The sequence below is a fragment of the Zeus faber genome (assembly GCF_960531495.2).
Source record: "Zeus faber genome assembly, chromosome: 18".
NCBI lineage: Eukaryota > Metazoa > Chordata > Actinopteri > Zeiformes > Zeidae > Zeus > Zeus faber.
In genome coordinates this window covers 22,792,196-22,930,666 of record NC_137210.1, presented here as the reverse complement: position 1 = coordinate 22,930,666, position 138,471 = coordinate 22,792,196, and the positions used below count along the sequence as shown (strand labels likewise).

Sequence of the window (138,471 nt, the reverse complement as noted above, 5' to 3'; positions counted from 1 at the left end):
CCGGCCGCAGACTGAATGACAAGCGGAACCTTATGGTGCATTGTGATGGGGCCCACTTTGACCATCTTGCATCGTGGCCCGGCGCTGACTCGTTTAGCCATTGGACGGATGGACGTGACAAGGGACCTTAAGAGTAGAAAAGAGTCTGTATCCTCATATGACAACAAAATACTCACTCTGCTACCCCATGTCTTCACACTACAGCTGTCAGGTATCATGTCAAATAACGAAAAGGAAAAGTTATTTAGAAAGAGTGACAATGTAAAGGCAACCTACTACACCTACACACATGTGGGGTCACAAAATATCCACCTCCACCTCTGTAACGCTTCGACATTTTTTGCGCCCCGGCCTTCTTAAAATGTGTTTTCATTATTAGCTGTAACTGTTCATAGCAACAACCTCACTGAACACTTGACTTCTGTGAAACTTACCACTCTGCTGCAGCTCACTGTACTTAAATGCAGGCCAATGGGGCAAACGTTAAACATATTGTCAGGAATAATTTTATTTGGTTTTTGAGGGCAAATGTAAAAACTTAACTGAGGGCTTAACTGATTTGCGCTTCTGTAAATCACTTATTTTAGCTACATTCAAGCTAGCATAAAAGACTAGAAACTGGAGGTTGCCCCACTTCCGACTAGCAACCTGCTCCAGCTAACGTTACGCTTTGGATGTAACTGCGGTAATGGCAGAAAGTAGTTTCAAATAAAATGTGATATTACTGTCATTCGAAATATGTCAAAATTGCATATTTTGTCAAAGTGCAGCAGAGTGGTCAGTTTCTCAAAAGTCAGGTGTGCAGCAAGGTTTTTGCTGTGAACAGTTATAAATGTTGGGAAGCAACATTTTAATGAGAACTGGTCTTGAAGAACAGCGCATCAATCCTTTCACTACAACCCCGCCACTGCTTGAGAGCCCTGCTTCACAGATGGTCGCAGGAATGGTTTGCATTGGGTTTTCATGGCGCGACCACATTTCGTCCAAGCCCAATGAGTTACCACAAGCTAGCTAGCGATTCCGCACACGAATGCAGAAAAGCCTCGGCTCCATGGAACGAGTAACGAAGCCATATCGCCTTTCACTCCACTGGAGGATGAGGTCAACTGAAACCCACGGACCGTGAACGGGGTACGGCGGGGCGTCCTCCCTGTGAGCTCAATAAAAAAATAACGCGTCCAGCTCAAGTACGGCGTTAACAAATCCAACTACTGTTAATTCTACCGTTCACGTTGAAAAATAGTTCATCTGGGGCTCGTTTTATCCAGAAGATATGGAGGGGAAGTGAGCCATGGTGAAGGAACCAGCCTATGAGAAAGCACAATAGCAGGATAATCACTGGGTATAAAACTAATCAGCCTGTTCGCCGGTGATGTCATGCTTTTTATTACAGTGTGTGTGTGTGTGTGTGTGTGTGTGTGTGTGTGTGTGTTTAGTTCCTTCTTTTTTTCCGAAGCCGAGGGGGGAAGGAAACATTTCACATATCTCGCAGCCCTTTCTGTTCCAGATGCTTCTACAGATTGGTTACCCCATCTGTAGAAGCATCTGGGGGGGGGGGGGTCTCCTGGGTTGGAATCTAGCATTCTGAGGTCTATGACTCAACACTGCAACGTTTCCTTTGCAAGAGGAACCCAGTGATACAGCAGCGGAGGAGAGTAAAGAAGTGCAAATACTTTATTACTCAAGTACTGTGGGAGTCTCTGCCCCCTGCTACGGCTTTACGGAGGGAGACGGAGTCATGGCGACGTGGCGGGAGTTTTTATTATCAAAGGGAATAAAAAAAGGCTCGCTGGCCAAAAGGATAAATGATAAAGAATAATAGGTTTGGGAGCGGCAGGAATGACGCTGCCGGTCGGCTGACGAGCTCGTGCGCCGGTCCTCTCTGCAAGACGGACAAACATTTAAGAAAGCTCCCTGCCCCGGATCGGACCAATCAGGTCGCGGGGATGGAAGCCATGCGGCCGTCTGCAGCCGCGGCTGAACCACGCCGCATGGCCCGCGCCGCATGGCCCGCGCCGCATGGCCCCCCTCAAGTTACATTTTTCAGTTATCGCTTACTCGAAAATGTTAATGTGGTCGAATTTTAATCCACTTTTACTTTACCCTTGAAATAAACCATCTTTACCTTTTACTCTACTACATTTCTAACACGGTCATGCTATATTTATTTTTATTGTTATTTAACAATTGTTTTCTCTAAATAAGGGGGTTGCTGTACGAAAATGTGCCATTTTGTGTCACTCGAACAAAGCCGCTCTGTAAATCTGAAACAATAAAAACAAAAAACATTCTGTAATTGAGTTTCCATTATATATCTCATAACTTAAAAACGCAGTCATCTTTTTTTTCTTTTTTCTTTTGCCGTTTAAGAGTTTTAAACACTTTTTTTGTGTGAAGCATCTTGCGAAAGATGTCAAAATGTCCTGCCCCTCAGTATGACTTCCTCTTTACCACATGGCGAGTAATGGCTGCCTGTAACATTTTTTTGTCAACCCTGTTGCTATTCTAGGGTAACAGGGCTGGCAAAAAATGTTATTGGCAACCATTAGCCGCCATTTGGTAAAGATCACGACGCCACATGGCGAGCATTCATGAGAGGCTCAAATATGTACATTTCAAATTTCCACCCAATAACTTCAACGTTTGCCTTTGTGGAAACAGAGCTGACACCATGAGCTTGTCCCCCTCTGTCAGACATCATAACCCAAGGAAAACAAATTAAGAGAAGAGGACACTTACTTTTCTTTTCACCATCACCTTCATTAAAGGCAGAAGATTTTCTTCCTGGAAATGATGCAACGTTCAGAACAGTCCATAAACGCTGAAGGGGGGTTTTAGTTAATAGTAAGGACAACCTAAGTGCCCGACCAAATTGTTGTTTTTTTTCAACATTTCACACATATTAAGAATAAAATCCATTCATGAGTAATGAAGCAACTCCTGTGGCCTCATATAAGCTTAAGTTTTGATGATGTGAATGAATGAGAGTTTTACTTGTTTGCCTCATTAGCAAGTAAAAGTAGAAATATTGAGTTAGACGGGTGTGAGAAAGTTCCAAAAATCCCAAATCCATCTAGGATTTTTATTTTCTCCCCGTTCTGGAACACTGCGATTGGGGGGCATTCAGAATTTGTTGGGGGGCAAACTATTGTCAGATTGTTGAATTGTCGTTCCACTATTCCCCTACTCCCCTAGATTGTAAACTGGGATGGGGAATATGTGTAACGGGGGTAACCAGTGACTGCGCTGGAGGCGGCACAGCAGATATAATATTAGGCTTTTGTTTATTCTGCTGAGGCCAAAGACGTTCAATAGATCATTTAATTGTGATGTAATTTCAACATCCTTCATGTTTTCAATAAAACTATCGATTTACATTCACATCAGTAGTATCGTCATCATTTTTTATAATCTTCTATGCCAAAACCTCCCAACAAATCTGTCTCCAAAATATTCTGATGAGTCATGTTGAATAAACGGTTTATGAATGTCCCATTATAACTCTATTACACCAATAAGCAAACAAGCCCTATACAAGCACCTTAAACAGGCAGCACAACCAACTAGTAACTGTTGTCAACTCTGTGACTGATGTGTCAGCCCTTGCTTGTTTTATATTCTTTCATTAAAAAAATGAAAAGACATGTAAAATTAACTCATTTTACATGTTAAGTAACAGAGACCAGAAATCCACTCAAGAAATTGGGGTATTGTCATTTTGTTCCCATAACTTTTTCTTAAAACAGAAGATGCTGTGAAAGTGTCAATGGTAAATGAGCATATTCATCCATTGGAAAGAATGAACTTCTCAATATTCTCACTTTACAAAAACGTGTAACAAGGTTTTTTTTTGTTTATTTTATATTTCATGGTATGTCAGATTTGTTCTAAATATGGTTTTAAAACCTTATCATACAGTAATTGATACGTCGGTAACAGGGTTGAGGAAACACACATATACTGTACATGTTGATTATATGTGGGGAAAAAATGTAAAATAAGGTTTTTGTTTTCCTGAACCCGGCATCCTTTATTATTTTATTGTAAGTTATAATCGGCATATTCAAATGCACTCAGGAACTTAGGACTCAGGGCACTGGATATGACTTTACATTTACAGTTCACTTAAAAAGTATTTAATAACAAGTATTTATACATTTGTATTTAAGTGTAAATGTCTTCCACTTCTACTAGTGTGATTTTGTATCAGGGGGTATTTGTACTTTGACACACAGTACAAAAATAAGCGTAGGCCCTACTTCATGCACCACTGAGTTACAATAAATCAACATAGTGAAGCATTTCCCTTTGAGCGGCATTTCCAAAAAGGAATATTCCATCAAACAGCAGCAGATCCTACGACTCAATCCAAGCCTGCGAAGCCTCCCAAGCCTTCCAAGTCTTCAAAGTGACGGTTTTGTGCTGAATAAAAAGCCCCTCCGAGGGGCTCAGAGCGGCTCTGAGCGGCTCAGAGCGGCTCAGAGCGGCTCCGGCGCCTCCACTGGTGTCATCACCTCAACCTCCCTTGACTCCCAACACAACAGAGTATCACTGTTTCCCTCCGGAGATCCTCCCGCGTCCCCGCGACACGCCCGCTACGTGCCTGCACAGGAACCACTGAATTGTATTCGGAGGTCTGGAGAAGGCAGAATGTGATTGAGAGAGAGACGGAGAGTAGCCTCAGGTGCGTACTTTCACAAATAGCTAAAAGTTGAGTCATGACAGCTCCTCAGGCTGCTATTTATACAGCCAAGCTGGATCATGGTTGATACAGGTAGTGTGTGTGTGTGTGTGTGTGTATGTGTGTGTATGTGTGTGTGTGTGTGTGTGTGTGTGTGTGTGTGTGTGTGTGCGCATTATGTGTTTGCCCATAATTCACAAAGTGCACCGTCCTTACCTTGTACCTACTTGTAGGCATCAGATGGGAGGTTCGGGAGGACGAAGCTGCGGGAAGGAAGATTGGGCTTGTATTTTTGGAATTATTACAAATAGTACAGTGGGAACTGGGAGTCGATCTACATACAAGAGAGGATTTTTTTTCTTTTTTTTTTTTTCTTGCTTTCAAATGGTATTTTGATAGTTTTGAATACTCCCTGCCAAAGCCAGAAAACACATTCATCCAACCAGCACTTTGAAAAGTTGTGAAACACCAGGGAGAAGGCAGAATGATAAATGGAGCAGATCTTTAAATAACATGTTCATTAAGTCACCATTTTGTCTTTTCCTTTCATCACGATATGAAATAATCACTTCATTCATGACATTTGAAATGCCCGTAAATATCACCCACCCGGCTGTTGTGAAGCAGGGATGGGACGTAAAGTTAAGATTTTTCTTCTTTCTTTTTTTTTTTTCTTCTTTTTGTTTCAACAATAACAAAAGTAGCTGACGTCACGTCTCAGCCCGTGTGTCGGTGTGGAAATTAAACTTTGGAAGACCTGTCGTTTTAGTGCAGTAAATTAAATTCTGACCTGAGACGCATGCCAAGTGGAAGCACTCTAGCTGCAGCTGTACCTCAGTGTTGGGCTCTTTACTCAAAAAATGTCGTTTATTACTCGTTACTCTTTACAAAAGTAATATTATTACTTGACTTGTTTCTTCCTGCCAACACCTTATATTACTTTTGCTTTACACCCTACATGATTGATAATTGCGTCCTTTCTCGTCAAAATTCGGACTTGGCGTAAGCGCAGCTAAGGCTTCAACTACTGACGCTGCAGGTACCTGCGTCTTACACATGCACCAAAACCTTATCTGCTCGGTCGTCAACGCTCACCTTTATGTAGTCGCGGCACCGCAGCGGACGAACAAATATTGTAATAATCCACGATCCATCCTATGAGTCATTTCCAGAAGCGCCACGTTCCCCGAGACCAAAATGTGAACAATGATTTCTCTGATCACGGATATAAACTCCAAATGCGGCACGACGATTTTGAAAATGAATCAACAAATGTAAGGTTGGAACAAGTTTTTTTGGGGGGGTAACTGTGATATTATTACTGCAATTGTATTAGTAATTTGTCACACTACTCGTCAGGGGCGTTGCAAGAATGCAATCTTTGCATTCTTGCAAGATGCATCTCGCCATTTTGCTGCTCTGCGCAAGCTGTCGACAAAATTCACCGTCATTCACATGGCGGGGAATTTTGTTGTCATGCAAGAGACCGACAGTGAAAGTGTCCCCAACGAGCACGGTGCTCGGTTCGTTCCACAAGGAAACGGAGTAAAATAAAAACACACCGTTTGGCACACCGATCACTGGCGCCGTGGGCACAGTCGGTGCCGTCAGAGAGGGAGCCATTGGGGCGCAGAGCCTGCCCTGCGGGGCTATTTTCAGACTGTGGGCTGAAGCCCCCCGGTGTGTTTTATGAGTTTCTACCCCTAACCACACCACCGCTTCTCATTACTGGGAAAAGTAATACTCTTGCTGTAACACGTTACCCCAACATGCTGTACCTCTTTAAAACAAACATAGAAAATACAAAATTTGATCAACACACGCTCTGTTGAACCATGTGGCCGTGCTGGAATAAGCCGCGAGCGTCGTATTGTTTTGTCTGGCAGAGCAATGTGCTCGCGGTGCTACGATCATTGTTTAAAGGATTTACCATTTGTTATGTTTCTCAATTGAACAGGCAAACAAACCAACAAGGATTGCGACTGCACTCCATTATCGCAGCCATTGATCGCCCCCATCCATTTAAAGCGATGCAGAAGCGACAGGTTGCTAAGTGTATGGCCGTGGAGCGGTTTCAGAACAATGCCACGTGTCGCCGGACGAAGGCGACCAGAGGCTGAGCTCTTTCTTGTCGGACTTGTCGGGATCTCCGTGGATGAAGGTGCCAATTTGCAGCATAAAGACGAAAAAACGGAGCTTGTTCCGCCTGAGCTGTTGAAATGCTGCTTATTCCCTCCCAAAAGAAGTTTAGACGCGTAGACCTCCAACCGACGGAAACAATGTTTGATTGGAGGGGAGAGGCCGGTAGGACGAGCGTTTGAACCAAAGCGTAAGTCGTCGCAAATCTGAAAAATGGCGACTGAAGGTTTGATGAGATCCCGGAGATTTACGTTCACTCAAGCTTCCTGCTCCTCGTTAGGCTGGCGACGCCGTATAAAACAAACCCTCTGACTTCAAATCACTTTTGACGTTGTGTAAACCGAGCCCCGCGGTATGTTTCCTGTGGTATTTTTCTCCGCGTGAAACGGCAACATAACGTTTAAATTGCTAACATTCAGTATATCATGTGAATACGATGATGTAAGGTAAGACATTCTACCTAACTAGACAACACGTGCGGTGTTTTCTCTTTTATTGCGCTCATAAAATTGGACTCTTCGCTTCAGTCACTTTTGAACCGCTCCAGAATCCAGCGTGGTTGGACTGTTATCCGAGCGCTCGCCTGTAATAATATTTCTGCATTAATGTGCTCCATGTGTTTCATTTTCCTATTTTTTGGCTTTGCTCGGCCCGGCTCTGCTTTGCTTTAGTTTTTTTTTTTCACCATTATTTCGTCGTTTGTTGTTTTGGGACTTTTTCGAGCTGCTCTTTGGATTAAAAGAGGAAACTGCAATGTGTTAACTAACCTGCCAGAAAATCAGTTACGGGTTACTGTGATTAACCCGAGTTTTTAAAATCAGGATTTGGGCCCTGTACATTGTTTTTTTGTGTGGTAAATATTGGTGCGTTCATGTACAGACACTAGCAGCCTGAAAAATAATATCCAAACATAGAAAAATACCACAGAAAAAGAGAAATTTACAAAAGATTTCCAAATAAAAAAAAATATATTTATCCCAAAAACAGCCCAGAAATAGCACATATACAAAAATAGCAAAATAAAAAGCAAATTATACAAGTACATTGCCAAATCCAAAAGAAGAATAGCCAAATATACAAAGATATTTCCAAATGAAAATATAAAATAGCCCAAAATAATGCCAAATATACAAAACAAAAAAGCCAAATATACAAAAAAATGAAAAATAAATATAGACAAATATACAAAAGTATACAAGGTAAATGTTCCAGACTAAAGTATTCTGTCTTCTATCATCTTTTAGAATTTTGAATTACAAACCAGAACATACAGTTTGCCAGGTTATGTGGTGATGATGATGATGGATGGAGTGTTTGATGGAGGAGGGTTTCCTGGGATTTCTTTTCCCCAGTTGCCCAGCATTCCCTGTTTTCCCCCCCCGGGCATCAGAGTCGTTTTTATCACAACGTGGAAAACCCGACTTTGTCCAGAGACGTTCAGAGCCGAGACCTTTTCTTCTTTTTCTTCCCTCTCGCGGTGGCTAATCTCCTTTCTTCTCCTCTCCTGCTGCAGTTTATCTGGCTTGGAGCGAGCAGATGTTGAGCAGTCGTTCACGCTGAAGGAAAGCGTCCCCGGCCAAGACCCCTGGTCGGCCATGACCTCAGCGTGGAGGAGATCTGGAGATCTGCTCGCCACATCAGCCTCGGAAAGGCTGAGTCAGTGATCCTCTTTTCCTGGATCCGGGGCCCACGACTGGACTGCACTGGGCTGGATTGGACTGGACCAGACTAGACGAGACTGGACTGGAATAGAGTGGACTAGACGAGACTAGAATGGACTGATTGGACTGGAATGGACTAGACTGGGTTGGATTGGGCTGGACTGGACTGAACTAGACTGGACTGGAATGGACTAGACTGGACTAGACGAAACTAGGCTGGAATAGATTAGACTGGACTAGAATGGACTGAATGGACTAGACTGGACTGCAATAGACTGGACTGGAATGGATTGAATGGACTGGAATGGACTAGACTGGACTGCACTGGGTTGGATTGGACAGGACTGGACTGCACTAGAGTGGACTGGAATGGACTACACTGGACTGGACTGGAATGGAATGGACTAGACTGGAATGGACCAATGTAAATGTGGTGAGGCCTGGACCAGTCTAAGCGTCACGGGGGGGAGGGGGCATTTAACCGCTGAGTCACATCCCGGATCGTGGGTGTTGATGGGAAAGAATGGGGAACAGATCCGTAGCAGTGCACCACCTCAACATGTGCTGCTAAGTTACCGCTCCGTGGGGCGTGGCGGTTTGGGAGTGTTTTCTTAGTGTAACCCTGTCATCGTCTCGGGTCCTGTCGGCATGTTCTCCCCAGACTGGAGTGGCTGTAGTCCGCTCAGGTTTTCTCCCACGGGTGCCGGGGCTGATTGGAGCCCCTAAAAAAGAAGTGGGTAGAGTAGTGTGAACGTGTTAGCCAGGGATGAACTGGTGTCACGTTTAAATTGTTTCTCCTTCCTCTCTGGCTTTAAATGATGGAGCGACTCCATCCTCCCCCGGCCATTAACAGGACGCAGGACTCTGGACAAACACAGGCTCAACAACGTCAATAAAAGCCTTGAGTCAATTGTCAAGAAAATATAAACTGTGAATGTGTTGCTTTTTCCAGGCCAACAACAACCGCTTCCGACTGAACATGGTGATGATTGATCGTCGTCGACCGTTTGTCATTGAGCCGCCGGCCACCAGGGGCAGATGCGTTTACACTCCTTGTCATGTTGATTATTTATAACAAACAAATATTAAAATAAAAAAAAAAAATAAACATTAATATTTTTAGCACATTCGAACATAAACTAACCCTAACCCAGAGCTTCTCAATTATTTTCTGTAACGCCCCCCCCTCGGGAGAAGTAAACATTTCGCGCCCCCCCCTCCAACTCTCTGCCGCGACTGTAAATAGTATCATTTGTCTATAAAATTGTTATAAGTCACCTCCGCATAACATTGGATCCTTATTAACATTAAAGAAAACAAAAAAGAAAAAAGAAAGAAATATGGATCAACTTACAACAAAGAATAACTTTATTAACATTGTTTTTTAGTCTGTAACAGAAAACACTTAAAGTGCATCAAATTCCCTGAAATTAAAAAAAAAAAAATTCAATCCTTATTTAAACTGTAAACATTTTTTGAGCATTTGATACTGAAAAATAAAATTTAATATAATCAATAAATAATAATAAATTCAAATTGATCAGCAACATTAACTCAGGAGTGCAATATATGAAACACTTTGACCTATACAACAAAAATGAATAAAACAATTTGTACTGATTTTTTTTTTTTTTTTATCAAAATGAGAAGGTCAGGATTAACGGCTACAATGAGCACGTTTTGCAGTGCACAGCTTTTGGAAGCGGGTTTGAAGCATGATACTGCAACTCTCAGCTCCTGCTCAATGTTTGGCTGGGACCTGTACTTGGTCTTCAGTGCAGCAACAGCAGAGAAGCCAGTCTCACAAAGACAAGATGTTGCAAAAGGAAGAAGAATGCCCACGGCCCTCTGCCCTGAGAGTGGATACCGCCTCTCTACACTCAGCCAGAATTCACTCAGCGTCTGTGATGTGAACCTCAGTCTCAATGTGGAGTCAGACGTCATGTCGATGAACTGGTCGTCCTCTGCAGAGCTGAAACCAGTTGGAGCTGGTGCATTGAAAGGATCTCTCACCCAGTCATATTGGCAACTGTTTTCAGGGAAGTACTTTTTAAAGAATCCCATCAGTGATGAAATATGCTCCTTAATTTATGGAATCACTGAGGTGGCATCATAGTCAGTAGTGTCAACAAATTCATGCAGGTTCTGGAATGAATCAGTATTTCCTTCATCAAGTCGCCTGCCCCACACTGCAAGCTTTCCAGTGACAGAGCTGATCTTGTCTGTGACCTGAGGGAGGTGTTTCTCTTTCCCTTGAAGCTGTAGATTTAGTTCATTTAGCGTTCCAAATATGTCACTCAGGTAGGCCAGATTTGCCAGGAAGTTCTCATCAATACATTTTTCTGCGAGGTCATACTTGTGCTCCTGCTCCAAAAACATTCTTATCTGCTCTCTGAGCTCGAAAACTCGGGACAAGACTTTTCCTGGTGACAGCCGCCTCGCTTCACTGTGAGACAGCACCGCTTGACGTTCAGCTCCCATCTCCTCACAGATAGCAGAGAAGACTCTGGGATTATTAAAGTATTTCTGATTCTGATTCTGATTCTGATGTCAGTCATAACCTCACTTCATTCAGAGGAAAGGTGCCTTGATGCCAGTGCTTCTCCGTGTATAACACAGTGTGTCCACTCAGCATTAGGTGAGGCCTTCCCAATGAGCGCCCCCAAGTCCTTTTCTCATCCCTGCCATGGTCTGTGCACCATCACTGCAAACACCAAAGCAGTTCTCCCACTTTAGCCCGTTCTCTGTCAGGAAGCAGTCCAGCATTTTGAATGGCTCTTCAGCTGTGGCTCTATCTCTGACATATTTACAAAAAAGTAGATCCTCACACAGGGAGTTTGTCACGTCAAAACGTACATAAGCGATAAACAAACAGTCCTTGTTGCTGTCAGTTGCTTCATCGAGCTGTGAGGCAAAACGTTTGTCTTTGAGTTGATCTACCAGCTCTTCTTTAAGATCATTAGCAATGTCATTTATACGTCTGGCGACAGTGTCATTGGACAGAGGGATAGTTTTTATTTTTTGCAGCGTTTGCGTCATCCAGCATGACAGAGACCATGTCTGATGCTGCAGGCGGTACCAGCTCCTCTGCAATGGAGTGGGGTTTTTTGCACTGAGCAGTTTGTTTCGCCAGCTTACATGATGCTAACAATGCTCGCTGCTTTACTGAAGTAGCATTCACAAAGTGGGACGATTGTTGGCAATATTCGGCACATTTTCGCTGAAAAATTTCAAGCGGCTCAGCGTAATTGGGATGTAATGTCTTTAAGTGACACCTTAATTTATTTGGCTTCATGCTGTCCGCTGCCAACTTTTTTAGCCACAGTAAACATACCGCTCTTTCCTCGTCTCCCACCGTAGTCACAGTGAAGCCAAGCGCTCGTCATATTTCCTCGTCTTAGCTTTCAGGAGACTTACGTTCGTCTCATTTACATTACATTACATTTAGTCATTTAGCAGACGCTTTTATCCACAGCGACTTACAATTGTTCAAACACCGACGGACGCAGCCATCGGGAGCAAGTAGGGGTTAATTGTCTTGCTCAAGGACACTACAGCATGCTAGCAGGAGGAGGCTGGGATCAAACCAGCAACCTTGAGATCACTAGACCACCAGCTCTACCTCCTGAGCTACCATCCCCTAGCCCCCTACCATCCCCCTCCATTTCTCCGTCTCTCTCCGCCTTTCTTTTCATCCCTGGTAAATATTTTTCCATGGTGTCTCTTAAGGGTTTGTTATCTGCACTTTGTATCTCCTTCGTATCTCCTGCTCGCCAGCTGTGCTCTTGTTCGTGCAAAAAAAACTCTACCTGCGGCAAAAAAAGCATCTTCCCTGGGGTCACAGCGCCCCCCCGGCATCGCTCTGAGCACCCCCAGGGGGGCGCGCCCCACTATTTGAGAAACACTGCCCCAACCCAAAATATATACTCTGCACACCCTGGATTATTCGTGCAAACAATCGCTTCCTGTTGAAAATTAGATTCTGAAATTCAAACACCTCGTTTTGAATTTTACTTGGGCTCTCAATGAAGACGCTGGACACAGTGTTCACACTCATCCATCGACTTAAATTTCCTAGGTGCATTTTTCTAGGTGCATGTCAATCGTGTATGGGAATAATAGGATGGATGGATGGACTGATGGGTTGACAAATGGATGGAGGGATGGATGGACAGGTGGGTGGATGGATGGATGAATTAATGGATGGATGGACGGAAGCATGTAGGGATGGTTGGATGTGTGGAAACATGTAGTGATAGGGAGATGGATGTACGGATGGATAGATGGATGGATGGATGGATGGATGGATAAAGGCATGTGGGGATGGGTGATTGGATGGATGGATGGATGGATGGAAGCATTGAGGGATGTATGGATGTATGGATGGATGTACAGATTGATGGATGTACGGATGGATGGATGGAAGCATGTGGGGATGGGTGATTGGATGGATGATGGATGAATGGATGGAAGCATTGAGGGATGGGTGGATGGATGGATGGATGGATGTATGGAAGCATATTAGGGATGGGGAAAAGGATGGATGGATGGATAGATGGATATACAGATGGGTGGATGAATGGATTGATGGAAGCATGTAGGGATGGGTGGATGGATGTATGGATGGATGGAAGCATGGAAGCATGTAGGGATGGATGTGAATGGATGTATGGATGGATGTATGGCTGGATGTACGGATGGGTGGACGAATGGATCGATGGATAGATGGAAGCATGCACGGATGGGTGGATGGATGTATGGATGGACGGATGGGCGGATGAATGGCAAAGCAACCCCACCATATTGTCGTCTTCCCAGTGTTCCGCGGCGGCAGGGCGGTGCTCACCGTACAGTCGGCTGTGATCTGACCCGGTGACGGTCCTGTCATTTGGAACAGCAGTTTAAACCGGCGCCTCCGCCCTGTTCAGTCGGAGCAGATCGGTGTCGCCTGTCTGGGCGGGGGTCGGTGATGTTTACTCTCCTCCCTTCTGGCACGGCCGCCCGCGTCTGGCTCCTTGTTTACGCAGAAACCAACGGTTCGGGCGCACGCGGATGCTTGTCGGCTTCTTCTTTTTGTTTGCTTCGTTGTTTTCGTGCGGTCTCACATTACCGGTAAACAAAGGCTCAGCGGCCGCCCAACTCTGACTCTGTTGAAACAATCATCAAGTTTGAGCTTCCCCAAATGAGGCTCCAACAAAGGTGCTGGCGCTGGCGGCCCCTCCCCGTCGCTCCTCAAGTACAGGCCACAAACACATCTTGAAGAGCAGGTTTCTGCATTTTTCCACCCCGGTGCACTCCACCCCTCTCTCTTGGGTACATCCCGGCTAACATCAGCGGCTGGGAACAGGAAGTTGCGACGCTTCCTACACAACACCTGCCGTAGTGACGTTGGAGAACGTTTTACTGCACGGTATGTTAAAGAAAAAAAAAAGAAAAGAGTCAATGAAACCCTGACATGATATGATGCACAGTTTCTGACCAATCTTACAGAATAACATGTAATAACCGTCTGGTTATAAATATTGTGTTTTCCAAAAAAGGAGATTTTAAGGCCCAAGCGTCAATCCATGGACGCGCCCAAACGGAGATTTGTGAGCGTCAGACATTTCCTGCGTTCCGGTGAATTTTTCTGCGCCAATTTGTGCCTTTTCTGCATTATTTTATGGTGGAAGTGTCTTCATTTATGTAAAGGGGAACACAACATTCAGGCACCGGGTGACATTTGAAAATATAATGGAATAGAACGCAGTGAGGCTCTCGGGCATTCTGTACTGCTTTCAAGTATTTATTCTGCTGTAGATCAACTTTTCTCATTAAATATTATCCCACATTTTGGCCAAAACCAATTAAAACATTGATAAAATCTAGGAAATGACTCCTGCCTGCGTTCGCACGGCGCCAGAGGAGAGGGGGAGACGCTGCTGACTGAGATCACAACAGTGTGTGTGTGTGTGTGTGTGTGTGTGTGTGTGTGTGTGTGTGTGTGTGTGTGTGTGTGTGTGTGTGTGTGTGTGTGTGTGTGTGTGTGTGTGTGTGTGTGTGTGTGTGTGTGTGTGTGTGTGTGTGTGTGTGTGCGCGCATTATGTGTTTGCCCATAATTCACAAAGTGCACCGTCCTTACCTTGTACCTACTTGTAGGCATCAGATGGGAGGTTCGGGAGGACGAAGCTGCGGGAAGGAAGATTGGGCTTGTATTTTTGGAATTATTACAAATAGTACAGTGGGAACTGGGAGTCGATCTACATACAAGAGAGAGGATTATTATTTATTTTTATTTATTTTTTTCTTGGTTTCAAATGGTATTTTGATAGTTTGGAATACTCCCTGCCAATGCCAGAAAACACATTCATCCAACCAGCACTTTGAAAAGTTGTGAAACACCAGGGAGAAGGCAGAATGATAAATGGAGCAGATCTTTAAATAACATGTTCTTTAAGTCACCATTTTGTCTTTTCCTTTCATCAAGATATGAAATAATGTGTGTGTGTGTGTGTGTGTGTGTGTGTGTGACCCTCTCCTTGGGTGCTCTGCCCTGGAAGCACCCACGGGATCGGCTCCTATGACTGTGGAAGGAACATGGCGGCGCAACATGGCGGCCTCCGTGAAGCGTGCCCGCTCCCTATGGATGAAAACCTCTCATTCTAAGGTGACGGAAACACAACGATTCTTGTTTTCACGGGATTTTACTCCAATTAAAACATACTTGTGAATATTTTTTTCCATTTCTGACAAGTCCGTTCCATAAATTCTACACACTGCACCTTTAAATTGTATTTCTTTTGTTTATTTCTCTTAAAATTGTATTTCTTTATTTTTTTTTTTTACCTCTTATAAAGAATTTATTTTCTAATCTTGTAACTCAGCTCAACGCTTAAATGAGTCACCTGAAATCTAAACCTAAAATCTGCACCTAAAAACAATTTAAAGTCACCTACAATACATGAACTTTATATTATAAAGTACAGTATATAAAGTTTTGCAATCACTCGCTAGGAAGAGGTTTTTAAAGGGCAGGATTGTCTTTTTTCAGGCCAAACTCTCAGGTTCCTTTGGCTGCATTCGGACTAGCATGAGTGACCAGAAACAGGAAGTGGTGTCGCTTCCTACTGGCAAACTGCGGTAGCCAGCGTCACCCTCTGGATTTATTAAACGAATGAATGAGAGGACAAAATAACTAACTAGCTAAAAAAACAACTAACTAACTAACTAACTAGCACAACGATTAACTTACTAACTAGCTAGAAAACAACACAAACTCACTAACTAACTAGCCAACTAGGAAAAAAATTAAAAAAACTAACTAACTAACCAACTAGCTAAACAACTAACTAGCTTACTAACTTACTAGCTAAATAACTAAATATCAAGTATTGTTAAAAACAATACTCTGACACGTGGGGCTATGATGCCAGTTACCTGTTTTTGAAAATCATATTTTTAATATATGTGTGATATACAGTATGTATGAATATTACATTATATTTTTAGTATATATCTGAAGAATAACTTCTAATGGACTAAGCAGAACTCAAGTGCTTTTTCAAAATCTACTGTACAGGTCAAAACGTTTTGTAGATTAATTGTGGTTACATAGAAAGAATGATAAATAATATAATGTACTTATCTGTTAGGACTCCTTGAATTATTATTTTCAGTCATTTGAATGCGTTACAATCCACATTTAGACGTTTGAAGCAACAGAATGAGGCTCTTTTTTGGGTGGGGTGGGGTGGGGTGGGGTATTTCCTTGTTTGGGAGCGGGCTCCCAGGAGGCATGTTTTCCATCATCTGCCCCTTTCCCTTCAAAATGTCTGCTGGGCTTCACGCAGGCGGCGCCATTTTCCAGCTCTGGCTTGGACCTCGCGCTGTTCACTGCAAAATTTCAGTTCTCCCTTCACTGCAATTATTTGGGGGATCCTGCTCTGTGCATGTTCATGGCTTCTTGAAAGATTTGTCATGCTGGGTTATTTTTTGTTTTTTTTGTTTTCCTGTTTGGAGGAGTTTCAGTGATGTCACTGGACTCATTTTTCTTTTTCTTCATGTAAAAATAAAAAAAAAGTTATTTTTTTGGGACAAAGATGTCGTTTTAAGTTTTTTCATATTGAACCCTGACCCATGTCCTAATATCTTAAAAACAGCTCCATTCAAGGACAGACATATTTTTACATGATAATCTCAGGAGCAAATCTGTTTAATATACATACATGGTGTCTGTTGTGGTTTTTTTTAGGCACTTATTTGTGTGTTTTATTTTAGGTATATGTCAGCAGATTGTTTTATTATTCGTATTTTCTCCTGGTTTCGGAGCGCCGCGTTCCAATGGGAAGTCTGGAATCACTTGACAAACAGTCGTTCCCTCAGAGATTTTAACACTGCCAAGTCCAAAAGGGGCTTCCTGCAAAGCGCATCGGGGGAAAACGCGTCTCGGTCACACGTCGAGGTGTTTCGTTTCAATTATGGTTAAAAATATAATCAAGTTTTCCTCTCTGAAGGGGAACTACTTGGTTATGTTTTCATTCATAAATACTCGTCATTGCGGCATAATCACCATTACAGATTCATATTCAGTGCCATTGTGAGTGGCTGGCACTTATCATGCAGATACAGGCAGCAGCTTCAGTTAAGGTTCACATCAACCATCAGAACGGGGGAAAAAATGTGATCTCAGTGTTTTTGACCATGGCCCGATTGTTGGTGCCAGACGGGCTGGTTTGAGTTCTTCTGTTACTGCTGATCTCCTGGGACTTTCACGCACAGCAGTCTCTCGCGTTGACTCAGAATGGCACAAAAAACATCCAGTGAGCCGCAGTTCTGCGGACGTAAACTCCTCGTTGATGAGAACGGCCGGACTGGTTGGAGCTGACAGAAAGAATACGCTAACTCAGATAACCACTCTGTACAATGTTGGTGAGCAGAAAAACATCTCAGAATGCACAACACGTGGAACCTTGAGGCGGATGGACTACAACAGCAGACGACAACGTCGGGTTCCACTTCTGTCAGCCTGGAACAGAAAGCTGAGGCTGCAGTGGACACAGGCTCACCAAAACTGGACAGTTTGAGACTGGAAACACGTGGCCTGGTCTGATGGATCTCCATTACTGCTGAGGCACACTAGGTACTGGGTACTACCTCACAAATAGGTAGGGTCAAATTTTGGCTGCAACAGCATGAATCCATGGTCCCAACCTGCCTTGTGTCAACAGTCCAGGCTGGTGGCGGTGGTGTGATGTGGGGAATTTATTTTCTTGGCACGCGTTTGGCCCCTTAATACCAGTCAATCATCACTTGAATGCCACAGCCTATTCGAGTATTGTTGCTGACCATTTGCATCCCATAATAGCCACAATTTACCATCTTCTAATGGCTTCTTCCAGCATAATAATGCACCATGTCATAAAAAACGTCGTCTCAAACTGGTTTCACGAGCATGACAATGGGTTCAGGGTTGTTCAGTTCCCTTCCCAGTCACAATAGAACCCCTTCAGGATGTGATGGAACCAGAGATGTGCAGCATGAATGTGCAGCTGACGAATGAACAGGAACCGTGTGATGCAATCGTGTCGACATGGAGCACAATCTCAAAGGAATGTTGTGGAATCCATGTCAAGAAGAACTGAGGCTGTTTTGAAAGCAAAGGAAATATTATTCCAGAGTACAACAAAGGACAATATTGTATAGTATAATATAGTATTAAAAAAATTGCAGAGTATAATAGAGTATTACAATGTATAATAGAGTATAATAGAGTATAACAGATTATAATAGAGTATAATACAGTATTACAGAGTATAATACAGTATAGTACAGTATTACAGTATAATTGAGTATTATAGAGTATAATATAGTAAAATAGAGTGTAACAGAGTATTGCAGGGTATTGCGGACTATTACAGAGTATAACAGTGTATAATAGAGTTAATAAAGTATTACATAGTATAATAGCGCATAATAGACTTACAGAGTATAAGAGAGTATAATAGAGTATAATAGAGTATTACAAAGTATAATAGAGTATAAAAGAGTATTACAGACTGTAACATAGTATTACAGAGTATAACAGAGTAATAAAAGTATAATAGTGTATTAGAGCATAATAGAGTTAAATAACATTACCAGGAAGATGAGGGGTTTCGAATCAGGGCATGGGAGGCTCCTACCGCTGTTGACCAAATAAAATGTGTTTTTATATTTAATTCAGAGCCGTGCTGGGACAGCTCCTGTCTGCTCAGGGTTGTGTGATGAAAAAGAAAATGACTGTGTAATGTTTGATTACTCAACACAAACTGAAGCAGAGTTTCTCAACCTGCGGGTCGCGGCCACAGGACGTCAAGGACATTTCTCAGACCAATATATTGACATATTTTCTTTAAATACACATTTTTGTTAAATAGGTTTGACATGTATAATTCCTGTATAATCCATGATCAGCTCCCTCCGTGTTCTATGATATAATAAATTATATGATAATAAAAGTAGCTGATGCAAAACTCAAATTCACATGAAACAGTTTCCTAATTTGCAATGGTGAATATACGCACTTGGACGAGTTATGTACTCCCGGTACAGTAAGAAATATTTATATTTAGCATCAATCCGTTGCTTATTGGCCTGAATGTGAATTGTGACGTATACATTTAGAAATGCTGGCTCCAAAATAGTAGGTAAAGGAAAAAAGGAAGAAAATTTGTGACCCAAATACAGGGTCTAAAAATAGTCTGTGCCAAAAAGACTGTGAATCTTTAAACTAGTGCATGAAAGTACATAAGAAGTGCCAAATAAAACCATTTAAGTATGCTCACCACATGCACACACGGGTAGAAATGTACTTTAAACACACTTCACATACTACAAGTATCCCGTTTGTTCGTTTCTTCGTTTGCTTGTTTCCTTGTTTCTTTCTTTTGTTTTAGAGGGAAAATCGAGATGAAAATCAGATGATGCGCCTGGAGACCAGAGGGACTCCCAAACTTTACCTTAGTGCGCCCTCTAGTTGCGCTCAGCAGAATTGGGGCGTGTGGAAGGATGCCAGTGGACGTTAAACCCTAGAAGGCCTGAGCATAATGAACACTGTGCTTGGCTTTTAAATGGGAAGGTAGGATGAGATGACAGAAATAAGACTTTAAATCCATATGATAATATAGGCGCGTCATGGTTATATACTTGGGGTTATATATGAGTCTATAGTGAAGGAGGGACTTAAAACATCACAACATACAGTACGTTGACCTGATGGTTTTTCTTTTGACTCACGGGCTCATCAAGTTATCTCCAACCATAACAAATAAACTTTAGATACATTTAAACAAGATTTATTTCAAAATTAAGTACTAAGCACTGTCTAAATAAATCACAGCTAGTGTTAACTAGCCCAGGAGATCCCAGCATATTTGCCTCAGTGACCCCCTAAATTAAATCTGATTCAATGTGGATTTGAAACATCCAATACATTATTTCATTTATAAAATGTGTTTTTGTTTTTTTTGTATTTTTTACAAGCTGTTGCAGTTGATTTCATGTGAATGAGTTCTATTCCCATAACGGAGAGAGGGGTTTTTCAGGCATATAATAACATTTTAACCCATATTTAAGTATGGGTTCATCATTTGCCTCAAATCATCCCAAGGGCTCGCGACTGACTCATTTCCCAGGTCTCTGGCGGCCCCCTGTGGGGGTCCGGCGCCCCCGTTTGGGAACCCCTGGACTAGTGGAGTGGAATAATCTTTATACTCGTCATCAGAAGTCTTTCCAGTGTTAAAAGAGTGGAGCAACTTAAAAAAAACAACAACACAAAATAGGGCTTGAATTCCATTTCTAAAATCTATATTTCTCAGGTTCTCGCAACTTGAAATGAATCAACTGAGAAACGAAGACGATGGATGAAGATGAGAAGTTGAAGCATTTAAAAAAGTTGATCTCATGACTCAAATCGTTTTTGGGTTCTGTTGTTAAAGTGAAGGTCATACTCCTATTAGAGATGGATATTCTAGCACGAAATCTGAAGCATATGTTGAGTGGAGACTGTACACATACTGCACATACTGTATGTCTTTGAATATACTTGTGCATGTGGCTTTGGCTGTTTTGGGGTTGAGGGAAATAAGCCGCTCAAACCAGGCCGGAGCAGGGTGTCATGGTTCTTTGTTGTAGTGGTGGAAGGACAGGGACTCTGCTTGTTGTGCTCCTGAAATCAAGGTGGAGGAGGGGGGAAACAGCAAGAAGAAGCACTGCCAAGGTGCCTTTTAGCAAGGGGTTTCAACCCCCTTGCCAACCCACCCAGCTCTGCCCCTTTTGTTTACGAATAGTGAAGTGTGTCAGTCAAGCAGGACCAGCTGAATACTCAGGGTCAAAGTTGTTTGGGTTTTCACTCATATCTGCTCCGTACTTGAATCGATTTGGATGAATTTGAAACCACGAGATGCTTGTGACATACCGGTTTGAACGACACCTCAATCCCGTCCATAGCTTATGTCTTTGTTGTGTTCCAAATACTTTCCGCTGGGTTGGACATATTATGGCGATAAATGCATTCGACCCTGTCTGTGATATGGGTCAAACGTTTTTCACGCATTTCTGCTCTGTATGTGGATTGATTTGGATTAAACTTCAACCACGAGGTGTTTGTGACATAACGGTTCAAACGACACGTTAACCGTGTTCGTAGCTTATACCGTTCTTCTGTTTTAGATTTCAAAATTCGAGAATTTTCCTGGAAGAATGTCAATAGATATATATCAATAGGTATTATTATTATGGGTCAATATATCAATAGCCAAGCAACAGTCTTTCAGTCATTACACATGTTTTTGCATTTATTTTATGGGTATAATAAGAAATACCTCCTGAAAATGATCTAACAAGTTTATCACCAAGTATTTTTTAAATAATATTTGTAATAATAATAATAATAACAATAATAATAACAATAAAATTATAATACATTGCACATATGATCATTATTCTAATTATTGTTTTCATTATTATCAAGAGTATTCATTATTATTGTTGTAGTTATTGCAGTTGTTATTATCTTTATTATCAATATTATTGTTATTGTAGTTATTATTATCGTAATTATAATCATTATTATTATTGTAGTTTTTATTATCTTTATTATCAATATTATTGTTGTTGTAGTTATTATTATCGTAATTGTAATCATTATTATTATTATTATTGTAGTTTTTATTATCTTTATTGTCAATATTATTGTTGTTGTGGTTATTATTATCGTAATTGTAATCATTATTATTATGATTATTATTGTCGTTTTTAAAATCTTTATCGTCATTATTGTTGTGATGACATGTTGATGCTCGCGCTCCGCAGGTCTGTCCTCCTCCGCGTCACGTGGTCTCTGAGCATCCTCCGCAGACCGAGCTGTTCTCCGCGTCTTCTCCGGGATTTAGGGACGTGCTGCGTTCCCCCGCCGCCCCGTGATCCCGGTGCCGCCGTCCCGTCCTCCGCTTGCCCCCCCCCCCCCCCCCCCCCCCCCAAAAAAAACCACAGGTGAGTGCGTGGGGCGCGCGAGGTCATTTCCGCACGTGCGTGCGCGCGTTGAGAGGGGTGCGCGGTGTGAAGCCTGGGGTCTGGGATCGCGGCGTGTGACGCGCAACAAAGAAACCTCAGGTGAGTGAGACGAATGAACGCGTGTGTGACCGAGCATGACGTCACCTGGGATGAAACGGTTCCCCCCAAAAAAAGTGTGTTCACTTTGAAGTGCGTACGGCCATGCGCGCGCCTTTGTGTGCAGGTGAAGCATGCCGCTGCTGCGCACGCACACGCACGCACGCACACGCACACACTCACGCACATACGCTCACGCGCACACTGCCCCCATGTGTCATTTCTTTCTTTTCCTTTTCTTTATTCCAGTTGATTTTACTGGTTCTCACTCGTTTGAATTGAGTGCATCTCCACTATGCGTGACACGTGCGTGGTTCTGCTCCACATCACAGCTTCATCACAGGTCATTGGCTCCACGCGTGCGATGCGTGGCGGCGCAAATGTGCTGATGTGCTTCATAGGGTCACGCTGCAATGACACAGCAACTATCACTCAGAGCGGGTGAAAGCCATAGAAAGACAGTCCTCTTGGCATAACAACACCTCTGACACTCAGTCTTCTCAGGTGATTTTTTAAATAATCATATATTATTGTTATTATTATTATTATTATTATTATTTTATTTTTATTTTTTTTATTTTTTGTATTTTAACGATTATTATACTTGTTTTATTATTATTATTATTATTATTATTATTATTATTATTATATATTTTTTTGTATTTTAACGATTATTATACTTGTATTATTATTATTATTATTATTATTATTATTATTATTATTGTGGTTATTATGATATTGTCATAGTTATTATTCTTGTTATGATGATGATTTTCATATATAGTAGTATATATAGTAGTAGTAAGTATTATTACTCTGCCTTTTTTTTGTTTTAATATTGTTTTTTTTTCTGGCTAAAAGTATCTGACACGCGACAACGGCAGTACTCACTGACATGGTTGAGGTCTCGTTTCAGACGTTTCAGATGTCTTGTCGTTTGAGTTTGATCAATATTGATCTTCCGATTGCATTCGTTTCCGGAGTCATCGTTGTGACGTCGTCACCCGAAGTTATATACCGTGAGTCCAAGCCTCGTCTCTCAGAAGTCGTTCACCTGCAGCCACCTGCGTGTGCGACACATAGACACAAAATTTGAGCTGGTGCTGCGTTTGAAGGAAACTTGGAAAACTGTTACTCATGCTGCGTGTTCCAAAACATGTGGCACGAACAGCCAATCGTACGGCAGGAGCGCCGCTGCTTCCTCCTCTCGGCCCCCTACTATGAAAAGCCAAAAGTGCCACAATTCGCCTCTATTTGAACGCGATCGACATTAAAACACCGCGCAGCAGGGATGAGGCCCCCCGGAGCCGACACGGCAGCTCTTCTTAAATGCCAATTAGAACTCAAACTCGCCCTCCTCCCGACCTGAGCCCGGCGCCGCCACAATTCCCGCAAAAGGAAAGCGATTAACGAGGGAATGTGTGATTTTGGGTGACTTCTGTTCTGACACGGTTGGCGAGAGTCCCTCGGTCTGCTCCCAACGTCGCTGCAGAGCGCAGATTTGGGAACCTCGGAAACCTGTAATACATACCTAACACTACTAAACTGGACCCCGTGTATTTCGTATATTTTTATATATATAAATATTATATTTATCATATAAGCTATTATTAGTATTATTATTATTATTATTTATTTCTAGGATTATCTTATAATATTTTTTATAATAAGTAGAGGACATCTGGTGCCTCTACTAGACAGGGTATGTCTCGACATTTAGGACTATTTAAGACGGCCATTAAAATGTCTCTAAAGAGGCCAAAGCATTTTAGTATCTCGTATCAATTCATCAGTTTAATTTGTTTTTCACTGTTTAGAATAGCTGAGTTGATTAGATTTGCCACACAGACACTCTTCATTATTGCTGTTTTCCTTTTCTTCTATGTCGCTGCTCATTATCATGCGTTCACGCTCGGCCGACTTTAAGTACTTCACGGGCGTGCACCAGTACAAGGAATGGGTTTAATGGGCTGGAATCATCAAATCCATCGTGTGAATCAGCAGTTAAGTCTAATGTTCCCCTTTGTCCCGAGCTCTGAATTTGTTTAGCTAATTGAAGTAATTCATTTCTACATAATGCCCTGCCACTCCACAGCAGGTTGTGAAGTAATGCTCAGCACACGGGCCATTCAATTCAATTCATTCACTCCCTTCGTCTCATGTTTGTGAACTAGAAATTCATGATTTCTACAGTTGAAATTTGAATGGATTCATGATTTGCCTGTTGGTTAAGACTTTCGACTCGAATCTTTAGTGGCAGAAAAAAAAGCACCAAAATGAACAAGCGACCAGTGACGGCAGGATGGTATAAAGTAGTGGTGCATGATACCCATGTTTTCTTTGCTGATGTCGATAATGACACTGGAATCTCGGCAGATCTAAAAAATATCATATCAAAATTTTATTCAAGCAGGATCACGATCCACGATCTTACCGCCATTCTTTTTCATGATGGGTTTTAAGACTGTTTTGCAAGTCACTGGACAGTACAACCAAACTAATTTCCCTATTTTAAAAGATATAGCCCTACAAGGTAACAAAACCTAAAAAAAATAAGTACCTACCTACTGCTGTTATTGGTTTATTGGCGTCTCTAAGGAAGGCGCGTAAAACGGCTTAATTTGATGGCTCCTTTGTTTCTATCAAAATCCGTAAATACATTTTGTGGGTTGTTATTTCCCATTGAAGCTACTCGCGAATTGTTTGTTTGCCTATTTTGGATGCCTTTTAAATATGATTGAAAAAAAAAAACGACCGACGCATCATAAAAAGTCTTGCCGTGCTTGGCTCTTAATGTTATTACCAAAGTGAGACGTCTCCGGATCGTATTTAACAAATTCGTTGTAGGATCATCCTCTTATTCTGTCTTGTATTCATTTACAAAAAAAAAAAAAATGGACGAAAAGAGAAATGGTCTCTCAGACGGGTGCGGGCCCCCGAGCCGCCACAGCCGAGTCGTTCGCGACAAACCCATCACCACGGCGCGGGTGCAACCACGCTCATGATGGGGATTGGGGATTGCAACTGCCTCCCATGAACGTGTGCCGACCCTTCGCCGACAGTGTGCGGGCCGGGGGCTGAGTGCTGAAGTGTGGGGGCACGGGCCCACCATGGCCCCACGCCGCCCCTGGTCCAATCTGCCCCAAACTCTGCAAGGATCAGGGTGGGGACCCAGGCCACCGCCTGGAGGTCTGGAGGGTTTTTGGACCTCGGGTCCGGGCCTGGGCCTGGGCACCCGGTCCAGACCGGCTCCATATTTTCTCTGCTGCGCTTCCGTCCGCGTTACACGTTTCTCCAAACAAAACAAATAGAAATAGTATAAATTGTATTGTATAAATAATTGTTTTTATTTCCTTTTACCGATTGAACAAAATAAAAAAGCCCCGCCCCCGTCTGCCCCTTTTTTTCTGTCATCGACTCGCAGGGTCAGCGGCGTTCTCGAACCTCCTGATTTACAAACCACAGACTTACGAACAGTGTGATTTAAGATTTGGCTGAGAAAACAACTTTGGATGCACGTATGAGGCAGAGAACCGCAACTGAGAGAATGTGCTCCAATGGTCATCCGCTCCATCGGATCCGCTGTGCGTTTCTTCAAACAAAACCAATAAAAACAGTGAGGCTTTTTATTGTAGATGAATTTATTTTATTTTATTTTCCGACATTTACCTGAAATCGTAAATCCTTGTAGATCTGATATGAGTGAAGATTCAGCGACTGGATTTCTCACCTCAAATCTGTCCAGAAACAACTTTTAGTGGAGTGATGAGGTGAAATCAGTGAAGGTTACGGAGTAAATAGGATGAAACCAGGAAGCCATGCTCAAACCCAATTGGCTTGCAGAACGAGGGGCCTCAGGAGGGTGGCTCCACCCACCTAAACAGAGCGTCAGGAACACAATAGATTTAGAGGCATGTCAGAATGGCTCGAACACATAAACTGAGTCGTATTTTCAGCAAAAACCTTCAAAAACATGTTTTGGGGACCTCAGAGACCATATATTAACTTGTGTAAGAAGGAGCATTATCGGTCCACTTTGAGATGTTCGGCTAAAACTACCGAACCAGCTCAAACAAACACTTCAGTACCTCACAGGAAGAACAACACCGGCTAGCTTGTTGTTGTTGTCGTGGTAACATACTGTGGTTGTCACGTGGCCCACTTTACTTCTCTTACGATATGTCGGAACGGCGTCGTCGCAAAAATCGTTTTCAGTCGACATCTGATAGAGTATCGGATCAAATTATTTCTTTTTTCCCCTCCAGTATCAACTCCAGTATTTATTTGCTGGTTTTTCCCCCGATACCGATACAAGGCCTGATACTGATACTGGACCCGATACTGATATTCGGCCCGATACTGGGCACAATGCAGATACTGGACCCGATAGCGATAGAGGACCTGATGCCGGTATTGAATTTCCATGAAGGCTGGACGATGTACGGTATCGGAGGGGCGGCGTCGCAATCGCGATTCTGGGTTCTATAATTATATAATAGAATTAATTGTCTGTCGATTACGCACATTTTAGTATTTTTAGTGTTTTTATAGCTTATAGAGCTTATTGTGCGTAATCAGCGGGTGTCATGACATTTCACTGCATATACTGTGTGTATGACCGTCTGTATATGTATGTGACAGATAACCTCTTGAATTTTGAATATATGATGGATATTGTGATATTAGACCAGATGTTGTCTGGGATTTTGGTTATTGCAATAACGCAATATAGTTAAATTGTTTTCTTGAAGGCTGCATTACTGCCTGTTCTTAATATCCACGTTACTGATGATGCTTCACGCGTACGAATATCTTATGAAGCCACTGATAGCCGTCCCCAAAAATATCGTCAAACGATCAATGTGGAGGTATTTGTCACATAAACATCACACATCGCAATATAATAGTAATTATCATCGCCCCGCCCTAGTTTCCGCTTTTGCCAAAACAAAGACATTGCTCTGCTCCGGGGCCTGCATCATCGCACAAATTGGGCAGTGACTATTTCTCGGTGTCATCTGCCGACCGCCTGTCTAATTATAGATCCATACGTCAGGAAGAACCTCCGCTGCCCAGCGGACTCCATTGTTGTGTTTAGCAGCTTGACTCCACCCGGAGCAGACAAACAGCGGCTCCAACTTGACTCCGTCACGTATTCTTCATAGCAGAGTGCGGCCGATTGACCTTCGGCCTCGTCCTGTGTCTGGTATTTAAATGTTCCGTAGAGACCGAGCTCTGCTGTGACATCTTGTAATAAATAATGCTGTGGTGTTTCATAGGGATGGGACTGTTTTGAGTGTCGTGATTCCTCAAGTTGTGCACTATTTTCAGTACTCGACTATAGATACATGATATTGTGTGGGTGCGTCCATTCTTCTGCTGGAAGATAATATCATCATACAGATAAAGACACAAAGATAATTCTATCCGCCATGTTTTGTTTTGCTAGACTAGAGAGAAGTATTGTGGCCCTTGATTTTAAAATTGCCCAAAACATATTCCTTTCTCCCTCCAAGCCATAGTGAAAAGTGGATTTGTTGTCATCGGCACTCATTTTAGTATTTTTAGAGCTTATTGTGCGTAATCACCGAGTGTCATGACATTGCACTGCATATACTGTATGTATGACCGTCTGTATATGTATGTGACAAATAACCTCTTGAACTTGAACTTTCATGGTATTTATGGACCCCTTCACAAATGAGTCAATACTTTCATCAGAGTCATACTTTGTTGAACAGCCGGCCGCAAGGACATTAATGCTCTACACATTCTTGTAAATGTATTTGTTGATTAAATCCATTGTAATTGTCTATTTACTGTGTTCAGAATGATCTAATTGTGTGATTTACAATTAACCAACATGAGGGAACTTTAAAGGAACAAATGGCTGCTGCTGCTGCTGCTGCTGCTGCTGGGAGAGTTGAACTGAAAAATAAATCAAGTTAACAAAGAATGAAACCTGAAAATGAACAATAATCAATTAAAATAGAACTGAAAATAAAGAAGAACTAAGAAGAAATTGTCGGTAAACATAAAAACTTTTTTTATGCCTTGTATGAATCATTTTATGTATGATATATAAAATGATTCATACAGACATAAAGAGGTTATTATGGGTTTTTCTTTTTCACCCAAAAGAACGACATCTACCAGGGTGGAAAGCAAAATGATGAGATATTATGTTAGCATGATAAACACCTCATGCAGCCATGTTTATTTCCAGTGTGTGTGTGTGTGTGTGTGTGTGTGTGTGTGTGTGTGTGTGTGTGTGTGTGTGTGTGTGTGTGTGTGTGTGTGTGTGTGTGTGTGTGTGTGTGTGTGTGTGTGTGTGTGTGCGCATTCCTCAAATGCCAAGTTCACATGCATTGGAAACAGACTGCTCACTCAAATACACACACCTAACACCAGACCTACACCGCCCCCCTACTCTTACCCCACACCCACTCCGCCTCCACACCCCACCCCACACCCACTCCGCCTCCACACCCCACCCCACACCCACTCCGCCCCCACCCCACACCCACTCCACCTCCCCATCCCACCTCGCACCCACTCCACCTCCCCACCCCACACCCACACTCACTCCACCTCCCCACATCCGCACCCACACCCACTCCACCTCCCCACCCCTACACCCACTCCACCTCCCCACCCACCCAACATCCACATCCACACCCACTCCGCTCTATCAGTGTGTAAGTGGACGTCCCCTTCCATCACTCTCTGATTACCCCCACTGACAGGCATGGAGGCCGGTGGGTGGGGCATGGGATATTAGCCGGGGCGTTAGCATTGGCATTAGCTTTATGCTGGTCTGGGGAGGAGCTGCCGTCTCGCCCTTCCTTCCGGAGGTCAGACCCCACTGAGGTGACCACACAGACACAGAGTAACCAAGGTAGGGGACGGGGGGGGGGGGGGCACAGCGGGGGTCCTCAAATTGATGCAATCTCCAGGCGACGTGTTGTGCTTCACCTCCAGCCTTTTGACACGTTTTCGGGGGCGTCTTCAAGGGCACCGCATGTTGGGATAAGGAGGGGGGAGGGGTGCTGGGGTGGCATGGATTGGGGAATTGCAGCCCATGCATTCTGTCATGAATCAATTGAATTTACAATATTTGGACATAAGATTGACAGAACTTTCAAGACTGTCAATGGCTTCCAAGAGGGGAGTGACTTTAGCATATATAGTGCAGAGATCCGGCAAATAGTCTTAGGCGGACGTGGAGTGACCTTCGATTTGTTGAACCGTGCTGGATGAATGTCATTTCATTTTATTGATTCAGATTTTTTTGCGAAAAAAGGGTAAACAAAGCTCAACAAAAGTGCATGCAGGTTAGCGTAGCACGGGAGGAATAAAGGAATGGGTTTCGAGGTGCCAGTGATTCACAGCTATTCACAGTTTATTCTTTGCAAATTCCATGTAAACCGCCTAGAACTGGGTTTTTGGGGGAATGTGTTGAAAGGGCCGGCTCTGGGTGGTCGCATAGTTCCTGCCTGTTTCTAGTTTATAATAATTTTTCAATAGTTTTGTGTGAAAAAAAAAGTGTTTTCTACCTCGGTACGACACTTTGCAAACAATAGTTTCGCAAAAAAAACGATGACTAGATGACTAGATACCTCAATACTCGAGATCTAAATCTAGACGCCTTAATGTAGAAGTCTTGGGATGGTGAGACCGCCTTGTTACCAACATTCCTTTCTAGCGGACGGACACTGAACTGAGCTCGACAAAATAATCAACAGTGAAAATAAACGTCCGGTTTTCTCTCCGATTCAAATTCTCCAGATCTAATACCAGTAGCGTCGGCTCTGATATGAAAAGTCTTAAGAGCAAGCGTCTGATTAACCTCAGAGTCGGTCGTGATTCTCTGTGCCCTTCGTCGTGTGACCTATAAGTTGACACTTTCATTTACGTAACTGTGTGTTTTTATTACTGAGTATGTCACGGTGCTGACACAGAGACAATAAAACCAGCCAATAAAAGAGCCAATGAAACATCCACATTTGAAGAACCCTTAATCAGACCCACGGGTTGAGATTTACCGAGTCCCCAGAAGACACGTTTGAATCACTTACTCCCATATTGAGCGGCAGCAGTGCATCGCGCGTTTATGCCTTTGAAGAAAGTGAAAACCAGCCTTCATGGAGCCTGGGGGACGCTCAGATGTGGAACGTTTTTAAACGTGTAACGGAAGGAAAACGAAGGATATTGGCGGCACTAGAGTTGCGCCAGGTGGCCCAGCGTCTGGGGAGGAGAATGGAAATTGTTTTTGCTGCACTCTCCTCCACCCCGCTGCCCCGTGTAATTGCCTCCAAACTATTATTGGCATGTTAACATGGATGAGTAGCACCTGTTGTCCTTCCATTTGGAGCCAAAATCATCAGCTGTGTCTATTTTGGCGACGTCAGGACCATGAAGAGGGCCTAAGGTGCCTGGTGCACAATGTCTGTTTTCAGTTCGGGCTCATTAGTGAGTTAGCGAGGGAAATGCCACGTTGACATTTTAAACTCTTGTGGAAAGTCAAATAAAGCTGTGAGCATATCCATGGTTAGGGAGTCTGTGCTTTAGACTTTTCATTTGATACGTCCTGTTCGCATGGTTTTTTATAGTTTTCATGTTTACCGGTGTCCTTCAAAGAGCCTTGGCCACTGAATAACTCGGGCAACTGTTAATACTTGTTGACATTTAAACGTCTTGACACGGAGCATGATATTCAGCAAAGGGCCTTGAGAGTGAATGAGGGTAATGTGCTGTATTACATAGTTCCATTGACATTTTACATTATTAGATAGTTTGGATTTCAGATTGACACAAGACATGGGGAGCGCAAGGATCCATAGCAATGTAACGTCATTCAATGGCCCCTTTTTATCAAATGGTTCAAATTCTTCATCATACACCAGCAATTTTTATTCAATTCTGCTATTTTACCTCAAGATTCTTTGCTGCGACTTCTTCTTTGCCATTGACTGAACTGTTCTCCTTTCGTCCCTTGTTCCTCCAGGTTATGCCACCCCAAAGGCTTCTTGGATCCCCAGCTGTGAAAGAGAAGGGCTGATCCCTGTCTCCCCAACTTCCTGCTGCTTCGCAGCCCATTCTGCCTCCTTCCCTTCCCTTCCTCCCCTCAGTGTTCCCCCTCTCCCCACCGCACTAGCCCCACCTCCCCCTCCGTCACCCCAAACCTGCTGCTGTCCATCCCCAATCCTTAGCCACACCTACACCTCCCCCTGTCCTCCGTCCATTTGGGACGCACCCATTCATCAAGTGGTCCCAAAGTCCCCACAGCATTAGTACAACGATCCACTCTGGCGGACTCCCATTACCCCACCTGGTTTTGCCACCTTCTGGAGCCCCGTTGGGTCCGACCCCCCTGCCCGGAGGCCTCCATTTGTGCTTTGGTTCCATCGCCCTCCGCCTGGCCGAGCCCCAGGCCCCATGGCTGCAGGAGGTCATGCCCCTGAAATAGACGTCGTAATCAACCTGCATCAGGTAAGGGTCGTTTAAGGTAGACCGATGGAATGCAGTGTCTTTGATTTGCTTGCGCCGTCGACAGCTTTAAGGCAGTTTGCGGGTCCATGCGTGGGTGTCCTGCCCTGGTCTTTTATACAATGTCACCCTCATACTGGTGGTGGATATTGCATTATAAGTCTTCCATCAAGGTTGTGCTTATGATTGCTGACAGTGGGGTCACCCATGGCAGAACTCTGTCTGTCTGTAGGTGGTTGCGCTGAATAGATTGATTTGCTGACAAAACTTAACAATTCAATGATGTCTATTATCTTTGTACACCTTTTAAGGGTCCCAGTGTTGAGCTTCTAATGAAAGCTGTAGAACTGCATGCCATAGTATTTCCCTTTTTCATCAATAAATACTGTCAAGGCTAGGTTAAGTGGTTTGAATGAAAATATAGTATTTTGTTATAATAGACTATTCCTGTGGTACTCACCCTTGTTTAGCATCAGTATCATCCTTCTTTCCCTTTTGGAGACTTTCAAAAGGCGAGTTGAAGGGGCAATCTCTTCACAGTGGGGTTACTTGGTAAACATTGACTACCGGTGGGTGGAAAGATGGAGGCTGACGTGGTTCATGGAGGAGGACGGGGAAGAGGAGCAGAACCCGAGGAGGCACACAGGCCCAGTTTATTCCAGCGAATCGAGAAAGTGACGCGAAGCCCAACGAGCACAATAAAGGTCGACTCCGCACAGTAAAAGAGACGCTGAGGAGATTAGAGGTGACGGGCCGAGGAGAGGGGTTCGCTGTACTGGAGGTATGACAGCTGACAGCTGGTGAGTGGTCCCCACTAGATCAAGCAGGCAGGAGGCCTCTGAGATCTGTGGCGTTGCTATCACGGAGATCAGTGTCCGCAGTGTGGCCTGCTGGGAGAAGGGGTTCGAGAGGCACTGTGGCACAATACTGTACAATCGTTTTGCTTTCATCAAATATATACGGTAGCTTAAACATGTGTGCTGGTCATTGAAGGCACGCACGCCGGGGTTGGCCACCCACACCAGTGTCTCGGTCAAGGGCGTCGGTTAGGATCTGGAGTTGGTGGCAGCCCGCCGCTCCTCCATAGTGAGGATGGGTAAAACGTAGAGGACAAACGAATCCTAGTGGGGATACATGAAGTGATTCTTCTGTGATCGCTAAGCCGCCCCAACCCTTTAGAAGCAGGAGAGGGTACAGTGCAAACGACAGTGTGGAGGTTGTCCTCTGTGCGGTCTGTATGGCGTGTTAAACATCTGGAGGAGTGCCTTCAGCTGCCTCCCGATAACGCCAAGATGTTCCACGCGGCGTTTCATGATGTCATTGGTGCCTTGGGCTGTTAAGTCTGCCGATAACATGTGAAATATTAAATATAAAGCACATCTAGGCATTGTTAGCCCTGTTCTTTATGGATCTTTTGGGATCTCTACGGGACTAGTACTTTGTTCTGAGGCATTGGCTTTGCATTGACGTGTTTTTGCCTTGGATAGGCCTTTTCCCCTTTGGATTAATTGGTTTTGCAAAATATTATATCTACTAATATTTGTTGTGTTGATATTGTTTGGCTGATCGGTGGATATTGGAGTCCCAGGCAATGATGATGTGCTTTTGAAATGCAATGTTCTATCGATGTCTTTTGAGCCCTATGCTCTTATGCACGGGAGACCAACCCAGTTTCCCCTTTGGGGATTAAGAAAGTGCATCTAATCTAATAGAGATCAGACAGATGAGACTGGAAAAATAAAAAGGGTCACTTTCTGGCGATGTTAAACAGAAGCATAACCTTTAACCCGTAAAGCAGTAACGATAGCTCTAAAATACTACAAACGCTCTAGTTTAACCTGTAGCTGACATGGATACGGAGGAGATGAGCGCTCACTTGTTTCCACTGAATATAAAGTCAAATATTTTGTGTTTCCTTGATGCAAACTGTTTTGTGCAACACTGTTTAGTGTTGACAGTTAAAATGCCACTGAAGCCGTTGCTGTCGAATTACCCGCTGATTTGTTGCGCAGTCAGTAAAGGGTTGAAAATAAGACTCCCTGTCGTTCTGTCGCTAACTCGCCTTTCCCAATTAGCGCGTGAAGTGAAAGTCTGACGATGTCTCTTTAAAAATGTATGTCCAATTTCAGTAAGTAATTTAAAATACATGAAGGAGTAATTTCGGCGCCTGGTTTCACTCCACCCGCTGCACAACGCTGGTAAACGGATGAGGGGTTGAAGTGGGGAAGGGGGCGTGTCTCCATGCTGAAAAGTTGGAATGAAGGGGGGCGTGGGTCCCTGCTCAATGCCCAGCCCCTTATTTTATTCTTAATTTGTGACGTAGAGACAGAAACTCAAAGTACGATTCTGCCTCAGCAAACCTCCGTAAAGGGTTAGGGTTAATTTCCCACCACTGGGTTGGGCCTTGAGCCACATTTACTAATTGAACATTTGTGAAGAAACCTTAATATTATTTTGACAATGATTGATTTGTTTTATCAGAAAACAGTGCAGTCGAGAAAGAGGTAGAAATTAAAATGTTCAGGTGAATATGGTGTAGCGCTATGCTAACTGGTAGCACTGTGTTAATGAGTAGCACTGTGTTAATGAGTAGCACTTTGTTAACTAGCAGCACTATGTTAACAAGTAGCAACATGCTAACTAGTAGAACTATGCTAACTAGTAGCACTGTGTTAATGAGTAGAACTGTATTAACTCGTAGCAATATGCTAACTAGAAGCACTGTGTTAACTAGAATCACTGAAATGATGATGATTTATGAATGAATGATGATTTTTGATTATAAATATAACTAGTAGCAATATGCTAACTATTAACACTATGCTAAGTAGCAGCACTGTGTTAATGAGTAGCACTGTGTTAACTAGTGTCAATATGCTAACGATTAGCACTATGCTAACTAGCAGCACTGTGTTAATGAGTAGCACTGTGTTAACTAGTTTCAATATGCTAACTATTAGCACTATACTAACTAGTAGCACTAAGTTATGGAGTAGCGCTGTGTTATGGAGTAGCAAAATTCTAACTATTAGCACTATGCCAACAATAAGCACTATGCTAACTAGTGACTAGTGAGCCCAACATGGCAGGCGTCAGTTACAGTAAGTACTAGTTACAGTATTGCAGCACGACTAATAAAATAGCATACAGTAATTACCACAGTTAACAAATGGCATCCAGTGTTAACAACAGTCAAGTAGTGACACGGCGACAGTGGTCAAAGCAGTCCAGCGCCTTGGAATGCCCCCATCAGCTGTGGCCTGCTGCTGTAAAAGGGCAGTGCACCCGCCGCTCTGCTCCCAGGGGTCTTGAGCGACAAGAGGAAGACATCGGGGCAGGAAAGAGTTCGAGTATCGTTCAATTTCGCAAAGGCTCCGCCCTCTCCGTCCTCATTGGCACAAGGCGGAGCCGGCTGAGACCACGCCCTGCTGTTGACAACTTCCACGGTATAAGGGAGCGTGTGATGCAGCCCCATCGGCCCCGGCGGATGCATGATGGTCCGACGGAGCGTGGCCACGCCGACCTGCGGGCGCCAGGGGGACGACGGACGCTCCGGGTGAACCCGCCTCCTCGCATTGCGGACGAGGCGGTGGGGGCTCCGCCGCTCCGGGTGAGAGCTTCCTCCGGTGAGACACCGTCGTGAAGAACAAGGGGAGGAGAAGGGTGGGCCGCACCGCCCTTTTATAGCGGCAGGCCACAGCTGACTGGGTAATGGGTGCGTTCAAGTTACTCTCGGTGCAGTCGTTTGGGGGAAGCAAATAAGGACGACGTTAGAGGGCGGAGCCTCTAGGAAATAAAACAGTCGTAATAAGGATGATAATACTAATGATCATAATACAAGTCAACATTAATAATAAATATAATAATACAAATAATAATATCCATATTAATATATATATATAAAAGTAATAGAAAAAAATATAATACTACTAATAAATATAATAATAAACATATAAAAATAATAAACATATAATTATGATAATAATGATAATAATGATTATAATAATAATAATCATCATCATCAGAAAAAACAATAAATATTAATATTAATAATAATAGTAATAATATCAATAACAATAGAAAGATTTATATTATATTCAGAATTATATTAATAATGATGATAATAATAATAATAATAATAAACATATAATAATAATAATAATAATAATAATAATAATAATAATAGTCAATATAGCTACAGGCAGCAATACACAGGGTCCAGTTTAGTCGTGTTAGGTACGTATTACAGGTTTTGGAGGTTGCGAGGTTTGCGAATCTGTGCTCTGTGATTATATGCGGGGACGTTGGGAGCGGACCCCGGGACTCTCTCCCACCGCGGATTCTTTCTTAAATCGCTCTCGTTTTGCGGGGACGGGCACCGCGGCCGGCCCGGGTCGGGAGGAGTGCGAGTTCAAGTTCAAGCGTCAGCTCCGGCTGGCCTCATCCGCGCAGAGAGAGCGCCGCGGCCGGGGAGAGAGCGGAGGAAGCACCGGCGCTCCTGCTGCACGATCGGCTGGTTGGTGTCACACGTTGGAACTGACCTATTTGCGGAGGTTCACGACAGAGGTTTACGTCGAACGTACATCATTTTAGTGGTGACGTCCTTTCCTTGGATTAAACTTTCTATAGGTGACGTTTCCATGAAATACGAAAAACGCTGGCGGTATTCCTGTGACTTATGACATTTTCACGGGGTTCTACCTCTACGACGGCTTCCTGGTACATGAACGCATCACTCATTCACGCAGTCAAGTGGGCTGGACTCAACATGATCCCGAGTTTCTGTGGAGTCATGTTTTTTCGTGTTTTTTCATGAATCGTAAAGTAATGGGGACCGACGGAGTCTACACCGCACACTGGACACGGTCCAATGGACATTCCTGATCAGAACCTGCACATTTATAGTAAATACTATGATGACTCAGTACACACGACCACCTGAATACTTGGGGTCAAATTTGGTCAAACAAGGCGTCGACCGCGTTGGCAGCTTCTGTCCTTGTTCTGTTCCAGATAGTTGGGCGTGTCGGTGACGCACGGACATCTGGCTAATTTGGGTCTAATTTGTTGGGTTTCTCGCCAATTTCTGCTCCGTGTGTGGATCGATTAGGGCGAACGTTGGGCCACGGGATGTTTGCGACGTCCCGGTTCAGACGAGACCTCAACCGTGTCCGTAGCTTCCGCCGTTCTTCTGTTTCCGATGATTTTAGCCCGAAAGATTTCGAGGAACAAAGTCATTCAATAACAACAGGGAACAACATTTCAGTTCACAGCTTGTCCTGGTGCCTTGTGCCCCCTTAATAAAAAGGTGTGACTGGGCAGTGTAAAATGTGCGCATGGTTGCTAGGTGACCGGACGGGTGCTAAAACGCCTTGGGTTGGGGACGCTGCGGTGAGTCACATGGGATGTGGAGCATGTGGAGGGAGCTGGGGTCCGACACAGCAGCACGCTGCGCTGCTGCTGCTGCTGCTGCCGCCGCCACCGCCGCCGCCGCCGCCGCCGCCGCTGCTGCTGCTGCTGCTGCTGGGTGGAATCCGAGAGCCCGGTGGGGCCCTCAGATGGCACCAGGAGGTGGAGGAGGGAGCGGCAGAGCCCTCCATTATTAGGGAAGTAATGAGTCACCGCTCCCGAAAATGTCCCGACGGGGCCGACGTCACGTCCACGTTCTGCAGAGTGGGGTCGTCCTTCATCTCGATAAATGGATAAACTGGCCTGTGTGTGTGTGTGTGTGTGTGTGTGTGTGTGCGTGTGTGTGGATTGGAGTGGGTGGGTCGGTGGAGGGGGGTTGAGGGAATAGCGTGCTCATAAACCCACTCATCAACGGGGCTGGCGGAGGCTTGGTTGCCATGGCGATGTCATCATACTGTACGCCAGCTGCAGCTCCTTACGTCAGTGAGGATGATGATGGACGTCATTTTGGAAAATGTGGAAAAATGGATGGGAAAAATACAGGGAAATAGGAAGGAATTAACATGTATATAATATAATAATAATAATTATAATAATTATAATAATTATCATAATATCTTCAGGCAGCAATACACAGGGTCCAGTTTATTCGTTTTTGTTACGTGTTACAGTTTCTTGGTTTCTGTGAAATGCATCACAAGTTTCAAACATCGTAGAGTTACTGCCATAGTACTTGTTTTTAGAATATTGTGACAGTATTCAATGTTTTGACAATGGCTTCTTTATTGTCTTCGAATTTACTTTTGGGCATCGGGAACAATAAAAAAAACAAACGTTGTCATTACTTTGCATAACAATGATAATAAATTCATGTAATTTTTATAAATTTAATAAGTAAATGTTAGTTTTAATTACTACATTGTATTTCTTCTGTTAATAATCTACAATTGGAAAATTCAGTTTAGATTACTAGTCTATATTGTAATGCAGACAACATTTACAGAACTTTTAACATTAATTTGTCATGAGAATTATTATGGAAGAATTTGACGTGCTCACGTAGATTTTCGATAGCAGTTGGATTTCCATAATTTAATTGTTGACTTGTATTTTTCATTAGTCCGGCAAAGTGATGGCGACCACAGAGAAAAAAATATAAATCGAACAGATCTACTGACATCTACCACCTAAGAAGGTACATAAATATACACGTAAATCGTGGTTTGGTAACTTCTAAAGACTACACCGGGACCCATTCCACGCTGCCCTATGGACACAGACCAACTGGACATTGTGGATCAGGACCTGCACATTTATTGTAAATATGATGATGACGTCATAAAGCGTCTTACTGTAAATCTCATCTCGGTCATTTTGTGTATGTCAGTCAAGCAGGACCAGCTGAATATTTCAGGTCAAATTTGTTCTGTTTTTCACTCATTTCTGCTCCGTAAGGGAATCGATTTGGATGACACTTACAGTAAACCACGATATCCTTGTGACATACTGGTTTGAACTACACCTCAAGCATGTTCCTAGCTTATGTCGTTGTTGTGTTGCAGATACTTTTAGCCGGGTCGGACATATTTTGGTGTTCAATACATTAGACCATGGCTGTGACATCGGTCAGATTTAGCCGGGTTTTTCCACAAATTTTTGCTCCGTATGTGAATTGATTTGGATGAAACTTCAACCACAAGATGTTTGTGGCATACGGGTTCAAACTGGACCTCAACTAAATAAACAAACTATTTATGGAACATTCATTTGTTATTAGAGTTATTATGGAAGAACCTGTCAATACTTTGTCTTTTCATTTAAATTTGCTCCATTTAGCTGTAGGGAATTGTTTATACATTATGTTTCACTCAGTATTAAGGTTTTTCTTTTGACTTTAAACCACATCTTGTCATTGTTATAATTGTGTGTAAGTACATGTGCAGTGTCAGTGATGGTAGGTGACCGTTGGGTCTTGTGTGCGTCAATGATGACGTATTTACAGGGCTTTACGACAGTAGTCAAACTTACGTCACATCAGTGGTGACTTTTTTCCTTGGATTACATTACCAATGAGTTATCTTTCCATGAAATACCAAAAACGTTGTGATATTTCTCTGAATAAGTACCATTGCGCGGCTTCTATTTTTCCGGCGACTCGCTGGATCTTGAACACATCACTCAATCGCACATTTCAGTGGATTTGACTCGACGTGGTCACAAGTTTTTGTGGACTAAGGTTTTGCGGTATAGTTGGTGATGTCAAACCGCTACGATTTTGTCGTGGCAGACAAATTTACAGCGTCGTGCCCGAATATCAACGTCCGGAGTGACGAACGGGCGTCTTCAATAATTAATTCACCATATGTTGCAGACGGCCAAATGTTGAAATCATCCATCCAGTGAGTCATTTCGGCGAGCGCCGTGTTCTGCCATCTTTGTTTACACTTGCTGCCATGCGAGCGCAAGTACAATAACATAAAGTACCGTGTTGTAAAATATTGGCTCAAGCAGTTCTGGAGGAATGCGGCGCTTGGCCAAATTACTCATTGGATGGATCATTACAACATTTGGCCGTCTGCCCCTGCGCAGCAGCGACGTACGGTGAGATAAATTAAAAGTTTACATCTTCAATTCTGCAACATAAATTGTTTACGGGGGAAGGCTTCCGGTTCAGCGCCGTGGTTGCTTGATACCGCGGTGTACCTTAAAACGTGGCCTCACTGAATGCTCCTCTAATGTCGTTTCGTTTGAATGTCCGTCAAGAACGGGGTTTTGAGAATTATGTAATGATGGTGATGATAACAATGATCTCGCACATCTTTTTTTTTTTTTTTCTTTTCTTTTTTTTCACGTCCCATATTCTGCCAAAAAGCTGCTTGAGTCGGCGATGTGGGCAGGGAGACTTGGACAAAATTCAACTTTCAACAAAGTCCGGCGCCTCGTGCGTCTGTGAGTGTGAATCTGCATTTCCAACAAGTGTGCCAGTGTCGTTCTGATTTTTGTTCCATGGTTCCACATCTCTTCCCCCGGGGTCACGGATCCTAAAATGTAGTGGGAGGAATGTGGAGACAGTGATGGCTCTGTTGCCATGGATTTGGGGATTTTTGATTACGCATCATCCATACATTTTAGACATTGTTAAAGGCGTCCAAGCCCACACACATACGCGCACACACACACGCAGTATTTTCTGTTTTATTTTTTTCTATTTATTTACTATATTAACTTATACTATATTTTTGTCAATTTTTTTGGCTTGTATTTGTTGTTCAAAATGAGTATTTTTGAACCATTACCAAGTTTTCTTTTACGGTTCATTGTTTATCGTTTGGTTAATTTCTTCTGTTTCATTGTTCATTTTATTTCATTAGTTATTGTTACTTTTGTAGGTTTATTGTGCACGGAAAACTGTATCTCCTAGTTAGTTTGTGTTTAAGTTTATCTTGTAAGATGACCAATTTCTTCTCACTTATTCTTGAGGTCATTTCAATGTTTTTTATTAGGTTTATTGTATATTGCCTATATTGTATATCCATATTTATCTTTATCGGCTAAGTTTGCCTCCATACATACATGCAAGGACTGAATACAAACATAATTTAATATATACAGTAAATATATTGTCAATTTGTGCTTTACATTTTTTTGCCTTTACTTATATTTCTTGCCAATTCTTTCTTCGTATTTGTTGGTTTTATTGTACATATAAGTCATATGTTTTGATTTGTGATAAATGTATTTTTTGTTCTTAGTCCTACTTTTTTTTTTTTGCACAGTCTTCGGAGTTTGCCATTTCACATCTCACTGAACGGGACTTGTATGATCGCATGAGACAAATAGGAATCTGGAACCCATGCTGCCCCTGGCGGTGAAGGGTCGTGCATTAACAGCTTCAGTTTGAAGGCTTTCGGCCCCTTCCCTCACGTCTGTGTCTGTTGCGCAGGAACACAGTTTAAACACTGTAACGAAGGATTATTCACACAGTAAATAGCACGTGCCACACACACACACACACACGCACACAGACAGACAGACAGACAGACACAGACAGACAGACAGTGCTCCAAAAATCCTCAGCCATAGATGAATATTTCAGTGGCTCTCTGACTCAGCATTCCATTAAATGTGAAATATTTATGCAGCCGTGCGAGTTGACCTGAGCGAATGCAGAATGGTCGTCCTGCATTATTCCTGCAGCTTTGTCTCCCTGTTGGAGGCGCCTGCATCCAGGTGCACGTGCACGCTCACACACAGGGCGTGGCCACGAGCAATGTTTTTGGAGCGAGTTCCTTATAGCAACTCTTGTGAATTCTAAATCTGGTATATTTTTGGGGGGGATTATTAATTAATTTATTTATTTTAATCGTTATTTATTTAATATGGAGTTATTTAAACATTGATTCATTTAAATTTTGATTGATTTAAATATTGATTTATTTTGATATTGATTCATTTAAATATTGATTTATCTAGATATTGATTTATTTAAATATTGATTTACTTTGATATTGATTTATTTTGATATTGATTTATTTTGATATTGATTTATTTAAATATTGATTTACTTAGAAATTGATTTATTTAAATATTGATTTATTTAAATATTGATTTATCTAGATATTTATTTATTTTAATATTGATTTATCTAGATATTGATTTATTTAAATATTGATTTACTTTGATATTGATTTATTTTGATATTGATTTATTTAAATATTGATTTATCTAGATATTGATTTATTGAAATATTGATTTATTTTGATAGATTTATTTGGATATTGATTTATTTTGATATTGATTCATTTAAAGATTGATTTACTTTGATATTGATTTATTTTGATATTGATTTATTTAAATATTGATTTACTTTGATATTTATTTATTTTGATATTGATTTATTTTCCTATTGATTTATTTAAATATTGATTTACTTAGAACTTGATTTACTTTAATATTTGTTTTTTGTTTTGTTGTTTATTTATTTTGATATTTATTTTAATATAAATTGATTATTAATTATCTACATAATATTGTTTGAGAACATTTGTATGGATCATTTGAGTGAACATGGTGGTTGGTCTCAGGGTAAAAACCCAGCTGTAGTTATTTCATTTGTTATTCTAAAAAATATTCAGTGTTGGAACAAAACAAAACCTGTAACCTGGACTAAACCCCTACCCCGCCCCCAGAGACCCCATTAAAAATACAACAAACCTTCACTTCCACATCAGGGCGGTCAACTTTTTGGGGCTGAATTCGTTTCTGGAGGGGACACGAGACGGATGGGATGTTCCAAACACCCAGGAGGGGAGCGGAGCGGAGGCCGGCGCTGTTTTGGTGGAAGCAGAGCATTATGGGTAATTGACAGGTCCTTTTCCTTTCTTTTTTTCTTTTTTTTTTTTTTAACAACAATGCGATCGATTGGTCTTTTTAAACGCCCGGTCCTCTGGCGCTGGAGGAGATCATTAAACGCATCCTGTGCCTTCCTCCCTCCGGTCATTATCAGGTAATGGAGCGCCGAAAAAGAAGAGGAGGAAAAAAGAGAGGAGAAGAAATCTGAAACTACGTTCCCCCACCCAAAAGGAAAACAAACAAAAAAAACGCTCATCGTACCGGCGCTGTAACCGCAATCACGTAGGGGGCGGGGTCTCCGTTTCCCCAAACCCGGTTTCCGCCACGAAAACCAACCCGCGGCCCGACACCGCCACCCCCTCACCCCGCCGGCCCGCCACCCCTTCACTCCTTCACGCCGTATCAACGCTGTCTGCTTTATGACGTGCACGTAGTAATATTGTGTTCGTAAAGATTTTCCAAACGCAGGGCGCTGAGGTTGAGCTTTGTTTTTTTTTTTTTTTGTTTTACACTCAAGGGACGTTTTCATCACTTTGCATCACATTACGTGACAAAGGGTAAAGGTGTCGCTGGTTTTCCTGAACCTGGCAACCACGGCGATCGCTCCCAACTGTTAGAAACAACGGGTGGAATTATTTTGATGTCACATCATTTTTATTATGTTATTTGATTGATTTATTTTTTTTGTGTCCTGAAGGCTGCTTCACCTTGGTACTGGCCCTAAATTGGTAGCAAAAATGCAAGCGTGGCCCTGGGAAAACCCTTCAGGAGGTTGTTGCCTGTGCCCAGAGGGATGCAGGGACGTGCGCTGGTGCAGTTGAAAGCAGCTGTTCCCAGCGGCTCCAGGCAGGAAGCATCCGCAGCAGCGACACCGCCTCGCCGCTTCAAGGGGGATTCCAGCGTCAGTGGGATCGGTGCCGCAAAAGGGAGGCGTTCCTCTTAATGTATCCCCTCACCTGCGTCACCGCCGCCGCGGTGACCGGGAGGTGTTTTCCGCACGTGGGTAACGTCGAGGCCAACGAGCAGCACGGCAGCTGAGCGGGGGCCCCTGCTCACCAGGCCAAGCCCCCCTGCTGCTCACCAAGCAGTAGGGGGGCTGCTTGCGTCCAAAACTGCACTGCTTGCGTCCAAACTTGCGTCCAAACTGCACCAGATTCAACACGACCCTGGGTCCCCAGCCATGCACCTGTATGAAGTATGAAGTACATGTGATGAACGGTTGTCGAGATAATGGAAGGACATACATATACATTCATGTATGTGTGTGTGTGTGTGTGTGTGTGTGTGTGTGTGTGTGTGTGTATATATATATATATATATATATATATATATATATATATATATATATATATATATATATATATATATATACACACACATTCATACATACATTCAAACTGTACATACATACATATAAACAATACATACATATATATATATATACATACATACATGCATATACATACATACATATATGCATACAGTGCATACATGCATATACATATATGCATATACATACAGTACATACATGCATATACATACATGCATATACATACATACATATATGCATACAGTACATACATGAATATACATACATACCTATGTACATACATGCATATACATACATGCATATACATACATACATATATACTTACATCGCTGAGGTTTGCTAAATGAAGGACCATCACGAGCAGTTGTTTGTTTGAAATATCTGAGGTTGTTGTTTCTAAATATCTGAGCTGTTTTGTTGTATTTTTCTTTATAACAAAACCTTTTTTAGTCACAGTGGCCCCGGCTGCACTGGCCCTGGAGGCAGGCTGCTTTGGGGGTGAAGTCATTTAGAAGAATAATTTTCATTCAAATTTAATTGGAAAAACACAAGTAGTTGATTATTGTCTATGGCGTGATGGGTGGGCGATCAATAATTACAATGAGTACTGTGTGGGGAGCGGGTACCATCCCAACAGCAACAGCAGACACTACCTTCATTCTGTGACTGTCTTCTAGCATTTAGTCCCAGCACCACTAACTACTGCCTGTGTGTGTGTGTGTGTGTGTGTGTGTGTGTGTGTGTGTGTGTGTGTGTGTGTGTGTGTGTGTGTGTGTGTGTGTGTGTGTGTGTGTGTGTGTGTGTGTGTGTGTGTGTGTGTGTGTGTGTGTGTGTGTGTGTGTGTGTGTGTGTGTGTGTGTCCTGGTACTACGTAGGTGTACAACAGTAGATGGTGTTGATATGGTGTATAGATGGTGTTTAGATGGTGTGTAGCTGGTGTATAGATGGTATAAAGATGGTGTTTAGATGGTGTATAGATGGTATAAAGTTGGTGTTTAGGTGGTGTATAGATGGTATAAAGACGGTGTATAGATGGTGTATAGATGGTATAAAGATGGTGTATAGATGGTGTTTAGATGGTGTATAGATGGTATAAAGTTGGTGTATAGATGGTGTATAGATGGTATAAAGATGGTGTGTAGATGGTGTATAGATGGTATAAAGATGGTGTATAGATGGTGTATAGATGGTATAAAGATGGTGTATAGGTGGTGTTTAGATGGTGTATAGATGGTGTTTAGATGGTACAAAGTTGGTGTATAGATGGTGTATAGATGGTATAAAGATGGTGTGTAGATGGTGTATAGATTGTATAAAGATGGTGTGTAGATGGTGTTAAGATGGTGTATAGATGGTGTTTAGATGGTACAAAGTTGGTGTATAGATGGTGTATAGATGGTATAAAGATGGTGTGTAGATGGTGTATAGATGGTATAAAGATGGTGTATAGATGGTGTTAAGATGGTGTATAGATGGTGTTTAGGTGGTGTATAGATGGTGTATAGATGGCTGGTGGGGTCAGGGACTGGTGTGTGAGGGACAAGGGTGGTGACTGGATGCTGGTGGTGTTTTTTTGGGGTGGGGTGGCGTCGTTGTGAGTCAAATTGAACTTTCCTCCCCCCACCCTCCGTAGGTCAAGGTGGAGGAGGATGAAGAGGAGGGTTCAGTGGAGGAGCCCGAGGGGGACGAGGAGGAGGAGGAGGAGGAGGAGGAGGAGGACTGGGAGAAGGCTCTGTCCGTGGAGCGTTTTGGTGACATCATCAACGTGTCGTCCTCGTCCTCCAGCGGAGACAGGATGGGACGACTGTACAGCGAGAAGGACTTTGAGAGTAAGACTCACAAAACACCACAATATACTCCATAATACATATGATATGCTACATATGTATGTACGATATACTACATATGTACGTATGATGTACTATATATATGATGTACTACATATATACTATTTTATACTACATAATACATATGCTATGCTACATATATATGTATGATATACTACATATATACGTATTATGTACTATATATATGATGTACTACATATATACTATGATATACTACATAATACATATGCTATGCTCCATATATACATACATATAATCTAGTACATACAGTATTTATTTGTGTTTGTTTAATGTTAACAGACGATAGATGCCAATATGCATAGTGTGTACATCAAAATGATTTATTTCTTTAAAACTTTTTATTTTACTTTTTTCCAATAATCTTTCCTTCAGCCGTGTCAATTTGTCAATAACAACATATTTCACAAGAACAAAATAAAGATAATTGTCACAATAAATCTATACGATATAACTGATGGAAATACAGAATGAAATTCAAACTACTTTCATGAAGAAACAAGAACAAACCAGATGGAAAGACGGACAAAATATTAATCAACACCTCATTCGTACAACACAAGTTACTTCATACGCTCACTTTTCGTGGCACCATCTCTCGCCTTTTTTTTTTTTTGTGTTTGTTTTGGTTTTGCGAACCTGATCTCACTGATCGGCTCCGATCAACGGCCTCGTTCTGTGGAAATTCTTTCCAGCGGGACTAAGTTTTAGCTTTGATTTTAGTTTTAATCGATAGACTCAAGGAAGTTTTCACCTTTTACATCACCTTACATGAAGAAGAGGGAAGGTATCGCTGTTTAGCCTGAACCTGGCAACCGTGGCGATGGATCCTAACTGTCACAAATAACTTTTTTTTAAATAAATTAATACTTGAATAAATTAAGAAAAAATAATTGATAAATAAAATATTTTCCAAAGTCTTTCGAGGGATGCACTGGCTTGCATGTACTGTGAGTGGTGCGTCCAGGACGTTTGGGATCTGGTTGGATCTGTGGCAGACACGGCGGCGGCTCCTGATCGAGCTTCCGCTTGGTGGAGTGTGACCTCACTCATTGTGACGTCATAACCACGTGGTTTGCCAAGAGCGAGGACTATCCCAGGGGTTTCCAAACCTTTTAACGGCAAGGCCTGTCTTGGAAGTCTCAATAAAAATACATGAATAAATAATGATAACAAACCAAATTAATAAATGACTAAAGGAAAATCGTTATATAATTAATCTGTGATAAAATGCAATAAAAAAGACATGAAAACGTGTCACAAAAATATATCTACAGTATGAAACTACTGCGATTCCCTTAAGTACAGCAGGGGGGACGCAGACCCCAGTTTTGAACTCCTGGACTATCGAATATAAGTGTATATTGCACACGTGATTTCACCAGGAAGGAAATACAGAGAAGCGGCGCCTATGGCCGTTGTCATAGAAGTGACAGATTTGACCCCGCGTTGGTTAGAACCACTCCCACTAAAAACATCACAAACATAGAGAACTGTGCTTATGTATTTGAACTATTATGCTTTTCCTTATATTCTGTCATGTACGGTATCTGTAATGTTACAATGTGGGATGTTCATATTGGGCGCGGTCAAAGTGTCAAGCGATGAGGTCAAACTAATGACAAAGGAATTGCAAAACGCTCCGATTTCCCACGGCTCTGGACGCTCCGTGTCTAAAGGTTTTTTTTCTACTTTCTGCACGAGCTGACGTCAGATCGTCACCGATTTCTTTATTTGGTCGTCTGCTCCACCCCATCCTCTGTGCCTTTCTCCAAACAAAAACAATAAAAATAGTGTGTTTTTATGATAGATGTATTTATTTTATTTTATTCTATTTTATTTTATTTTCCGACGTTGACATTTAACAAAAATTCCCTGCCTCGCGGTGTCTGGTCCAGTGTCCCCCCCTCAAGCTTGCAGAACGGCAACGAAAGTCGGGCAGAAACATTCAATTGACGCCTTATAGATGTATCTAATAGGAGTGAAGATCCAGAAACTTGGATTGCTTATTTCTCACCTCAAATTTGTTCCGAAACAGATGTAACAGGACCGATGAGGTGAAACCAATGAACGTTTACCGAATAAATAAAAAGAAACCCCGTGGGTATGAGCCCGGAGTAAAGCTCAAACCCCATTGGCTCACAGAACCCGGAGCTTGTGCTCCAACGCCATTGGCTCAGAACGCGGGCTTGGCTGCCACGCCCACGGAAACAGCCCATTTTGGAACCGTCAGGTTTTAGAGGCACGTCACGATGGCTCGAATGCATAATCTCAGTGGCATTTTCAGAAAAAAACGTCATAAACATGCTTTGGGGACCTCCGAGGCCTTTTTTTTAACTTGTGTCAAGGGGAGAATAAGAGGTCTCCTTTAATGTCACCGCAGAGTAAGAGTTAGCGATGCAAGACTCGCCAACGATGCGGTCGTAGCGAACATAATCTAAGAAAAGAGTCGGGAGTCTGGAGTCACTCCGGCAAAACGGTGAATCTTAAATTCACAAACTGAAAATAATCACCGAGGGCTAAATTAAAGTCTGAAGCAAAGGGGCCAAGGTATTATTGGCACAACTGGCACAATTCATATTGAATGGGACCGATTTGCTTTTTTTACTCCAGCCCACCCCCCAAAAAAATTGTTGACAGAATGACATGATTTTTGTGAGAATTCTGACCGACTCTTTTGACTCTCGTCCCTCGCTCACCGCGCCGTGCACCGATTGGACCAAATCAAAATGCTCTTTTTTATTTATTTTTTTATTTTACTGAGTCAGTGATCAAGAACCGAATGTGGAAAAAGAGTGGGACCCTTCATCGCGCCCCGTAAAAGCCCTGGCTCCTCAGTCTCACAGTGAAACTTGTTCTGCCGGAGCTGCTTTCCGCCTGGAACTGATGGATTTGAGTGCCTCGCAATTTCCACCCAGTGCAACTATTTCTCTGGATATTTCTTATCTTGTTCCAATCTCCCTCTAATCCCTATGCGTCACATGCAGACGAGTGCTGCTCCGTGTAAAACATGGAACCATCTACCCTTAAAAAACAACAAATAAAGAAAATGCAATTAAACAATTGAGTTCAATTTTGACTGGTATCCATTTTAATTTAGCTGCGTTTAACGGGGGGTCACATTTGGGGCGCGGCGCGAGACGAAGACCACGTCGCGTGCGGAGGATATTATGGGATTAGCGTCGGCGGGGGGGGGCGGGCGTCCCGAATTAGTGCCGCTGTCTTTTGATGTGCGTTGAGCCGCCTGTCTCTGTAATTGCCAGTTAATTGAAATCCAAAGCTTTTTGTTTGTTTTTCTGCTGAAGAGCTTAATGGCGGATTATCACTCAGTCCCATGAAGAGCAGAACCCCAATCACTGCCATTCCTTTATTTTTCCTCCAGCACTCATCCTCCTCAGTCTGTCAAACCAATACTTATGTTTTAATTTGATCACGATTTGAATTTATTTTTTATTTTTTTGCGGTCACATGGTCACGGGCAGCAACTCTTCAACTCTTCAATGTTGCATAAATTCTTCCGATTCATCGTTCACAAGTATTCACTTTATAACACACATATTAGTATTTTTTGTCTTTTTATAGCTTATAGAGCTCATTGTGCGTAATCACCGGGTGTGATGACATTTCATTGCATATTATGTATGACTGTATGTGCTGTATATGTATGTGACAAATAACCTTGAATCTCTCTGTAATTATTAACGAAAAATATTAATGATTTATGATGAATAATTTATTAATAATGAATATTATCTTAATATATTATATTAAATATGAATTAATTATTTAATTCATATGTTTTACTTCACGTTACTCTATTTCATTCTACTTTTGAGTTGTGACTCAGCTTGTACAGTTGATCTCTAAGGTCCGAATGATTAAAAAAAATGCATTGTAGATGCTTCTTAATAGTAAAGAAATGATCAAAATTAAAAACTAAATTCAACTTTGACAATCAGACACATTACATTTGGTAATTTAGCAGACGTGTATATTTCCAAAGCGACTTAGAATTTTAAAAAAGCCAGTTGTCAAATAGTTTATAATCGATAATCAATATTCAGTGAACAAATAATATAAACTCAGGTGGTATCACTGCTTGGCAACAGCCTCCCCCGTGTGACTTCATTTTAGGTTGAAATTCAGCCATATTACTCATCGTCTTTCTCCCCGTCTTCCCCTTGTTCCCCTCCTCTGCCTTGGTTTCCTCACCAGACCACAGGCACTCGTTCCACCACACGCACCACCCGCTCTCCACCCACCTGCCTCCGCCCCAGCGCCTGCGCAAGCGCTCGCACGGCGTCGAGCGCCGCCGCAAGAAGAAGAGGAAGAAGAAAAAGACGTCGGTGCCGCCGTCCGACGTGACGCCCACCATCCAGGAGGTCGACGAGGAGGAGGAGGCGGAGTCTGATCCGGGGGGGCGGGGCGTGCTGGCCACGCCCACGCCCACGGAGCTGCCCGACCTCCAGCCACAGGTAAGATAATACTGATAAGCCATAGGGATTTTTTAATATACTAATGAATATTTAGCTGTGTAGGTTTGGTGGACCAGATTCTCAAAGTGGGTTTTCTTTGGGGGGGGGGACAGCTTTAAATATATTTTGTGTGTCCTTTGAAGCGGTAAATCTTTTTATGTTCAGAAGTATAATATTTTCTATGCAATATATAAGCCTATATAATTATTTCCATTGAGACAACTGCTCGCACCCGTCTCCATCTTCCATTTCTCTTTATTTGTCTTTGATATTTTGTGTCGCTACAATGTGACTTGTTCACTGAATTGATGTTCATTGAATTGAATCCATTGATTTTTGATTCTGTATTTTGAAATGGTGCAATACAAATATCTCCAATACATTTCCCTCGAATGAGTCCCTGCACATACCTGTAGCAGTGTGAGAAACGGGCCGTATATCAAATAACTTTTTGGGGACATACGTGAGGGGGTCCTCCGGTTATTTTCTCCCAAATGAGGGAGGGGTCCTTGGTCGACAAAAGTTTGAGAAGCCCTGCTCTAAAGGACATTATTTTTGCATAATGTCCGGCCATTATTGTCTTATTGAACGTATCGGTGACCAGTTAACCCTTTGAGAGCCAGTTTGGGTTTTGTTCCCAAAATGGAGGAAAAGCTCATCGTTGCGGGATCCAGTTTCCCTGTCCTTCGTGATGTGAGGCTTCTGTAAGCTGTTCATTCATAGAGATGTGATTCAAAACAACTGCGTGGAAGAAGATGTCGGGAGGCGGCTGGGATCCCCGGTGAGATTCATTACGAGTACTGAAGTAAAAATGCAAAAGCTCAACTTCAATCTCTGTTGAAGTGAAGCCAAAAACGGAGTCCGCTTGAACTGGCGAAAATAAATCACTTAAAAATATGAAAAAAAAAAAAAAGATAGAAAACAACGTCTAAATAAATGAGTGCAGCTATCTGCGCACAAATCTGTTTGCGCTGCTATGGCAACGACTCAGCGATGACTTGACCAGGAACAGCCACAGGCGACAGCGTTTAGGCAGGAAGGGCAGCGACCGCTCTGTGGCAGGTGGTGTTATCTTCGACTGTGAAGTAATGATATATTTACACTATCCCCGGGTGATCTATATGAGGGCTGCACGACGCATCGCCTCGGCGTCGTCACCATGACGTCAGCGTGCGCAAGGTCGGAAAGTTCAAAATTCATCCAAACTTCCTGGAGCCGTGGACTCGATAAGACGTGCGCATTTCGATTCCGCTCATCGGTTCCTAACTTTTGCATATTTTCGGCCGCGCTCCCGACTCGCTCGCCTCACGTTGTCGCGCCGCGGCACCGTGGTGAAAGCGTTGCCGCAAAGCTTCTGCCGCTGGTTTGGGACACGGCGGCGGAAACGGCCATGAGCGCAGCAAACGCTCCAACGTCTGTTTTTTTGGTTTTACTAATATTTTTCCATTATTTATTTAAATCGCTTTGTTTAATTGTTTTTGTTGATCGTTCATTGTAAGAAAGAGTCATATTTATTTTTATGAAAGGGGAAAAGAAACCTTCCTGTCACAGTTGACAGTTTACTGATTACAGCCTCAATGTGCCGCGAATAATGATATTCTCTTTGTTTTCTATGCAGATGCACTCCCCTACAAAATCACCCCAATCCCACCCCAATAGAATGATTCATTCTTTCCAAATGGAACTATTCAAGTCATCTGGTGGAAATTCCTGTCTTTATTCATATCGCACTGTATATCGCAGAAAGAAAATATTGCAACGTCAGTTTTTTCCAATATGCAGCTCTCATCTCTTTCCTCTGATTCGGCATGAATGCAGCTTTTCACATGTGACAGTAATTATATACTGCTATACAATATAATAGATGAAAATACTGTGTAAATTGAGCCCCCTCCCCCCACAAAAGCCAAAGTAAATCCCACCAATTCTTACTAGAAAAAGCAATGATAACAAACAGATCGAAAAACATGGAATAAAGCAATGGAATAATATAACCCGTGTTTACATACACTGCAGGCATATGTAAATAAGGCTCTCTACGGTCTTTAATTAGAGATGTATAATGTAGAGATGCCCACATTTTTGGAACACCGTCCCATAGCGTGTATAAGCCGATCACGTTCTGGTGAAGGCGGTATTCTGAATATTGCCATCGGTGGATCCAAACCGAAGCACGCGCCACAAAACCCAGCGAATTCCACCGCACAACAGTAAACAACGGATGCCGCTTGCATTTAAACAACGGGCACCATGGCAACCGCCGCTAAACACGCGCACACACACACACACACACACACACTTTTGGTTTGGAAAGTGACGACGCGTTGTAGACGGTGGAGCAAGCGCTTCCTTCCTAGGCCACTCGGCGCCGAAACTCAAGTTGTTTTTCAGTCGTCGTATTATCCCAGACGCATGTAAACACCTTAAACGCACTTTTACCTTATTATATTATATTATTATTATCATTATTACTGAGCTTAATCGGGTATTGAGTGCATGTGCACACACTGAGTGATGATGATCTTCTCCTGCTCCTCGGCGTCCCTCTCTGCAAATCATTTCCAGCGCTTCTGCTGCAGAAAGTCTCCTTGGATGGAAATCTCTGCATTCCTTGCTAAACTTGCCGGACTGGCGTTGCGCTTCGGACGGCGTGCCGCACCGCGGCGCGTCGGCAGATGCCCGTTGAAATCCACGGCGCGCACAAGCTGCGGGAGGCCCCAAGGACGTCCGCCCTCTGCTCGGCCGCGGGGCGCCGCGGGGCAGTCATGGCCGAGTGTGACATCACCCATTGTGACGTCGGCGTGACGCGGTTCGGGGGAGGCTCAAAACTCGCGTGGCGCGCGCGCACAGACATACACCGAAGGCGGAGCCGTCGTGTCGTCGGGGACGCGCTCGGTCTGGAACGGTGAAGTGATCAGGTCTTCTTGGTCTTATAAGCTCTGAAGGCCGTTATGTTGTGATAATGACCTGCTGGCTCCACATTATACCACTTATTACAAATAAAAATAGTAAATACAATTATAATGATAACATCAAATAGAATAAAAATGGCCAAATGTACACAAATAGACAAAAAAAAATACCAAACATAATTGGTCGAATATATAAAAATATACAGAATATAAAAATGTTATTCTATGCCCAGCATAAGTTATATGTATGGGTATATAGGGTATCAATGATAAAGATAAATTATTGCTATGTATTGACTAAGTTGTTTCAGTTTGTACAGCGTTATTGCACGTATAAGTGATCTGGACGTCATCGTCTTGTTGCACTGAAGGGCGCTATGTTGCGTAAATGACCGTCTGCGCCTTATTACACGGCTGCTTTGATGCGTTACTCTTTGTTTGACAAGATGTCGCCACCAACTAGTGTTATCGTTAGTGTGTAGGCGTAGCGATACGAGGCACCTGAGTCCAGGCGGAGGCAATAAGTGGTTGTATTATTAACATATAAGCGGACGTTATTCAGAAATAACTGGCCGCTGCTTGCAGCCGTTGACCACACAGAATCGAGTATTCCACACAAGCCGTGTGATTATATGTGATAATTGGGCAGATTATGAGCACGTTTTGTATTTCCCTGGAATTGCCTCTGCGGACCTGTATGGGCACTATCATTATTATCACTGTGTTGATAATAATAATAAGACGTAAGACAGATGAATATCTCCAAAGCACTAGTTTAGTAAGTGTGTGTGTGTGTGTGTGTGTGTGTGTGTGTGTGTGTGTGTGTGTGTGTGTGTGTGTGTGTGTGTGTGTGTGTGTGTGTGTGTGTGTGTGTGTGTGTGTGAGGTTGCGTGCTACATGGCAGAAAAATGCTCTTAAAGCTATGGAAACCGGCCTAGACAATGCTTAGCCGTGCACTGGAATTTAGGATTGAGTCACTAATAACCTGCTGCTATGATGTCTCCAACTCCAGAAGAAAATGGATTTCAACTTCCTATCAAGGTTCGTAAAGAAGACGTTTTTCATAATGGTGGTAGTAATAGATCGGTGTATAATTGACAATGATGAGCAGTTTTTAAATTTGTTGAAAATTGAAGTCTCTGAATGTGTCCCGTACTTAAGGTAGCATTTACTTGAATAATAATAATAATAATAATAATAATAATAATAACCGTAACCATAATTTGTTTTTCCATGGACATGAGTCATTTAACTTATTAGTGATATTATCGTGGCATCGTGTACTATATAATATGTATCATATCATTTGAGTATGGACGTCTCCGTTTGAATATTGTTTACTAATTAATTAAATAAATAAATAATTAATTTGTTTATTTATTGTGCTCAGATAAGCACATGGTTCTTATTAAGCAGTGTGTTGCAGAGGAGGATGGTCATGGTCCTTTCACTCCCAGTTATCGAAAAAATAAGACTTTGATTAAAGAAATACTGTATCTCTGTTCTCCATGAAGGACTTCAAATGTAGAAACTACAATTTTTTTCCCAGATGTTATTTGGACTTCTTAGTTTCAAGAGCTTCAGTGATTATCTGATGGATGTATTATTACATTAAAATAATTATATTATATTATATTATATTATATTATATATTATTCTATATTACATTATATTACATTATATTATATCATATTATATTATATTATATTATATTGTATTATATATTATTCTATATTACATTATATTACATTATATTATATTATATTATATTATATTATATTATATTATATATTATTCTCTATGACATTATATAACATTTTATTATATTATATTATATTATATTATATTATATTATATTATATTATGCATCCTTTATTGTTACATTCTCCTTGGTGGACTTTTACTGTTTCCAGTCATTTTACTGTGTGAGCTGTGAAACTGTCACATGAGTCAAGCCGTGGCCAAATGAGGCTCCCATACTAACGTCGACTGGGCCTTTGGGGACATTTCAAGACTCTAGGTTATATGAGAATTTAAAGAATACCTGCCAGGCTTAAAGTACAACGACCATATGACTGTGTGCATTTGATACCGTAACGTAAAAAATATAAATAAAACCTGAGAGAATACAATGTAGAAATGAAGTGGTTCATTTCAAGCTTTTTGCTCCATTGATGAATGAATAACTTTTGCATTTTTCCATGAAGATCAACAGTTCATTTAAGAACCTTTTGTTTCTCACAGAAAGCTTGGACAACCAGCCATGTGACTTTGAGATTTCTAAGTCAGACCAAAAGTACGAACATAACAGAAGTGCAAAAGCCTTTTATTGAGTTTGTCCTTCAGTTTAAATACCAAGCAGCTCAGCGGCCGACACTCAAAGACCACGGTTTCACAACCTACATCCAGCCTTGATCAAAATCATTGATCTTGTAACCTGTTATAGGCGACCACCAGTACTGCTGTTGATGGAAATAAGAAACAAAATATAAATCTATTCTTTTAATGGATTTTTTTAGGCTGCCCAAATTACAAAAATAGGGAGCTTAATGTGGCTTAATGAGGCCAATATTGCACAAAATAATTTCAATATTATACCGGCAACTTTAGGTCACATGACTGGGATTTGACCAAAAGTAGAGGGGTATAAATATGTACTGTTATTATTATTGTTATTTTTATATTATATGGAAATTGACTATATTTTTGGATCATTTTTAAGGTTTTTGATTCACTCCAAATGTGATTAGTATCACCACATAATCCCCTATGACCTTAATTTGTTTATATTTTTTAAACTTTTTTAACAAATTTACGCAATTTAGCCACATTAAGCTGTGGTGTTAATGTGCCGTCAAAATCTGGACTTTCTTCAATTATTTTTCCAGTTTTTTCGTGCGCCTCTGAAAATTTCAACCATAGTCAATTTTCGTTTTTTTCAGATTTTTCCATTTGAATTTCATCTCATCAAAGCCTTGTGAGGATATTTTTCCACTTGGATTTATTCATCAATAAAATGTCATTTGATTTCAATAACCTTCCTTCATCTTCTCACCACAGGTGGTGTGTCCCCAAATGGATTATTTATCCTTGAGGTTCAGCTCAGAAATGACCAAAGAAAAACAAAAAAAAACTCTGCAGGTGTTTGCAACTTGTTCTCCTCTTCCTGACCTTCCTCTTCCACCCAGTTTAGTTTTGGGAGCCAAGAGGATTTGGGGAGAGGTGTCCTGCTACCCGGCTTCCCCACGGAGAATGATGGATGGCAGGCAGAGGAGGAGGAGGAGGAGGAGGTGGAGATGCTGGCGGACGTGGGGGTCGAGCCTCTCCGCCTGCTGGTGGAGCAAGAGGAGGAAGTCCTCAACAGGTTGGTTCCTGCTCTTAAAATAGTAAAAAAAAATACGAAATAATAGAATTGGATTTTTTTTTTCATGTGGTGTTGGCATGTTATGCCGGCGCTCTTCAGCTCATTGCATGCTTTTAAAATGAAGAAAATACATTTTTAGACACACCCTGATGCAAATTATACTCATATGACAAATTGACAAAAACCAAGTTTCATAATTGTGGTTTTAGGATTTTTTTTCCCATGAGGTAGAACCTTTATTCTAAATACAATTGATTCATTGCTAATTCATATATGATGGGACCTGAATTGCACCTAAATGCTTGTCCATGAATTGTATTATTTATTGGAAATACCTTTCAAGTATATGAAAATGCCCAAAAATGGCAATACTGTAGTGTGTGCTTTTATTTATTATTATGGGATGCTTCCCATTGCTAGGATTTTGAAAGTCTTTGGATAGTCTTTGGAAAGCCTTTGGAAAGTCCTGAAAGTGTTTTCCAAGTCTTTGGATACTCTGGATAGTCTTTGGAAGGTCTTTGGAAAGTATTTTCAAAGTATTTTCAAAGTCTTTGGAAAGTTGTTTTTTTTTCAAATTCTTTGGAAAGTCTTTCCAAAGAATACTTTCCAACGACTTTCAAAATGCTAGCAATGGGAAGCATCCATTAATACTTTTCCCCCTCATCCCAGCAAGTTCTAGCGCACAGTGTAGTAGAGATAATCCAGTATTGCAATTTTTTGGGCATTTTCATATACTTTGCATTATAGTATTATTTTGGGTGAGTGTTTACTGTAAACAGTATATCCTTTAACAGAATGATGAATGAATGATGCTCTGCAATGGATCTATCACCTTTATATCTATAACCTTTTTGTCTAGAACTTTACCTTATGCTTGTGAACATGGACCACATCAGGCCGAAATCTAAACATTAACCTAGAATATACTGTAATTGCCAAAGGTGCGTCATAGACATCCGATCCTCTGAAGTTTTGTAAATATGCATAACTACCAGAATATGAATTATTTTGCGCGACGCTTTGAATAATGTATGGGGCTTCCCACTGTGAGCGGGGGTTCAGGGCGTCTCTCTTAATGAGAGAGTTATTTAATCTATTTAATATTAGTGATACTGGTGGTTTGAGATGTGAAACCACATTTTGCATGTGTCATGAAATGCAGTGTTTTGCATTTGGGTGAACTGAGCCAGGGCCACGACTCGGAGGCTTAATAACAAGGACGTCCGGCTCTGGTGTTGTGTTGTGGTGCCACCTGTCGGCCACGAAGAAGAATTGCAGATACATGTTTTTCTCAGTATCTGAGCATTTTACTAGATAGAGCGATAGACAGATAGATAGATAGATAGATAGATAGATAGATAGATAGATAGATAGAATAATTGGCAATATATAATAAACCACAAAATAAACAAGAAAATAATTGGTGGTAAAAATAACTTATAGGTGGATTTTATTATTAATTAATAGAATTTTCAGATATGTATTCTGAATGAGGACGTCATATTAACTTCTTCACGTTCTGTATGAAATGTCAATTTCATGCACTCGTAATTGTTATGTTGACTTTTTGACTGATGATATCGCCAATCGTGCAACATGTCCAACAATATCCACTTTTCAAGATTATTCTTTTATATCTTAAATAATACTGACCTAGAAGACACCTAAAATCAATTCAATAGGCTGTGCTGAGTGCAGTGTTTTTTATTTAAAGGTTATCCAACCTGTCTGAGCATCTATCTGTCTGTCTTTCCTTCTCTCCATCCATCATCCATGGTCAGCATGACGGTGGACCCCCGTGGCGGTCTGACCCCGGTCCCCTCCTCCTCCCGGGACTGGCTCCACCGGAGGCCCGTGCACCACTTCCACCACCGCCACCACCACCGCCGGCCGGTCGGTGCCCAGCGCAACAGCTACGACCTGCGGGAGCGGATCTGCATCGGCAGCATGACGGCGCTGGACAGGGTCGGGTACCAGCAGGTTCCCACCGACGAGGCCGAGGCCCAGATGCTGGCGAGCGCCGACCTGGACGACATGAAAAGTAAGGGAAGCGTGCGTGCTCGCTCGCTCGTCTCTGAAAAGCGGGGGAGAGAGAGAGGCACATTTGTACAACCACCACCTCATAGCAGACGATATCTAGTCTCGTATCAGGAAATCGTTATTATAACCATACATATATATAATATTATATAGAGCTACTTACTGGTATTATGCCAATTAGCGGGTGCTTTTACCCAAAGTGACCTTTTGTGAAGTGCACTTCAATCAAATGAAATTGGATAGAGTGGAAAATGCCATTTAATAAACATGAATCAATGTTTGGCATCTAATGGTGATATTTATATGGAGGATATATCTCCAGGAGGATTGTGGTCTTAGACCTTCCCCCAATGGAGTCCCGTCGCCGCTGGTGATGGAGAGCTGAGGCTTGTAGAAGCTGTTTGTGCAGGATCGGGGCGGGAAGTGATTTGAGTGGAGAGGGCGGAGGCGATGCAGGGCAGCAACGGGTTCGGTTCCCGGAGGCTGCGGAAGACTCTGATTGGTCGGGGTGATTGAAATCCCGGATGCCGAGTGAGGAAGAGAAGAAGTGAGCGTAGCGTTGTTTTTCCGGTGGTGGTACTCCACCCAAGAGCCTTCAGTTCAAACACGTAGAATCAACAGAGTGTTGGATTGGATTTTCTGAGACGAAACGTGCATCAAACATGGTCAGCGTTTCAGCCGCCCCGACTCCAGCTGGATGCTCGTTCCGCCCCTGTGGTGCGAGGGGTATGGGGGGGGGGGCGTGTGGCGCTTCCCCGGAGTCACCATAGCGACAGTGGTGGGTGATCAGACGAGGAGAGGAGATTCTACATGTGATGATTGGCTAAAGATAGGAAACTCTACTCCATCGCTCCATCACGAGTTCAATGTAAGTGATGCGGTGACACATCCTCAAACTGGGTCCGGTACTGAGAAAGGGCTGCATTTTTTACTATGTTACTACTCATGTAGTAACGTAGTTTGTAGGTAGGTTTTGTTTTTGTAGCAGTCCAGCCTTTTCTCCATACTCCACGCAGATTTGGGATTCGTCCTCCCGTGACTTCCGTTGAAGTCCTGACGGAGGGATGGAGCCGCGTGTTCCCCCGAAAGCATTTTCCTTACGGACGCTCCAGAAATTTTCTGATAACAACTTATGACTATGGAAGCCGTCCTTAACTGCTTTACCCAAAAAAGCTGCATTTGACTTCGGGATATGTTGAAATGAATTTAACTGGATCAAAACAGAATCTCCCCTAAGTGAAAGAGCCTCTGTCAGCGATTGCACTCACAAACGTTCTTTTTCGGCGACATTTTGTGCACAATGGTATTATTAGGCGATTGCGTCATCAGTGAGAAAGAGAGATCAACATGATCAGGACCCGATCGGGGGCAGGAGAGCGGTCGCCGTCGAAGCCGCTGGGATGGAAATGTGGGCGAGAACTGAAAATAACCGGGGATCCGCTCAAACCACGTCGCCCTGATCGTGGAGCATAAATGAAATAGACTCCAAACTCAAGAGCCCGCTTCTTAACAGACCGTGGAGGAAAGGGTGCTGCCAGCGACCTCTCCGCCAGACTGTTTGTCCAAATTATTGCTCTGTGGTTGGTGCCGGTGTTCTCATCTCGCTCCGACGTGGGAGGACGGACGGTACCCACTGATATTGCACAACTGTGTCAATAGCCTGAGATAGGGCCTGACATGTAAACGTACTTCAGTCAGGAAACGACGGAGCCCTTCTGTTGGAATGGGAAAATAGAAAATTTAAGAGAGGAAGAAATACCACATACAGAAAAAAAGCCCTTTGTCTTTACTCGCTTCAGATCTAAAAAGACAATATCCAGCGCCCTCTGTTGGTAGGTAGAGGTACTACACTCGTGTCTGCTTCTGCAGTTAGGGAGGTAACAGCTGAACTATGACGAAAACGGTCATTGTTGTACATTCTCTAACTGTACTAACGTCTTGTAAGTTAAATAACTTTAACGTTTAACTGTTAATTTTTTTTTTTTGCTGGGGACCCCCTGGAACCTTTTAAAGGACCCCTGGGGCAGCCCACCCCCCCTTGAGAACCACTGAGCTATCAAACCGCTGTCTGCACATTTATAAATGCTACACATCTGTGGAAAAAAAGCAAAACAACAGTTTGATGTGCAGTAATAGCTGCTGGTGAAGTGATTGGGAAAAAAAGAAAAAAGAGCAATTCATTGGCACTGATGGTGAAAATGCAATTAAACTGTGGTCTTATCTCATATCACAATATCAATATAATATTGATATGTTAAACCCTAGTGCCAGAATGTAATCTGCCACGTAACTCCAGAGAGAGAACAATGAACAGAATAGACTAGAAATACACGAGACTATTAAAAAATAAAAAAGATGTAACAAGAAAACAACTACTGTAGAATCATCACAGAATGAATTAAGGTTTCAAGCACAGAGTCAGATAAAAGTCAGTAAGAGTTTCAGCTAAAAGCAAAGCGAGAGAGAGAAATGGATAGAACGGGGCATTTTTGTAAAACAGAAATGTTCAGCCTGGCATCCGGGGGCATTAATTAACTGGGAGGCTGCGGTCGATTCCCCTTCATCAGCGACCCTGCCCCTGGCCCTTCCTGCTTTTTTTTTTTTACAGAGCGCGGCAGCCATCGACTGTTCAGCAACCATCTGGAAACAGAAACAGGGCACTGCCCGCCGTTTGCAACAAGATATCGTATACGTCAGGACTTGTCGCTCTGTCTCTGTTCCACTGGGGCGCATCCGGACTCCATTCATTCATTCACAAGTTTGCGCGGCGTAACACGGTTTTGATTCCGTTGCGCTCATTGGGGTCCATTGATTTCTTTCTTGGTGACTATGTGGTTCTCTTTTCATCACAGACAAATTAGAGGTTTCCAGCCGGGTGCTACGTTGGAGGATCCGGTGTCGGTGGAGGGGTGTCTCTGCGAACCGGTAGTAGTTTGCCACCACAGTCATTTCAGTGGTTTGCTTCACATAGCGTTGAACGAGCTGTGTGTTCATTGGGTTAGGCTTTTCTAACACTAACCATAACTCTTAACACCACCTAACCCTAATGGTTAGGGTGGTAAGAGAGTGATGCGAGTGTCTGCGTTACGAACGGTGCTTTTTTGTTTTGTTCCGTTCAATAAGGAAATTTAATAAAATAAAATTCATCTAAAATAAAATCAAATCCAATTATTTCAATTTTTTTATGAACTAAGCCTATTTGTCCTTCAATACTCTTCATATACTTTTCACGTGCAACATGTTAACGAATAACTGACAGTTTTTATGAAGCGGACGTCATCGGCAGTGAAAACCTTTACGACCAGCCTCTTGGATCTGATTGGCTGAGCGACCATTATGTGACACTGGCGAGTGCCGCCGCTTTTTTGCTCGACTCGCACGGGAGAGGAACGTGGCGACGCGTCACGCTGAGGATTTCCAGCGGCGGGCTCCAAACGATAATGATAGTGAGGGGGTGTGGCGTGTTGGGAGCGCCGACGGGCTGATCTTTAAATCGGCCGCTTGAGCACGGCACCGAAATGAGGAACAGAAATCTGCGTTGCAATTTGGTCCGGTAGATACCGATCGTAGAGGAACCGGTGCCAACACAAACATCCCGCACATAATGAGGTTTTGAGTGTGCAAGGAGAGGAGGTGCTATTCACAGACGTCCGTCATCGGAGAGGCAGAGATAGAGATTAATGCTTTGAGCAATAGTAAAAAGAATGTGGCGGTCATTGTTGATATTTTGATTAAAAAAAATAATTTAAAAACGGCTTGCAATACACTGGGGGAAACCATGCTAATTGTACCTAACCATGACCCTTAACCCTAATGGGGATGGTAGCTCAGGAGGTAGAGCTGGTCGTCTAGTGATCTAAAAGTTGCTGGTTCAATCCCAGGCTCCTCCTGCTAGCATGCTGTAGTGTCCTTGAGCAAGACACTTAACCCCTAGTTGCTCCTGATGACTGCGTCCGTCGGTGTTTGAATAATTGTAAGTCGCTTTGGATAAAAGCGTCTGCTAAATGTAATGCAATGTAATGGAACCTAACCCCAACCCTAATGCTACCTAACCCTATTGGTACCTAACCCAAATGACACCTAACTCTAATGCTACCTAACCCTAATCCTACCTCACGCTAACCCTAATGCTACCTAACCCTGACCCTAATGCTACCTAACCCTAATCCTACCTCACCCTGACCCTAATGCTACCTAACCCTGACGCTACCTAACCTGACCCTAATGGTACCTAGCCCTGACCCTTTGTTTAATTGTTTCCTATTTGGTCAGTGGGACACAACACTGATTTATAATCTCTTGATAATATTACCATAAAACGGCTTGTATACTGACGAGACTACCCGCAGTTAACATTGTACGTTTCAATAGAGGTAAGAAAATACAATTAATTAAATGTCTTATTTGTAGATTATTTTAGATTTGATTGAAAGTTGAGTAGGTATAAGTAATTACATAAAAGTAAGTGCATACAACGGTTGAATTCCACTCGATTGTATATGCACACATGCAGAAACACACCAGACAAACATGGAGACAAAGTCGTCCAGCAGCTACGGATCTTTTTTTTTTTTTTTTTTAGCTCAAATTAAGGCACCTGTTGTGAGCAAGTGAGCGGGAGACCACGCCACACTGAGGGGTGCATGTGGTTTCCATGGAGACCCATGATGATGGAAACAGCAGACCAGAGCACCACCTTAAACGTGGCACCATCGCAACTGACTGAGCAGATCACAGCAGCTGATTCTAGCGGGATTCTCAAGTGACTCCTGTCTTCATGCACCACAAGTACCTTTCGTGCACCTGAGTTCTACGTCTGTGATTGTGAGAGTATCTGCGGAAGTACAACTACGAGTAGAACATGAGAAGAAAAACCTTCTACTTTTAGTGTATGAGACTTCGAGCTAAGACCTTTTACCCTTTGTGGCATCATTAGATTAGAATGTGACAGTCATGGAAAGGCACAGAAACCTCTGCTGCCATCCTCTCTATCTCTGTTTTCCAGGCGAAGAGATCAATATAAACACTGGCATCATGGAAAAGGGTGGAGCGACCATGAGGCTGCTGGGCTGGCTCTCGAAAAAAGCGAATCACCCCGTATCAATAGTTCCTTTTTGGAGGTGCCGAAATGACTGTTACTGCTACTTTCTCTATTTGTCTTCTGCTCTGATTGTGGATTCAGTGGGGGCCTTCATCCAGGGCTTTTGGCCTCAGCGTTGTCGTGAATGACAGTCTGGTTCTTTGCGTCCTTGAGGATCTCGTGCCTTTGAAGTGAACTTGAAGGTGAACTTTTTCAGCAAGTTTTTTTCCCACACTCGTATGGATTGTTTTTGGCCTCATTGGCTCTCTCTCTCTGGCCACATCACTTGTCTCATTGGTCTTCTTGGGTTGATTGAGGGGTAGATGTCCATCTGCTGGAGGTTAATGCTCTCAAAGTCAGCGTCTGATATTTAGCATTGAACCATCATCAACATCTTGTCATCACACAGTTAATTAGCTACTCAAAGCATCTCCTAGAAGAACCAGCTTCCACGGAGCCCTGCGGCCCGGGCTGAGCGACGGCGTCTGAGAGTCGGGAGCCCTGGATGAGCAGTGTGTCCAATTGGAGACGGGCGGGCTGGAGGTGGTACCGTCAGAGGAGATGACAGACCATCGGGTGCAGGACAACCTGGAGAAACAGGAGAACCCGGAGCACAGACCCTCCGCCAGTAGACGTGCCACCGACCACCGTGGACCGGAGCGGCAGTCCAGCGTGCAAAAGAGTATGGGCACGCCAAAGCAGGTCCACCTCGACTCAGCACTGCGCGGCTCGATGCTAAACATCGAAGCGTTCGATGACTTTGAAGAGTTTGTTCTTGATTTTGATGACTACGACTTGCTTGAGTCAATCCACACTCAGCTGGGGTCTCCACTGGAACCCATTCGTAAGTAGTGGTTTAATACAGACAATGTACCATTGTTACCCATTTCGGAAACTCTGCCTATATGCCATTGAAATGTACAGGAGCATGGTGGGGATAAGGACATCTACTTTTGAAATTATCTGTTGTGATTTGGAAGGTATGAAACGATCTGATTTGGGCCCAATCCAACAGACATGGGATATTGGGAACAACAACCAAAAAGGATCTGAGTCGGTGTCCCATTCCCGCAGACAATCTGTCCTATAAGAGTTCATTTGTTTGTTTGTCCGTTCATGTATTCTTTCATAACCTTCATTCAAATCCACGGTACACACATTGAGGGAAAGATCCTCATTTGCAATGGTACCGAGGCACAAAACAAAGGAAGAAACAATATTTCCTCCTTGGCTTCCTTGACAGCAACAACAAGTTTAATGACTTTGACTTTCTATCCTGACTTTCTTCCTAAACACCACACAGTTGAGTCTTTTCCGATCACTGTTCCCTCCTCGCCAATCCCAGACAGCGAGTAGACAATGGGGACCAAGACGCATCGGGAGTTGATTGTGTTTTCCTGTGTTGTGTAAATCTTAAATAGCAACAACGTGTGTAGTGTGAGGAGGGGGCCATGAAGAGATGTGTGAGCGTTCTAGTGTTGCAATATACACAAGCTTTCTTTCCAACACTCAATTAGACATTGGCATTGAAACATATTGATATAAATCCATATGCAGCATAACATGGAAGAGCACAATACTATTTTGGGATGGCACTAACACTGGCAATTGATCACTGGGAGTTTGCTTGTTTCCATTGATTGTGTGGCCGGCTGCTCGCTTAATTAATGGCCATGTAGAGCTCGGCCACGGCCACATGTAGTTCAAACCTGGGCTTGGTATTGAGTGAATTGACACAGAACTCTACTGCGGCTGTTGCCTGGTTTCCTATTGATCCGGTGGCCTCCATTTGGTGTTTGGCCGAGCCATTAGCTGGAGCGGAATGACATCTCATTGATGAACAATAGCTTTTTTCTCTGTTTAGGTCTCTTCTTTACTTGTGAACTTCTGAGATGTATTAGGTATTACTGTAGGTCCATGATTAAGTGGGCAGCTCTGGGTATACCAGTTATTATCCCTAATTTAACACAACAAACATTTATCTATTTACTCATCACACCATCACTTTTTCCTACCTTACCTTCAGAAATTGGGATTCGCCCTCTGTATAAGTAGTATCCTTCAAATTTATAGTGACACAATATGGGTTTGCCTCCTTTTCGCTCGGTTCATTTGTTGGCCAGAAAGCAGCATGGCTGTATGGACGTCAGTGCTGTTAAAATACCGCTCGTTATAGATTATAATAAATCTAAATCTGAGGTTATTGTATTTCAAGTGTGTTGCAAATCAAAGTTGCACGCGTCGTGGCAGCCTACCCGGGGGAACAGTCTGTGTCTGCAGAGCGATACGTGTCCAGATTCCCAGATTCGGGGAATGAAGCGTTTGTGGCGTTTGCCAAGTGTTCGCCAAATGACATTTCTGTAGGACGTAATAACTCTGGGACATCAATGGCGTTTATTTCATTTCAAACGTGCATACGGAGGGATCGGGGCGGGGAGGGGGTTATCGAAACGAGGTGTAGGCTTACACCGGAACGCCATTACTTTGGATGACTGGGATCTAGAACATATGTGTCTTATCAGCGACCCGGGAGAACAATTAAGAGCGAGCGCCGGCCGCGGGCGGGTTGAGCCGCCATCGCAAAGCCCCGTCACAGAGCGCTGCCAAGAGCTTTTCTCCTCCAATTCATTTTAAACGGCAGAGACATATGGGCGGTGGGCTGCGTGATCTTGGACTTAACCTAAAATAAATGTAAGAGCTCTTTTCTTTTTGACTTTTGAGGATTTGCGTTGGACGGGGACGGAAATTTTCACATTGTGAAATGATGATAGATAGACGGAGAGATGGATCGATAGAGGACAGATTGGAAGACATATACTTTATTTCTCCCCAGAGGGAAATTGCAGTGTCACAGCAGCTCACATCAAAAATAGGCAATGCAAATAATTATGAATATATTAAGAATAAATACAGAAATGGAAAAATGGCAGCATGCAATAAACCCAAGAATTAACGAGAAGGTAGAAACAATGCAAATATGAAATCGGCAACAAACCAAAAATATGAACAATAGCACAGAAACTGGGTTCAAACAAACATTTGTCATCGGCACATGTCCGGCATCAACACAATAGCGGGGTCGGTGTTGGAATTTGCAATTGATGGCGACATCCAAATCAACATTCTTCTCTGATTTCCATCTTTAGGAATGCTATGTACATTTTCACAGCAAGTTCTAGTCCAGGGTCATATCAGCAAATAATGGACGGATTTTGATCAAATTGGATGTGGAAATTAATGAGCTCAATCTGAGTATGTGGAGGGGAATATCATATATAATACAGTAAGTAAGTGGTTCTTTGGTCTCATGGACCTCTGCTGTCGATTACAATGACCGGCTCGCCCAAACCAGCGGAGGAAGGCCTTCAAAGCCTGTCCCCAGAGAACCTCCACCACCCCCACCCCCCCAGCCCCCGTCTCCCCTGAGGATGTCATGACGCAGCAGAATAGTCAGAACATTTATAGAGCAGCTGTTTGAGCTGCTTTGGCTTGAATTACCAAGTCCCACGTGGCTACCCGGGAATGAGAAAGAAAAAGCACACACACGCACACAGTCATCAATACATTTTTCTTTATCGATTTTTATTATTTAATACAAAATACATGAAGGTTTATCGACCATATGTGTTCCAAAACAATTTGACATTTAGGGCTGTTTTTACTGCATCATCTGATGTGAATTTGATTTCACCCTACAGGACTATTAAGAATATACAGTAAACCGGTTAATAAAACCAGCAATGTGCAGCGTATTTCTTTCCAAATTATAATTTTATATTAAGATAAAAACATTACAAATGATCTCCGGCATTTCATTCCAAATCTTTTTCATGAGGCTGCTTATCCCTTTTCCCCCCACGGGGGTTCCCAAATCTTGTTGTCCTTATAAAGTCAGAGCCCAGGCCAGGTTCCCTCCGCATCGTGGTAAATTAAATCAAAATATGCTTTGTGGACTGAGGAGCCTGCAAATTAAATTACTCCCTTTTGAACCCGCAGAATGTCTGGGGGCAAAATCATCTTTGCCTGGTTCCCATACCCCCGCCCCCCGCCCCATGAGATATTCACTCTCTGTCGGCTGCAAATTGAAACAGAAGTCTGAGTCTGAGCTTTGCTTTTCCCCTGTGGAAGACAACACCTCTCTCACAAATTAATTGCAATGTTTGTCTCGCGGTCATCATTTAGACACTTTGCTAAATACTACACCTGAAGGAAAAGCCTGTTCAACTGACATCACCGGTGCCATATGTGGCCCGGACCGGCCCTTTTGAAGACATGTGAAGCTTGTCAATGAATTGTTATAGATTATATTAATGTGAGAAATGCTAAATAAAACAAAAACATATTACAATTCCGGAGCAGTGTGTATATAAGAATATGAAACCTGAGAGAATAATAGAAAAACTGTATTGTTTACGTCAATGCTTTGTATGTATTTAAGCTTTTAGGTTTTTGGAAACCACACATTAGCTTTTGGTTGCCAAAACTGAAAAGATGGTTGATTTTTAGTCTCCTTATATTTTGAGTAATTAAGATACTATGCGGTTATACAGTATGTCAGCTTAATAATGAAAATGTGACTTAAAAGAATGTTTAAAAGCTTTATGACAGTAACCAAAAAAAAAAATTGACAAAAAGGTTGACAAATTTGACCAAATTGACAAAAACTAACCAGAAAGACTTGAACTAGACATTTCCTGTATATATTTTTTTTATTTTATTTAGTTTTGTAAGTACACAATATCATTTCAGTTCGTTTTAGTTTCTTTTACTGTCTAGTTGTCACAAAAATGATTTTCACACCTAATTTGAGTTTTTAGTTTAGTTTGAGTTCACTGTACGGGAATGCAAACACATGTATAGTGAAAAAAGTGAGAGCTACACAAAGTCGCCATGTTTCCCACACGTCTGAAATATACATGTGGTGGAAGCCGACGGTTTTCAGAGTGCCCATGAACGCATCACTTCCGACATGCATTACAGTTTTCGGAGCCAGTAAACGCAGCATCGCTTTCTGCTTTGGAGCTCTTTCGACCGGAGACTAGAGCCGTGTCTGCGTCTTAGGGCCAATCTCAATTCCCCCCCGTGGCCCTACCCCTAGTTTTGGAGTGCCCTCGACTGGGTAGCGCCCTTCAGAGCGGAGCCACAAGGGGTAGGGGTTATAATCTTTACCTAGGAAATGGGACCCCACTTGTTACTTCTTCAGTAGCAGTGGCTCTTGGCATTCCATTCTGGACAGAGGTTTCCACAATGCCGGCTCCTAGTGTGGTGTTACCAGCTGCACGGGCTGTAATCATCGTGCTCCGTTTGTTTTACTGCTGGATTATTTTTCAAGCTTCATATACAGGACAAGGGAAATAACGGAACTGTCACTAACAAATCGTCGTTCACACAAAGTTCTTTTGACATTGTGAAAAGCGATTTTTCTGAAATGCGTGGTATAGCGATCCAATTACATCCTTCGCATCTACATTCAACTAAGATATTCCAATGGATTTACATTTTTTTTTGCATGATTATTTGAGAAGATATGGGTTTCTTTCCCCGCAGTGGTAGCCATGTTTGGTGTTCCACTGCCTCAGTTTGCAGAACATTCTGGGAATTTCTTCTACCACTCTGTTTGGACTCTGCATCTGAAAATGCTCTGTTTTGAGGGCGATTTTTGAGGTCTAGATGATCACTACCCCTCGATCCCCCTAAAGAAATAGGACACCCTACACTACGTCCAAAACGGAGAGGTAGGGTCAAGTGGTAGGGCGAAGGGGGTAAATTGGGATTGGCCCTTAGTTCTGCCGCCCTGTGATTGACTCCTCTGCTGACAGCGTTGTCAGCAGCCCGACAGGGGAGACGCTCCGTGGTGCGCTGGTATTTTATCGTGAACTGTGAGCAGGACGCACACTTTTACTTTCTCTGTGTTAAGTTGTGATGTTTTCACATCAAAGATGACAAAAAATGGCATTTAAACGTGAGTCTTACAGGTAAAACATGAGACTCTTGTAGGCTGATATTGGAGTTAAGTTGGCACTGAACTGAAAACGGGGGGGCGTGAGAGAGTCACTGAGGGAGACCCCGCCATTATGCACAATGCTTTATTTTTTTGTTTCATTCAATAAGGTAACGGAGACGTACACACACACACACACACACCCCTGAAAGCACATAATTCACAGCGAGTGTTAATTGCCACGCCCACTTCTCCGGTGGGATACACGTGCACACTCTCTTTTATGCTTGCCTGTATACAGTATATAATACATGTAAGCTCTGAAAACAAGTATAATATTATTATATATTTTTTAATTGTGCTGACAAGCAGGACAATTTGGTAGTGAATGTTGAAAAACAGCACCGAATCAGATTGGCCTCTCAAGACTTTTCATTCAGGTTCATCTGGTTCTTTGTCAGCTCAACCAATTTGCACATTAGTTTGTGATGTTGACGGGTTAGTCGAACGTTTCACTCCACAGCCAAACAACTTAATTTGCTTTTCCAACAGCAGTATTTATCACAGCAATATTTACATATCACTTATGCAACAAATGTATTTATTTTGGGGTGCACATTTTGTTTGCTGTCCCTATTTTTTATGTTAAAAAGTGGTTGCCAAAGGCGGCAACCAGTGCCACGATATGGTTGCCAATTGACTCAGTCTGGTGTCCGAGGGCAACCGTTACTGTCCAGCCCTGATTTAAATGTTGTATTGGTTTACAATGCTCTTGCATCAATACAATTGTCTTAAGCAGCACAAGCTCCAGCCCCTTATCTGGTAACAGGTTGAAAATCTGAAAAATGTTGTTGACTAGTCCTGCTGTAGGATTTGTAATATTCTGTGTTATTGTCTGTAAAAATTAGCTTAAAATATTAAAACAATATAAAAAAAACTATAATGTATATATTTACTTATTTCTTAAATATGTTTAAATATATTTTTTACCAATATCACACTTTTGTTCCTGCATCTATTCCTTAGTAATTGTTGGAATGGATGGAATCATTGACGGTGTTAGAACCCTCGGCTCTGACCTTCTCGCCCAGAGACTCTAATCCCCTGTTTGGTGCAGGCCACAGGTTCGAGGACAACCCTGGCGTGAGACGCCACCTGGTGCGGAAGTTGTCGCGATGCCAGCTCTCCAGGACCAGCACCTCCACGCCGCTGTCCAGCATCAAGAAGAAGAAGTCGGCGGAGAGGAAGACCCACGAGGTGAGCGCTGTAACTTATGGAACACCATTTGAGTCAGTATTAAAAAAAATAAAATCAAATTCTGAAATAAATAAATAAATGAGACAATCCCTTTATAAAATGAATAAATACATGTGAATATAAATATATACTGTAAATGAGTAAATTAAAGTTAAATAAATGAATACATCTTTTTTTATTTATTTTTTTACTTTTTAGATGTTTTTCAAAAGAGAAAAATTATTAATTTCAGTGACTTTTATTTCATACTTCCCAATTTATTTATTTAATGGAACCGTTATTTCATAATGCCAAATTTCCAATTCTTATATGGAAACAAATGGGGCGTGGTTTTCTCACAGATTCATAGTTGGCGGTGAGACGGAAAACACCGGCACCCCCTCAACCGTGGTGTTTGTTTAATTCCATAAGGAAACGGAGTAAAATAAAATAACCTCATAATAATAACTCACTGCAGTGCAGGCACCCCATCGCTGGCGCGCCGTGGGGCACAGTCGGTACCATCAGAGAGGGACCGTGAGATCGGGGAGCAGAGCTGGCGCTACGGCCTTATTTTAGATCGGAGCCTATTCATAAAACATACGGGACTGAAGCCCCAGACGCTCACTCTTAAAGACGCCACTGTATTACAATAACCCAGGCAAATCACAGACAATATTGACTCTCATGTCACGATATCGATCTCATATCGTTATATCGCCCAGCCATTGCAGTAACTCTTCCGAATTATTGTAACACCTAATTATTGTAACAATATCAAATCCAGTGCTCTGTCATGGGGCGTTGTGAAGCCAATTCCCACACTAATTGCAATTTAAACACTGTGCTAAAGCTTATTTAAACATAAGCTTGAGCACAGATACGGAAAAATAATACAACCTGGGAACAGCGCTTTGTGAGGGGAATCTGATAAACAATCACATTTAAGGCATTCACAAAAACTTAATTTTAAATTATTTTTTTTTACCGGAAGTGAACATCTGTCTACTTACTTTTACATAACCAACAAGGCAAGTACAGTATTAACTTCTAAGTTATTTATCCATCTAATTTGATTACCAAGTCAAGTTGAGTAATGACTAGTAAGTTCTGTATCCATTGGCGTCAGAATGGCCAGAATGTCTCATCGAACCCAACGGTCTTTGGTCCATTCTCCACTGCACCACACAATAACTTTTGGGTTTGGGTTATTAATAAAGTACATAGAGGCAGAGCAGCGCTATTATTTAGGGTTGTTAGTATAAGTATCATTAGTTTATTACTTTCCATTATCTCACTGTCGCACTCAACAGGACAGAGCCCATTTTGCACCGTTGCTTCTCCAAAAGCTCTGCAGCTGAGACCTGAGAACTTCTTAGCGATGGAAGTGAAGTGGAATCGGCTGAAGCGCCGTTTGGCTTTGGATGGAGTCTGTGAATCAACGACGAGCAGCTTAAGCTGACGCATTTTTCTGTCTTTTCCTTTTTTTTTTTTTTGTGTTGTGTCACCTCAGGCACATAAACAAGTAACAGGGTTTTTTTTTATAGCTCCGAGTTTGATGGAAAAATGAATTTAACCATAATTGCGTTGATTTATCCTGTTGGTCCACTGTCTCCTCCAATTCGCCGTCTAAAATGTAAAAAACGATCTCGTTTTTCCTCTCCGGGGTTTGGACTTTGTTGTGTTTGGTTGAAACCAAAGCTCTCGTCCAAAACATTTCCCCCCGTTAAGAACTTCCTGAAACGCTCCTTCCAAAACGCCTTGCATCATGGGAGGTTTGGCATTCTGCTCAGCGTCTCGTCCGTGGATGGAAGGCACCGCGGTGTCTTCAGAGATGTTGATCAGCGCCTTAAACCTGGGTTTATGTTTGAAGAGAAATGTGATTCTTTTATGGGGCGTTTTAAAGTGCGTTATAAACAAATTGATACCTCATCCTTCTTCTTCTTCTTCTTCTTCTTCTTCTTCTTCTTCTTCTTCTTCTTCCCCTGCTTCTACGTCTTATCCTCATTCTTCTCCGCCTTTTTTTTCTCCTCATGCGTCTCCTTCTTCTAGTGCTTGTTCATCTTCTTATTTGTGTCCCTCTCCTCCTTCATTCCTCTTCTCCTCTTCCTCGTTCTTCTTCTTTCCTTTGTGGTTCTCCTCCTTGTTCTTCTCGTTCTTCCTATTCTTCTTCTTCTAGTCCTTGTTCCTCTTGTTCTTGTTCTCCATATCCTCATTATTTTTATCATTGCCTCTCTTCTCGTCCTTCCTCTTCTTTTTCTTCTCCTTCTTATTCTTCTTCTTGTTCTTCCTTTCCTCGTTCTTCTCCTTCCTCTTCTCCTTAGTCCTCTTCTCCTCCTCCTTCTCGCCGTGGCTCTTGCTCTTCCGAGACAGAAAAACACCTCAGCCCCTTCTCCCCTAACATCTCCATCTCCTCCATCTCCTCCACCTCCTCCAGCTCTTCGTGGAGCTCAACGAGTTGATCGTGGAGAAGGACCATGAGATGCGATGGAAGGAGCGCGCTCGCTGGATCAAGTTTGAGGAGGACGTGGAGGAGGAGACGGATCGCTGGGGAAAGCCCCACGTGGCCTCGCTGTCCTTCCGCAGCCTGCTGGAGCTGAGGCGGACCATCACGCAAGGTACGGCAACCGTGCCGGTCCTGGCTCCGAATCCGTGGTGGTCCTGGATCTGGAACGGAGACGGTACTGGGTCTGGAACCATGGTGATACTGTATCTTGAATTGTGATGGTACTGGATCTGGAACCGTGATGGTACTGGATCCGGAACTATGATGCTACTAGATCTGGACCCTGATATAATTGTATCTGGACCATGATGTTACTTGATCTGGAACCACCATAGTACTGCATCTGGACCCTGATAGTGTTGTATCTGGACCATGATGGAAGGCACTGTATCTGGAACTATTGTGGTCCTGGATCTGGACCATGTTGGTATTGGATCTGGAACCATTGTGGTGCTGGATCTGGAACCATGATATGTCCAGTATCTGTATCTATATATGGAACGATGATGGTCCTGGATCTGGAATCTGATATTACTGGGTCTGGAACCACTATGGTTCTGGACCTGGGTTTGGTTGGATTAGTTGCAGATCTGAAAAAGATGGAGAATGAAACTTTATAGGAAACTAAACCCGTTGGATCACCTGCGAATGAAGCCACGTGGCTCATAAAAATCACCTCGTGTCCAGAGTCTGTAGTCCATGCTTCTTTTCTCTTCTTTTCTCTTCTACTTTTCTCCTCTCTTCTCTTCTGCTCTCTTCTCCTCTTTTTCCTTCCGCTTTCCTCTTTTATCTTCTCTTTTTTCCCCTGCTCTCTTCTCTTACTCCTCTTCCCTTCCCTTCCTCTTTTCTCCTTCATATCACTGTCTCTCCTCCTCGTCTCCTATTCTTTTCTCATCGTTTTGCTTATTTGCTTCGATTTTCTCTCCTCTTTCTTTTATCTTGTCCTCTATTCTCCCCTCTTCCCTTCTCTTATCTCCTATTCTCCTCTTTTCTCTTCTCTCCCCTTTCGCTCTCGTCCGTTCAGTCACTTTTTCAATGTGTGATCCAGGGAAGATCCTTCCTGTTATCGCCGTTCTTTCAAAATAAAAGTTGCATGTTTTAATATCTGTTTCCAGTCACCCATTCTATATGAAATAAAGCACCTGTAATCACATCCCATGTTACATCCCATCGCCCCTCTGTCCCTCCATCCCTCCATCCCTCCACCTCTCCATCCCTCCATGTGCTCCGCCCTCAGGTGCCATCTTGCTGGACCTGGAGCAGAACTCTCTGCCCGGCATCGCCCACCTGGTGGTGGAGACCATGATCATCTCGGACCAGATCCGGACTGAGGACCGGCCCAACGTCCTGGGGGTTCTCCTGCTCAAACACAGGTCAGTGCTCGGCCCGAACTTAAGGGTGGACGTCAACCAGTTTGTCCAGTGGCGCCGGGCAACCAGATGTGGGCCATCGTCAACCACTGCCACCAACATATAAAGATATGTTGAGAAACTGAAAGTGAAACCTTTCAATATAGTTTGACACGTAGTAGTAATAGTAGAAAGGAAAACCAAGACATTTAGTATTGCACTTTTTTAAATTATTCGTCTTGGCAGCCAACAGCTGATGAGTAGTTGCCAACTTGGCAACCTTGGCAACCACTTCTGAAAGTTAGTGGCCAACCCTCAGCGGAGATTACAGTTGTTTTCCCCGTTTTCGGACTAAAATCCCAGTGAAATCTTATTGTTGGAGCCATAATTCATTGTTTTACTGTCGAGAAACATATTTATGATTCATGCATCAGAAAACATACTTAGTACAAGGTCAGAGGTCACAGGCGTGGACATGACGGACGCACGTGTTAACTACTTTGCACGTTGGCGTGTTTGACCATGTTTAATCAGTTTGAGGTTGACAACTGAACTCCTGCTTCTTAAGCATATCAGAGTTTGGATTACGTATCAGCCGAAAAACAAACGAGAGCTTTCCAAGAAATCGAATGAACTTTCTTTTGTTTATGGAGACAAGAGTCCAAAACATCTCCCCATTGTCCGCACCTCAGCAACTGGTCTTCGCTTTTGTTTGTTTAAAAAGTCACTCCATCTCTTTCCGACTCTGGTGACCTTCTCAGACTTGGAAACTGTCTTAATATTGTAACCCGAACGATATTTCAACTCTCACTTTAATAAATTATAATAAGAAAAAAAAAAGAATGTTGAATTTATCATTTTGATGTCTGCAACTATTTAAACTTTTTTATTAAAAAAAAAAAAAAAAAAAAAAAAAAAAAGCAGCAGACTTGGCCCAGTGTGTGACGGGCGTTGAGACGGACGAGGAGAAGGAGGGACCTCCACATGTGGATGATTACACCACCCTAAAGGCAAAGGTGGTGCTCCAAAGTCCTTATCCTCTCTTATGATGTCAGGGGAAAAGACTTGAGTTTAAAATGAAAATGTGGAGATTTAGATCATATGGCGTGATGAGGAACATTGGACGCTCCGTTTGAAAGACGTTTGCGTCGTTAATGTTTACATTTCTTGAATTATTCTTTGGGAAAAAAGTAAAGTAGATTAATACAAGAAGACGTTTGTGCACTTCCCTGTACTCTGACCGTCAGCTTTTCCATTGGCCCGCTGTTGATATTGATGATTCGTGTGGAAATCTGATCATTGCTGTTACTGATCAGAGTGGGTGTGGACCCAAATGTTCATGGAGCAGGATCACAGAGAGTCCTGTTATCGTGTTTCATACTTGATTATCATTCAAATTACGCAGCCGCTCGCGGCCAGATCCTCAACTCAGATGGACTAAAAATACCGCACGTGCAGAGCGGCGGCCGCACCTTGTGCGCGGGTGTGTCGCCGCATCGCTGAATCTCAATCCCCGTAATCATGTGCGAGTGGACGCCATGATGAGCCGTGCACTCTCCTCGCTCCCTGCGGCAATTTCCAGAACGCCGCCTCTTCTTTATCGAACGGCCGCCGCCACGGGTGTAGCTCGCTGCGGTGACCCGGCACGCCAGGCCACAGGCACAGTGTGCTACCACGGCACACCATGGATTTATCACCGTTACATAACGAGCGAGTGACTTAACCGAATGTCAGCCGTCGCAGCAAATTACTCGAAGGGGCAAAACGTGGTCGCGGCTGTAGAAACAGCCACGACATTTCCAGTTGCTCCTTAAGGGGACAAAGTAGAAGCTCCGACTAGTCGCTCGGTAAAAACTGGTAAAGGAACACTTCTCACATTTTTCAAGTTGAGCCCTGTTTTCTACTCATCCCTCAGTTTGTACGTCGGTGGGGTCCGGCCTTTTCTCCAAACTGGACGCTCGGTGACATCCCCTTCATCATGAGTTCAATGCAAGTGTAGGGGGGCAAGTTCACAAGCTGTAGTCAGTGCAAAAACTCTCTCCACATCTCAGGCAACGCTAGCGCGACGCCACAGCAAGCTGATTTAGCAAATTCCGGGAATTGTTTTGGAAGAAAATTGCATCCGGCTTTATCGCTGAGTATGTTGTTTGCGGTTTGCTGCCTTCATTGCTGCGCCGTGGTGTTGTTGCCGGTGTTGCACCCGCATTTGATGGGTGGACAATAGACACGAATCTACAGAATTGAATCGTCTTCTCGTCCTCTCATCCGATGCAGTTCTCCATCTTCTCTCTCGGGGGCCGAGCCGGTACAGACAGAACGGTATCGTCCAGGTTTGACCAGTCACGCTGGAGTCGCGTGAGCACCGGTGTTGAGCGGCCGCGCCTTCGACACTCTCTAACCTTTCTAACGGTTTGAGTTCCCGTGAACTCGGCCATATCACTGACGTTACTAATGTTGGCATGCCGGCGAGTGGTGGTTTTGTTGACGTGCGCACGCGGCGTTGTTCTCAGACGACGTGACATCGATGTGATGTCGATCGTCAGTAAGAGCCGCCATAAAACGACGTCTTTGTCACGGACACAAAACGACATCCAGCCGAAACCGCTCCCTCTCCGTCTCCCCGCATCACTTCCCCACCGTGCCACCGCGGCCGGTCCAAATGGGAAACAGACGCTTTGTAATTAGCCTTCCGTCGTCCAAGATCTAAAATTTATGACGTGCAAAGGAACACGTCGAGGCTGCGGGTTCCGATTGAGCTCATCGCTGACTCAGTCGTCTTTACGGCGTCTCTGGACTCTCCCTGAGCGCCGCCTCCGCTCCGGTGTCACACCTCCATCCATCCTTTCCTTCCTTTCCTTTTGGTCTTTTTGTTTCTTGTTTTTTTTTTGTCTTTTTTTTTTTTGGTCCGTCGGGCCGGTAGCGTGTCGCTGGAGCGCACGGAGCTAACGAGCGCTGAGGTCAGCGCTGGACCCGAGCGGCGGCGTGACGGGGAGCGGAGCTGAGGGGCTCGGCCGCTGACGCACGCCGTACCTCCGCTGTTCTCTCTGACCGGGAGGGGAAGTCGAACCCAACGAGATGTACTGTAATAAAAGGGGCGCACGTGCACGGGCCAGGGCGGCTCATAAGAAGCCCATAGGGCTTGGCGCTGAGCTTAGCACACCGTGTGTTTCCTTCATTTGTGTTCTTCCTGCTGTGGGAACTGCTCGAGTATTACCGCTCAAACAACGACCGGAGTGATTTATCACGCTTTTAATTCTCTTTATGGGCGACGAGGCTCCTGCACAACGTCCTCTTCCTTCTTGCTCTTTTACTTGTTCTTGTTCTTGTACTTGTTCTTCTTCCCCACCTCCTTTCTTCTTCTTCTTCTTCTTCTCCTCTTCTTCTTCTTCTGTCACTTTCCCGAAAATGACTTTTCTGTCATGGACAAAGCGAACAGCAGCTCTAACATCTACACTGATTCCTTTAACACCTACTTTGTATTAACTCCAACTACTTTGTTCTCCATCAAACTGCGAGATGATGATGCTGATGATGTTGATGATGCTGATGATGTTGATGATGATGATGAGGATGATGATATAATGATGATGAAGAAGAAGATGATGATGATGAAGAAAAAGATGATAATGGTGATGGTGATGAAGATGATGATGGTGATGATGTTGACGATGATGATGATGATGATGATGATGGTGGTCCCGACCCCTTTTTCCTTCTCCTCCGTTTGGGGGTGGAAAAAACAAAACCCCCGCGCCCTCTCAGCCACCCGAGCGACCCCCACCACCGCTTCCAGCGCCACCAGTCGTCCAGCAGCCTTGTCGGCAGCTTCAACCACAACAACGCGCCGGACGCCAGCCTGCCGCCGGTGGCCGAGGAGCAGGAGGAGCAGCACGACAAGGGCCCGGTGTACGACACCAAGCAGGACGTCTTCGTCAGCCTCTTCGTAAGTCCACGCCTCCGTCTTTGTTTCCTCCGTCACAAACTGTCCCCCACCTTTTCAGACTGTCAAGCGAGGAACAGATGTTGTTTTCCCCCGACATTATCTCGAGATCTGAGGGAAAAAAACAATAACGTTCTTATCTCTGGATAATGACAAAACTAATTTGAGATCTCGAGATGAAGAAACTTGGGTTTTTTTAAATATGGAAATTTTCGCCATCTGACTGGCTGACTGGAGGATGCCTGAATTACCGAGAAGCTAAGGTGTCTCTGCGTTTGAGTTTCAACATTCGTTTTAGGAAGTTTTACTAATTGCTACGTTTAACGAGTGATTATTCAAGACAAAACATGAAGATATTTCAGTTTGAGTCTGGCCTTGATTGGAGGGAAATAAGGCCCCACTATCAATGATAGGTTTCCAATCACACGCTGATTTTGAAAGTCATCTGCAGAGAGGAAATGAAAGGAAATGATCCCGTTATCTCAGGAAAACGGAGAAGGAAGACGTGTGAAGACACCGCCTTTTTGGGCTTCACTGGCTTCATTCGGCGTTTCCGATCGCTGGGCTTCATCCCTTGAAACCATTTTCGAAAGCTCTTTATCGAGAATCAAGACGAAAATTGCATCATCACTTAGCGACAGCAGGTCCGGTTTGAACTTTGTTGCCGCATTCTGCCATTTACGGTAAAATAGAGTCAAAGATGCTGATTAAAGGCCTTTTGCGAGCGCCGTAAAGTCCTGAAACTCACCAGTAAGAATAGACTCGCATGATTAGAGCGACTGCATGATCTGCGGCCTGTGGCTCTTTCATTGTACTTTAAAACAGAACGCCCCGATGAGCTCACGGAGAGGAGAGAAGGTAGTGGAAGTGCACGGAACGTCTTCATCTGCCACATGTGCAGGATTTAGGTTGAGCCGACAGGTGCTTCTGGTTAAGGCTTCTTGATGCATTAGCTGTGAAAGGCCAGTGTTCCCCGTGGCTTGGCCAAATTAAAAACAGAGCATTGAAGCAATTCAATTCCAGCCGTCAATCTTCGTCCACTTCTAACGTGCACAAGGGCGATCCGAATGAAACAACGGAATTGTTGAATGGATTTTTTTTCTTTGTTCTCGAGTGTTGTGGTTAATCTTTGCACTTCTCCTCCCACCAAGAAATCCCTCCACCCGCTGCCTCCGGAGAGTCACCCGGCGGACGCCCGGTCCATGAAGCTCCTCGCCAAGATCCCCAAGGACTCCGAGGCCGTCATCGTGTTGTGCGGTGAGCGCGGTCCACTTTAGTCCGCCTTAAGGAGTAATGGATCATTTCTGACGGACAACTCTGAGATTTAATTTAAAATTATTCTTTATTTATTGAGCATCGTTTGAGTTTTGGTCTCTGGGTTCTACTGCTCCTCGCTGCCGGCAAGGTTGTGCAGCAGACATAAACATGCTTGAAGAGCTAAAAATATGGGAGTGATGAACTTGATTCCCACCATCGGATAGAAGAGTAGAGCCCAACATGCAGCCACTAAGAAGGCTCTGTCCCCAAAGGTTCGTAGCCTAGCGCTGGGGTCGCAGAACAGACCCGAGTCCGAGGACCGCAGCTTCCGGGGCAGGGCGTAGGGGGGGAGGAGATCTGTTTGGTACTGCGGTGCAAAGACGTGGAGGGATTTGTAGGTTTGTAGTAGGGTTTTCTAGGAGATACAGGATTTGACAGAGAGCCAGTGGAGGGTGGGGGTGATGTGCTGCCAGGGCTTGTTGCGGGTGAGAACTCTGGCAGCAATTTTGAACATACTGGATGATGAAGGCGTGGATTAGTGTTTCTGCCACACACTCAGACAGTGATGGGCGGAGTCTGGCAGATTTGGTTATGGATTTGATGTGTGAGTGAAATGAGAGGGTTGAATCGAAAATTACGCCCAGGCTGCGCACTTCAGGGGATGAGGAGATAGAGCAGCCATCAACAACCAGGAATGGAACATGAAACACAGAAACTTAATTTGACTATAACTAACACCTTTATGATTTATCTCCCCAGGGTGCGTGGATTTCCTGGAGCAGCCGGCCATGGCCTTCGTGCGGCTGGACGAGGCGGTGCTGTTGGGGTCGGTGCTGGAGGTCCCGGTCCCCGTGCGCTTCCTGTTCGTCCTGCTGGGCCCCAGCGAGTCCAACGTGGACTACCACGAGATCGGACGCTGCTTCTCCACGCTCATGTCTGACAAGGTGGCTCAGGCTCTTCAGTGAAATCTGGAATATCGTAATAATCATAATCATAATTATAATCATAACGATACTAGTGGTAATAGTAATAATAATAAAAAAGATAATAATAATAATAAGAAGAATTATAGCTTCAGGCAGCAATACACTGGGTTCAGTTTAGTTGTACTACAGTTTTCCAAGTTTCCATAATGCTGGGATCAGACCACATTAATTGACCCAATTTTGTCGTGGCCAACACATTTCAGTATCGGGCACGAATATGAACCTCATGAACGACTGTTGTTGTGCAAAATCGAATTCACCTCACCTTATGCTGCCGCTGCGCTGTAGCAGATGGCTAAATGTTGTAATGTTCCATCCAATGAGAAATTTCGATCAGCGCCACGTTCTGCCATCTTCGCGCGCAAGTAACATAAAGTACCATGTTGTAAAATATTGGCGAGGTAGTTCAGGCGGAATGCAGCGCTTGGCCAAATTACTCATTGGATGGATTATTACAACATTTGGCCATCTGTTACGGCGCAGCGGCAACATAAGGTGAGGGTGAATTAAAGTTTACATCTTTGATTTTGCAGCATAAATTTATACCGTGGGCTTGGTATTACAAGGAAAGGCTTACGGAACAGAACCTGGGTTGCTTGATACCGCGCTATACCTTACAACAGTATACCGTTACATCCCTAATTTCGATCATTCCTGGATCACGCACTGCTGACACAAAAGAAAGGGACGGTTCCTCCAAATGCTCTTAGAACTTCCTCCGATGTGACAACACCTTCTGTGACCGATTATAGTTTTCAGGGTTTTGTGAAACGCAGAACGAGTTACAGTTTTCCGAGTTTCCATTAAACGCAGCATCGGCTCGGGTTGTCTGTCTAAGTGTACCAAACACTATGCAGTCCACAGGGTGCAAGTCAGTGTTTGTCATATACATACTTTTATACAAATATGCAGTGAAATGTCTTTTGCAACGCACCTGGAGATTATGCACAATAGTTACTAAACCCAACATAGTAGCTACCCTAATGTACTTGGACATCATAACTTTGGATGATGATGTCACAAAGCAGGCCGCTCCTCAAACAAATCAAAACGTGCCAACGTTCTTCGATATTCATCAAACTCGAACAAAAAAGGCGTCTAAAATGTCCCCTTTCTAACGACACCTCAACCATGTCTGTTCATACTGCGGTTGCCGTATTTCAGATACTTTAAGCCCGATAAATGCCAAGAAGATTGATAATGATAAAAATCTGAGCAATAACAATTGGATTCCAGCCCGCAGGATCTATTAGATAGACCCTCAGAGGTAGAGGCTTAGTTCTCACTCTGATCTCTACTTAAACTCAGAACTGTTTTTAGTATGATATCATTTTCCACCCAAATACAACAATCCTCCAAACTATCTAAGATTCAATGTCTGTATGGTTTCCAGGGCTGATTACTTTATCACTTTAACTTGCGCCAAGTAAATTTAAGCAAGACGTAACTAGTCCAGATACTCACGCAGCTCCTCTGCTGCTCCACTTCTTGGTTGTCCTCGTAACAGGTTTAGGCATTTTTGACTTCCTGCCTGTATGCGGGGAACAGGTGGAACGAGACGTGCTGGCAGTCATGCGTGTTGTTTTCCTCGGCTTGTATGACTCCTTGCATTTACTAAACTGCTTGTATTTCGGGAGTCTGTGTCTTAAATTCCCTTTTTTAAAAGACCCGGAGAACAATTACCACAGCTGCGTGCCGCCATCTTAAGCAATAACACGCCACAAAATTGGATCGATTTAGATCATACTTGGACGACGGCATGTCGGAACTGCTCCAAATACCAATGTTATTCATCGTGTCCGTGGGTTCATCGGTTCCATGACATCCATACACCAGTGACGTAAATTTTTCATGAACAAAAACAATAGGGCTCTCCGCCCCATTATAATTAATAATAATAATAATAAATGTAGCTGTAGGCAGCAATACACAGGGTCCAGTTTAGTCGTGTTAGGTGCCTTTTTTCAGTTTTCCAGGTTCTCTGAAAGGCAACGCGATTTTCCAAGTTTATTTGAATGCTTCATGGACTCCCATCATCTCCTGGTTGCTCGTCTTGTGGAGCAACCACTATACAGTCTACGTACGCAGCGCAACCCTCCTGTCTTTAAAACAACCGTCCATGTTTGCCATTTGTGAGCCAGAATTTCTCATTGTTATCACTCACCATGTTGTCTGTGGAAATGGAGCTGCAGTCTCAGTGACGGCTGGCCGTTTAGTGCCGTGTCCGGCACGTAATTTATTTGTTGAGTTGGACAGAATTTTTTTGTAAGTTTAGTTGAGTTTTTGCGTGGATTACATTTTCAGTAAGATATGTTTCCATGAAATACGAAAAACATTGTGGTATTTCTATGAGTAATTACCATTGCACAGCTTTTATTTTTCCAACGCCTCCCTGGATCTTGAACACATCACTCAATCGCACATTTTAGTGTTTTCAAGTGGATGTTTTTGTCATGAGGACTTTTTAAGGACTACCTTTTCTTGTATTTTTCATTAATCTGGCAAAGTATTGGTGACCACTGATTTAAAATAACAATTGAACCAATGTCCTGACATCTACCAGGTAAGAAGCTATTTAAATACACACGTAAATCGATAGTTCAGTAATGTCTAAAGACTAGGAAATGACCAAGTCCATGCCGCACACTTGACACGGTCCAACTGAACATTGTTAACTGGAATATGCACATTTATAGTAAATAATAATATGATGTCATAAAGCCGACGTGTCAGTTAACCAAGACCAACTGAATATTTCGGGTCAAAGTTGTTCGGTTTATCACTTATATCTCCTCCTTATGTGTATCGATTTGGATGAAATTTAAACAATTTCATAGGTTATGCTTACGTATGTCTTCCAGATAGTTTTAGCCAAGTTGGACATATTTGGAGTGAAATGCATTGGCTTGTCTCTGTAATATCAATCTAATTTTGGTCGTTTTTTGCTAATATCTGCTCCGTATGTGGATTGATTTGGATGAAACTTTTTTCTTTTTTTTGACCTGTGCTGTCAGCATGCTAAGCATACAACACAGAGCATTTGAATGCTATGGCATCTACGACAGAGTTAGTCTGAAAGTGGATTTCCAGTTCTTAACCTGCAATGCAACTCTTTATTAATTCTTAAATCATCAAGAACTGCTACAATAACTCTGTCCTGTGGACGACCTGTAGGATGACAAGACACAGCTTTTTGTCACACAGAACCACCACCAACCCCCCTTTTTGGAGAACTTTTTTACCATGTTTGGCTCTATAAACAACTAATCACTACTACGAGAGGGGGCGATTCACCACGGGTCAGACAAATAAACAAAGAAACACACAACATTTACATGGAAACATAAACACTGGACGGCAACATGGATCGAAAAACAGAGTTAATCAGGTCCAGAAAAACTGGAACAGCAATTGGGCACGTGGCCTCTTCCTGTCATAGTTATGGCAGTAAATGAGGGAGGAAAGGAGGGTGATGTAATCAGGAGGGCGCTGGGGTGTGTTCAAAGCAGGTGTTGGAGGTGGGTGTGCGTGCGTGTGTGTGTGTGAGGTGTCCACCACTGAGTGTACAGGTCTTATCCCAAATAGTTCTGGTGTATAAGGTGGGTTTTATATCGTGGCGCCTCCAAACAGCAGAAAGGGTCTCGAAGCCCCCACCGAGCTCTGCAGCTGCATAGACACCCCACGGCTGCAGGGAAGCCCCGAGCGACCCGACCTGCAGCCACAGAAGACCCCCTGGCCCCGCAGAGAAGCCGGAAGCCCGCAGAGCAACCCCCACGGCCGGCCCTGAGGAGCAAAATCCAGTCCCAGGGAGCACGAGGAGACCCTGCGCCCCAGGGGCGCACACATACAGCCTACCCCCATGTGCAGGCACAAGACGCAGCCGCAGGCCCAGAGCCAGGCCCCGCGCCAACAGACGGACACCCTGCCTGAACCACCCGTCCCTCAGGCGAGCCGGTGGGACCCCCAAGCCCACCCATACCCTGCGCAAGGGCGAGGCCTGCCCCGCCACAGCCAACCAGACGCCCCACCCGGCCCTGAGCCCCTAGCACCCATCCACGTAGCAGAGTGTGCTCAGCGTGGGACACCCAGATGTTAGCCCCCCCCGCCCACGCCAGCAGGCAGGCCGGCCACCAGATATATATGGGCCCCGGCAACCGGGGCACCTGCTGCAGAGAAGCTGCTCAGCAGGAGCAAAGGCCGACAGCCACACCCCAACCCACATCCACAACAGCAACCACAAGCAGCTGCCCAGGGGCCCCGGAAGGCACCCGGTGGCGCTCTCCGCAGCCCCGCCAGGTCGCAGCACATCTTAAGCCACCAGGCGCAAGGCGACAGGACTCCAGCCCAGCCGGCAGGGAGCCCACCTGGCCGCCACCCGGCCAACCGCGCCCCCACACCCGACCCGCCAGCACCCCACCATCCCCGGAGAGGCCCAGTGCTCAATGTGTGCTGTTGGCAATTGCGAGGAAACTTCAACCACAAGATTTTTGTGACAGCGTGGTTCAAAAAAAACACCAACAGTGTTCATGTGTTCATTAGTTATGGTGAAGTTGGTGTTTCAGATAGTTTTAGGCTTCAAATTCAGAGAATTTTCAGCATAACAATAGGGCAGCCGGGATGCACCCCTAATAATAATAATAATAATAATAATAATAATAATAATAGTAATAAAGCCAATTAAGTAATTAAATATGTACGTGTTTTACTAACTACATTTATCTGTACTTTTTACTCTACTACATTTCTAATGTTGATACTTTTTGCTCAGCTACATCTAATTTGCATTTCTTTTGTTAAAAAAATGAAATCAAGATCTATATTTGTATGTATCAAAAGCAAACCAAAACAAGATGAATAATCTTTTAGGTAGAAATGACAATGTGGTACTTGTCTTTGCTCATGGGTATTTGGGTGTGATTGGTGATGGTGTTTATTATTTATTATAGTAATTCATCATTAATTTGCTTGTTCTCCACATTTTAAATGGCCCAATTAATAGTTCCCTCTAATTTAAATCTGAAATAAGATCATCTTACTTTAATGGTCCCAGTGGAAACTCACACTCCTGCCGCCAGCAGGAACCATACGATCCCAATGCAGACGTTTTGAAAATAACGCTGAACCTTTACTTCAATATCGCTGTGTCCTTGTGGTAGAACTTCCATGAGGTGGCGTATTTCGCTGACGACCGGCAGGATCTGCTGAACGGCATCAACGAGTTCCTGGACTGCAGCATCGTCATCCCGCCATCGGACGTGGTCGGGAAGGACCTCCTGAAGACCGTGGCCAACTTCCAGAAGGAGATGCTGATAAAGAGGAAGGAGCGCGAGCAGAAGAAGCAACAGTCCCTCTCCCCCGGCGTCGAGCTGGACAACAATTGTAATATATGCAATGAAATTATATTATATTATTGTTCATTTTTGGGTGTACTCTTTATTGCCATATTGTTTTTAGATTTTATTTATTGTTGATTGTCGATTTGTAGGTTAATTATGATTGTTTATTGTTAATTTTTAAGTTCATTTTTATTGTTCATTTTTGGATTTATTTTGATTGTGTTTATTGTTCATGTTTAGGTTTATCCTTTATTGTTTATTGTTCATTAGTAGGTTTATTTAGGTTTATTTCAGCATTTTTCTATTTTTAGGTTCATTGTATATTGACATTATTTCCACTGTATTATTTTACTTTAATGTAACCTATTGTTTTCTATTATTATTATTATTATTGATTATTGATTATGGTTGTGATTTTTTTTGTATAATGTTAGTACCTTTGCTTGAATTTGAAGTATTCACACAAAATATGATTACCATTTATTACCGTTATATACCGTTATTATTTCTTCTTTCGTCCTTCCAGTAGTGACCCCAGAGGAGCAGGAGGAGATGGCGGACCCCCTGACGGTGGACCCCCTGAAACGCTCGGGGATCCCTTTCGGGGGTCTGATCCATGACATCCGGCGCCGCTACCCGCGCTACGTCAGCGACCTGAAGGACGCCATGGACATGCAGTGCGTCGCCGCTGTCGTCTTCATCTACTTCGCCGCCCTGTCGCCCACCATCACCTTCGGAGGCCTGCTGGGTGGGCTTTTTTTTTTTGTAGATTTTTTTGAATGATAATTAAATAATAACCATTTTTGACATTGTTAAGATTCCACAATCGTCTGTTTCCATCCAAATATAAAGGGGGGGGGGGTTTACCAAATGTTTTCCATCAGTTTGGTTGAGGAAAATTAACTGTCGACCCAAATTATTTACAAATTAGACAAAATAATTGTCGTTAAAAACGATTCCTTATTAGGGAGACGTTCGTTATTACACAATTTTTAGGCTTACACTATGATAGTGGTGTTTTTACAGTATAATTTAAATGCAAAATTGAAAAGTATAACCTTCATAAACGTTCATTTATTTATTTTTAAATAGATGTTCCTATTTATTACAAAATATGATATTGCTAAATTAGACTACCAATAGGGAAGTCTAATTTAACAATATAACATTTTGTAAAACACAATATTATCTCTTAAACTAAGGACAGCACAACTGAAAGATAATAAACTAATGCAATATAACATTTTATTTATAACTTTTATTTCATTTTGATCAATTTTGATCTATTTAGACTTGCACTGTTGTGTCACCTTCTGCTGCTGTAACACCTGAAGAGGATCAATAACGTTTTCTATCTTATTCCATCTTATATGTATATGTCCATGTGTCGAAAGGGGAGAAAACCGACGGCATGATGGGCGTGTCGGAGCTCATCGTTTCCACGGCGACGCTGGGAATTATCTTCTCGCTGCTGGCCGGACAGCCGCTCCTCATCATCGGCTTCTCAGGACCCCTGCTGGTATTTGAAGAGGCCTTCTACAAGGTACGCTTGCTACACTCCGTGCACCAAGATCCGCACAAAGGTAAATGACTGGCGCATGATAGAGACGTGCATTCAACATGCGACACGCCCACTCGCTCGCTGCGAATAATCCGGACAATCACCTAATCTGTTCACACATACCGCTCAATAGGACATTACCCAGACTTTGTACTAGGGTGCTGGCTGGGTAAAGTCCGGGTCAAAATTTGTACATTTGCATTAACACATACAGCAGCTCCGGGTAATATCCGGATAATTCCAGGGTTGCAGTGCATGTGTGAACGCAGCTCTAAAGTGAAAGTTGAGAATTTTAAGTCTCAACTCCTCTTTTTTTTGTCTTTTACATTTTTGTTGAATTTAATGGTTTTCCATGATTCCTTTATACTATATACTATATTACCGTACGTTTTTTGATAAGTTATCTATTTATGACTGGGTGGTCACAATTTCTAGCCCTAGTTCTATATGTACTTGGGAAAAAAGGGGGAGTTCTGCTCACTGTGAGGTAAGACTTATTTCCTCAAACTCATTCTGCCTATTTGTGGCCTATGGAATACAGTCAGTTATTTATTATAATTCTCAGGTGAGAACTAGCAGAGCTAGTTTTGTCAGACAACTCGACCGCGCTTGGATTTGAGCTTGTCACAATATTTGTAGCTCATTGGGCATGCCTATGCTTTGGATTTAAATTGGATTTAAGTGTCATAAACATTAAATGTTTTGTTTTTCGATTAAACTCATGGATGGTATTGTGTCTCAGGGCTCTTTGGATCACTGAAATCAATCTCAGACACCTGCGATAATTAGTTTGCGAGGTGAGCCCAATTCAAGGAAAACTACTTAAGAAGGACGTTCCACATTATTAAGCAGCCACAGGTTTCAAGCAATATGGGAAAGAAAAGGGATCTATCTCTGCTGCCGAAAAGCCTCAAATAGTGCAATGCCTTGGACTAGGTATGAAAACATTAGATATTTCACGAAAACGTAAGCGTGATCATCGTACTGTGAAGAGATTTGTGGCTGATTCAGAGCATAGACGGTTGGTGCAGATAAAGGCATAATGAGGAAGGTTTCTGCCAGACAAATTCATGAATACAAATTCAAATACATGAAGACTCGTTTTCAAACAGTCTTGTTTAGTGATGAGTGCCGTGCAACCCTGGATGTTGCAGATGGATGGAGTAGTGGATGGTTGGTGGATGGCCACCATGTCCCAACAAGGCTGCGACCTCAGCAAGGAGTTGGCAGTCATGTTTTGGGCCGGAATCATGGGGAGAGAGCTGGTGGGCCCCTTTAGGGTCCCCTTAAGGTGTGAAATTGACCTTGGCAAAGTAGAGAGATATAGATATAGAGTTTGTGACTGACCACTTTCTTCCATGGTACAAAAAGAAGAACCGTGCCTTCCGTAGCAAAACCATCTTCATGCATGACAATGCACCATCTCATGCTGCAAAGAATACCTCTGTGCCATTGGCTGCTCTGGGCATAAAAGTAGGGAAACTCATGGTGTGGCCCCCATCCTCCCCTGACCTCAACCCTATTGAGAACCTTTGGAGCATCCTCAAGAAAAAGATCTATGAGGGTGGAGGCAGTTCACATCAAAACAGCAGCTCTGGGAAGCTGTTCTGACATCCTGCAAAGAAATTCAAGCAGAAACACTCCAAAAACTCACAAGTTCAATGGAGGCAAGAATTGTGAAGGTGATATCAAAGAAGACTCCTATGTTCACATGTAACTTGGCCTGTTAAGATGGTTTTGATTGAAATAGCTTTTGATTTCAGTAAATATGACCTAATGCTGCACATTCAACAAATGACCATTTTCAGTTCTTTACAACCTATAAAATGTTTTGAAACTCTGTTGTGCATAATAATTTGGAACAGTGCTTTTTGAGTTTTTTATTCTTGAATAGATACTGTTATCATTGGGAGGGTTGTTCAATAACATTCAATTTATAAAAATATCATTTGAATAATAATTTGGAACGCGGTGTAGAACCCAGATGCCCAACTCAAGTTATGCTAAATAAATAAAGATAATTTTCAATGATATCTAAGAGTTGTCTGTCAGAAACAAAGGTTTTGAGTGTTAGAATCAACATCCTTTCTAAATGGTTTCCATGGTGTTGCTACTAGAAAAAAGTTAGATTATGAACCAGCTGCAACCCCAAGTCTCTCATTTGGGAGAAAAACAGAAAGATTGGCAGGAGGAGACCTTTGCTAAATAAGGATGTGATGAATCAATGAAATGGGTCAACGTAAGCGAAAGGTTAGTTTCTGTCTTGGTTACTGTTTTGTGAAAAGACGTGATCTAATCTACGGTTCTGACTTGTGATTTTTAAATTTGTCTCCTTCAGTTCTGCCAGGCCCATGACTTTGAGTACCTGACGGGCCGCGTGTGGATCGGCTTCTGGCTCATCTTCATCGTGATGGTGACGGTGGCGGCGGAGGGAAGCTTCCTGGTGCGCTACATCTCTCCCTTCACCCAGGAGATCTTTGCCTTCCTCATCTCCCTCATCTTCATCTCCGAGACCTTCTCCAAGCTCATCAAGGTAGCTCCAACCAAAAAACAAAAACAAAATGAATACTCAAAAACAACCACTTGGAAATATTTTTGTGTAATGTACATTTTAGACTTTTGAGATTGAATTGCAATGGCCCTCATAAATTCCAACACTCAAGAGAAATTTTAGGTACAAAATCAAAAATAACAATATACTGTATATATACAGGTACTCCTCACTTAACGACCTACCTGTTTAAAGACTGTTCAGACTTACCACCAGCTCTCTCACCAGTCTGTATTGTACACTGCATACAATACCAAGCATCTCATCTCATCACCCTTTATATACTATATACACTATATATACTATATATATTATGTACTCTTTATATGCTATATACACTATATACACCATTTATACCTTACACTATATATACTATATACACTGTATATACTATGTCCTCTGTATATACTATATACACTATATACGTACATCTCATCTCATAACCGTTTTTAGTCTTATTCTCACAGTCCGTCAGTATCAATACACTAGTGTTTGCAATCGCCACGGCCCCTTACCGTGAAATAACACGTATATAATATATACACTATATATACTATATACACTATATACACGCCCCCTTACCGTGAAATAACACTATATATACTATATATGCTATATACACTATATATACTATATACACTATATAAACGCCCCCTTACCGTGAAATAACACGGGTCCTCGCGTATCGACCAATTCGCTTAACGACCTGGTCCAAGGAATAGAACTCGGTTGTTAAGTGAGGAGTACGTGTGTGTGTGTGTGTGTGTGTGTGTGTGTGTGTGTGTGTGTGTGTGTGTGTGTGTGTGTGTGTGTGTGTGTGTGTACGGGATTTCTTTTTTTACAGATTTTTGCTCCGATTTTTTATTTGGTTTATTGATTGTTTTTTATTACTAAACTGCAAAATGCTTTAACAAAGAATCATTTTGGTTTGACTCACAATGATATTGAAGAACGACAATTTACAAGGCAGGATTTTTATATAAAAAAATATTTCAAAGGACTATGTGTAGTGCTTCGCGCAGGATTCGCACTAGTTTGAGACGGCAGACAGCCGGGGCTGATGCTGCGTTCAGTGGAAACTCGCAAAATTGTTTTAGTAGTAATGCTGCGTTACACAGAACCCCGAAAATGTATTGGTGACAGAAAATCGTCACCGTGTCATTGCTTCACTTTGTAATCACTGTCCGACACAGCACCAAGCAGTCACGTGAGAAACGCTGCAGAGTTCCGATTGGTCACGAGTAATTGTCAGTTCGTCATTGCGTCACCACTGCGTCATCATTGCGCGACGCGGCACACAAGGTAATATAAGACACGATCTCCCGTAATACAAGCAGTTTATTTACTGTCCGAGCAGAGAGGAGGACACAGTGGATCACAGGAGATCCACAGAGGATCACCGCTACCACCGTCCACAACTCGTATCATACAGTAGAGCCATGTTGTTTGTATCTAACTCAACTAACCTGGACCCTGTGTATTGCTGCCTGCAGCTATATTATTATTATTATTATTATTATTATTATTATTATTATTATTATATTTTATTTTATTTTATTTTATTTTATTTTATTTAGCTTTATTTAAAAGGTAGTAGTAATAGTATTTGCTTTTTTAATTGATTCACTTCCGTTTCCATCCGTTGGAAGAGGCTCCTTGTCAAACTGATTCTTCTTCTTCACACAGGTCTTCCAGGAACATCCCCTCAAGGCCTACACAAACCACTCCCACCCTGAAAAACCCCATGGCCAGCCAGGGCACAAAGGTCATGACAACGATCAGCCCACAAGCCACGACCTGATCCACCAGCCCAACACTGCCCTGCTGTCCCTGGTGCTCATGATGGGAACCTTTTTCGTGGCCTTCTTCCTCAGGAAGTTCCGCAACAGCCGCTTTCTGGGTGGAAAGGTCTGTTGTACATTAACCAGGGACCTTGATACACAAAAAACTTGCCAGTAGAATTGGACGAAACGTGTCGTAAGCGGAACATTTTATATCAATGTAACTGCTGGGCCATGACGCCTTTGGGTTGATGCTTTGTCATGAATTAATATGGCACTGAGATGTACATTTTCTTTAAATTGGTATTTTATAATGTCACTGTGTTGCTTGAATCTCACCCAGGCCAGAAGAATTATTGGCGACTTTGGAATCCCCATTTCACTTTTATTGTCAATGATCCTGGATGCCTGTATTACTGACACAACATACACACAGGTGAGGATGCAATCAGGTTTTATGACAAATCATATAGTTTCTGGTTTCCTCGTTAAATTCCACTTTGTTTCAGTGGGACATTGGTGTTATGAGGCAATTATGCTTTGTTGACACCAAGTGGGACGTTGCATGATGGTTGGTGCTGTAGCCCCGTTGACCCGCTGGTTGCTCCAGGGCGTCTTCGGACGGATCTTCTGTGTCCTTTCCCCCTGCCGGAGAGCCCCTGTTCGGGTGCCACCTGGGTGGCACAGGCGATGGAGTTGAAAACACACCAGTTTTATTGTAGGGAGTAGTCAAGGTGGAACAAACCCGGAGCAGATGATCAACATGTCATGACAAGGGCTCCTCTCCTGTGTATGTGGAGATGGGGGTTTTACCTGTTGGCCATTGATTGCTCTAACGGCCAACAGGTATATAGCCACCCTGATCCTGGGCCCACTTACCTAGACCCAGGACAGGTGCGGCTGCTTAAACCACACCACCCCCACAACACAACAAGGTCATCACAATTTCATACTTACAGTATGGTGCAAAAAATGGTGTTGAAGTATGGTGTTTTTTTTATGCAGTTATCTTTGACCTGACCTGTATACAAGTATAGGTGATTCATGTATACTATTGTTAATAATTACAATCAATCCAAAGCTGTTTTTTTTTGCCGTCATGTACAATTAGGAAAATGTCAAATACTCCCCTTCTGCACAATTACGAAATGGTGTCGGTAAACACTTATCTTGGTAACCTCAGCTCTACAACATACCGATGTGAAACATTATTCTGGCACATATTGAAGTTTTGTTCTTCCTTCTTGTTAGAAACTGAACGTACCATCAGGCTTCTCGGTCACGTCCCCCATGAAGCGGGGCTGGCTGATCAGCCCGTTCGGGGACAAGAATTCCTTCCCCGCCTGGATGATGGCGGCTTCCATCGTTCCAGCGCTCCTCGTCTTCATCCTCATCTTCATGGAGACACAGATCACCTCGTACGTGCCTTAAGTTACGGAGAGAAAAAATGTAACCGGTGGAAGAATGTGTATTTGTGATAATTGGTAATTTGTACATGTTAATGTGCTAAGATGGGAATTCTATACACAGCATTACAGTACCAGCCACTCAGAATGGCTCATTCCATTCAGATAAGCACGGACCTGTCAGTAGCAGGTCAAGGACCAGCTGGCCGTTCTAGGCAGCTGCATCTGTTTAAAGATTTGTAATAATTACTACACTACACAGTCTGTGTTGACAACATGAAAGATTTAAAGGTATTTTTTAGACTTAGACCTTGTTCTTCAAGACCACAATTTTGGATTGTGCAACTATTAGTGTCATTACGGTAATAGTTGATATCACTGCTTATAGATAGATAAATAGATAGATAGATAGATAGATGTCACTTTTTGTGGTGTCAGAACAATAAGGTAGTAACAATAAAGTAATACAAATGTATTTACAATAAAGCGAAATAATTAAGAAGTACAGTGCAATGGTACAACGGTTGATTCCCAATGATAGAAAATAAGCATTTGATTTACAAAAGTCCTGAGTTATCCTTTGAGCTGAAGAGAAAACCAAAATAGGAATGATGACTATTTGAAAATTTGTTCATATTATGTGCTCAGACTTAAATAGTTGCTGCAGTGTTGATGTGGGTTAAAAATAAATAAATGAATAAATGGGGGGGAAAAAACGCAAGAACAATGAAGCCAGTAAATTGAAAAGCCATCTCTCCAAAGGCGTAAAAAGCAAAGCAGACGGGGCTCGCTGTAAAACAAAACAGCACCTGGTCCGGTTCTCCTGCTGGATGAGACTCAAAGAGGACTTTGTGGGTTTTTTTTTTTTGGTTTTTTTTTCAGAGCGGTGGGAGTAAATTCAAAAACGTGCACAGGCCAAACCAGTGGTGCAGAGTTCGGTTTTTAAAAAGTCATGGTCTCTAGAAAACGACTAACGTTTAACCCAAGTTCTTTCACAAACAGTTAAAGGAGTTACTTGAGGTTAATGTTAATACTGTTTCACTCATAATTACAATTGCTGTTAAAGCCAACACTCCTTGGACTCCAGATGACCATATTTCGATGTATTTATACATATTCAGTATATGTATATGCATCTTTGTATAGTATAGTATTTCTTTCATATTGTTGCTTTTTGTTCGTTTCCTCAATAGTCAATAGGCCCCAATAAATAGTCCTACTCTGACTTATTCCCACTGTTTCTCCGCAGGCTTATTGTCAGTAAAAAGGAGCGCCGCCTGGTGAAAGGCTCGGGCTTCCACCTGGACCTGCTGCTGATCGTCATCCTGGGCGCCTTCTGCCCACTGTTCGGCCTGCCCTGGCTCACCGGCGCCACCGTGCGCTCCGTCACGCACGTCAACGCCCTCACCGTCATGAGCAAGGCCACGGCGCCTGGCGAGCAGCCCAAGATCCAGGAGGTGAAGGAGCAGAGGCTCACCGGGCTGGTGGTGGCTGTGCTCGTTGGTAAGGCCAAGCAGGAGGGAGGTCGGGTTGAGTTGGGTTGGGTTGGGTTGGGTAACGGTTGGAGCTGGGTTGGATAAAATGATTCTACTTACCTGTAGTTACATGAAGGAGCAGATGGTCACAGAGCTGGTGGTGACGGTATGTATGGAGGAGCAGGAGGGTGGGGTTGGGTTTAGCTGGGTTTGGTTGGGCTCCTTTGGGTTGGGATGGGTTGGGATGGGTTGGTATGGTTATTTTGGGTTTGGTTGGGTTCCTTTGGGTTGGGATGGTTATATTGGGTTTGGTGGGGTTTCTTTTGGGTTGGGATGGGTTGGTATGGTTATATTGGCTTTGGTTGGGTTCCTTTGGGTTGGGATGAGTCGGTATGGTTATACTGGGTTCAGTTGGGTTGGCTTGGCTTGGCTTGGCTTGGCTTGGCTTGGTAATATTGGGTTTGGTTTGGTGGGGTTCACTTGGGTTGGGTTTGGTTGATATGATTATATTGGGTTTGGTTGGGTTCAGTTGGCTTGGGTGGGTTGGGTTGGGTTTGGCTGTGTTGGTTATATTGGGTTTGATTGGGTTGGGTTCAGTTGGGTAGGGTTGGGATGGTTGGTATGGTTATATGATGATTGATTAGGTTGGGTTGGTATGGGTTAGGTTGGGTTCAGTTGGGTTTGATTGGGTTGGGTTGGGATGGGTTGGTATGGTTATAATGGGCTTGATTGGGTTTGGTTGGGTTAGGGTGGGTTAGGTTGTTGTTCAGTTGGGTTTGGTTGGGCTGGGTTGGTATGGTCATATCGGTTTTAATTGGGTTGAGTTGGGTTTGGTTGAGTTGGTTATATTGGGTTTGATTGGGTTTGGTTTGGTTGGGTTCAGTTGGGTTTGTTTGATATGGTTAAATGAGGTTTGATAGGGTTGGGTTCATTTGGGTTGGGATTGGTTGGTATGGTTATAATGGGCCTTACTGGGTTTGGTTGGGTTAGGGTTGGGTTAGGTTGTGTTCAATTGGGCTGGGTTCAGTTGGGTTTGGTTGGGTTGGGTTAGCTTTGGTTTGGGTTGGGTTGGTTTGGGTTGTGTTTGAGTTGGGTTGGTTTGGGTTGAGTTAGGGTTGGGTTTGGGTTGGGTTGGTTTGGGTTGAGTTAGGGTTGGGTTGGTTTGGGTTGAGTTAGGTTTGGGTTAGGTTGGGTTTGGTTTGTGTTGGGTTTGGGTTGTTTGGGTTGGGTTTAGGCTGGCCTGGGTTGGGTTGAGTTAGGTTTGGTTTGGGTTGAGTTAGCTTTGGTTTGGGTTGGGTTGGTTTAGGTTCAGATAGGGTTGGGTTTGGGTTGGTTTGGGTTGAGTTAGGGTTGGGTTTGGGTTGGGGTTGGGTTGGGTTTGGGTTGAGTTAGGGTTGGGTTTGGGTTGAGTTAGGGTTGGGTTTGGGTTGGTTTGGGTTGTGTTTGAGTTTGGTTGGTTTGGGTTGAGTTGGGTTTGGGTTGAGTTGAGTTAGGATTGGGTTGGTTTGGGTTGTGTTTGAGTTTGGTTGGTTTGGGTTGAGTTGGGTTTGGGTTGAGTTGAGTTAGGTTTGGGTTGGGTTGGTTTGGGTTGAGTTATGTTTGGGTTGGGTTTGGGTTTGGGTTGAGTTAGGTTTGGGTTGGGTTGGGTTTGGGTTTGATTGAGTTGAGTTAGGGTTGGGTTTGTTTGGATTGAGTTAGGTTTGGGTTGGGTTGAGTTCGATTTGGGTTGGGTTTGGGTTGGGTTGAGTTAGATTTGGGTTGGGTTGAGTTGAGTTGGGTATAGTTAGGTTTGGGTTGGCTATCGGTTGGTTTGAATTGGGTATAGTTAGGTTTGGGTTGGGTTTGGGTTTGGGTTGAGTTATGTTTGGGTTGGGTTTGGGTTTGATTGAGTTGAGTTAGGGTTGGGTTTGTTTGGATTGAGTTAGGTTTGGGTTGGGTTGAGTTAGATTTGGGTTGGGTTTGGGTTGGGTTGAGTTGAGTTGGGTATAGTTAGGTTTGGGTTGGGTATCGGTTGGTTTGAATTGGGTATAGTTAGGTTTGGGTTGGGTATAGTTAGGTTTGGGTTGGTTTGAGTTGGGTATAGTTAGGTTTGAGTTGGGTATAGTTAGATTTGGGTTGGGTATCGGTTGGTTTGAATTGGGTATAGTTAGGTTTGGGTTGGGTATAGTTAGGTTTGGGTTGGTTTGAGTTGGGTATAGTTAGGTTTGGGTTGGGTATCGGTTGGTTTGAATTGGGTATAGTTAGGTTTGGGTTGGGTTTAGGTTTGGGTTGAGTTATGTTTGGGTTGGGTTTGGGTTTGATTGAGTTGAGTTAGGGTTGGGTTTGTTTGGATTGAGTTAGGTTTGGGTTGGGTTGAGTTAGATTTGGGTTGGGTTTGGGTTGGGTTGAGTTGAGTTGGGTATAGTTAGGTTTGGGTTGGGTATCGGTTGGTTTGAATTGAGTATAGTTAGGTTTGGGTTGGGTATAGTTAGGTTTGGGTTGGTTTGAGTTGGGTATAGTTAGGTTTGAGTTGGGTATAGTTAGATTTGGGTTGGGTATCGGTTGGTTTGAATTGGGTATAGTTAGGTTTGGGTTGGGTGTAGTTAGGTTTGGGTTGGTTTGAGTTGGGTATAGTTAGGTTTGGGTTGGGTATCGGTTGGTTTGAATTGGGTATAGTTAGGTTTGGGTTGGGTATAGTTAGGTTTGGGTTGGTTTAAGTTGGGTATAGTTAGGTTTGAGTTGGGTATAGTTAGATTTGGGTTGGGTATGGGTTGGTTTGAGTTGGGTGTAGTTAGGTTTGAGTTGGGTATAGTTAGGTTTGAGTTGGGTTGGGTTGGTTTGAGTTGGGTTGAGTTTGGGTTGGGTTGAGTTTGGATGGTTTTAAAACCTTCTGCCCCATTGCACATTGCATGTGATGAAGTAGTATGTTTCTTCAATATTTAGAATCTTGAAAGGTCTGAGATTAAAGGTTAAAGTTCAATCTCAAACAAGCCTACACACTCAAATATGCATCCCTGTTGTCCATGCTGTAAAATGAATGATGCCGTCTTGAAGAGAGGGTCCTTTTTCCAATTGAAGGCAGACTCACTCCTCATGATGACATTACATGGGTTCTTAACCTTCGCCCCCTCCTCCAGGGATGTCCATCGTGATGGCGGAGATGCTCCACCGCATCCCTCTGGCCGCGCTCTTCGGGGTCTTCCTCTACATGGGCGTCACGTCGCTGACGGGCATCGAATTGTATGAACGCATCACCCTGATGGTGACACCCGCCAAGCACCACCCCGACCACATCTACGTCACCAAGGTAATGGAGAGACCAACATACATAAGGTATAGGTATATAAGCACATTTATTATATTTACATCATCCAGGGTGGAAAATCTGACCAGAGTTTTCAGTTATTATTAGTTTTATTGGGTTTTTTTTGAATGATAATGACAGAAGAGGATTAGGGTCAGCGAGAGAAAAAAATACATTATTGTATTTTGAAAATAAAATATAAATTATGAGATTATTTCAAATAGTGAGATGAAATCATTCAGCATTACATTTAGAAACTAAAGTATGGTTTATGAGATTAAAGATTACAATGTTTCAGTTGTTAGTAATTTGAGATATTTTAAGAAAAAATAATACCTAAAAGTATAGATAAAAAATAATAAGCTGTGATATCATTGTGGAGTTGTGCAATCGCAGCCTGGAATGCAGGGATCCTATTTTGACTTATTTGACTTTGAATTTAGATTTTGATCTCCCAGCAGTGCTTTACTTAATTTTAAAAAGATTTCTGGAAATTTCGACTGTTTACTGGAAATGTTGTGTTTATATGAGAAATATAATATGACTTCAATCTTGAAATTTCAATTTCACTCTGAAAATAAAAAAAATATATATATTTTATTTTATTTAAAGTTGTTTTCCTAGAAGTATTTTACGCCCTCTGAACATGATGTTAATAGTTAGTAACTCTGGCCGGACGTGACATTGTCAGTAAAATATTACTCAAGGAAATTTGTTTTTTCCACTAGATGGAGCTCAAATCTTGCAAAAGTTGTCATACCAAGCCAGACGAATAGATAAATAGATAGATAGATAGACAGACAGGTAGATAGACAGGTAGATGGATAGATGAATGGATGGATAGATAGATGGATGGATGAATGGATAGATAGACAGGTAGATAGATAGATGGATAGATGGATAGATAGATGGATAGATAGATGGATAGATAGATAGATGGATAGATAGATAGATAGATACTTGGCAATATGCAGTAAACCCAATCAGAAACATATAAAGCTGAAAATGAAGAATGGAACACCCTGAAAAAGAAACAATATGAAATGGAATGCATGAATGAATGTGTCCAGGTGAAGACGTGGCGGATGAACCTGTTCACCGTCATCCAGCTGCTCTGCATCGTGGCGCTCTGGACGGTCAAGTCCACGGAGATGTCGCTCGCTTTCCCCTTCATCCTCATCCTGACGGTCCCCCTGCGCCGCCTCGTCCTCACCAAGATCTTCCAGGAGAGGGAGCTGCTGGCGGTAGGTCCCAGGGGGAGTACGTCTGCCTGCCTGCCTGCCTGCCTGCCTGCCTGCCTGCCTGTCTGTCTGTCTGTCTGTCTGTCTGTCTGTCTGTCTGTCTGTCTGTCTGTCTGTCTGTCTGTCTGTCTATCTATCTATCTATCTATCTATCTATCTATCTATCTATCTATCTATCTATCCACCTGTCTGTCTGTCTTTCTGTCTGTCTATCCATCTATCTACCGGTCTATCTGTCTGTCTGTCTGTCTATCCATCTATCTACCTGTCTGTCTTTCTGTCCATCCGTCCGTCCGTCTGTCCGTCATCCTTCCATCCATCATCCACACAACACATCATCTGAAGGTAGACAACATGTTCCCGTGCTGTTACCAGGTAGATTTTGAGTTGATCAGGGATGCACTGGAACATATTTTGGGCTTTTTTGTCGAGCACTCACTTCTTGACTTCTTGGGTTCTTGTCTGCACCGGGAACCGTGAGAAACGCTGAAACATTCACCGAACCCGCGTTGAAGAGCGGGCGCGTTTCATTTTGTCGCACAGTGGATTTATTCACCCTTCGGTTTAAAAACCCGTGTTGTGACCTGTCTCCGTGTCCGCAGCTCGACGGTGACGAGGACTCTCCCAACTTCGACGAAGACGGACAAGACGAGTACAACGAGATCCACATGTTGGTCTGAGCGCCGGACCGACCCCGATGCACACTTTCTCCGCCCGACGGCGAAGCTCCGCCCGTGATCGACGACCTTTCTTAAAAAACGGAACGCTCTGTGTTTAAACAGTTAGAAAACACCTTCCCCCGGATGGTCGCGTCTTACACCTCATTTTCCCTAGAAAGTGGTGAGTCGTCGTGGTCGTGTCGTGCTTTTACTCCCGGAAGGTGCTTCTTCTTCCTCCTCCTCCTCCTCCTCCTCTTCTTCTTCTTCTTCTTCCTCTCCCTCTCCTTCCTCCTCCCCTTCTTCTTCTTCTCCTCGAGGGCGAAGCTCGTATCTGACGTCATGTGGACATTTTTGCAATCTTCCACCTTTTCCCGCCTTCTTTCCCTTTAAACTTTCTCCAGGTTTTGGGCACCAGTGCAATGCTGATGAGCGACCTCTTTACCTGCCGCGCGTCGGTCGTTGGTGGTGGGGATGTTTTTTTTTTTCGGGGGAGGGTCGCTGTCAAAACCGAGGCCAGGGGCTCGACAACAACGGTCGGCCGCTCGTCCGGTCGCCCAGTTGACCATTGCCGACCATCTCCTGCAGCGTCTTGCCCGTTGGCTTCCATTCGGTCGGAGCACGGCCGCCTTAAATCAGGCTTTCCAAACTTAAAACGGTTTCAGACAAATGAAAACAGGAGGAACTGCCCAAAAAGAAAAAACCCAAAATCGTTCGATTGGAGTCAAGATGTTGACGGTTGCAGTGTTCATCCTAAAACAAAACCAACCGCTGAAATAACAAGTTCAATTATCGGCATAAAGCTTACGTTCATGTTTAATGATATGTTTCCCCTCGGATGATATTATATTAATATTAAAATCTGTTCAGCCCCGCGTGGAGGCCTGGTGGTCGTCACAACAACAAGATACCGACGCACGATTCGGAAATGAAAGGCCCGTCGTGCTGTATAGGTCAGTATCGCTCAATTATGAAATCACTCAAATTCAACCGTTTTTGTTTTGGCATGGTTGCCGACCTGGTTACAGCCGCTTCCCGCGCGTTGGCGTCGGGCCGCGGCTGGGGGTCGGAATAGTTTCACCTTAAATTAAGAGTTATTCCTGTTTCGCGACATAAAAAAACCCAACCAAGAGGAGAGAAAGGGCCTCGAAAAGGAGTCACGTCGTGTCCGTGTCAGACGCAGTGGGAGTGAGGAGAGCGAGCGCCGTGTCCCCGGCGGCCGGGGGCCCGCACGCCCCCTTCAGGAAGCCCACTGCCGGTGCAGTCCAGCTGCCGCCCGCTTTGTTCCACTGCCAAGCATTAAAAGCTCTGAATTGAGTTTATCCTCTCCTTTACTTTTTTTTTAATTTTTTTTTTTTTATTATTATTTATTTATTTTTTTTGCAACCAGCACTCCGACTGGGCAAAGGTTAACACGGCTCCCAATAAATTCACCGCCTCACCCCCACCCCCACCCCCTTGAAGCCAAAATGAATCTGAGACTGTTGCAAAAACCTGTTCAGGGGTACAGCTCCAACCATGCTGGTCCTCTGACCCCCGCCCCCCCATCCCCGATTAATATGACTTTTGGATGCAATTATTGTGAATTATTTTTCTACTAGTGCGTCATTTTTATGTTTTTATTTATTTTTGTGACTTTAGGAATGAATCTAAACCTTAGGTTTGACTTTGATAGATTTTTTTGTGAGTTCTAGCCTCGGTACGAAGAAGAGAATGTCCGTTAAAGAGATCCGTCACTTGGATGTGTTATTTACTCTTGGATCTCTGAGGAGCGTCGGGTGTCCTTAGACTAAACTGGAAAACAAAGCAAAACAAAACAAAAAAAAAAAAAAAAGGAAAACATGACGAAGCGAAAAAACCCAAAACCACTAAACATGCTGGAGCCACGGGGGGAGAGTTCTAAACAGAGAGCTGCACGCGAGAGGAAGGTTTGGAGTTTTGGGAGGTTTGGAGTTTTGGAAGTTGAGGGCTCCGCCAGAGTTCACGGTCGTTCCGGAATATCAAGCGCCTTAGTTTTTAACGTGACAGAGAGAAATCTATAACAACCATTTAAAATGCACGGAACCACTTTTCGAAAAAAAAACCCAGCCAGCCACAATGTGATTGTAGGAACGATTCTGTATTCTCTGTTCACAGGGCTCTGTCACATGTCAATGTCGTTTTTAAGGATCACTGTATATGATATGAATTTTTTTTTTTTTCGTGTGTAATGGGTGGTTTTCCTCTTGAAGTGGGAATATTGGAACATTTCATCTTGGCAGTTACCATTCCAAACGCTCCCGCCGATGCTTGATTTTTGGAAAACAAGGACATTGCACGAGTCTGGACTGGATGTCGGGTTTGAGGGTAAAATGGGCTAAAAAGACATGAAATATTAATTAAACTGTTCAACTATGCTTTTTTTTGGACTGAGCCATGCTGGTTAGTACTGAGACTATGGGAAGTAGGTTGTGAATACCGTAGTTATTATAAAAACAAAAATCCCCCAATTTAAACCCAATACAATATATATAAACTCACACCACTGGACGTTGAAAAAACATTGGAGAAGATGATTAAAAGCAGATTCTGAGATTAGATATTTTATTTTATTGCCACTATTTTATGTAGCATGTAACCGTGCTGCAAACTGTATTAATTGTATTATTCTATTCTGATATAATCTGCAATTTATTCAATATTTGACATGTTTGTCATATTTTTGACTTTTTGAAATTTCAACGTGCAACATAGTCACTCTAATTTATGAAGTTGGGGGGAGTACAACGACAACAATAACATAATGATGATAATTATGATAATAGAGTTTGAAAATGGCCTTTTGTTTTTTTAGTGGCTATTAGTTGTTGTAGTTGACGAGTTGTAAAAAGTATAAATCAATGAATCCCAATGGGGATTCATGATATAAAATAATGGTAAAATGATATAAAATAGACCAAGAATCCATCATGTTTAAGTAGACCATGGTAATCTGAAAATGGAACAATATAGGATGTATAGAGCTATTACATCACCAATCCAGTGAAGGGTTCTGCTTTTCCAGACTGGACTCATCATCTTTTTATCAATCTTTTTTTTTTTTGAACAAACTACTGATAGGTCTAAACATTAAATGATCTCCTATAAGCCAGGAAAATATTTTGAACATACCAGCGGCTTTGGCAAAAATCCTAGTTGTCCCATAAGCAGTCAAACCAACATGCAAATAACAGGCAGACTCCTAGTGGATTTCCAAACATCCATATTCACCATTGGTTTTGTGGTATCGGGGAGAAAAATATGCAGAGTGTGAATTATACAACGACAATCGAGGGTGGTGGGGTGGGGGCGGGGGTGGGGGGGGGCGGGGGGATCAACTTCCTCACCGGGGTGTAAAGGGACCACAACGCACACAATGTTCACGGACCAGGGTTGTAGGGGGGGGGTGTGAGAGAGTGACTGAGAAAGTGTCCCCGTAAGAGAGTGACTGAGCGAGAGTCCCCGTTATGCTATGGGGCTTTTATTGTTTCGTTCAATAGGGAAACGGAGTAAAATAAAATACATCTAAAATAAAAACACAATGTTTTTATTTGTTTTATTTTGAGGAACGGGCCACGGGGACGCGCAATATATGGATAGATTGATGGATAGATGGATAGATCGATAGATAGACAGATAGATAGATAGATTGAGTATTCCATTTTTGGGAAAGGCATGAACGCAAATTATATGAAACTTACAAGGACTGTTTGACTTTATTAGCAGATAATACTATTTCACCCAAACAACCACCAAAAGGAATGGCAGATAAAAGAGGAAGAGGGGAAAAAATAACAGAATCTTCAAATAAAGGTAAAGTTAAGCACAATTTCCTAGAAAAGTCCAGGAGTGTGTTTTGTTGTCATGTCCAAACCAGGAAGTGTCCTGCATTGTGAACCGAGTCTCAGGGGAGAGTGACCTTCGATCTGTAAACAGCGCTCCCCAACCTTCGCTTTTTGTCCCTTTCTGTGTACATAGAGTGCTTATGGGAATTTGGCATTTTGCCGCACAGGAAGCAGTGACAAAAAAAACCTGAAGCGGTTACATCACACACGGCGGAGAAAATGAAGACAAGATGACATGACGAGAACTGGTTTACCGTAAAGGAATCTGGGGTTTTTTTTCTTCTTGTTCCCTAAATTATTTGATCATTAAAAAGGAAATTATCCCAAAACATTTTTATTTATTCATTTATTTATTTATTTTAAAATAGAAACGTCCTACAAATGTCCTCGTCTCTTAGAATAGAATGAGCCGTGTTGCTTCTCACCACAGTCATGGCAATATTGAATGTAAGAGATCGGAGCCCATGTTTTCGAGGACGAGCCACTTTCTCACGAGTCAAGACTTTGACCGGAAGGTGTAGCAGCTGCAACGTAGACGTGGTGTGAGTAGTAGAACAAAACACAAGAATAGACGAGAATTTGTGCTCAACTCGAGTCACGCTGCAGCATTACCCGGTGTGCGGTGTGTCGTACCTGAGTAGAGGTAAAATAAAATACTTGCAGTACAGTCACAGGCCACTAGGGCACAGTTGAAAATTGATGTTTTAAATTACTGGTGTGTAAAAAAGTACCCTAAAAAGTGTAAAAAAAATTAATAAAAGTACCGTAAAGTTGTCGGAGTGGTAGTTACTTTTAAAACCACTACAAGCCTGGCTTCCCTAACCTCTATATTCGTAAAAAATCAAAGGTTAATCATCAGTATGTTCAAACAGCGACATTGAGTTCATATGTAAGGTCGTCTTCGAGATTCAACCTCGTTCCATCGTCGACCTTGGTCGGGTATTTTTGGTCGGGATTCTGGACGGGACGGTCGGGAGTGTGAGCGAGGCCGATAATGTTAAACGTGTGGCCTTGACGAAGTTCTCCATAGTGATCGGACGTTTGGAAAAAAAATAAAAATAAAAGCCGCGTGAACAACAACATCCCGTTACGGATACTGAAGCAGATTTCCCCACTAGACGCGAAGAAGAAATACCAAATGCAAAAAATAAAAAGTATGCGGGAAAAAAATGTTTTACGTCTTTCGTTACTTTCGATCCCCCGCATTATCTTTTGTTGGGTTGTTCCCGAAAAACAAACATGGCTGACCTGGACGGGGTTTCATATATACGGTGCAGCCGCGTTGGTTGTACTTTTCGGGCTTCCACTTTTTTTTTTTTTCCAGGCCATTCAAATTACGACTTTACTGTATGTAATCAGCTGCGTGTGGAAGAAAACTCTCCAAAGATCCCGAAAGGTCTTTGTTGTTTCAGCGTACTACTGTGCGAGCGTGATCCACGTGCGGCTGTTATTACAAGAACTGATTGATGAGTATGTGTGGAGTAGCTATATAGTAAAAAAACAGTATTTGAAAAGTTGGGGTTGGGGGGGATTGACTGGAAGTGTGGTTATTATTTAAGATAATAAAAGTTATAGGAGCAGCCACTTTCTCCCGTCTGGCTACTTGACATCAGAGATGAAAAGGAAAATAGTCTTATTTGTTTAAAGTTCGCCGCTTTTCGTCGCCTGGTACCACCGTGCTAGCGCGGGCGGACCACCCACCCACCCAAAAAACCCTACGAAAGTTAGCACTACCGTGTTCTTTCTGTTATTCCTGTTCAACCTCCATCACCTCGAGGCCGTGTTGGTTCGATCGAAGGCGTGGGATCGGGGGCTTGGGAACGTGGTGTCTGTGATTGTTGCCGTTTGTTGATTGTAGATGCCCAAATTTTAGCAGAACGAGACCAGACAATCAGATGGGTGTGTCGATGACCGGTCGTGTTCCCGACCGTCGGTACTTTGGAGACACCAAAAACGTGGTGAATACAGTATGTGTATTTTTCAGATACCGTCAGAATGTCCGTCGTTGACTGGTTTCACCAATTTGGGACTTATTTATTTGTGTATTTATTTGCTGATTTGGTGCACTCCATCATCACATCTCCGCAAACTCAATAGGCTGTTTTTGTAAATGAATGGGTGACCCCATGGTCTTTACGCTGGAAACTGGTTGGTTCCACCAAGGTAGATATGATATTTTTGGGGGAGGAACACAGTATTTCTGCCTGGTATATACTCAAAACCCGGTCTTAACCCTGAAAAAACAACTTTAAAGTGATTTTTTTTGGGGGGGGATTTGGACTTCAGAACGATATTTTCTTGTCAATCAGTTGATCATTTATGAGATCATTTATTGTTCTTAGCAATACTGTCTGATACGTTAGGTATGTGATACCCGATTATCAGGTCCATTCTGCTGAAGTGTCTGTCAAAGAAAGATAAAGCATTTTTGTTCTGAAATAAATATTTATTATGTGTTTCAAATATGTATTTTTGATTTTCATTCAAACACATTGTGGTGCAAGTGATGTAGCTAGCACCGCACTTACGCTGATATTTGTGCAATAAAAATGAGTTGCAACTGGTGAAACTTGGGTTTCTCAAACTACAGCTCGATTAGCCACAGTACAGATAAACGTTTGGCCGCTCTGACGATGGGAATTTCATAGAAGTCCTCGAAATGATTGCCGAGTTTGATCCCTACCGAGAGCCATGTAGAAAAATACGGCAATGCCGGCAAGGCAACCCCTTCAAAAACCTTGATTTTACCACTGAGTATAGCTAAGAATTTCAACTGCGGGTCCATCCAAAAGGGCAGACGAATGGGCTCCATCCGTGACTGAGTGAAGTTTGAATTGGTTGTACTTCATCAGTTCAGGGATTGCATAATGTTGGGACTCCTTACATGGGGCACCAAGACACGCAAGACTTTAAAATATTAGCATTTATTGATTGGGCATCTCGTTCTCGGCGGTAACGAGGTGGATGCACAGCAGTGGCAGGAAGAGCGTGACGATGATGCCGGGGCTGATGAACATGATGAGCGTGGTGATTGGGGGGTCCGTTAGTAGCTGGTCCCCGCAGAGCAAGAAGAACTTCCGGTGGATCTCCAGGAAGACCTCGTTCACCAGGAATCCCCAACCTTTACACCACGTCATGTTGGCCTCTTTCTCAACGCAGTGCGTCAGGTGGTTGTAGGCACTATAAGAACACGAAGAAATGGAGAACGGCTAAAAAGAAAACAAAGCCTCGTTTGATGCATTGACCGGATTTTAGTTTCTGGAAGGCACCCACCAACCATCTGCATGAGCTGATGCCTTTACGTTGCTTTTCCCAGGTCTCACCGTTGAAAATGAAGACATCAGGGTTGGCTAAATCCTAAGGTCTTCACATTGAGATTCACTAAAATCTCTGAATATCTATCAAAATAATGCATATCTAAAAAAATATGAAAATCTATCAACATTGGAGCGGATAGGGGCTTTCCTTAAGCAGGTCTTCTCAAACGTTTTACAGTGATGGACCGCGTTTTAAGGGAAACTCACTCAATTTCCACCAAATTAGAGAACATAGCACTTTGACCTCACCATTACTGTAACCTGCAGCGAAAATAAACAAAAAAGACACACTTAGCAGTTAGCACATTAAGTGATTAGCTTTAATAGGAGGGCTGGGTCTTAATGGAGAGAGCGAGAGAGAGACTTTTGGCACACAATCTGAGAAACAAAGCTAAAAGCCTTTAATGAAAATACCGTTTCAGGAAGTCTTCAGAGGACCCCCTGGACTCGTGCCCTGGGCTCCGGTGGGGTGTGCAGGCCCCAGTTTGAGAAACACTGTGCTAAAGGATATCTTTACAGTGAGGATGTGTCAGAACTACCAACAGCCTAGATCTGCTGTGGGGCTTCGCCTCTTAAAAGATCTCGGCTCCTGCGCTACGCCTCTTTGAAGCTAATGCCACCCTGAAACGCCGTCCACCAGAGTGAAGTATTGCTTCTACTGTTCCCTCCTCATTTTGTGTTACAGTTAAAAAAACACTTAGGGGTGATGGACTGACCAGGCCCCTTTATGAAAAAAGAGAAGGACTAATAAATGTCATGTAGTGGAGTTAAGTGAAGCCATCGCTCATACGACAGGGTGTAACATGTGCCTCTCGCGATGATGGACACCGCGCCCTAACACACCATTGGAGCTGTCCGGGACCTCAGCCCTGAACCATGTCAGGGGTAATATATGTGTTATTACTGCCATAATTACAGAGCCGCTCCACTGTAGGTAGCACAGCAAGGGCTCAAGTCTGCACAAACAAGCAGCGTCTGGAAATATCAGCCCGGGAGCAACACCGCCGTGCGTTTTCATTAAAAGATGACTAATTAGCCCGAGAACCCTGACTAATGCCAAGAGCAGCCAGTAGACAGGAAGCCCATCTGACTTTCCCATGACTAAAGGTCCTATATCTTTGCTTGAAAGGGCCGTAAAAAAAAAAAAAAAAAAAAAAATTGCTACTGCGCTCAGCCCTCCCCGGCCCCCGTCCGTCGTGGTGAGCTCAGGAATGGCCGCCCGCCACACATGTGTGAGGCGGGCGAAGCATGGAGGGCGACGACTAAAACACAAAATGCTGGACGTAACGGGCACGTTAAAGGTCGTTTTATTAACAAGACAGGTGAAATCTGATCGATGGTGATGTCCTGCAACATACTAATTCTGTATTGTCATGTAAAGTCATGTCCTGTCCATTAGTAACTCACTTACCCGAGCTCAAACTTGTCAATTCCTACATTTTGATTGTCACTGTCTGATTCCAAACCTAACCCACACAAACGTCTACCAAACTTTGAACCCATATTAAAAAATAGCTCATATTTATAACCTGATGCATAATAGAGATAAGGTTTTTGTGAATTTTTGTGAACATTTTCTAAATTCTCCCAATACTATAAAAAATAGAAATTTGTTTTTCTTTCCCCCCAGCTATCAAAATGATTTGACATTTAATGTAATCTTGGATTCGAACTACCATACTCTAGATTGATAATAACAATACCAAAAACGCTGAATACATTTGAATGTCTTAGTTCACTCGTAACAGTTTGTCTGTAGAATGTTCGATTCAGTGATCTGAAACGCACCCTTTCATGGCGGGCCACGGGCAGCTGTCCTGGCTCAGCTCCATGCTCCTGTTGAAGGCGGCCAGGCAGCGCTCGTGCACGTTTTTAACAAACATGTGCTCATCGCAGGGGAGAACGATTAGTCCTTCAACCAGACCTGGGGAAAGGGCAATAACAGTGTTTACTAACTTATGTTTCGTCATTCACTACTTGATACCCAAATCTGAAGTCATCAGCGGTTTCATATCATAAAAAAAACTAACTTTGGAACGGCATAATGTTTCATAATCTTCCATTACACCATTCAAAAGATTTTAGCTTTTTTGTGAGAACGTCACATGTCGTGCCAAAAAGCCCCAGGATGCAACTTTCCAGCTACAATTTCTCCCCATTCATATTTTTTACTCTTTCAAGTTGGTGTCATGTTGATCTACATGCTTGACTGAAAACATCCTCCGAGGTGGTGAGTTCATCTGGTGACCCTCATTTCAAGCAAGCTAGTGAAGATCATCTCAGAGAAGCTGGATCCCAGCAGTGTTCTGTGGTGTGACAGGGTTCAATGCTGAGCGAGCGTTTGAAGGGCGGCGACCCGAGGGCGCGTTTAAAAGCGCCCGGAGACCTCCATTAAGTGTGAGGGAGAGCTGGTGGCAGGATGATTCAGACCACGCCGTTCAGCCCTGCGCTCACAAGATCAAGTCCTTCAGAACATTGGCGTCTTTAATCAGATGAGTGGACAGGATGACCAAGACTCATTGGTTCAAAGAGTTAAGCTGCTGGAAGGTGAGGGCTTTGAATGCCGCAGTGATTTTTGAAAGGTGGAGTTTAAAAGTGCCCGGAGACCAGGGTTGACCCTGAAGTCAAACTGGTGGCATGATGGTTCAGGTGTTTCCTTTCAGTGCTGCCGTCACAGGTTCAGGGCCTGACTTTTCCATTCAAGTCCTTTTCCTTTAAACATGATTGGAGGAGACGAGGACGTTTCATAATGCTCAGTGGCTCAAAGCGATAAGCTGTTGGACTAAAACGTTGGTGTTTGAGGGGCCCGTGTGTTCGAGTGAGCTTTTGAAAGGCTGCACCCTGAGGGTACGTTTAAAAGCGCCCGCGGACCAGGGTTGAAAGTGAAGGCGATCCGTCACCATGGCTGCGTTTTAATCGGGGACCCAGAACGCATCTGCGGACATCGGGCGGGTGACCAGTTTGACTCCCCCTCTGTTCTGGTATCAAATCCTGCTGCGGTGGGTCTGGGGGGGTAATGGCGCCCCTCCAGGAACAATGACGCGAGGGGGGTTTTCCAAGGGAAAGGCCCGCGAGGCTGAAGCTTTGAAACACATTATTTCGGACTGTTGCAGTAGAGAACAGCTGTTGAAGAAGAAATCTAAATGTCAGTGAAGTTAGTAGACCTCTTCTGCTATCTGTCAGCTAATTAGTAAACTTACTGAAACTGGCGAACTACGTCAACTGTTGCTATCACAATATAGTGGTATGCTGTATAAATTGATGTCCCAAAGCATAACAATCATGTGAAAATGTATTAGCTGAACATAATTTAAGCCATGTGAACTGCTTCGTCATCTCTATAACAGCCTACAGTAAGGTGTTTCAAAACTCGAGCCTCGCAGGCCGTTATCTTGGAAAACCCCTCAGCGTCATCGTACCCAGATGCTAGGGGGGGGGCGCCGAGTCCCCCCCAGACCCACGGCAGCGGGATTTGTTGTTGTTGAGATCGGGGCCAGACGGGACAGACTAAATGACCATGAAGGTCTCATATCTGCGGAGGTGTTGTGGCTCCCCGATTAAAATGCCACCGGGTCACCTTCACGCTCAGCCCTGGTCTCCGGGCATTTAAACTTGTCCTCAGGGTGCCACCTTTCAAAAGCTTACTTGGCATCGATCCCACATGCCTGCAAGCACCGATGTTCAGCTCCAACAGCTTAGCTCTTCAAGCCGCTGAGTCTAACAAAACTTGTCCATCTCCTTCAATCATCTGTTTAAAGGAACAGGACTTGAATGGAAAAGGCAGGACTTGAATCTGTGACTGCAGTGCTGGAAAGCAGTGCCTAAACCATCGTGTTACCAGGCCGTCCACATGCCAACCCTATCTGGGGGCTTTTAAGCAGGCCCTTGGGGTGCCCCCTTTCAAAATTTAACTCTAGCAATTAAACCTCCCAATGACACCTCCATTCTGATGCATCATGACATGGAAATGCAACAGTAACACTGAAAGTCACTGTCTGACCCATCACACCCAGGTCTATGTCACCCGTTTTCTTGGTCTCTGGGAGCTTTTAAACTCGCCCTCAGGGTACCGCCCTTCAAAAGATTACTCAGGAGTCATCTCCCAGAAGCTTAACTCTTAGAGCCAATCCGACCGAGCTTGGTCATATCCTGCAATCATCTGATTAAAGGAACCTCCTCTCTGAAGAATCTGGATTTGGACCTGTGACAGCAGTACTGAAAGGCACTGCCTTAACCATCGTCCCACCAGGTCAACCCCTTGACAGAGGTCTTAGCGTGTCCTCAGGGTGCCACCTTTCAAAAACAAAAGCATGCCAAGACCACACCAATGCATGGCAAACTGCTTTGCCACGCAAATGGTGTCTCAGTGTGCTGGCGCTATTTACGCGTATTTCAATTAGCTTTATGCATACATTTGGCGCAAAATTGGCCCCTTTATATGTAAATGAGCCTTGTTGCAAAAAACATCCAATTTACAAGCACCGGCGCTAATAGCCACACACAGTTAGTGACGCTATTATCGTTGGTAGAGACCTGGTGGTAATTGCTCGGATACAAATAAAGCCAGCGCTGCTGATCGGCTCAGAGCATATTACTGTACTAATAATACTGTATATCTGTCAAGTTAAAATGCCCCTTATTTACTTTGCCACATGGATAATTGCGATCAGACGCCACAAAACAAGGGCAAATTGCACTGAGCAGCAACATTTTATGGGCATGTTCGCACTGGCATATCATTAGCATTTTATCTTTTGTGAATCGGATGCTAAGGCGGCGCAGATAGTGTGCACAAACTGATGCGCAATTCATAGTGCTATTAGCGGCCGGAATCCATTCTTTGTGAATTCGCGCCCGGGTCTGCTTGAATCAGCAAGTCCTCCTACAGTGGTTTACTGTATCTCCTTGAGCCACAGAGTCTTTCAAATTGAGGAAGTCTCCGCCAATCATCTGGCTCAGTGAACCTGTGACGGCAGACATGAAAGTCAGTGTCTGAACTCATCATCCGGCACAGCAGAGTTCGGCTCGGTTCCACTGTTTCTGAGATGCCCCCTTTGGTTGAAACATGTCCTCTAAGTGCACCTACGATAGAGACAACTTTATGAAGTGCCATTTAAGGTTCCCTTGTGATAGAAGACTCTCTTACCTTCCCACACAAGGATGAGTGCTACCAAGTAGGTAGCCATGGCGACCTGACTCCTCATGACTCCTTGGGCTGTATGGGTCAGTCCTCTTCTCACTGCCAGAAGTTTTACACAGAAATTAATCATTTATTCACCAGAGTTCATTATTTCCTCTGATACCAAGAACAGGAGTTTGACAACTCACAACACTAGGAAAATGGTGCAAGTATTGAATGTTGCAATGGTGCAAATGTTATATAAGAGGCAAACTTAATAGAATTCATGGTTTTGGGTGGTACAGTAATAACACCCTAACAGTAATATAAACAGTAGGTCATTTTGTCAATGACACATTAATTACATTTGTTAGGAGCAGAAAAGGCTTAATTATTGTGACCTATTGTAAAGTAATGTTTGGAAATGGTAATTAACGTGTCATTTATGTAATCAACATGCAATTTAAAGATAAACAAAAAGCAGTATTGGTAAATGTGGGTATCTGAAACTAGCGGCTCCAGTCGAGACCATTTGACCAGCGCTGGAGAAAAAGAAAAAGAAATCCCTTGAAAGGACGTGCTGACCATCTGCTTTCTGGTCGTTCCCACAAGTTAATCAATTTATCTCATGGGAGCCGGTCACTAAAAACAGATGTTGCATTGGGAATGTTGTGTGTGTGAGAGAGAGAGGGAGCATTTCGGATCTTCCCCTTTTAAAAGGACAAACTTCTCTCAATCTCTCTGCCCGGGGTCGTCAGATATTCTGTAGATGGTGGATGATGAATGGTTGGAATCCCACTTTGGCAAAGTTGTAAAAGTCGCTTTGTACCGGTGACGCAGCGGCGATCTGACCACTGAGTAAAATACACCAAAGGGGCGGATGGTTTCATCTGATTTGTGTCTCAGTAAGTGGGACCAGGTTGGATGAAGCATCAGTCAACGCAAACTCGACACAGAAATTAAAGTGAACTAAACTGAAGATGAAATATTGGACAGCCATACGTGAAAAGTCAATATTGGAGAGAAAAAAACAAAGGTATAAATCTCACATACCTTTACTCTCACGGTGTGTTGTGTTTTGGTTGGCTTCTCTACATGGTCCTCCTCAAGGGAAATCCATCCAAAGGCTTCTCGGGAGGAGATCCTTGGAGCCTCTACCTGTCGTCCAGCAGATGAACCCGGCTCCCAGTCCTGCAGCCCCAGTGGCTCTCTGCTCCTTATCTGGTTGGAGTGGGGGAAAACTGTCTTGCGCAACACAATGGACGATACGCCGCTTCCTTTCCCAGGGTCCCAGGGTCCCAGAGTCTCGGTTTTGTTGTTATCATTACATTTTTTTTTCCCAGGCTTCACCACGACGGTTTCCCCAGAGACGGGCAGACCCCCAGGTCTCCCATATAGTATAGTGATGTGATTTACCACAAAATACTTCATAGAAGGTCAGTGTGTTTGTGTTATGGGGGAGATGGGGCCTTCACCAGCTGCTGGGGCGGGTGAAAAATATCAGTTCATGGCGTTAAAATCAGGGGTCCCCAAGCTTTTTTAAATCTATCTATCTGTCTGTCCATCTATCTGTCTATTTTTAAGCAGTGATATCGACTATTACCGTAATGGCACTATTAGTCGCACAACCTATCTATTTTATTTATTTATTTATTTCACTTATCCCTTCCCGTAATCTATCTATCTGTCTGTCTGTCTGTCTGTCTGTCTGTCTGTCTGTCTCTCCCTGTCCCTGTGTTTGTGTGTGTCTCTCTCTTTCCCTCGCTCCCTCGCTCTTACTGTCTCATACTGTCCCTCGCTCATACTCACTCATACTAGATACTGTCACCGATACTGTGACGCTGTAAGCATGTCTAATAATATTCCTAAGCGTCTTGTTTTGTCTGTGTGTCTCTTGTGATTTTCCTTCGCTGCAGATGATGATCCAGTGAGAAGGCACGTGTACTGTATGTAATTGGAATTTTCCCTGTTTAGGTTATGAGAAGTAATCCAAGCCGCCAGGGAATTAAACATTACATTTTCTGTGGTCGGCCGAATGTTTCCACCGATTGTGCTTCAGGGTTATGCCCGAGCACTGTTTGCTCAAGTAATTAAGGAAATTAAAAAGACATGCAGAGTAAGTACACCGATTTTTTACACTGGAATTCAATAGAATAGATAAATAAGTACATGAATAAATGGAATTCTAGGGTCCTTGTAATTTGATCACAATCACTTGCTCCCCATCTGTCGTGTCTGTCTGTTGCTCTGTTCCCTCTCTTTCTCTCTCTCTCTGTCTCTCTCTCTTTCTATCTACCACTCTCTTACTGTCTCTATCTCTGTCAATTAAATTCCAAGAGCCTTATTGGCACAGGGGGACACATTTATATTGCCAAGGCAAATGGAAAATAAAACATGAAAATATAATGGAAAAATGTAAATTACAGAATTAGTGTTAGTAAATGAAGAGGAAAAAGGTTAACGTTGGTGTCGATATACTGTATGTGTATATACAGTATACAAACAAACATACATGCAGATAGATAGATGGATGGATAGATGGATACACAGACAGGCAGGCAGACAGACAGATAGAAGGATAGATAGATACAGTAGATAGATGGATAGATCCCATCAAATAGTAATAATAGGCTGCAACAATAACAATCAATAGAATACAAATATAGAAATAGAAAAAAAAAATAATAATAATAATAAATTAAAATAGCTGCAGGCAATAATACACGGGGTACAGTTTAGTCATGGCAGGTATGTATTACAGGTTCCCGAGGTTCCATAAAACACATCGTACAGCACTTACATCACTGAACGTTGCTCTTGTGTCGTTTAGTTTAAATGTCCCTCAGGAACAGGGTTTTAGCAATTATGATCGTTGCGCGATCATGCAGCACAAAATAAAGGGACGGTTCCTCCGAAGGTTCTTAGAACTCCATGTGATGCGAAAACGCCTTCTGTGACTGATTATAGTTTCCGGGGGTTTTGTGAAACGTGGCACGGGTTACATTTCTGCTCTGCATACGGCAGTAATGGTTTGCCATCGGACCCAGGGGAAGGGACCGGACCCCGCCTTGGCAATTGATGTATGCTATCGGCGACATATTGTATGACCTCATCAGAATGTCTACCCCTGAGGGCCGGCAGGAAATGCTGAATAGCTAATAGCAGCTTGTGCAGCTCCAACACGTTTAAGTGGCACTTCGCCTGCGTTATCGTCATACGCCCGCTGGCTGTTACGCCATTGTAGACGGCTCCCCACCCCGTGGTGGATGCGTCCGTGGCGATGGCGGAGCGGTACGAAATGCTCCCCAGCGTGGATCCCGCACGAAGGAAGTGCACTTCTTCACATTGACAAGGCCCTATTGCACCTCGGTGACACCGTCACCCTACGGTGCTTGTCCTTCACTGGGTGGAAACGCTTCACATACCGCCCTTTAACCGCCCTTGGACCGCCCCGGCTTGCAGCATTTGAAGGGTAGCAGCAGGGCCACTGACGCCATCATGCCCAGTAGATTCTCACACGAAAGTGACGTCACTGACCGTTCAGGTCTGCACTGTGATGCACATGACTTGATGGCATGAGCCCTGGCTGGTATAGGCGGACCATCATGGACATTTATTTAAAATGTATATTTTATAATAAATATATTTTATAGTAATATGCATTTATACTGTACATATAGTCCAAGTGTTGGCTCGGAATCAATACACTTTTCTCCATGTTGACAGCGAAGCCCAGACTTCCCAGGCGAGAAAGGTTGAATCTGGCCGCCTTTCTGACCTGCGAGTGGCCGCAGACAAGCCGGTCGTCCGGGTGGTTGTGTACTCTCACCGCCTGCTGGGGTAGCGGAGCTTTTGCCACTTCTACACATTTCCTGAAGACCCGTGGGTGGGGCTAGAGAGACGCCGAATGGGAGTGCAAGGAACTCCCCGGAAAGGCAAATTGATGGTGCGCCGGTGTAGTGCACAATCAATCGGCACCCGCTCACGCATCCGCAAGTTCAACCCCTGGACCCGTGCGTTCAATATGTACACGCCTCCAGCCTGGGCGCCCCGTGGACACGCAGCGGCGCCGCTCAATAGGTCGGGCGCCTGCCCACTCATGGCCAATTGATGCCTCGCGGGTGACATGTTCTGATAAAGATTTCCCCCTGGTGCGACATGACACAATGGGACACCAATCTGTGATTGGACTCAAACGGTGCTCTGTGGTTCTGTGGGGGTCTGACGCGAGCACCAGGAGGAGTGGCGGCGTGAACAGGACCAGCTCCTGTGCTAACGCTAGCCGGGGGAGCGGGCTCGTCCTTCGACCTCGCTCCTCCGTCGGCGTCCTCCTCGCGCCATCGTGACGGCCGTCTCCTGACAGCGGTCAGGGAGAGCTGAGCGCAGGCCCGGCAGGCCCACGGCGTCCTCCGGGAGCGCCGCCTCAGCGTGCCGCCCACACAGGCAAACGCCGCAGGGCCGATCGCAGTCGCCTCTCTCCCTGCGGTGTCCGCAGTCCGGATACGCCATGACTCTATTCATTTTAGCGGAGGAAAAAAAGAGAGCTACGGAGATGTAAAGAATGAATTTTAGAATATAGTTTTTCACTAATTTCAAACTCGAACAAGACGTGTGACGAGTCCTGGTTATAACGAGACCTCAGCCATGTCTGCGTACTAAGGTTTCCGTGTTTCAGATACTTTAAGCGCAAAAAACGCCAAGAAGATTAATAATAATAATAATAATAATAATAAAAATCTGGGCAAAAACAATAGGGCTCCAGCCCTGCTAATAATAATAATAGTAATAAATCTGAAATCATACACATACATACATACAGATATATATCCAGATAAGTAAAGACAAACAAAAAAAAAAGTGAATTTTCTTTTTTTAAATCCAATATTGCTGCGTTATCTGACTCTGTTCAACACACACACACACACACACACACACACACACACACACACACACACACACACACACACACACACACACACACACACACACACACACACACACACACATTCTTTCCCCTTTACTGTCAGTTAACTTTGCCCTGAGGCTTCAATCAATGCAATCCCATTTTTTTAAGTTAAATATGTAAATTCAACTTATTGAAGGTATTATAAATTTGGTTTCCCTCAACCTCTCATCCACCTGTAATGAAATCTTATCTTATTTGGTATCTGCATTTTAAACCCGAGGGAGGGCCGTCTCGTTTTGGGACTGTCTGTTGCTCCTTCTCCTCTCGGCTGAGCGGTGGAAAATGTGACGGCCTCTGCGCGCTATTCAATTTGTCTGGACTAAACGACTTCTTGAAAGACGGATCTCTCAGGAGCCTCGGTTAAAATCTCTCTCAGCGCCACGCCGTCAGCCCGCTCCTCTGTAGTGTCAAATTAAACGTTTCAACTCGGCTAAGCTATTGCCCACATTAGTTTTGCCGTTGCTAGGCGACACATACACACATAAATACATAAATATAACCATAATGTGGAGTAATGTTCAGGAGTGGTCAAAAGAAAAACATTTCCATTTCACTTAATTGACAGCAATAAGCAAAGGAGCAAACAGACGAAACTGGAGATAGACAGGCTTTTTTTTTTGTTATTTATTTTTTTTAGGTAGTGCATGTGCTGTTTGGATGCTTTGTCTCTGTGGTCGTAATGGAAAAAGGTCTCTCCAGGGTCTGTGTGTGACTCGTAAAGTTGTCCTACAAATATGTACTTTACTTCTAATCCTGTTTCTTCGTGTCGTAAGTCGCCCACGCCGAGAGCTCGCTAGACTTTATCCATTGATGGTAAAATGGTCTCAATTCCAAAACGAATATATGTATATGTACATTTGCACATAAAGTGCAATTGTGCACATGTTCTTACATACATTTTAAAGTACATTATTATGTACGTTTTTCGGTACGTTTCTATCTACATTCTTGACAAAAGATTTTAAGTATGTTTTTGAAGTGAATTTTGAAGTAGGTTCCTGAAGCTGCTTTCACACATGCACTGCAACCTTGAACTTATCTAGACATTTCCGGGAGGAGGTGCACTGTATGTTGCTCCCTTTCCCACCAACACGAACCTAGTGCAGGTTCTAGGCTGGTGCTTGTGCCGGTTCGCAGTTGGTTCAACTTGCGAACCTTCGAAGAACTGGCTTGCTTTTCCACAGGAAATACGGGCTGGAGAGCCATCCGCGCTGGAGAGTCATTACGTCACTGTAGATGTCTGCATACGTCTCCGCCTTTTTACCAGGATGGGGGACAATTATTAGTCCCCTAATAATATTGTTCCAGGATAATTCCCTGAATTTTGAAATCCCAAACCATTTGAAACAGAAGAACGGCATAAGCTTCGACCACGGTCACATCTCGTTTGCACTGGTATGTCATAAACACCTCGTGGATGAAGTTTCATTTAAATCAATCCACATACGGGGCAGAAATTAGTGAAAAAACGTCAAAATTTGATCAGTATCAGAGATACTAATACATATGTCCAACCCTGCTAAGCATCTGGAACACAACAATGACATAAGCTATGGACAGTTAAGGTTTCGCATCTTGTGGTTTAAATTTCAAAAAAATCGATCCACATACGGAGCATATATTAGTGAAAGCAACAACTTTTACTTTAAATATTCAGCTAATACTGCCGGAGTGACACGCCACTATTCGTCGACACAAAGAACGAGATGAGATTCACAGTAAGACGCTTTATGACGTCATCATATTATTTACTATAAATGTGCGATTCTGATCCAGAATGTCCATCGGACTGTGTCTAGTGTGCAGTGTAGACTCTGTGGCTCTGCACTGCTTCGACATTATAAACTACGCGTTTACGTGTTTATTTATGTACCTTCTAACCTGGTAGATGTCTGTCGATCTGTTCAATTTATATTTTATCTCTGTGGTCCCCATTACGTTGCCAGATTAATGAAAAATAGGAAAAAAAAACGTAGTCCACAAAAACTTGTGACCACGTCAAGTAGAATCCATTGAAATGTGCGACTGAGTGATGTGTTCAAGATCCAGCGAGTCGTCGGAAAAATGGAAGCCATGCAATGATAATTGCTCACAGAAATACCACAACATTTTTGGTATTTCATGGGAACGTAACTTATTGAAAATGTAATCCAAGGAAAAAAGTTACCAATAAAATTATGTCAATTTGACTGCTATCGTTACTCACACGTAAATATGCAAACCTACGTTGGCCCTGACGTACACGAGACAATACGTCACCTACCGTCACTGAGACTCCACATGTACTTACACACAACAAGGCGAGTTATAACAATGACAAGGTTAGGTTTGAAGTAAACAATATATGTTTTTTTTTTTACGTCATGTTTAAACAGTTTCTTAAACTTCCTGCTAAACGTAGCAGATTTAAATGAAAAGAATTGCGACTGACCTTGAGTCAGTCACAATATACAAAAAGTACTATGGACGTAACTCGACAAGTTCTGTAAGTTTAGTAAATTGTGATGCATTTCACAGAAACACAAAAACTGTAATGCGTACCTAAAACGAATAAACTGGACCCTATGTATTGCTGCCTACAGCTATATTTATTATTAGTATTACTATTACTTGTTTCCTGGTGCATTGTTTGTTTTTTATTGGATTAGTTAATGAGTGGGACAGAACATGATAAACGTGTAAGCGCTGAAAACAAATGTAATGTTATTATTTTTATTATTTTAATTGTGGTAAAAATCGGAACAATTTGGTAGGGAATGTTGAAAACTGGGGGCGGAGTGGAATCCAGCTCCGGCAGTCCGTGGAGCTGGATTCCATATTATTATGGACTCTGACTCAAAAATATATATATTTTATAATATGTCCACTTGATTTGTCCACTTGAGTGCTCCACGGACCAGATTTTATGTCCATGAGTTCCGCGCTGCTGAAACAGTAAAATAGCTATGACAGTCACAATGTTTTGCTCGGGCTTGCTTGTCCCCGCCCCCAGCCCCTTACGTAAGCGGTTCTTGGTTCTTTTCCAGCGTCAAAGTGGTGCCGTTCTGGAACAAGTTTTTCCGGTTCCAGAGCCAGTTCTTTTGCTGTCGAAACGCGAAGAACTGGTTTCAGATTAGGTCGCCGGCTCCGAACCGGCCCTCAAAATTCCTTGTTGGAAAAGGGGGGATGAACGCAAATGCCCGAATCAGTTGGACCGAACATTGGACGGACTTTACCCTGCAGCTCCCTAGTACAAAGTCTGTGTCATGTCCGATTGAGCCCAGGTGTGAATAGAGCAGGTCGTTGTCCGAAGAATTCACAGCAAGCGAGTGCGCGTGTTGATATGTTGTGCATGTGCACAAATGCTGATATAGCTCGCTTTTCACGACAATTGAGGATTTGACGACATGTCGTGAAAGAGCAGTGTATACAATGAAACAGTTCCAAGTGCAACAAGAGCGTTGCACCGCTGCATTTTGGGGGGGATGTTCATCCTATGATGGTAAATATGTTATGTTCGATATCCGATCCAGTCGTTAATATCCAGTCGTCCGGCTGCCTCCTTCACGCGCTACCCAGGTGCCGCCCCTCACCTAAACCAAACTAGTATTTCCAGTAGGTGGGAACGTGTCTAACGTAGACGGTCTCCGGTTGTGTTCTGCATGTGTGAAACGGCAACTCAGAATTTCTATGAATTTAAAAGTATTAGAGGCTAGAGAGGCTTCGTAAAATATTTTGACATTTAGTTTTTATTTTCTATAATGATCATTCGGCATCCAGGTGAAAAAATAACCCTCTTTAGGCAAGGTAATATAAGATAACGGAACATTATTTAGGATAAAATAACACTTTACTAATCCCCCGGGGGGGAATTCAGGCTCATTCAGTAATTCAGCACCCCTTCTTTGGCAATGCAATATGCAATAAAAATCCCCATGAAGAATATTGGAGTTGATATCATTCATTTCATATCTTTTTTGTACAGAGTTCCTTTGGATTTATATTCCGGTGATTAAAGATGCTGCTGATATGAGGGATGATAGGCGGTGGAAGAATGGTCCCGACTCTTACAAAAGCAATAAATCTGCTTAGAGAGCTCCTCCTTGTGGCAACAACAGCTCCCCCACTAAGGCTCCACACCGAATATTCAACTCAATATTATTATGGTATTATTTGAAATATTGAGATAAAATGACACTGTCTTAAACATGTACGACTTCAACTCAATTGATCTGACTCCGATAAGGTACAGCCATTTCTGTACAATCATAATTTCAAGTCACTCCCTTTATTAAGCTGAGGATAACTTTTTAAAAGTTCCCCATATTCACAGTACATTGTGAATGCTCTTGCAGGGTGGTAAAACGTCACTCGCTGCAGCTGTTCTCCCTGCGTCCACAGGAGCTACTGTTCCCGAATGTTGGCTTTGTCGGACTTCTGGAGCGTGGGTAATGCCTTCGTGACGCACTCTCTTTAATTGTAATTAGAACGTTTCCTAATTGATTTACTCACATTTCCCAACGCTCGTCCAGAGTTGTATTTCCGTCCGGGAACAATAAGCCGTCTGTCGACAGTGTGGACGCGGGTCGGCTTTGAGGGCAGCGGCCTCGCTAATGACCACCACGCGGTGACGTCCGACAAATCGGCTGTGTGCGTGGATTAAAAAGTGAATTGCTGGGCTCTTTTGAAGTTTTTGAACATAATGCGCACATGGGTTCGGGCGCTCCACAACCAGGGTTCACCCTGGTTCACTCGCTTGATTCGGGGCTGGGAATCAAATTTGCTTGCGCTTGTGCACATCCTGAAAACCCATAAACACCCGTCAACGTGTAGAGTTAAAACAGTTAAAACTTCAGTTCATGCAGGTGAAGTAAACTATGGATTATAATTATAAATATTATGGATTGTTGTAGCCAGCTGAGGGCGGGTTGTCCTGCAGACTTCAGCCCAGGCTCCCTTCACTTCCAGGGGCATGGCAGAGGGGCTGCAAGGGCCTTCGAGGCCTCCCCCCTCTTGATACATTTCATTAAATCCCTGATTCGTGTCCATCTATCATGACGTCAGGTAGCATTATATTATCATACATTCCTCTGGGGGGTCCCGAAATGCTTGAATAACTCCCCCCTAAGTCTAAAATGAGTCAAAATGTCCAGAACAGAATGGTATTTTCACTTGAGTGCCATCTTAGTTTGTGACAAGACTCCTAGAGTCCTGAAAGGGTAGTTTTACCATATTTGCCATGTCGATTTCTGTTAGCACAACACCATTGTTGTTTGACATTTTTGGATTAAAGTGGTAATCCGTGAGATTATTTTATTTTTAAAAAAATCACATATTTGACCCCTTTTCTTGAGCAGGTACTGCCTAGGAATTTAGGGACCACCCATTCAGTGGATTTGCGTTGTATACTGTATGTGCTCTTCTATGTGCTGCTACGGGGTCCGCCGCCTTTCCCGCCAAGGATGCACGACGAAGACGATGAAAAAACCCCAAAAAAAGAAAACAAATATAATTCTGTGACCTGCAGTGTAATACGCCCAACACAGACAATCTCATGGATGGACACAAACGGATACAGTAGATAGCGCCATCTCCTCCGTTATGACGCTTCCTCCGTCACCACGCCGCCCCGCCCCCTTTCCACCTGGCTGCACTGTGTCGACAGACGTGTCATTCAACTCGCTCGACACTCCAGGGTTTACGGGTTCATTTCGCTTCAAGCTGCAGCCACTGTGTGAACGCCCGGGCCGGGTGGTTCTGGCCCCGGGGCCTTTAAGTGGCGCGGCAAGGGGCCCGGCAGCGAGGAGGGGAAGGGCCCCCGTCGCAGACACTCGGCGCTCGGCATAGAACTCCACCAGGAAACATCTGTTTTTTTTATTTCTGTGCTTTTGCTCTGACTTAAAACATTCTTTCATAAGCGATCGAGTGGTGGCGCTGACTCAGCAGCGGTGGCTTTAGTGTGACGAGGCCTGTGCACGGTTTAATTTTAAGAGCTGAACATGTGATAAAGCTCCGTCCGCCTCCCGTCGCACTTTCCCTCTGCTTTCATTTGCAACTCTCTCTCTCTCTCTCTCTCTCTCTCTCTTTGGGGCTGAGCAAAATGTATTTTCTAAAAGCAATTATTATTGTCATTTGGAATAATACAATTTCGATGACAACAATAGTAATCAATCAACAATAATAATAATAATAATAATAATAATAATAATAATAATAATAATTATAAAAAGTTACGTTTCCATGAAGGACGAAAAATGTTGTGGTATTTCTGTGAGTAATGAGCATTGCACGGCTTCTATTTTTCCGATGGCTCGCTGGATCTTGAACGCATCACATTACAGCGCAATTGATTAAACGTGGTCACGAGTTTTTGTGGACACAGTTTTTTTGTGTTTTTTCCTGAATCCGGCAAAGTAATAAGAAATCAAATATCAATCGAACAGTTCGGCAGACATTGTAATGCCGAACCACTACAGAGTCTACACCGCACACTGGACACGGTCCAATGTACATTCTGAACCACAACCTCCACATTTATGGTAAATGTGATGATGATGTCATAAAGCGTCTTAATGTAAATCTCACCTCGTTCATTTTGTTTATGAACAGTGGCATGTCAGTCAAGCAGGACCAGCTGAGTACTTGGGGTGAAATGATGTCGCTTTTTCACTAATATCTGCTCCGCATGCCGATCGATTTGGAAGAAATTTAAACCACGAGATGCTTATGACATACCGGTTTAAACGACACCTCAACCCTGTTCGTGGCTTATGTCATTGTTTGTGTTCCAGATACTTTAAGCCGGGTTGGACATATTTTGGCGTTGAATGCATTGGATCGCGTCTGTGATTTCGGTCAAATTAGGTCGGTTTTTCACAAATTTCTGCCCGGTATGTAAATCAATTCAACCGGTTCCAACAAGACATAGAGCGTGTTCGTGTTCGTAGCTTCTGCAGTCGTACTTCTGTTTCAAATAGCTATAGATTTAAAAAATTCAATGATTTTTCGCTGAAAAATGTCAATAGGGCTTGATCGGTTCTTTGAAGGCTTGCAAGTTGAACCGCGAACCTACAGGGTGGAGCCCTATCAATTAATATGACCGCCGGGAGCAACGCACAGGGTCCAGTTCCCTCACATATCACGGGTTTCCGAGGTTCCTTCGCACTGAGGAAAACCTGCCGTGACCGAGGGTCGCTCCGATTTCTGCCGAGTCCCCGTCCGCCGTGTGCGACGCTGATTTGTTTTGACAATTACGATCGTTGGATCATGCGGCGCAGGCACAAAAGAAAGGGGACGGTTCCTCCGAGGGTTCTTAGAACTTCGGGGTGCGAAAACGCCTTCCGTGACAGATTCTAGTTTTCGGGGCTTTTGCGAAACGTCGCAGGACTTAAAGTTTTGCGAGTTGCAATGAAACGCAGCGTCGGCTCTGTCTACGCCCGTTGGAGCTCAACCTTTCCCAGCGAAGGGAGCCACGTTAAAAAATAAAAATATAAAAAACATCCCATTCCTCCATCAAAACATTATGCATTTTAGAATAAAGCTACTAGTAATACGCTATCACGGTATGAAGAGCATGATGTATGCAATACCACGCAATGATGGAGTTACGATTGCAGTGCAGATACTCTGCAGTGTTTTTACGTGACCCTCTTGTGCCGTGACGGCCATGATGACGCAGTGACGCAGGCAGCAATACGGGCGCCCAGGGTGGCCGGCCCTTCGTTGAAGTTCAATTGATGAGGGTGCGTGGGCTCTCTGTTCCTGTGTGTTTAGTGACTGCAGAAGTTCATTTGTTTTGGCCTGGTTACAGTGTGATGACTGGGCGTGTTTGCTGCTTTGGGAGGCTTTCCTACGCTGCAACTAACAGCTGTTATCATCCTGTAGGGCTGCACGATTATGGCTTAAATGATAATCGCAATTATTTGAGTCAAAATTGTGAGCACGATCATTTAACACGATTATTAATCCATTTTGGGCAACATAATTATTCTACGGCACTTTGTAAATCAACAGAAAACTGCCTTAACGATGATAATATATTTTATAAACCTATAAATAAATAAATGAAGGTAAGTTGTTTAACTGACCAGCTGGAGAGGATATTTAATGAAAGAAATTGTGTCGTGGGCTACATATTTTTGTTGTAATTGTGACACGTCTTTGAGGCATCAGGAAGGGAATCCAAAAACACAAAAAGAATAAAAAATATTCTATTTTGAAATAATATGAAATATGTTAATTTTATATATACAGTATATATATATATATGTGTCTATAAATTCTGACAGTTATGTAATTGGGTTTATATTTTGTAGAACTTACTCTGGTGCATGTCAGTTGTCCCCAGAAGCGTATATACTTAGGGTATTCAATATGCTGTGCTTAGTTTAATCCAAATGTCTGCTGGTAATACTTTAACTTATTTTTTCCAAATATAATAAAGTTTAATAGTAATACAATAATATCTGTCACTTTATAACTTTGTATGGTTAAGAGTTTGTGTCTTATATTTCTTTAGTTAAAGTACACTTGCGACTATATCTGTGTGTCACACGCCTGCAGTGCTATCACGTGATATGTGTACTCTGTCAACCTGCGCATGACGCCGTGCGTGGCGCTATCTCGGTAAGCTAGCGATTGTTGATCAAAAACTCCATCCACCGTACTGGACCGATCTGGATGAAACTCAAACGACGCCATGTTGGAACTGCCCAGAATACACATCTTATTCAGTCCCATCTGTACTTGCCGCCATCTTGGCGAGAACCCAGTTGTTGACTAATCACTAGACTGCAATGCTGTCATGTGACCTGTACGCACCGTCACTTGCACATGTGCGTGCTGCGGGGGTGATAAAAAAATACTGTTTTTTATTAAATTATTCCACAATAATGGACCAATCCGGATCAAAATTGGATGACGACATGTCGGGACTGCCCCGAATGCACATCTTATTCATCTTGTCTGTGAGCGCGGTGGATCCATGACACCCATAGATTACTGACCTCACTTTTCCATTAACAATAACAATAGGGCTCCCGCCCCTTCAGGGCTGGACGCCTAATAATATAAAAGACAAACTGTCTGTTTTGGGTCAACATTTTAGACCTTGAATAATTGCAAATATTGGTTGTGAACTACTCCAAGTAATTCTCCAATAATTCTCATAATAATCCTGAGGTGCTTTTTCAATGGAGTAAAGAGAGCGAGACATGTCACTATCATATCATATATCATATCACTATCATTCATCAGGGAATGAAACCTTGATTAAAAATACTGTTGATCTCTCTCTTGATCCGTCAAATAGGTGAGACATGCAAACCTGCAATCATCCAGTATCAGAAAGGAAGGACGTGAAATAACCCTTGCTGACCAAACAACCTTATTTTGACCTTCACACACACACACACACACACACACACACACAAACACACACACAAACACACACACACACACACACAAAAACACACACACACACACACACACACACACACACATACACACACACACACACACACACACACACACACACACACACACACACAAACACACGCACACACGCACACACACACACACACACACACATACACACACACACACACACACACACACACACACACACACACACATAGAGTTAGTAGTTGTTATGTTGTTCGTAGAACCAGTTCCTTCTCTGTTTCTGAGAAGGGGGCCATGATCTGATCCACGCCCCCTAGAGAGCCCCATTGAGACAAATGGAGAATCTTGATCCATGTGTAGGAAGTGGTTCTCTGTACAACATGGGCGTCTAGTCTCTGCCATTTTAATGCTGAAAATGGGTGGCATTCCCTTTTGAGACATTTACGGAGCAGCTTTAGCAGCATTTTACTTTTCAGCTGGTAACATGGCGGTAGATAGGACCCTGCCAGTCGCATCTCGGGCCTCTCGCCTGTTTACACACACAAGGGGGGATGTCGCAGGTTCACGGCGTTATCTTCCAGGGGTCATTCTGATTTCCACTGAGTCACTGATAAACTTGCTCACCGCCGTTAGAATGCTCACATATTTTAGCCCTGCGTTGCTGCTGGCCTGCCTCACTTTGCCGGGCGTGTTGCGGGGGGATCTGGTGTTCCGATGCCAGAGCTGCACGGCGGAGCGCCAGGCCGCCTGCCCCAAAGTCACCAGCGCCGCTTGTCGGGAGATCGTGCGCGAGCCGGGCTGCGGCTGCTGCCCGGTGTGCGCCCGCCTGGAGGCGGAGCACTGCGGGGTCTACACGCCCCGGTGCTCCACCGGCCTGCGCTGCTACCCCAGCGCCGACGCCGACTTCCCCCTGCAGCAGCTCATCCACGGCCTGGGCCAGTGCGTGCAGAAGGCGGACCCGGAGGCTGCGGCCGGTCAGGACAGCCAGGCCACCAACGGTGAGTTCCACGGCGAGGGACGGGCGGCCCAACGCCGCCCGGGTCTGTCTTCATTCGGCATCGAGCGCGGAGCCGGTCGGAACCGGTCCTGACATACTGCTCCTAGGTTCCCAAGATGCAAACGAGTTCATCTGCTGTGTGATGCTCAGAGGCTTTAAATGACGATTCCATTGTTTTGACAAGAAGGGAAAGAGCACCTTGCAGCAGCTACCGAGGCAACACTATTTTGCATCAACGGGCCCAAACGTTTTGCTTTTGTTTTGCTGGGGAAATATCTCAAAACGGAAAATACATTTCTGACATCATAGGAGAATGAGCGAAGGGGTGTCACATGCAATGCAGTGCAAGGTACATCGACTCAGATCTTGGTGCATATCTGGTGTATCTCGATGATAGCACTTACTGCTTTTGGTGAAACGCAGCGATTATAAATGAGAAGACCTCCGCATTCAAGGAGTGACAATGTTACACTGAAGTCCTTTAAACCGTCGACATTTTGAACTGTGTCAAAGAGCGTGACCTGGGTATCGTCTTATTTCTTATTTTTTATTACTAGTATTTTTTTTCTAGTAACAAATCTACGGCCCTGAGCGATTTTGGATCAACAACAACCGCAAAAAGAAAACAATCACAAGCGCTGCAGGGTATTAGAACATGTCGGGCGGCATTCTCCCACTTTACAGTTATTGGGACAAAGGGTCACTATTGATTTCCCCAAATGAATGTTGACATACGCGGCATATTTGGCAGGCGAGGGCAGGCCCACATCTGGGAACGCAAACGAGCGCTATCCCCCCGGTGAACCCGGAGCCGCGGTTTTGCAGCGCGCAGATCCCGGAAAAGGTATCGCGCTGTCGCCATTAGATCTACTTGATCAAGGCCCCAGTAAGAAGGGGGGAAAAAAAAAAAGCGCGACTGCCAACATCAAACATCCCAGAGCCGGGCTTTGTTTTCCCGTAAAACCCGGTTCAGACCTCCTCCGCGACGTCGGAGGAAATGGTCCGGTTCAGACATCAGTGTTTGGTTAAAACCTCGCCGCCGCCCGTTCCCTGCGCCGTGCTCCTTTCCTTTCTTTGTTTGGGGGCTCTTGTTAAACGGTCTCCTCCGGATCCGCCGGCTCCGTCGTGGGAGGACAGACTCTCCGTGGATGGTTCGGTGGAGAAGGTGGCTTGGCGGTGACACGACGGTGCGAGGACGCCGGGGGGTCCCGCCTCGCCTGCCTCCGCTCGGGCACCTTCTCCTCGTCTTAGCAATTTCATGGGATTTTAGACTTTTTGACGGATTGCTATTTGACACCAAAAATATTTGAAAAATATGTGACAGCAAAAACATCTATTTGCACCCTTGTGCGTCGATGATAAAATACAATTTGTCATTGGTGGAGAGTTTCCACGGTGGTGGAAAGTGAACTGAAGTAGGATGTTCAGTTTGAAAGAAAACATCGTTTTCCCTTGACTACATTTCTAAAAGTCACGTTGCTTTAGGAAAAAAAACAAATCTTAAGTTATACTTATATATATATATATATATATATATATATATATATATATATATATATATATATATATATATATATATACTGTACAAAGCTGATATTTGTAATACACAGTATTTTGTATGATAGGCTCTTTTTTTTGACCAAGATTTTGACCAAGATTTATGTAATAATGCACCAAACAAGTAGATCCACACAATGACTGTCTCAGCTAACTGGCGTTTAATTTGTTTATTTGAATAAATGAACAAGGCTAAACAAGTGGAAAATGCATGTTGCATTGACTTTTGGCCTCCCCACTGTGCAGATCAGTTCCCTCTTTCAAGATTGACTTTGCAGGTGCAGAGATTAAAATCAAGCATTCTGTTACAGTGGGTGCTGCTGCCCTTCATCCCCTGTACTTCAGTCGGACCTGTCTGTCTAACTGTCAGTCTGACTTTCTGTCTGTCTGTCTGCCTGTCTGTCTGTCTGACTGTCTGTCTGTCTGTCTGTCTGTCTACCTGCCTGTCAGTCCGTCTTTTAGTCTGTCTGTCCGTCTGACTCGCTGACTGACTGTCTGTCTTTAAATCTGTCTGTTTCCCTATCCGCCTATTTGTCTCCCTGTCTGTCTTCCAATCTGTCTCTCTGTTCATCTGTCTCCCAATCCATGTGTCTGTCTGTCTGTCTGAATGTCTGTCTATCTCCCAATCTATGCGTCTATCTGTGAGTCTGCCTGTTTCTCTGTCTGTCTATCTCTCTATCTGTCTGTCTGCCTCCCCCTCTCTTAGCACATTGTCTGAGGTGTGGGAATAATGTCCTCGTTACCCTGAAGGTGCTCACACTCCCTCCCCAACCCCAAATCCCGCCAGGTGCCTAATCACTGCACGCACACACACACACACACACACACACACACACACACACACACGCACACGCACATGCACACACACAGACACACACACACAAAGCAAACAGGTAAGAGAGAGCTCACTTGGGTGGGAGCTGCATGTGAATACCTGTACGGCGTCCATGTTGCCCTGAGGGGTGAATAGGCAGCGTGACACTCCCACATTTGCACTTCAGCACAAAAAAAAACCCCAACGCAGCAAGAAATCCCTCGCAAATCCCGCCCTCCCATCGATACGGATGACTTATCGCTGCTCATCAACACAACAGGAGATTCCCGGGTAGAGTAAGACAGGTGAAAGCAGCACCAATGTCAATATTGTCATTCGCTTGATAAGGAGAAAGAAAAAAACAGTCGAAAGAAATGGGAGAAAACTAGGAAAACTAATTAGAAAGGTAGTTGAGAAAATCTATGTAATTTGAATCAGAAATTGGCAGATAAATAAATAAATAATATAATCTAAATCTGAAAAAATACATATCCAAAAATAAGATATTGTGAAAAATATCCATGATCATAATAACCATAAATTACCAGAAGCATATTACGACTTGCACTCTTATTCACATTCCTGCTCCTCTGCTGAACATGTTATTTTTAAAGCAGCTGGCCCGTTGGCGGTTCCATCTCATGGAAGGTTCCAACCTTCCGCAGGTTCCCTCCATGTTTTAACGGAGACCCAACAACAATAAGAACGAGACTAAGCAATATAACAAAATGAATGAATGAATATATGAATGAATGAACGAATGCAATAAACAATGCAAGTACCACGTTCACATCATCGACCACATACAACAGAGATGACTATTTTCCCCGAAAATTTGGACTTGGACTAATTTGGACTCCTCGCAGTCGGACATTGTTCTGAGAACACATGTTCCGTCTTCCGAGCCGCGATGTTCTCGGGGAAGTGCCAAGCGGTAACACTGGTTTCCCCTTCAGACAACAAAGTCGGCTTCATTTTGGCCGGTGTGACACACAGGGCTACACGGAGGAGGCAGGGAGGGTTCAAGAGTTGAAAGGTGTGTGTGTGTGTGTGTGTGTGTGTGTGTGTGTTTGTGTGTGTGTGTGTGTGTGTGTGTGTCTGGTGTGTGTGTGTGCATATGTGTGTGCATTTTTGCATTTGTGCATTTGTGCATTTGTGTGCGTGTGTGTGTGTGTGTGTGTGTGTGTGTGTGTGTATATGTGCGCGTGCGTGCATACGTGCGTGCGTGTGTGTGTGTGCGCGCGTGTGTGTGTGTGTGTGTGCAGGCGTGTGTGTGTGTGTGTGTGTGTGTGTCTGTGTGTGTCGGGGGATTCTTTGGCAGGACAAAAACATCATCATTCAATTGCTTTTGTCCATCCGCCAGTCATCAAGTGTTTGAAGTGGACCAGCCCTGAGGGGGAGCGTTCACGTGAACAAGGGTTTGAAGAAGGGCCACTCTCGCCGGCCGCCGAAGCCAAAAGCCAAAATGTGAATTGTTGGGACACAGCTCTACTGTATATATGATGACGGCGCAAATACATTAATGCCAAGCAACCTTGGAAAGACATTACTCACCCTGTGTTATGAGAGCACTGTGAAAGCATTGCTCAACGGCAGCGCCCGGTGCCAGCGCTCCAACAGCTCGAGACAGGTAGTTTCTATGGAGCTGAAGACAGAATCAACAACACTGGATTGAAATGACAGCTGTTGGCAGGCGCCACTTTCTTTCCTCCGCTGGAAAAAATGGCCTGTCATGTGTTCCTATAGTGTCCATAGCAGAGCAGGCCATGGGCACAGGATCATATTGTCTTTGATTAACTCTGCTTTCAGAGCTAGGGTGGTATTTTTAGACCACGTATGTTGTAGGGCTTGTGTAAAAGCTTCTATATTTACCCATGGGATATGGTATAGTATAGTATAGTGTAGTATAGTGTAGTGTAGTATAGTATAGTTTAGTATAGTATAGTATTTGTTTATTATAGTATAGTATAGTATTATTCTATTATAGTATAATATAGTATAGTGTTGTATAGTATTGTATAGTATAGTATTAGTTTATTATAGTATAGTATAGTGTAGTGTCATATTGTAAAGTGTTGTATAGTATGGTGTTGTATTGTATTAGTTTATTATTGTATAGTATTCGTATAGTATAGTATTAGTGTAGAACAGTATCGTATAGTATTGTATAGTATGGTATAGTGTGGTATGGAATTGTATAGTACAGTATAGTATTGTGTAGTATTGTAAAGTATAGTATAGTGTAGTATAGTATAGTATAGTACATCAGAATCAGAATCAGAATCAGAAATACTTTAATAATCCCAAGGGGAAATTACTACAGTATAGGTATATATATAATATTATAGTATTTATATAGGATAGTATGGTATGAATACAGTATAGCATAGTATAGTATAGTATAGTATAGTTTGGTATAGCATAGTATAGTATAGTTTGGTATAGCATAGTATAGTATAGTATAGTATAGTATAGTATAGTATAGTATAGTATAGTATAGTATAGTAAAGTATAGTATAGTATTGATAAAGCATTAGTAGAATAATAGTAGCATACTCTCTAAAATACTTTTTTTACGCTTAAACTAATATTTGATCATTCTAGAAAGTGATGTGGCAGGTTTGTCACAGGGACAGAATATAAACAGTTCAAAAACAGAATAAAAGCTGAGTATTCTGAGTCCTGTTGAATGGATGTTTTATTACGTACGTTTGTGGGAAGAGGAGAAGAGAAATAAATGAAAGAGAAATAATTCAACTCCAGGACTGTTTTTCTTCAGGTAAGTACATCAGACAAAGGCGCTCTTCGTGTTATTCGTGGCTTTTTTGATTTCTAGCGCGCAGAGGCGGTGCAGAAAGTATACCGGAGCCTTGAGTGGTGATGAAGGGTTCGAATCCTTTCTGAGATTCGGTCGTGCACTCAGCAAATGGAGTCGTTCAATTGATTCACAGTCTCATGTCAGACCTCAGTTGATTCCACGGTGAGCCAGAGAGCCAGAAGAGTCGATTCAACCCTCACTGGAATTCTCCCAAGAACCATCTCATTCTGTCCAAATTATAAATTTTGGTGGAATGCTGTAAACTGCAAATCACATTCAATTCGATTTTTGTCGTATTTCCTGGACCTTTTTGCCTTTGTCTTTAAATTTGTATTTCTAAATCATTATTTTCAGTTTGTGAATAGAAGATTCACTCCTGCGGCCAACGTTTGGCCTCTGTGACTCAAGATTCATGAGTCATTTCAATGATTTGTCAGCTATGAACAAATCGTTTGTGACTGTTGCATAACAAACTATTAATAGGCCATGATAATAATAAACACAGATCTAAGTGTTGCTAATGTCTTGTGAGGTGTTTAGGGTTCGACAGGATGGTGCCATGGGATCATTTATTGTTTAAAGTGTGGTGGGCTCAAAATAATGGTAGCGAAACTATGTATAGTATAGGATAGTATAGGATAGTATAGTATCGTATATATTAAAATAGATAATATAGTGCAATTTATGTAGTATATATAAAATAATAAGATACTTATAGAATACTGTATAGTATGGCATAGTATATTATAGCATAGTACAGAACAGTACAGTCCAGCTCAGCACAGTACAGTACAGTATAGTACAGTACAGCCCAGTGCAGTACAATGCAGTACAGTATTGTACAGTACAGTCCAGTAAAGTGCAGTACAGTATAGTGCAGTTTAGTACAGTATAGTACACTATAGTACAGTGTAGTGTAGTACGGTGCATTATAGTACAGTATAGTGCAGTGTAGTACAGTGGAGTATAGTACATTATAGTGCAGTGTAGTATAGTATAGTACAGTACGGTATAGTACAGTATAGTGCAGTGTGGTAGAGTATAGAATAGTGTAGCGTAATACAGTACATTATAGTATAGTGCAGTGTAGTACAGTATAGTATAGTTCAGTATAGTGCAGTATAGTACAGTATAGTGTAGTGTAGTACAGTATATTATAGTTCAGTATAGTGCAGTATAGTACAGTGCAGTACAGTATTGTACAGTATAGTGCAGTGTAGTACAGTATAGTTCAGTATAGTGCAGTGTAGTACAATATAGTTCAGTATAGTGCAGTGTAGTACAGTACGGTACAGTATAATGACAGGCTGACAACTACGTTCTCTCCTTCTTTGTTGTATTTCTTTGTAAAGCGCATTGTGTTGCCCTGGTATGAATTGCTCTATAAATAAAGTGTGACTTGACTTGACTTGACTTGACTACAGTACAGTATTGGGTTGGGTGGGTGGTGTGAGTTGGTTGGGTGGTGTGAGTTGGGTGAGTCGGGTGGGTTGGTAATCTCATTTCGGGTTTGACCCGTTTTCTTCTGTGGAAAAGTGAAACAGAAGTGATGATTGTCATTGTGCCCGACCTGACCGCTGCTTCTTGGAAGTCAGAGCAGCAGAGTGTGGAAGCACTTCTGAGAACTGCCTTTCATGCTGAGTCAGGATTATTTCACCTAAACTATCTGCCTTAGGCTGTGTGTGTGTGTGTGTGTGTCCATGAACCATGTGTGTGTCCTGATACGTGTGTGTGTGTGTGTGTGTGTGTGTCCATATACTGTGTGTGTGTGTGTGTGTGTGTGTGTGTGTGTGTGTGTGTGTGTGTGTGTGTGTGCGCATGTGTGTGTGCGTCTGTGTGTGTCCATATACCGTGTGTTTGCGTGTGTGTGTGTGTGTGTGTGTGTGTGTGTGTGTGTGTGTGTGTGTGTGTGTGTGCGCATGTGTGTGTGCGTCTGTGTGTGTCCATATACCGTGTGTTTGCGTGTGTGTGTGTGTGTGTGTGTGTGTGTGTGTGTGTATTTCTCCGCTAACTCTTATCTGTAATTAGAGCAGTATAAACAGGAGCAGATCTCTGAGGCTGTAAATCACTTCTGGGAGGGAGAGGCCCCAAGTGACAGTGCATACATACACACACAAACACACACACACACACACACACACACACACACACACACACACACACACACACACACACACACACACACACACACACACACACACACACACACACACACACACTGTAATCTGTGAGACTGCAATATATCTTTGCCTGCATCCATGTGAGTGTGTGTGCATTTTAGGGTCTATGCCTGTTTAGCTGTGTGTGCGTGTGTGCGTGTGTGTACTCATTTAACCCAAATTATTATACTTATTTGAGCGGAGAGGGGGAATAAAGTTTAGGCACTACTAAAATCTTTTCCAACACAGTATTCATTGATGTGTGCGTGCGAGCGTGCATGCGTGTGCGTGTGCGTGTGTATGCGTGCTCACATATAGAACCGTCCTTTAATCACAATCGGTCCAGTAATCACCAAGACGAGGCACGCTGAGCTGCAAAGCCTCACCTCCCTCACACAAACGAGGACGGAAAATGAGGGAATGCTCTTAAAAAACGAAAAAAAAAACGGAGATCACAATCACAGCATGTGTCCCAAAATGTCACTGAATTCCTCTGAAGGATGTTGAGGAAGTGACTAAGTGATACTCATTTAACCCAAATTATTATACTTATTTTGGAGGAGAGGGGGGATAAAGTTTAGGCACTACTAAAATCTTTTCCAACACAGTATTCATTGATGTGTGTGTGTGTGTGTGTGTGTGTGTGTGTGTGTGTGTGTGTGTGTGTGTGTGTGTGTGTGTATTTTCATGTGTGTTAATGTATGTTTGTTTGTTTGTTTGTTACTGTACTGTGTGTGTGTGTGTGTGTGTGTGTGTGTGTGTGTGTGTGTGTGTGTGTGTGTGTGTGTGTGTGTGTGATTACCATAATTATATATGTGCATTCATGTGTGTGTAAATGGTGTATAAATGCATTTGCGGTTACTGTATATGTGTGTGTGCATGTGTGTGAGTGAAAATGTTTGTGTGTGTGCATGTTTGTTTGCGTTAACTGTAACTTTATATGTGCATTTACGTGTGTGTGAAGGGTGTATCAATGCATCTCTGTTAACTCTGTGTGTGCTGTGTGTGTTTACTGTAACTGTATGTGCATTGTAAATGGTGTTTAAATGCATCTGTGTTTACTGTATATGTGTGTGTGTGTGTTTGTGCACATGTGTGTAAATATGTGGATATGTGGGTGTGGGTAAATTTGCGTGTGTTGGTGTGTGCGCATGTTTGTGTGTGTGTTTACTGTCACTGTATATGTGCATTAATGTATGTTTTTAAAGGTGTAAAATGCATTTGTGTAGACTGTATATGTGGGTGGGTGTGCCTGTAAGTGTGTGTGTGTGTGTGTGTGTGTGTGTGTGTGTGTGTGTGTATATTACTATAACTATATACGTACTGTATGTGCATTTATTTGTGTGTAAATGAAATGCTGGTTGCTGAAATGCTGTGGTTTTGAAATGCATGTGTATATTGTAAGTGCCTGTGCGTGTGTGTGCGTGTGCGTGTGCGTGCGTGTGCGTGCGTGCGCGTGCGTGCGTGTGCGTGCGTGCGTGCGCGTGCGCGTGCGTGCGCGTGCGCGTGTGTGCATGTGCGTGTGCCATCCCGCAGAGGTGCACGGCACGGAGGGTCCACCTGTCCGGCGGCCGCCCAAGGACGTCAGGCTTTGGCCCAAAGAGTCGGCCATGAAGCAGCACCAGAACGAGCGTCTGAGCAAGATGAGGATCCACCAGCAGGAGGAGTCCAGGGCCCCCAGAGTGCACCAGGTGGGCAGGGCCCTTTCATACCGACATGTTTGCATGTATGTATGCATGTATGTATGTATGTATGTATGCATGTATGCATGTATGTATGCATGTATGCATGTATGTATGCATGTATGCATGTATGTATGCATGTATGTATGTATGTATGCATGTATGTATGCATGTATGCATGTATGTATGTATGTATGCATGTATGTATGTATGTATGCATGTATGTATGCATGTATGCATGTATGTATGTATGTATGCATGTATGTATGCATGTATGCATGTATGTATGCATGTATGTATGCATGTATGCATGTATGTATGTATGTATGCATGTATGCATGTATGCATGTATGTATGCATGTATGCATGTATGTATGTATGTATGCATGTATGCATGTATGTATGTATGCATGTATGCATGTATGTATGTATGCATGTATGCATGTATGCATGTATGTATGTATGTATGTAATGCATTTGATTATGCTGTGCGTGTGTGTGCGTGTAAATATGTGTGTGTGTGTGTGGGCGTGTGTGAATACACGACTTATGTTTCCTCAACCTACAGTATATCATCTTGTCTTGCCTTCTCTACTCTCATGCATGGTCTTATCTTATTTGATCTCATCTTGTCTTACCTTGTCTTTTTTTATCTCAACCTATTTGATTTTTTTCCCCCTTAACTATGATCATTGTATTGTGTCATATTACGTCTCATTTTCATCTTATCTCATCACCTATCTGTCTCAACCTATTTTATCTACTCTTTTCTGATCTAACATCGTGTATCGTCTTATCTTACATGATGTTTTTTTTTTCTCATCTTATTTTTTAATCTCATCTCATCTCTCATGTCTCGTCTTACGTCTTGTCTTGCCTCCCGAAACATGCGCTGCACTGAGCCCAGCTGTCATTAGAATTTCCTCTTGGGATTTCTGATATACGGGTGAGGTCCGGGAGCTTTTTAAAGCGGCGATAAATGTACAAAGTAATTGATGAAAGCAAATCATCCTGTACCACTACAAACCACTTTCTGGTCCTCCCTGCCTCAGTGCAAGTGATCTGGGATGGATCCGTGGTCGTCTTTGCACTTTCCACCGCCATGTTGGATATTCTGCCAAAAATGCTTTCACCGTTTCTGAAAGTGGCCTTTTTGGAAGTTGGCCACGGAGCGCATTCAACACATTGTCAGTGGAAGAAATGCGCCGTCGCCGCGACGGCGAACGACGCCGACGGAGACAATACGTTATGAACACACCGGTGTATGACGTCGTCATCTCGCTCATGTTGGCTGAGTTAAAAGACAGACGGGCGTCAGGGACGTCTCTATCCCGCACAGCCATGTCTTCCTCGTCCTCCACTCACACATGTGTAAATGAGGCTCCACCCACGGCCACGTGCACGTGCACGCGCTGATCCTCATACAGGCTTCTTTCATTGAGGCAATACAACAGTCATCGAGACTAAAAGACAAACAATGCAAAGCGTATGAGCTGCACTTTGTAAAAGTCAGTGGAATATTGGACCTAAAACACGTTGCTGACCCAGATGGACGCTCCTCAGCGACGTCAAAACGCTGCGCATGAAACAATGCTCGCTGTTTACATGCGGTATCACAGTTTAAACGTGTGGGGTTTTTTTTTTGGGGGGTGGGGGGGGGGGTTGTTTTTACTGTCTAGGGAGGAATGCGTGTCGGCCGTTTAACAAAATCTATAGATTACGCCAACCCCCCCACCCCCCCAAAAAAAAAAAAAAAAAAACTCGAGCAATCACTCAACTTTTCACCGTCTCAAATGCAGATAGACAAAGTAAATAGCCATTCTTAGAAAAAGCCCGCAGCGGGGTGACATATAAACACACATATTCCTCC

At 43.2% G+C, this 138,471-nt stretch overlaps 3 protein-coding genes across 3 annotated transcripts in view; 2 read left to right on the top strand and 1 right to left on the bottom strand.

Moving 5' to 3' along the window:
* The first annotated feature begins 31,217 nt into the window (after positions 1 to 31,217).
* Positions 31,218 to 100,428, top strand: slc4a3 (solute carrier family 4 member 3). The gene is made up of 22 exons (XM_080018907.1): positions 31,218 to 31,599; positions 45,321 to 45,516; positions 49,768 to 50,027; positions 56,128 to 56,303; positions 58,085 to 58,344; positions 70,482 to 70,621; positions 73,038 to 73,218; positions 74,344 to 74,479; positions 78,218 to 78,398; positions 79,547 to 79,652; positions 80,412 to 80,596; positions 85,795 to 86,017; positions 86,501 to 86,722; positions 87,369 to 87,517; positions 89,874 to 90,068; positions 91,773 to 91,994; positions 92,211 to 92,303; positions 93,119 to 93,285; positions 94,523 to 94,776; positions 97,865 to 98,034; positions 99,102 to 99,275; positions 99,875 to 100,428. The coding sequence occupies exons 1-22, from the start codon at positions 31,546 to 31,548 to the stop codon at positions 99,950 to 99,952; spliced, it is 3,822 nt and encodes a 1,273-aa protein (XP_079875033.1). The 5' UTR covers positions 31,218 to 31,545; the 3' UTR covers positions 99,953 to 100,428.
* Positions 100,429 to 103,368: 2,940 nt separating this feature from the next.
* On the bottom strand, positions 103,369 to 113,490 carry LOC307244324 (receptor activity-modifying protein 1). Its single transcript, XM_080019474.1, has 4 exons — positions 113,281 to 113,490; positions 112,255 to 112,347; positions 108,897 to 109,032; positions 103,369 to 106,971 (listed from the first exon to the last, which is right to left on the bottom strand). The coding sequence occupies exons 2-4, from the start codon at positions 112,310 to 112,312 to the stop codon at positions 106,716 to 106,718; spliced, it is 450 nt and encodes a 149-aa protein (XP_079875600.1). The 5' UTR covers positions 112,313 to 112,347; positions 113,281 to 113,490; the 3' UTR covers positions 103,369 to 106,715.
* A 13,718-nt stretch (positions 113,491 to 127,208) lies between these two features.
* Positions 127,209 to 138,471, top strand: part of LOC307243937 (insulin-like growth factor-binding protein 2-A) — a gene marked incomplete at both ends in the record, with an annotated part of 18,815 nt that continues 7,552 nt past the window's right edge. The window contains 2 exons of the mRNA XM_080018906.1: positions 127,209 to 127,572; positions 136,456 to 136,610. Coding sequence (XP_079875032.1) covers positions 127,209 to 127,572; positions 136,456 to 136,610 — 519 coding nt within the window. The remainder of the gene's footprint in view (positions 127,573 to 136,455; positions 136,611 to 138,471) is intronic.

Coding starts and splice junctions, on each gene's coding strand:
- slc4a3 (XM_080018907.1), top strand. CDS start 31,546: ATGGCTGCAGGAGGTCATGCCCCTGAAATAGACGTCGTAATCAACCTG. Junction 50,028..56,127: donor TGCCCGACCTCCAGCCACAG/GTAAGATAATAC, acceptor TCTTCCACCCAG/TTTAGTTTTGGGAGCCAAGA. Junction 58,345..70,481: donor CGACCTGGACGACATGAAAA/GTAAGGGAAGCG, acceptor TGTTTGGTGCAG/GCCACAGGTTCGAGGACAAC.
- LOC307244324 (XM_080019474.1), bottom strand. CDS start 112,312: ATGAGGAGTCAGGTCGCCATGGCTACCTACTTGGTAGCACTCATCCTT. Junction 109,033..112,254: donor ACTCATCCTTGTGTGGGAAG/GTAAGAGAGTCT, acceptor CCCTTTCCCCAG/GTCTGGTTGAAGGACTAATC. Junction 106,972..108,896: donor CCGTGGCCCGCCATGAAAGG/GTGCGTTTCAGA, acceptor GTGTTCTTATAG/TGCCTACAACCACCTGACGC.